Source organism: Gopherus evgoodei, unplaced genomic scaffold, assembly GCF_007399415.2.
Source record: "Gopherus evgoodei ecotype Sinaloan lineage unplaced genomic scaffold, rGopEvg1_v1.p scaffold_40_arrow_ctg1, whole genome shotgun sequence".
Lineage (NCBI taxonomy): Eukaryota > Metazoa > Chordata > Testudines > Testudinidae > Gopherus > Gopherus evgoodei.
This window is the reverse complement of record NW_022060061.1, coordinates 3,330,330-3,466,463: the sequence shown is the minus strand read 5'-3', so window position 1 is coordinate 3,466,463 and position 136,134 is coordinate 3,330,330. Positions and strand designations below refer to the sequence as shown.

The window sequence follows — 136,134 nt, the reverse complement described above, 5'->3', positions numbered from 1 at the left end:
CTTTCCGCCTGGACAAGCCAAGAGGCCAGGGTAATCCGTGCCCCTGGGGGATTGCTCTGGGCTAAGAGCTGCTGAGGAAGTGCAGCTAATAGGGAGCATTGGCTACAGGGTAAAACCATTTGCAAAGGAAGGTAAACACGGAGAGGCAGGTAATAGCCAGCACAGCCGCCAGCACTTGCCCTCTTCCCCCAGCTGGCTTTGTGTAAAACAGGAGGGTAGTGTGGTTAAAAGTCAGGACTCCTGGGTTCTCTTTCCAGCTGCGGGTGTGGAGTGGGGTCTCGGAGCGAGGGGGTGGGTGGGCATCAGGATTCCTGGGTTCTCTTTCCAGCTGCGGGTGTGGAGTGGGGTCTCGGAGCGAGGGGGTGGGCATCAGGACTCCTGGGTTCTTTTTCCAGCTGTGGGTGTGGAGTGGGGTCTCGGAACGAGGGGGTGGGCATCAGGACTCCTGGGTTCTTTTTCCAGCTGTGAGTGTGGAATGGAGTCTCGGAGCGAGGGGGTGGGCATCAGGACTCCTGGGTTCTCTTTCCAGCTGTGGGTGTGAAGTGGGGTCTTGGCATGAGGGGGTGGGCATCAGGATTCCTGGGTTCTCTTTCCAGCTGCAGGTGTGGAGTGGGGTCTCGGAGCGAGGGGGTGAGTGGGCATCAGGATTCCTGGGTTCTCTTTCCAGCTGCAGGTGTGGAGTGGGGTCTCGGAGCGAGGGGGTGGGTGGGCATCAGGATTCCTGAGTTCTCTTTCCAGCTGCGGGTGTGGAGTGGGGTCTAGGCGCAAGGGGGTGGGTGGGCATCAGGACTCCTGGATTCTCTTTCCAATTGTGGGTGTGGAGTGGGGTCTCGGCGCGAGGGGGTGGGCATCAGGACTCCTGGGTTCTCTTTCCAGCTGCGGGTGTGGAGTGAGGTCTCGGAGCGAGGGGGTGGGCATCAGGACTCCTGGGTTCTCTTTCCAGCTGTGGGTGTGGAGTGGGGTCTCGGAGTGAGGGGGTGGGCATCAAGATGCCTGGGTTCTATTCAGGGTCAGGGGAGTGGGATCTGGTGGCTAGAGTAGGGACGGGGGCTGGGAGTCAGAACCTCTTGGTTCCTTTCCCTGCTTAGAGATGGGAATAGGGTCTAGTGGTTAGAGCAGACTGCATGGATGGGCACCAGGACTCCTAGCTTCAACTCTGCCAACACCTCTATGCATGACCCTAGGCACGTCCCCCCTCCCCCATTCCTCAGTTTCCCCACCTGTAGACTGAGGACAGTCAAGCTGCTCCAGCAAGGTTTGCCATGCGCGTGGGATCGTGCTGCTAGGGGGCTGCAAGCCCCGCCCCCGGTTTCTGGAGGACAGGGGGAGACCTACATGAGTTCTCCTGCCGCTTTAAGACCCAGTCTGCGTCATCCTGGCCCTGGCTGTTATCTCCGCCCGGCGCCCGAAGGGTTAACAGCGGCTCGCCGGCCGCCTGGCTCTTTAGGGCTGCGAACAGCTGGGAGGGGGGCAGGAGCCGACTCCACCAATCAGGAGCGGGGAGGAAGCAGCCCCGGGGGGATGATATTTGGTTTCACGTCTGCCTTCTGCGTCCGAATTGAGGCGGGAGGGTGTACATGCATTATTCCAGTGGGACCTGTCTGCTTTCCCCTTCTCCTCCATGGGTCCTGCCAAACCGCCCCGCAAGGGGAACAAAACGCCCCATTCAGGGCATTGCCAGGGGACTTGCGACAGCAGGGATTAGACCCATTTATGAAATCGTGGCACCAGCAGCAGGCATGAAACATTGAAGCAAGCCCCCGTGACTGGCTAATGCACTACACAGGGATTAGCTTGGGCATCAGCAACTGGGGTGCAGGGAGGTGGGCTGGGCAGCCTTCACTGCCACCAAGAGCAGCATGCAGGCTGGCTCCCTTGCTGGTGTCAGGCAGGTGATGGGGGTCCTACCTGCCTTGCGACTTGCATGGGAGTTTGGGCCTTGGCAAGTGAGGCCTGGGTGTGTTCCCAAGGGTGGGGTGAGCTGAGGCTGCATGAAGGCAGGTGGAGCCGCGCAGCGATGAAGCCTTTAGCCTTGCATTTCAGCACAGTTGTTGTGCCAGACCCCAGAGGTGGCTGCATTTCAGTGCTGAGTGGAATGATCTTTGTGCAGTGTCACTGTGTGGGCTGTTAAATAGCTGCCGTGCTCCACCTCAGAGGTGGCTGCATTTCAGCATAGGGCAAGTGATCTGCATGTGTCCTCTTTGCTGTGCACCTGATAATTAGCTGTCATGGCCCACCCCAGAACAGGCTGCATTTCAGTGCTAAGCAAGCAATCTGTGTGCAGTTTGATGGTAAAGCAGCTGCCAGGTCCCACCCGTGAAGTGGCTGCATTTCAGCAGTGAGCAAGTGACCCTCCTCCACCACGCCTCATCCCACAAGAGGCTGTATTTCAGCTTTGGCAAGTTATCTCTATGTAGTTCTGCTAAGCAGCTCTTAAACCACAGCTGTAGCCCATCCTAAAGGTGGCTGCATTGCTGGGGCAAGAGTGATGCTCTCTGTGACTCATTTTGCTTGTGCAAAGTGTTTTGGGATGGGAAGTGTGACATTTCCAGTGCAAGGAACTTGGCACGAAGTTGCATTTCAAGAGAGACTGGAATCAGGATTGCAGCCCACCTTCCTAGATGTCAGGTTTCAGCGTAGCAGCCGTGTTAGTCTGTATCCCCAAAAAGAGCAGGAGTCCTTGTGGCACCTTAGAGACTAACATATTTATTAGAGCATAAGCTTTCATGGGCTACAGCTTGCTTCATCAGATGCATGTAGTGGAAAATACAGTAGAAAGATATATATATACACAGAGGACATGAAACAATGGGTGTTACCATACACACTTTAAGGACAGTGATCAGTTAAAGTGAGCTATTATCAGTGGGGGGGGGGGGAACTGTTTGTAATGAAAATGGCCCATTTCCAGCAACTGATGAGATATAAGGAACTGGGGGGGAGGGGTGTGAATAAGCATGAGAAAATAGTTTTACTTTGTGTAATGGCCCATCCACTCCCAGTCTTTATTCAAGTCTAGGTTGATGGTGTCCAGTTTGCAAATTAATCCCAATTCAGCAGTCTCTCCTTGGAGTCTGTTTTTGAAGGTTTTTTGTTGTAATATTGCGACTTTTAGGTCTATAATCGAGTGGCCAGGAAGATCAAAGTGTTCCAGGGCCATGCAGAGGATTTGGGGGTGGTTTAAGGAGCTCCCAGTTTTGGGAGATTCTTGCTCCATTTTCCTGGCGTGAAATGCAAAAGTAACTGGGGACATGGTCCAGGGTTAAGGCAGGCGGCGACATCCACCCAATGGGCCACATCCCCAGCTGGTGTCAATGGGCATCACAGCGTTGGCATCAATGGGAGCAGACCCCCACTGCTGTCAATGCGCGTCGCTCCATTGGAGTCAATAGGGCCAGATCCCCCATTGGTGTAAATGGGCATCACTCCATTGGCGTCAATAGGGCCAGATCCCCCACTGGTGTAAATGGGTGTGGCTCTGTTCTCAGTGAAGCTGGGCTGATTTGCACCCACTGTGGATCTGGCCCAGCATCTCAAGCTCTGTGCACCCTAGGGCGCGAAAGGAGTTAGCTGAGCAGGGACGACCCCACCAGTCAAACCCTACACACCCATCCCCGATGACCCTCAATGCTTCTGCCCATAGGGGACCCTTTCTCTGGGCAAGCTGGGCCTCTGGTGTCCCTGGCCCATCAGGGCCATGGCCTCTCTGCTGTGGCTGCCAGCGCAGGGCTCAGCTAGCACCGATCACAGGGGGGCAAGCTGGGCTGAGGACCCCCAGGTTTGTTTCACATGCAGGCTGCCATGCAGCTGTGGGCTGGGAACAATCCCGTATCCCTTACTAGCAGCCCAGCGTGAACTTCTCCACAACATGCTCTTTATCAAAAGGGCACATGCCCTGGTCACATAGAGAGACAGTGGCAGAGCCAGGAATGGAACCCAGGAGTCCTGGTTTCCAGTCCTACCCCGCTGTAACCACTATACCCCACTCTCCTCCTGGAGCTGGTGCCCCGCCCCCTGCTCTGACCACTAGCCCGCACCCCCCTTCCAGAGCTGAGGATAGGATCCAGGAGTCCTGTCTCTTGGCCCCCCTCGCTCTAACCACTACTGCCTGCCCCCCAAACTTGGGATAGGACCCAGGAATCCTGACTCCCAGACCCCTGCTCCAACCACTAGCACCCACTTCCCTCCCAGAGCTGGAGATAGGACTCAGGAGTCCTGGCTCCTAGCCCACCCCGCTCTAACCACTAGCCCCCACTCCCCTCCCAGAGCTGGAGATAGGACTCAGGAGTCTGGCTCCCAGCTCTAACCACTAGCCCCCACTCCCCTCCCAGAGCTGGGGATAGGACCCAGGAGTCCTGGTCTCCTGTTCCTTTGTTAGCTTTCCCTGGCAGCAGAGAGCTCCTAGCAGAATGGGGAAGGCTGCAGCCTGTCAGAGGGGCCCAGGGCTCCTGGGTGCCACATCCCCCCCCAGCCGTAGGCCAGCGGGGGGAAGCGGCGGGGGCGGAGGGAAGGGTTTGGGGGCGGAGGGAACAATCTCCGTGGGAGGCGACGCCAACCAGCGCATTGTGCCATGCCCTTGTGCTGGCGGCGCGGCTTTTCCCGGAGCCGCCTGGCAGGGATCGCACCGCCCCAGGTGGGAGCGGAGCCCCGGGGTGCCCGCACCGAGGCCATGCAGCGCCGGGCGGCGCCGCCCAGCCCCAGCGCCCGGGGAGGGGCCCGGAGGCGCTGAGACCCCAGCGCTGCAGCCTGGCATGCGGGGCCCCCCCAGCCCCGGGGCTTAGCGGGGGGCACCGCCATGCGGGGGGCGCGGGATGGGGGGCCGGCGCTGTGCCCGGACAGCCGGGACCCCGAGCGCCGGAAGCGCTGGGCCGAGCTCTTCGACCAGCTGGACACCAACAAGGACGGGCGGGTGGACATCAACGAGCTGCGGGAGGGGCTGGCGCGGATGGGCATGAATGCCAGCTCCCGAGCTGAACAGGTGAGCGCGGAGGGGCTCCTCGCTGGCCGGGAGTGGCACAGCTTCACTGGCCAGTGGGGAAACTGAGGCATGGCGTAAGGGGACGTGCCCAGGGTCATGCAGTGGATCAGTGGCAGAGCTGGGATTAGATCCCAGGCGTTCTGGCTCCCAGCCCCCATTGCTCTAACCGACCAGACCCCAACGCCTACTGAGGATAGAACCCAGGAGTTCTGGCTCCCAGCCCCCATTGTTCTAACCCACCAGGCCCCCCACACGCACACTGAACATAGAACCCAGGAGTTCTGGCTCCCAGCTCCCATTGCTCTAACCCACCAGGCCCCCCACACGCACACTGAACATAGAACCCAGGAGTTCTGGCTCCCAGCTCCAACCCACCAGACCTCCCACCCCCTTCTCCACACTGAGGATAGAACCCAGGAGTTCAGGGTCCCAGCCCCCATTGCTCTAACCCACCAGGCCCCCCACACGCACAATGAACATAGAACCCAGGAGTTCTGGCTCCCAGCTCCCATTGCTCTAACCCACCAGGCCCCCCACACGCACACTGAACATAGAACCCAGGAGTTCTGGCTCCCAGCTCCAACCCACCAGACCTCCCACCCCCTTCTCCACACTGAGGATAGAACCCAGGAGTTCAGGGTCCCAGCCCCCATTGCTCTAACCCACCAGGCCCCCCACACGCACAATGAACATAGAACCCAGGAGTTCTGGCTCCCAGCTCCCATTGCTCTAACCCACCAGGCCCCCCACACGCACACTGAACATAGAACCCAGGAGTTCTGGCTCCCAGCTCCAACCCACCAGACCTCCCACCCCCTTCTCCACACTGAGGATAGAACCCAGGAGTTCAGGGTCCCAGCCCCCATTGCTCTAACCCACCAGACCCCAACCCCCTTCTCCAAACTGAGGATAGAACCCAGGAGTTCTGGCTCCCAGCCCCCATTGCTCTAACACACCAGCCCCCCCCCCCCCCACACACACACTTGGAATAGAACCCAGGAGTTCAGGGTCCCAGGTCCCTCCTGCTCTAATCACTAGACCCCACTGCTTCCCATTTTGAGTACCTCCTGAACTCTGCCTGGGAAGTGATGGGTCTTTAATGTGGGGCTGGAAAGTCCTGCCCTCCCCACTCTCCCTCCCCTGGGCAGCAGGAGCAAGAGGCAGAGCTGGGGATGGACAGTGACACTGGGAGCTACTCCCCCCTCCTCTGCCTCCCAGCTCCCTTGCTGAGATGGGGCGAGGCGGGAACCCTGCCTGCTCTGTCCCACTGATATTCAGGGGGCCCCAGCATCTCTCAGCAGTGTGGACTGCTCAGCCCTGGGCCTGGGTTCTCCAGCTGGGAGATGTCGCTTTGGCCTCCACGTGCCAATGCATCCAGGTGTGGATGGGCATTGGGGTCATGGGGTGCAAGGGGGGGATCCCCTCTCCCCCAGCCCCTACGATTTTGACCCTGTTAGCTATCAGAGTCCCCTCCCCTGGTGGGACAGTGCCCGCCTCTGGGGAGGGACACCTGGGGCTCACTGAGTGGGAAGATGGACCCCCCCATCTTGCATGCAAGCAGGGATGTGGTTGACTGAGGGCACACGGGCGTACACACCCCCTAGCCTGCGTGGCAGACACACGTGCACGTGACCACATGCGTGATGGCATGCACCTACGCAGCTGTCCGCACACAAACACGTGTGGGGCGTCTGAGCATGCACACGAGCTGTACATGGACCTGGGCACGTGTGTGTGAGGGACACGCACAGGTGTTTTCATGGGGGTTGGGGGGGGACATGAGTCCACACTCACTTATATATGGACACGCATATCCAGGAGTCATGGCTTCCTGTCTCCCCTGCTCTTACCCACCAGTTGTCCCTCCCCTCCCAGAAGTGGGCATGGAACCCAGGAGTCCTGGAGTCTCTTTGTTAGACATTTGTCCAGAAAGTGCTCCCTTGTCTTCAGGGTATTTCGGTCTTTGCTTGGGGTCCCCCTAGCTTTACCCATGGAGGAGGGGGGCATTCTACTATCCCACAAAGCCCAGGAGGGTGTGCAAATGCATGTGTGTGCACATATGTTCCTGCGTGAGCTGCCCCATGCATGGCTGCAACCCATAGGTGTGTCTGCCTGTTTCTCCACATGCAAGCTCGTGTCTGTGCAGTCATGTGCCCTCATGCAAACGTGTGCCCTCGTGCATGTGCTGCTGTGTCCTCTTGCACATGTGCTTTATGGCCCTGCCTGGGGGCGCCCTCATGCCTGCATGTGCCCGCGTGTCCTCGGGCATGCATGGGCATGTGCAAGTGTGTGCGTGCCCCCGTGCACACACTTCTGTGCCGCTAGGCGGCCCAATCTGCCAGGCCCACCCTGCAGCGGCTGGGGGTGGGGAGGACTCAACAGGGCTTTTCCAGCTTGGATTGACCCTGGGGCGGGCTGGGTCCATTCTGCACCCCCAGTTCTGCGCCCCCAGCTCCAGCCAATGGGTTCGGCTCGGCGGGAGTGGCCGGGGGCCCCTCTGCTTAGAAAGCCCAGTGTCAGGGGAAACAGAGCTGAAGGGGGTCTGAATGAAACACAAACATGGGGAGGTATAAATAGGCCCCGACTCACATCTCCGGTCTTATGTTTAGTCCATTGCTCGTGGCCCTTTTACTATCACAGGACTGCAGAGGCTGGGGAGCCGCTGGATGCCCCTTACTCCGATCCCAGAGCTCACGGAGTGTTCTGCCAAGTCACACCGGGAGATGGTGGCAGTAATAGGACTAGAACCCAAGAGTCCTGACTCCCAGCCCCCTGCTCTGACCACTAGCTCCTACTCCCTTCCCAAAGCAGGGAATTGAACCCAGGAATCCCGACTCCCAGCCCCCTGCTCTGACCACTAGCTCCTACTCCCTTCACAAAGCAGAGAATCGAACCCAGGAATTCCGACTCCCAGCCCCCTGCTCTGACCACTAGCTCCTACTCCCTTCACAAAGCAGGGAATCGAACCCAGGAATCCCGACTCCCAGCCCCCTGCTCTGACCACTAGCTCCTACTCCCTTCACAAAGCAGAGAATCGAACCCAGGAATCCCGACTCCCAGCTCCCTGCTCTGACCACTAGCTCCTACTCCTTTCCCAAAGCTGGGAATAGAACCCAGGAGTTCTGACTCCTAATACTTCCCACCTCCTTCCCTGGGTTTGTGACAAAGCCCAGGAGTCCTCACCCCACCCCTGCTCTAACCACTAGCTCCTACTCCCCTCCCAAAGCAGAGAATCGAACCCAGGAATCCCAACTCCTAGCCCCCTGCTCTGACCACTAGCCCCTACTCCCCTCCCAAAGCAGGGAATCGAACCCAGGAGTCCTGACTTCCAGCTCCTCTGCTCTAACCACTAGACTCTACTCCCCCCCCAAAAGCAGGGAATCGAACCCAGGAGTCCTGACTCCCCATCCCCTTACTCCAGGCCCTGGATTACCTAATTTCCAGCCTGTTGTGATTGCACGTGCCTGGAATGCCTCACGGAACAAGTGCCCAAGCTGTGCCCTCACATCCGCCCCCGTCCCGCCGCCGTCTCCTCAGCCTCTCACATGAGCGGCTGGGACGTGCAAGCGAGCCGGACCGGCATGTGGAATGTAAACAGAACAAGCCGAAAATAGCTGGGCCCGATCCAGGCCTGAACCGTGTCCTAATAACGAGGGACACGTGGCAAAGCCAGAGAGGCCAGCGTGGGACTGTTGGTTCTGGTCACCTGGGCCAGGGACCCCTGCCCCGCCACAAGGTCCCGGTGGAGTGTGGGAAGAGCACAGAGGGCTCATATCCAACCCCGTTTTGGATACTGGTGCTTGGGATCCAGTGGAATCCAGATCCAAACCAAACCCAGTTCTGGAGTCCTGGGCAAGGGGCAGTATGGGTCAGCAGTTAGGGCACAGGACGGTCAGCTAGAGGAGGGACATCTGGGAGGCAGGACTCCTGGGTTCTATACCGAGCTCTGGGAGGAGACTGGTGATTAGAGTGCAGTTTGGGGGCGTCTGGGAGTCTGGACTCCTGGATTCTCTTCCTGGGCCAAGTCCCTGCCCCACTTTGTGCCTCAGTTTCCCTGGGTGGAAGTAGGGATCCTGGCACTTTGTAGAGCTGGGTTTTGTGTGGTGGTGGAGACCTCCCCTGTGACACTGGGAACATTTGGGTTGGCCAGAGGCCAGATGTGTGAGAGGCGGCATCAGCTCAAGCACAATAACCCCTCTGTCATTGCCAGGGGGAGACATTCCCGGGGCACATGGCCTCGGCTTTTCCAGCATGGGCCCCGGGCCACCCCCCTGCCCCGCCTGGTGCCCATCAACTGGATGGGGCTGCCTGGAGCTCCCTACGGGTGGGTAACGCCACCCCCCAGGGCAGGGGGGCAAGTTCCTGCAGCTGGCATCCCGGTGCATGGGAATCTGCCCTGCAAACTCTGCTTGCACGAGCATCCTTGCACACTCAGCTCACTCACAACCTTGCACGCTCACGTGTGCTTGCACACAGTAACACATGCAACCAATCGGATATTTCCTTAGGGGGCATACACACCCTCTCACCCTCCCCCGCCGGGTATGTGTTCTGCCACAAACACACCTTCTCCCACAATCCAAGTGTCACACACACAGAATGCCCCCTTCCCCCTCTATCCGCTAGACCTCACTGTCCTCCCCTACCCTCCCTGAGCTGGGGATAGAACCCAGGCGTCCTGCTCCCAGCCCCCAACTCCGCTTTAACCACTAGACCTCACTCCCCTCCCCGAGCCAGGGATAGAACCCAGACGTCCTGGCCCCCAGTCTCAGCAGTGGAGGTGCGATGTGGGGCAGCAGGTCCTCATGGCCGCTCTCCCCCCAGGAGATCCTGCGCGAGGGCGACACGGACCAGGACGGGGAGCTGGACTTCGAGGAGTTTGTGTCTTACCTGCAGGAGCGAGAGCGTAAACTGCGGCTCATGTTCCACAGCCTGGACCGCAACAACGATGGTACGGCCCCCCCTCGGCCCCCCGCCTCCATCCCCTCCTGCCCCCTGCCCCCTCCCTTCCCTCCGTCCCCTCCCGCTGTCCTCCCCACCTCCTCCCCCACCACCTCCCTTCCCTCCGTCCCCTCCTCCTGCCCCCTGCTGCCTCCTCCCCCACCACCTCCCTTCCCTCCGTCCCCTCCTCCTGCCCCCTGCTGCCTCCTCCCCCACCACCTCCCTTCCCTCCGTCCCCTCCTCCTGCCCCCTGCTGCCTCCTCCCCTCACCACCTCCCTTCCCTCCGTCCCCTCCTCCTGCCCCCTGCTGCCTCCTCCCCCACTGCCTCCCTTCCCTCCGTCCCCTCCTCCTGCCCCTCAGCCACCACCCTTCCCTGCGTCCCCTCCCGCTGCCCTCCCACCTCCCTTCCCTATGTCCCCCACCCCACTGCTCCCCCAACTTTCCCTCCTTCCTCTATTGCCTCCACTACCTCCCTTCTCCCTCCCTCCATCCCCCACCCCACTGCTCCCCCAGCCACCCTCCTTTCCCTACCCCCCCACCTCCCTTCCCGCCATCCCCCTCCCCACTGCTAGTCCAACGGCCCCTCCCTTCCCCATCCATCCCTCTCTCCACACCCACGCCCCTGCTGCCTCCCTTCCCTGTGTCACCTTCCCCTGCCATCTCCCTTCCCTCCGTCCCCCCCACTGCTCCCCCAACAGCCCCTCCCTTCCCCTACCATCCCTCCCTCCATACACCCCTGCCACCTCCCTTCCCTCCCCCATCCCCACTTCTCCCCCAACCTCCATTCTCCTCCCCATTGCCTCCGCTACCTTCCTTCTCCCTTTCCTCCCTCCCCCTCCCCACTGCTCCCCCAGCAGCCCCTCCCTTCCCCTTCCATCCCTCCCTCCATACACCCCTGCCACCTCCCTTCCCTCCCCCTCACTTCTCCCCCAACCTCCATTCTCCTCCCCATTGCCTCCGCTACCTTCCTTCTCCCTTTCCTCCCTCTCCCTCCCCACTGCTCCCCCAACAGCCCCTCCCTTCCCCTTCCATCCCTCCCTCCATCCCCCACCCCACTGCTCCCCCAACTTTCCCTCCTTCCTCTATTGCCTCCACTCCCTCCCTTCTCCCTCCCTCCATCCCCCACCCCACTGCTCCCCCAGCCACCCCCCCTTCCCCTACCCCCCCACCTCCCTTCCCGCCATGCCCCTCCCCACTGCTAGTCCAACGGCCCCTCCCTTCCCCATCCATCCCTCTCTCCACACCCACGCCCCTGCTGCCTCCCTTCCCTGTGTCACCTTCCCCTGCCATCTCCCTTCCCTCCGTCCCCCCCACTGCTCCCCCAACAGCCCCTCCCTTCCCCTTCCATCCCTCCCTCCATACACCCCTGCCACCTCCCTTCCCTCCCCCATCCCCACTTCTCCCCCAACCTCCATTCTCCTCCCCATTGCCTCCGCTACCTTCCTTCTCCCTTTCCTCCCTCCCCCTCCCCACTGCTCCCCCAGCAGCCCCTCCCTTCCCCTTCCATCCCTCCCTCCATCCCCCACCCCACTGCTCTCCCCAAACGGCCCCTCCCTTCCCCTTCCATCCCTCCCTCCATGCTCTATGCCACCGCTCCTATCCCTCCCTCCACCCCCACCCCACTGCTCCCCCAATGGCCTCTCCTTTCCCCCTTCCATCCCTGCCTCCATCCCCCACCCCACTGCTCTCTCCCAACGGCCCCTCCTTTCCCCTTCCATCCCTCCCTCCACACACCCCTGCCACCTCCCTTCCCTCCCCCTCACTTCTCCCCCAACCTCCATTCTCCTCCCCATTGCCTCCGCTACCTTCCTTCTCCCTTTCCTCCCTCCCCTTCCCCACTGCTCCCCCAGCAGCCCCTCCCTTCCCCTTCCATCCCTCCCTCCACACACCCCTGCCACCTCCCTTCCCTCCCCCTCACTTCTCCCCCAACCTCCATTCTCCTCCCCATTGCCTCCGCTACCTTCCTTCTCCCTTTCCTCCCTCCCCCTCCCCACTGCTCCCCCAGCAGCCCCTCCCTTCCCCTTCCATCCCTCCCTCCCTCCACCCCCACCCCACTGCTCTCCCCCACGACCCCTCCCTTCCCCTTCCATCCCTCCCTCCATCCCCCACCCCACTGCTCTCCCCCACGACCCCTCCCTTCCCCTTCCATCCCTCCCTCCATCCCCCATGCCATCACTCCCTCTCCCCCTTCAGTCCCTCCCTCCCATCAGCCCTCCTCTCCCTCTTCCCCCTTCCTTCTTTCCTCTGTTTCTACCCCCAAAACCTGCCCTCCTCTCGCCTTCCTCCATCTCCTCTCCCCCCGCTCCCCGCCCGGGTTGCTCCAAGCCCTATGCTCAGAGATGGGGGCCAAGATGGCTTGGAGCTTGGGGATCTGGGCTTGGGCTCCTTGCATCTGCTCCCCACGGCCCCTGCGGGGCAGAGAATAGCCAGGGCACAGAGGAATCTGGCCCCACCCCTCTCATGCTCCCCAGGGCCACCTAGTCATGCCCCCATCCAGTCCCTGATGTTCCCCCACCTGTCCCCTGGGCATGGGGCTCAGATCTGCCGCCTGTGCCAGGGGGCTGGGAGTAGGGCCCATGCGCCAGCTCCACACCGGCTGGGGGGACCCCCCTTGAACTGGCGGGACTCTTCGGTTGCACTGCTGGAGGGGCCTGAGTGACTGAGAATCAGACCTGTCTCGGTCAGTTCCAGCTGCCTTCCCTGGTTCCCTCAGGCCGTCACCAGCCGAATCTGGCTCCCACGAGCCCCCGATCCCACCCAGGCGCCTGGGTTGCTCCCTCATTGTGTTTGAAGGGACGATCCTGAATGGGACAGGGCCCAGTGCCAGGCTCAGCACCGCCCGAGGCTGCTCCTGTCCCTATTCGCCTGCTACCAGGTGATGAGCCCCTGACATCAGCGCCTCGATCTTTGCTCATTGTGTCTCTAAAAGGAGAGAGTCTAGTGGTTAGAGCAGGGGGAGCTGGGAGCCAGGATTCCTCGGTGCTGTCCCTGGTTCTGGGAGGGGAGTGGTGTCTAGTGGTTAGAGCAGGGGGAGCTGGGAGCCAGGATTCCTCGGGGCTGTCCCTGGTTCGAGGGAGTGGGGTCTAGTGGTTAGAACAGGGGGAGCTGGGAGCCAGGATTCCTGGGTTTTATCCCCAGCTCGGGAGAGGATCTGTCTGTCTAGGAGCTTCTTCACCTCTTGGTTCCAGACTGGTTTCCTGTTGTGTCTGGCTGCTCGAGGGATGGCAAGTGTCCAGTGCTCCCTGTCGCCTGGGGGATGGGTGTGGAGCGATGGGCATGGATGAGAACTGGCTCCCTGAGAGAGACGAGGTTGAGGGTCAAGTCCAGTCAGGTCTAAGGCCTGAGGCTGCATAATGAGTGAGATATAAATATGGGGGCTCAGTTACCTTGGGTGTAAACCCGACGGAGTGGAGCTACTCTGCGTTTACACTGGTGGTAGTGAGAAGGGAATATGTCCCAGTAAGTCTAGTGTTGGGGGGGGGGCGGGGCTGGGAGCCAGGACTCCTGGGGTTGTATCCCTGGCTCTTAGAGGGGAGTGGGGTCTAGTGGTTAGAGTGGAGGAGGGGACTGGAAGCCAGGACGCCTGGGTTCTATCCCTGGCTCTTAGAGGGGTGTGGGGTCTAGTGATTAGAGCATGGAGGGTCTCGACTCTAGGAGCCAGGGCTCCCGTTTCCAGCACCATGGGCCCCCAATCTCAGTTGAAGGCTTCTGGGTACTACCATAATAACACACACCATGCGCCCGGCTTCAACGGTCTCGTCATCCTCCTCATCCATGGCCTTCTTGCTGGGACTGCCAGCACATGGGGTCTGGGGTCAGGAGCTGGACTCAGCCCCAACCCACTCGGTCCACATGACGAAATGGTGGGCGAGGCGCAGGGCGTTCGATTGAAAGCCGCTTCCAGCCTGATACGGGGCTGGATCCGGGCTGGTGCCGGGGAATTAAAGGACTCCCAGCCATTTGATCGCTACCCCCACATTTTTAACCCCCTCCTCCAAGCCAGGAGCTTGTGGGGGGGGGGGGAGTGTCTCCCTCAGCCCCATATCAAGGATGAAGCTGGAGCCTCTGCTCCCCACTCTGGCCCTTGGGATCGGTCCCCTGGAGTGGGCGCTGGCCCGTGGTGGGGAAGGGGGCAGGGATGCCGTGCTGTGTGTGGGCAGCGCGGAGATGAGAAGCAGGCGCAGCTGGCGTCACTCCCTGGCAATTTTTAGCCTGGAGGGTGGGTGGCTTTTTAGTCCTCCCTCTGCTGGCGCTGTCAGCTCGGAGAGACACCTATGGGGGGATGGCCCAGCCTCTTAGCCAATGCCCGCAGGGCACATCTGCTGCCACCGAGCCTGTGCCAAGCAAGGCTGGACAGGGTCAAGTCTGCTGCCACCGGGCCTGTGCCAAGCAGGGCTGGACAGGGCCAGGTCTGCTGCCACCGGGCCTGTGCCAAGCAGGGCTGGACAGGGTCAGGTCTGCTGCCACCGGGTCTGTGCCAAGCAGGGATGGACAGGGCCAGGTCTGCTGCCACCGGGCCTGTGCCAAGCAGGGCTGGACAGGGCCAGGTCTGCTGCCACCGGGCCTGTTCCAAGCAGGGCTGGACAGGGCCAGGTCTGCTGCCACCGGGCCTGTGCCAAGCAGGGCTGGACAGGGCCAGGTCGGCTGCCACCGGGCCTGTGCCAAGCAGGGCTGGACAGGGCCAGGTCTGCTGCCACCGGGCCTGTGCCAAGCAGGGCTGGACAGGGCCAGGTCGGCTGCCACCGGGCCTGTGCCAAGCAGGGCTGGACAGGGCCAGGTCGGCTGCCACCGGGCCTGTGCCAAGCAGGGCTGGACAGGGCCAGGTCTGCTGCCACCGGGCCTGTGCCAAGCAGGGCTGGACAGGGCCAGGTCTGCTGCCACCGGGCCTGTGCCAAGCAGGGCTGGACAGGGTCAGGTCTGCTGCCACCGGGCCTGTGCCAAGCAGGGCTGGACAGGGTCAGGTCTGCTGCCACCAGGCCTGTGCTTGGATGGGAGCCCTCCGAGTAGCAGGCGGTGATGCTGGGGGGATCCCTGGGGGCTGCTTTTCCTCCTGAGTCAGGAACGAGCCAGTCCCTTGGGGCGCTCACTAGCGGGCGCTCTCCCTAGGCACTCCGTGCGAACCCCCGTGTGGCACAAAGAGGTGCTGTGCTTCAGGGTGGGGACTGGCTCTCCGCTCCCCATTGAGGTCTGGGCAGCGACTGCTGATTAGGTAGCCCTTTTGCAATGACAGGGATATTATTGGCCGCTTTCCCTGATTAAATTCCACCGACCTCAGCTCACCCCCTGCAGTTTCTTCTTGGCTCAGGATTATCCAGCGCAGCCCGCCCTATGCTGCAGTGCAGCGCTGGCGTGTGCTGGCAGACGCCTGCCGCGTCCCACCCCAGAGGTGGTCGTCTCTCCAGAGCAGGTTGGAAATGAGCCCTGCATATCCCATGCGCAGAAGGGTCTGAGTGCCTCACAAGCCCCATCTTCCTGATGGGGGAAACTGAGGCACACAGCACTACAGGAATCTATAGCAGAGCAGTGAATTGAACTCTACCAAGACTCAGGCTTGTGCTCTAACCCCTGGGCCATCCTTCCCGCCTATGTAGGGGGGTGGGGGATGGATGGGGATAGGTTAGCTCTCGTCTCTTTTGTTCAGGGGTTACTGGGATAGCAGTGGATGGATGAATGATCTTGGGATGGGAGTGGCACAGGATGGCCTGGCAGAGGGTGGGGGGTGGATGGAAGGATGAGGGGACACTGAGTCCCACCCCCTGTGCATGCAAACCACTGGGAAACACAGAAAAAACAAGAACCCCCCCCACACACACACACGACATCATAGGGGTGGATGGAAGGATGGGGCTGGCACAGGATGGGTGGGTGGATGGGGCTGGCACAGGATAAGGTGGATGGGGCTGGCAGAGGGTGTGTGGATGGAAAGAAGGATGGGGCTGGCTGAGGGTGGGGGATGGATGGGTGGATGGGGCTGGCACAGGATGGGTGGATGGGGCTAGCAGAGAGTGGGCTGGTGGATGGGACTGCGGAGAGGGTGTGGATGGGTGGAGGGGGCTGGCAGAGGGGTGGCGGAGGGGCTGCGGAGGGTATGTGGATGGAAGGATGGATCTGGCACAGGATGGGTGGATGGGGCTGGCAGAGGGTGGGCGGATGGGTAGATGGGGCTGGCACAGGATAAATTGGATGGGGCTGGCGGGGTGGTGGTGGATGGGGCTGCAGAGGGTGGGTGGATGGAAGGATGGGGCTGGCTGAGGGCAGTGTGTAGATGGAAGGATGGGGCTGGCACAGGATGGGTGGATGGGGCTGCAGAGGGTGGGTGGATGGAAGGATGGGGCTGGCTGAGGGCAGTGTGTGGATGGAAGGATGGGGCTGGCACAGGATGGGTGGATGGGGCTGGCAGGGGGTGTGTGGATGGGTAGATGGGGCTGGCACAGGATAAATTGGATAGGGCTGGCGATGGTGGGTGGATGGAAGGATGAGGCTGGCTGAGGGCAGTGTGTCGATGGAGGGATGGGGCTGGCTGAGGGCAGTGTGTGGATGGAAGGATGGGGCTGGCACAGGATGGGTGGATGGGGCTGGCAGGGGGTGTGTGGATGGGTAGATGGGGCTGGCACAGGATAAATTGGATAGGGCTGGCGATGGTGGGTGGATGGAAGGATGAGGCTGGCTGAGGGCAGTGTGTTGATGGAGGGATGGGGCTGGCTGAGGGCAGTGTGTAGATGGAGGGATGGGGCTGGCACAGGATGGGTGGATGGGGTTGGCAGAGGGTTGTGGATGGGTAGATGGGGCTGGCACAGGATGGGTGGATGGGGCTGGCACAGGATGGGCGTGTGGGTAGATGGGGCTGGCACAGGATGGGTGGATGGGGCTGCAGAGGGTGGGTGGATGGAAGGATGGGGCTGGCTGAGGGCAGTGTGTAGATGGAAGGATGGGGCTGGCACAGGATGGGTGGATGGGGCTGCAGAGGGTGGGTGGATGGAAGGATGGGGCTGGCTGAGGGCAGTGTGTGGATGGAAGGATGGGGCTGGCACAGGATGGGTGGATGGGGCTGGCAGGGGGTGTGTGGATGGGTAGATGGGGCTGGCACAGGATAAATTGGATAGGGCTGGCGATGGTGGGTGGATGGAAGGATGAGGCTGGCTGAGGGCAGTGTGTCGATGGAGGGATGGGGCTGGCTGAGGGCAGTGTGTGGATGGAAGGATGGGGCTGGCACAGGATGGGTGGATGGGGCTGGCAGGGGGTGTGTGGATGGGTAGATGGGGCTGGCACAGGATAAATTGGATAGGGCTGGCGATGGTGGGTGGATGGAAGGATGAGGCTGGCTGAGGGCAGTGTGTTGATGGAGGGATGGGGCTGGCTGAGGGCAGTGTGTAGATGGAGGGATGGGGCTGGCACAGGATGGGTGGATGGGGTTGGCAGAGGGTGTGTGGATGGGTAGATGGGGCTGGCACAGGATGGGTGGATGGGGCTGGCACAGGATGGGCGTGTGGGTAGATGGGGCTGGCACAGGATGGGTGGATGGGGCTGGCAGAGGGTGTTGTAGATGGGGCTGGCACAGGATGGGCGGATGGGGCTGGCACAGGATGGGCGATTGGATGATACCACAGCAAAGCAGACAGCGCTGAGCCCTCTCTCTGTGCTTCATGCAGTGCAGACCAAGAACTTCCTAGGGCCTTTTCCCCCTCCCTGCGCTCTGCCCCGGCTGCTCCATGCCCTGGAATCTCAGCCCGTCCCCCGCTGGGCCCCATGCCAGGCTAAGGGCCTGGCCAGGAAATCAGCTGGGGATTAATTCTAATGACCTTAGTTCACCGAACTGAACTGAGCAGCTTACGTAAGAGCCCCGCAGAGGCCCCTCGTGGCCAGCACATGGGGGTGGCTCACGGAGGCCAGTGGCTGTTTGATCTTGGGGATCCCTGCCCAGGTGGGGTGAGGGCCCCTGAACCGAAGCCTCTGTGGGCCCTGGGCCCCTCCAGGCATGTGCAGGGGGTGAGTGGCTCCCGTTAGCACTGGGCCGGGGAGATCCATCGGCTGCCCCTCTGCTCCGCCTCGCCTGGCAGAGCAGCACATTGGCAGAGCTGGCAGCTGCAAGGGCTGGTCCCCCTGTGGGCATGGGCTGTGCCCAGCTGGGACCCAGCAGCTGGCTGCACCTGTGGGCAGCTTGGGGCACCACCGGCTGGTCCATCAGGCTGGCGTTAATCTCTGTGCCAGGGTAGCCAGTGAATTGCTTCACCTAGATAAATACATTTCTCTCCACTTCCTCTCTGTTCCCTTTTTCCTTCCCTTCCTCCGTTCTCCTGTTCCCTTTTTCCTCCTCCACCTTTCCCTAGGGAAGGCGTTTTCTCAATTATTCTCCATCCCCCTCTCCCCTCCCACTCTTTCATTTCCTTTTTCTTTCCCTCTTTCTTGCAGACAGGATTTACTTTGATTTGCCCTCCCCTCTGTCCCACTCCCTCTCTCCTCTCTGTCCCACTCCCTCTCTCCTCTCTGTCCCATTCCCTCTCTCCACCCCTCCCTCTCTCCTCCCCTCCGTCCCACTCCCTCTCTCCTCCCCTCTGTCCCAGTCCTGCTTTGACCTCCTCTCCCCTCTCTGATCCGACCCTCCACCTTTGACACTCTTCCACCCCGCACAGAGTGGTGCCCGCCAGGCAGGAAGCAGCCCACAGATTCGCGGGCGGGCACATACACAAGGGTCTGCACAGACGTCTCACCATGCAGGGCCAGAGACGCGTGTGTTCACTCTCCTTGTGCACACACATGCCCATGCCCACACGCATGCACAGCCCCACGCGCCTGCCCGCAGATCCAGACCTCCCACTCGGAGCCCAGCTGCCCCTCCCTCCCTGCCTCCATTGGCGTTCCCACCCACTCAGGACCCCCTAAAGACGCCAGCTGTGGAGCTCAGGGCAGACTGGGGCTGGGGCTCTGGGGAGCTGAGCCAGAGTGGGTGAGTGCCCCCAGCCCCGCTTCTCTCCCTCTGGGCAGACCTGGGGCTTTAAGAAGCTCCTAGCCCCTGGCAAGCTCACTGGCTGCAGCCTGGATTGGCCCCTCTCTGGCTGCCCCCCCCCCATGCCCCAATCATCCCAGTCCCAGCTCTGCCTGCTGATCTCCCTGGGCATGCAGCGTGGGGGGGGGAGGCGTAGAACCCCACACACACACCTTGTCACCCCCTATCACAGTTCTGTTGATGCCCCCTGTGTGCATCTGTGTAGCCCAATAGGTCCCCCTCTCCCAGCTTCCCCCCGAATCCCCCCCCCCCCACGGTCCCTGCTGACCTGCATGGTCCCTGTGCTTCTGCTCAGGCCAGATCGATGTGTCCGAGATCCAGCAGACATTCCACAGCCTCGGAGTCTACATCTCTCTGCAGCAGGCAGAGAAAATCCTCCAAAGGTGAGACCGGGGTCCCCCGTTCCCCCCCAGCACGGCCTGTACACCCCCAAACCCTGCGCCGCTGTCTGCTCGCAACCCCCGTGAGATCAGCCTCAGCTATGCCATGCAAGCTGCATTCATTACTGCTGCAATCTAGTGGGGTAGAGCAGGGGGGCTGGGAGCCAGGAATCCTGAGTTCTTGCCCCAGCTCCAGGAGGGAGTGTGGTCTAGTGGGTAGAGCAGGGGGGCTGGGATCCAGGACTCCTGGGTTCTCTCCCCAGCTCCAGGAGGGAGTGTGGTCGGGGGGGCTGGGTTCACCGACTCCTGGCTTCTCTCCCCAGTTTCAGAAGGGGGGGAAGGATAGCTTAGTGGTTTGAGCATTGGCCTGCTTAAACCCAGGGTTGTGAGCTCAATCCTTGAGGGGGCCATCTGGGGCAAAAATCAGTACTTGGTCCTGCTAGTGAAGGTAGGGGGCTAGACTCAATGACCTTTCAAGATCCCTTCCAGTTTTAGGAGATAGGTATGACTCCTATTATTATTATTAAGGGAGTGTGGTCTAGTGGGTAGGGCAGGGGTCTTGGTGGCTAAGCATCTGCACAAACACTTGTGTCCCTGGGCTGGTGGGGGTTGGCGCAGGCCAGCAATCGGGGGCAGGGGGCGGGGCAGGTGAACTGACCCTCACCCTGGGTGCGGCTCTTGTCTGCTCGGCAGCATGGACAAGGACGGCACCATGACCGTCGACTGGCACGAATGGAGAGACCACTTCATCCTCAACCCGCTGGAGAACATGGAGGAGGTCGTCCACTATTGGAAGCACTCCACGGTGAGGAGGGGCGCGAGCCAGTCCCCAGCCGGGAGCCCAGACTCTGCTTCCCAGCTGGGAGCTCCCGGCCAGTCCCTGGAGACCCCCAGGTACTCCTCACTGCCCACCAGGGGCTCTTGCTGCCCAGCCAATGCGCTCCATCAATGGGCTGGAGCGTATCTCCACCGGGCGCTAGGCCGAGACCCAACGGCTCATGTCACCAACCTAAAGGCGCCTGGCTGGGCTGGAATAGGACCAGCAACCTAGATCCGAGGAGAGGGGCTAGGAATCCGGCCTGCTGGGATTTATTCCTGACTCTGAGGGGAGTGTACTGGGCTAGAGACAGGAGTTGGGATTCCCAGGTTTTAGTCCTGGATCTGGGAAGGGAGTCTAGTGGTTAGAGCAGGGGGGACTGGGAGTAGGACTCCTGGGTTCTCTCCCCAGCTCTGAGAGGGGAGTGGGGTCTAGTGGTAAGAGCAGGGGGGGCTTGGAGCAGGACTCCTGGATTCTCTCCCCAGCTTTGGGAGGGGAGTGAGAGCTAGTGGTTAGAGCAGGGGGGGCTGGGAGCAGGACTCCTGGGTTCTCTCCCCAGCTCTGGGAGAGGAGTGAGGTCTAGTGGTTAGAGCAGGGGGCTGGGAGCAGGACTCTGGGGTTCTCCGGCCAGCTCTGGGAGGTGTGTGATGTCTAGTGGCTAGAGCTGGGAATGGGGACTTACGGGTTCTATTTGTGGATCTGTGAGGGGCATGAGGTCTAGTAGGTTAGGGCAAGGTAGGGTGGAGGGGCCGGTGGCAGCCAGGACTCCTGGGTTCTATTCCTGCCACCAAGGTACTCAGCAGTCTCCTTGCTCTAGGTTCTGTCCGCGGCAGAGGGGACCAGCAGCCCTACCCCCACCTCCTCACCTGGGGAGCCGTGACCTAACCCATCCCTGAGCCCGATCCCAGCGAAAAGGGGGCAAGAGCCCCCTTCTTAGAAGGTGCCCGGAGGCCAGGGCTGCTGGGAGGAGGCCAGGGCCCTTTCTCTGCTGGGCTAATCTCAGCTGGTGATCAGCAAACAGCCTGAGATATATTTAACCCTGATTTATGAGCTGTGGAGGGGAGTGGATCGGCTCCAGCCTTGGAGAGGATTCCTCGGCTCTGTCTCCAGCTTCAGGAGAGGAGTGGAGTCCAGGGTTACAGTGGGGGGCTGGGAATCAGGACTCCTGCGCTTTCTTCTTGACCTCAGGCAAGTCCCTGCCCCCCCCGTGCCTCAGTTTCCCCCTCCCCGTGCCTCAGTTTCCCCCCCATAAAAGCAAACGGCAGGATGAGCTAGAGGGCAAAGCCCTGTCCAAGTCCCTCTCCCACCACAGAGTCCCCTAATCTAATTAGAGGGATTTCTAGGAGGCTTTATTGCCTCCCCTGTCCTCTACATCCACTCTCACCTTCCTCTGCTCACCCTGTCATGGAGGAACCTGCATCAGCGGCAGGGGATCCGGCTGGTGCGTGCCCCACCATGATCCACAGGGTGGCTCTCGGGGCTCCTGAGTCTCCGGGTGCTGGCCGGGCTGTGGGAGGCTGAGCAGAGGCACCCCCAGGGCTTGGAGTCTATCCTGGGGGATCCTCAACGGGTAGGACATGTGGCTATTCAGCCACAACTCGGGCCATCCCCCACTTCCTGCCAGCTGGACTCAGTAAACAGCACCTGCATACTGGGAGGCAGGACTCCTGGTTTCCCAGCTCTGGGAAGGGAGTGGAATCTAGTGGTTAGAGCAGGGGAAAGGAGGGGGCTGAGAGCCAGGACTCCTGGGTTCTATCCCTGGCTCTGGGAGAGGTGTCTAGTGGGTAGAGCAGAGGGCTGGAAGCCAGGACTCCTGGGTCCTATCCCTGGCTCTGAGGGAGGAGTTTTGTCTAGTGGGTAGAGCAGAGGGCTGGGAGCCAGGATTCCTGGGTTCTGTCCCTGGCTCTGGGAGAGGTGTTTAGTGGGTAGAGCAGAGGGCTGGAAGCCAGGACTCCTGGGTTCTATCCCTGGCTCTGGGAGAGGTGTTTAGTGGGTAGAGCAGAGGGCTGGAAGCCAGGACTCCTGGGTCCTATCCCTGGCTCTGAGGGAGGAGTTTTGTCTAGTGGGTAGAGCAGAGGGCTGGAAGCCAGGACTCCTGGGTTCTATCCCTGGCTCTGGGAGAGGTGTTTAGTGGGTAGAGCAGAGGGCTGGAAGCCAGGACTCCTGGGTTCTATCCCTGGCTCTGGGAGAGGTGTTTAGTGGGTAGAGCAGAGGGCTGGAAGCAGGACTCCTGGGTTCTATCCCTGGCTCTAGGGGAGGAGTGGTGTCTAGTGGGTAGAGCAGAGGGCTGGGAGCCAGGACTCCTGGGTTCCATCCCTGGTTCTGGGAGGGCACGGCGGTCTAGGGGTTTAGAGCAGGGAGAGGTTAGAATTCAGGATTCTATTCCCAGCTCCACCACTGTCTCCATGTGCGACGCTGGCCAGGTCCCTTCCCTGCTCTGTGCCTCAGTTTCCCCATCTGTATAACGACGACAATCCCCTGCCTTTGTGAGGCGCTTGGCAATCCCCCTAAGCACGGGACTTGATCAATAGGAAGCAGTGTTATTAGGGCTCCAGGCAGTCTCAGGGGCTTTGCTCACCTGAATTTTTAATCCTACTGGAGGAGGGCTCTGGACACGTTTCTTTATGGCTCTCGGTGTTCTTGGGCTCCCTCGGCATGTGGGCCCAACGGATGGTGCCCGGAGGAGACTGCTGGCACGCGGCAGTAGAGATGGCTTAAATCCTAAACCTGCCTCCCCCGAGGGAAGAGCAGCCTGGCTCCGAATGTAAGCTACTCTGATTCCCCGGCCCCCCTAGCTGCAGGTGGCTTCCCTTGGGCGGTGAGTTGGCTCCCAAAATGCCTGTGGGCGGCTGCAAGGGGGAGCTGACTCTGAGCCAGGGCAAGGGGGTGATTCCCCTTGGGAGGGGGCAGTAACCGCCCGCAGAAGGGGGAGAGCAGGGTGGGGATAGGCTCTGGGGGTCGGTCAATGCCGGCCTGGTAGCCCCTGTTATTAGATCCCCCTCCCCTCCCCTGTGGGGTCCTGCCCCGCTCGCTCGCCTCCCTGGGAGCGTGACACGTGACGACCGGCCGAGCTAAATTAAACCCAACCTTGGACAAGCCGCAAGGCTAGCATGAGGCCGGATTAGGTGATGGTGTCGGGGTTGGGGGGAGAATTTCCCTCTAGGGGGCGGGGTGCTGATCCAGGGCTGAGGGGTGGGGGACTGGCTGGCTCAGGGGGCCAAGGAATGGGCCATGGGGCCTTTCCCCTCTAGGGGCTACCAGCTCCAGGCTTTTGTACCCAAACACCATCATCTGCCGTCGGCCTGCCTGTAAGGAATTCCCCAGCTGAGGGAATGTGTCGCCCTCCCGTGGCATCAGCCCAGTGCTAGCTGCCGTGCCGGGGACCAGCCTGCTGCACCACTGCGGGCATCTCCGTGCTGAATTGTACATGGCCTGGCAGCTAGAGCCCTGGGCTGGGACTCGGGCCACCCAGATTCCGTTCCTGGCTCTACCTACTTGGGCAAATCACTTCCCCGCACACACCCTCTGTGCCTCAGTTTCCCCATCTGTAAAAGGAGAGTAATGGTACTGATTTCCCTTGTGAAGCGCTTTGAGGTTGGCTGCTAACAGCCAGGGGGTGCTGCTCTTCGGGTGTTTCCTTCCAGGGCTTTGCACTGTCCTTGGGGTTCTGGTTCTGATCTGCTTGTCTCTCCCGGCAGGTCCTGGACATCGGTGAGTGCCTTACGGTCCCTGACGAATTCTCCGAGAAGGAGAAGAGGACAGGCATGTGGTGGAAGCAGCTGCTCGCGGGCGCCATGGCTGGGGCTGTCTCCAGAACCGGAACCGCCCCGCTGGACCGGCTTAAAGTTTTCATGCAGGTAAGTTTAAAAGAAATAGGCTCCCAGCCGATTGCTCGGGCTATGGCTACAGGGAAATGGGCGTTATGTACCTGAATAGCCTGACCCTGCATTGACGCCCGTGGGCATGGGCAGGGGTGGAATGTAGCAGCCGCTGGGCATTGGTACAACAACGTACCCCATAATTCTGCATGCAGTTCTGGGGCACCCCATCGCCAAAAGGACGTTGCAGAAGGAGAGGGGGTTTGGAGATGGGCAGTGAGACCGATCGAGGGCCTCACCCCAGAGGTGGCTGCATTTCAGCGCTGAATGTGCAGGCTCGGTGTAACATTGCTGCACGGGTGTTAACCAGCTGCCGGGCACCACCCCAGAGGTGGCTGCATTCCGCGAGGCCGGGGTTCCTAACGAGGCTGGGCATCCAGCCCCTCCAAGACAGGACACCCTCCCCGGGCACTCATGCTGCGGCATCTCTGGCGCAGGTTCACGCCTCCAAGACCAACAACATGAACGTGTTTGGGGGGCTGAAGGGCATGATCCAGGAGGGGGGTGTCCGCTCACTTTGGCGCGGCAACGGGATCAATGTGCTGAAGATTGCGCCTGAGTCTGCCATCAAGTTCATGGCCTATGAGCAGGTGGGTGCCAGGGGCACAGAGTCCCGGGAGGGCAGGGGGAGGAGTACAGATACAGGGATGTCAGGGTGTCTACACTCCCCTCCTCGAGCTAGGGAGAGAACCCAGGAGTCCTGAGTCCCAGCCCCCCTAGTCTAAACCACTGGACTCCACTCCCCTCCTCGAGCTAGGGAGAGAACCCAGGAGTCCTGAGTCCCAGCCGCCCTAGTCTAACCCACTAGACCCCACTCCCCTCCCAGAGCTGGGGAGAGAACCCAGGAGTCCTGGCTCACAGTCCTATCCCCAAATGCAGATCGCTCTCCCCTGCCCCCCAAGAATATCTTTCCCGTGGGACTACAGCCTGGGACCCCATGATAGGACCCAGCCCCTGCCTTTGCCTGCTAGAAGGTGGGTCGGGGATCACAAACTGGAAAATGCCTTCTGGGCACAGGCGATTGATCTGCTGTTTCTCATCCCAGATCAAGCGGGCGATTCGTGGGCAGCACGAGACACTGCGGGTGCAAGAAAGATTTGTGGCCGGCTCACTGGCCGGTGCCACTGCTCAGACAATCATCTACCCCATGGAGGTAAGGCATGGCTCCCCTTCCCCCCCGTGGACACTGAGCCACCTCTAGGGGGCACCACTCCAGGGTTGCATCCAGCACGGTAGCTACAGCCCAGCCTCCTTGAAAGCTCCCCTGTCCTGTATGAAAGCAGGGACTTTGGGGTGTTATCAGAGGAGTGGTTAAGGCACTGGCCTGCCATTCAAGAGACCTGAATTCAGGTTCCAGCTCTGCTACTGACTGGCTGTGTGACCTTGGGCATGTCCCTCAGCCTCCTTGCCTCAGTTTCCCTAGCTGTACAATGGTGATAATAGCAGCGTGAGCTGTGAGGGCACTGAAGATTGGGAAAGGTCAGAGACTGCAGTAATGGGATAAGTACCCGTTCGCTATGAGGGACTCGGCAGGGGGCGCTCTATCCTCACAGTCAGTGCCACATTAGGGGGCGCTGTGCTGCAGGGTAGGGGGCTCAGGAGGGGGCACTCTTCCCTTTGCAATCAGGGCTGGCTCCAGTGCCCAGCATGATGCCCCGGGGAAAAGTGCCTTTCACATGAGCTGTACGACCTCACGATCATTAAAGAGCCCTTGAAACTCCTTATAGGAATGGCTGTTGGGACATTAGCTCCAGTGCCCAGGCCAAATCCCAACTCAAGAAATGCTGTTCTCTCTCCCTCAGTCCTTCCGGTGATTCCTTATTTAGCCCTAAGCTGCTCTGTCAAACAGTTTTTCTGCCCCACCCCAGAGGTAGCTGCATTTCAGTATTGTGTGTGCCCAGGCTATGTGGCTGCTAGTCAGTGGTCGTGCCCCACCCCAGAGGTGGCTGCTTTTCAGTACCGGCTGAGCCATTGCTACGCTGCTAGCCTGTGGCTCTGCCCCACCCCAGAGGCAGCTGCATTTGAGCAGCAGGCAAGGGCCCCTCGCCATTCTCACGATCCTGAATGAATCCATTCCTGCAGGTGCTGAAGACCCGGCTGACCCTGCGGAAGACGGGTCAGTACTCGGGGGTGGCCGACTGCGCTAAGAAGATGCTGCAGAAGGAGGGAATCCAGGCCTTTTACAAGGGCTACCTGCCCAACGTCCTGGGCATCATCCCCTACGCCGGCATCGACCTGGCTATCTACGAGGTCAGGGCCCGCGGGTGCACAGGCCTGCAAATGAGGTGGAGGGGGTGGAGCCTGTTTGCCGATAGGCTCCTCCCACACTATTGGGTGTAGGGGTTTGAGAGCTGAGAATGGGCGCATGCTGGAGTCCTGACTTCCAGCCCCCACCTCCCGCTCTAACCATTAGACCCCACACCCCTCCCAGAGCTAGGGGTAGAACCCAGGAGTCCTGGCGCCCAGCCACTCCCCCCCCGTGCGCTCTAACCACTAGACCTCACACCCCTCCCAGAGCTAGGGGTGGAACCCAGGAGTCCTGGCTCCCAGCCCCCCTGCTGTAATCACTAGACACCACTCCCCTCTCAGAGCTGGAGGTGGAACCCGGGAGTCCTGGCACCCAGCTCCCTCCCCAATCATTAGGTGCTACTCCCCTCCCAGAGCTGGGGTGGAACCCTGAAGTCCTCAGTTGCAATCCTTCTGCAACCCCCCATCCCTGGCAACTCCCATCCCTCTGCTGTAGCCCCTGCCCCAGCATCCATCCACCCCCTCGTCAGCTCTTCTCTCCTCCCCCCTGCAGACGCTGAAGAACATGTGGCTTCAGAAATACAGCAGGAACACAGCGGACCCCGGCATCCTGGTGCTCCTGGCCTGCGGGACGATATCCAGCACCTGTGGGCAGATAGCCAGCTACCCCCTGGCCTTGGTGAGGACTCGGATGCAAGCCCAAGGTGAGACCAAGGGACATGCAATGAGTGAGGGATGCCTTTGGGGGGCTGGGGCAGTGGCCCAGATACCCCGGCAATGGGCAAGGCCTAAGGACTAAGGAGGAGATTTCTGCATCCCAGGGCAGGACCCATAAGTTGCACAGCTGACCCGGGTGCATTATAGGCTAGGACAATCGGTGGTGCAATCCCCATGGACCAACAGACCAGGTAGCCAGGGTGGTTGGGGGACCAGCTGCAGCCCCTGTTCTGGGCTCCCTGTTTTCCGGCCTGGGGCCTTTGCTACTGGAGTGACGAGTTCTTCCTCCCAGTGCACGGCAAGTGCTCAGCACTCGTCCCTCTCCCCACAGCACTTTGCCTGGGCCAGCGCCTGGGGGCAGATCCGTGGGGCAAGTGGGAGTTTAGTGCAGGTCAGTGGCAGCTCTAGGACGAGCTGTCCCCGTGCAGCATGGCTGTGCCCAGGTGCCTCACCCCAGAGGCAGCTGCATTTCCATGCTGGGCAAGCCATCCCTTTGCTGGGTGGCTGCTTCCCAGCTGCTGCGCAATGCAGTCGCCATATTTGGGGCCCTCTGCCTGGCTCCCTGCGTCAACAAGAGCAGCCTAGGGGCTGCTCTAACTCATGCTTCGCCCCGTGGGCTCTGGGAAGCAAAGAATAGCTGTAGCAGGGCATACTCTGGCAATGCTCTCAAGCCCCTGCTGCATGGGGGGCTGGGAGCAGGACTGGGGCAAAGCTCCCTAAAAGCTTGGGGGAGGGGGGTCAGGTGGACGTGACAGTGAGTGGCAGGACCTGACCAGGACCCCTTCTCCCCCCAGCCTCCATTGAGGGCGCCCCGCAGCCAACCATGCTGGGCCTTTTCAAGCACATCCTGTCGCGGGAGGGGGTGCTGGGCCTGTACCGGGGCATTGCCCCCAACTTCATGAAAGTGATCCCGGCCGTCAGCATCAGCTACGTGGTCTACGAGAACATGAAGCAGGTGCTGGGCGTGACGTCCAGATGAACCCGCCGGCCCGGCGGGGCCCGGATGCCCCTGGCCCACTGCTTATCCCCCACCCCCTCGCTGCAGGATCGGGGCGGGGGGGCAGCTCCGGATCCAGGAGCGTTAAGAGGGACACTGAGAGATCTCAGCTGGAGCCCCCCACGCACACACCTGCCCCTATGGAGCAGGCCTGAGCCGGTCCAGAGGACCAAACCCTGGAGCAACCCTGAGGGGTTGGCTGTGAGAACCAAAAGGGGAACCCCTCACCCCAACTCTGCCACGCAGAGCATGTCTGCTAGGGGCACCCTTTGCCAGGGGGTGTGGGCTAGGAGCAGACCCGGGGCGTTTGTGGGGAGGAGCAATACAAAGTTCAGGGTTTGACTAATTTTAGTCTGAGGTTTGACAAGCTCGGCTTCCAACCGCCCCCACCCCCAGGTCTGCTGTGGGGGGCGTCGCTCCTGGAAGCGCATGACACATGTACACCCCATTCCCTGCATGCTACGGCCTGGGGCATGGCATGTTTCTGCACCGGGGGCTTTGCTGCCCCCCAAGCACTCGCTGACACAGCCCTGTCAGTGGATCCCAGTGGAGACGCCTCCAACCAGCACTGACACTGGATCCCACGGGATAATCCCTCCAATCAACAGCCCTTTACTCAGCACTGACACTGGATCCCAGGGGAGAATCCCTCCAATCAGCAGCCCTTTACTCAGCACTGACACTGGATCCCACGGGATAATCCCTCCAATCAACAGCCCTTTACTCAGCACTGACACTGGATCCCAGGGGAGAATCCCTCCAATCAGCAGCCCTTTACTCAGCACTGACACTGGATCCCACGGGATAATCCCTCCAATCAGCAGCCCCTGACTCAGCACGAACACTGGATCCCACAGGAGACCTCTTCAATCAGCACCAACACTGGATCCCAACCACTCCACTAGCCACTCTCCCCCCCCCCATCCACAATGATACAGGACTCTAGGGGGAATCCTTCTAGAAGGGCTCCCTGACACAGTGATGCCACTGGATCCCATGGGGGGTCCCCTCCTGTAGAGAGGGTCACCCCCCAAGGAGTGTTACCAGAGCCCAGTGAAGCGCTGCAGCTCCCCCCCAGCCCAGGCACTGCACCGGATCTCCCAAGGGGCTGCAGCCTAAAACCCATGTGTTTGTGCATGGAGCTTGCAAAATGGGGAGGCCACATGTGACTTTCCTGGGGGGCTACCTTGAAATCAGGGCTAGCGCAAGCTCTTCCTCCATTGCCACCCACTGTTCTTCTGCCCCTGCCTAGGCAGGGGAGACCTGGCACTGGTCTCCTCTTCCCCCACCCAGGGGAAGCCAGGCAGCCTCAGAGGTCTCCCCCTCCACACACCGAGTGGATCTCCCCCTGTGCAGCATGGGAGACCCACTGGCCTCCCGGCACCTGGGGCCGTGGTTGGGGCAGGGCGCGGCCCCGCTGGGGGGTGGGACGCAGGGTGAGCCACACCACGCCTGCTGGCCAGAGGGGGTGGGATGCGGCGAGGACTCGTGGCCCCAGTGTCGCCAAGGCCAGCCCATGGGATACCCCAGGGTAACGTTGCCTGGGCAGAGGGGGTGAAATTCCACCCAGCAGGGGGCAGTGCTGTGCCTGCACAGATCAGTCACTCTGACATGTCGCATCCAGCAGGGGGTAGCATGACATGTACACAGCAGCCTCCCCTACACCCACCTCTCTCCACACACACACACACACACACACACACACACAAGCTGCTCTGACATATCCCATCCAGCAGGGGGCAGCATTATGCAGCCCCACTGGGTCCCCTGCCCCTCCCAGCACCTAGGAGTGACTGTCCATCCAGCAGGGGGCAGCGTTTTACACACACACACACACAGTGCTTCCCCCTCCCCCAACCTTGGGCAGAGGTGCCATTCTAACCTGCAGGGGTCAGCCTCACCCAGCTGCATGCGCACTGCCCCCCCACATTACATACTTGAGCATGTGAAATTTCATCCACTGGGGGGCAGCACACACCCCATCCCTCTCTTCAGCTCCCCTAGTGGTGCCCTGGGCCATGCATCAGGGAACGCGTCGGCCTCTTTTGCGCGGGGACGGTTTTAACTTGGGCCCGTTACAGACTCTGCCTAGTTTTCTATGGCCCATGTGGGGGCCCGACCTCTCAGGTACCGAGGCAGGGCATTGCCCCCCCCCCCACACACACACACAGCGGGGAGGGTGGATCCCACAGGCAGGAGCCGCAAGGGCTAATATTCTTGCATTACGATTTTGTGTCAGGGTTTTGTTACGGCTCCTGCCTGCGGGCTCCCCAGCCGCTTCTTTGCACCGGCTCCATTGGGATCTGCCTGGATCCTTTCCGCAGGTTCCGGGCTGCAGTCTCTTCCCAGCACCACCCCGTCACTACGGCCACATCAGTCACCATCTCGACCCTCTAGCAGACACCCCCTCCCCCCGCCTGCCCAGACCTTGGACACTGACATTTTTCCACGGGGCCGCCCAGAGGATTCAGGGGGCCTGGGCAAAGCAGGGGAGTTGCGGTGCTTGTACTCACCCGGTGGCGGTCCGGGTCTCTGGCAGCATTTCGGCGGTGGGGGGCCCTTCAGTCGCTCTGCAGCTTCAGCAGCACTGAAGGGCCCCCTGCTGCCGAAATGCCAGCCGAAGACACACAGCGCCACCGGGCCAGGGCTCGCGGGCCCCCTGCGGGGGTTGGGACACTTACCCCCCCACTCTGGGCGGCCCTGTTTTTCTACATCAATCCTTGGCCGGCCTGCCCTGCTCTCGTGCTGCTGACGCCAGCTCCGAGCCAAGGCCGTGGGGGGGTACAGAACACTTCTGTCCTGCGAGGGTGTTCTGGACTCCCCGGGAGAAGGGGGACCCTAGAGAAGACCAGAAGAATGGCCCAGACTAGGTCAGCCCTATGGTCCGTCCAGCCCGGTGTCCTGTCTTCCGACAGTGGCCGGTGCCAGGAGCTTCAGAGGGAACGAACAGACCTGAGTGATTAGCGAGTGATCCAGCTTCTGGCCTCAGTGCTTAATTTGTGATGAAAGAGGAGTTGGCACTCAAGCAAATTTTTTTTTTTTTACTTTCATAACGGACGCAGCAAGCCCCAAGGTGCCGGGGCTCTGAACGGCCAGGCCCGGAGGCACCGGGGCTCTGAACGGCCAGGCCCAGAGGTGCCGGGGCTCTGAACTGCCGGGCCCGGAGGTGCCGGGGCTCTGAACGGCCAGGCCCGGAGGTGCTGGGCTCTGAACAGCCAGACCCAGAGGTGCCGGGGCTCTGAACGGCCAGGCCCGGAGGTGCCGGGGCTCTGAACGGCCAGACCCAGAGGTGCCGGGGCTCTGAACGGCCAGGCCTAGAGGTGCCGGGCCTCTGGACGGCCAGGCCCAGAGGTGCCGGGGCTCTGGACGGCCAGGCCCAGAGGTGCCGGGGCTCTGGACGGCCAGGCCCAGAGGTGCTGGGCTCTGAACTGCCAGGCCCAGAGGTGCCGGGGCTCTGGATGGCCAGGCCTAGAGGTTCTGGGCTCTGAACGGCCAGACCCAGAGGTGTTGGGCTCTGAACAGCCAGACCCAGAGGTGCCGGGGCTCTGAACGGCCAGGCCTAGAGGTGCCGGGGCTCTGAACGGCCAGGCCTAGAGGTGCCGGGGCTCTGGACGGCCAGGCCTAGAGGTGCTGGGCTCTGAACTGCCAGGCCCAGAGGTGCCGGGGCTCTGGACGGCCAGGCCTAGAGGTGCTGGGCTCTGAACAGCCAGACCCAGAGGTGCCGGGGCTCTGAACAGCCAGACCCAGAGGTGCCGGGGCTCTGAACTGCCAGGCCCAGAGGTGCTGGGCTCTGGACGGCCAGACCGAGAGTTGTCGGGGCTCTGGACGGCCAGACCCAGAGGTGTCGGGGCTCTGAACTGCCAGGCCCAGAGGTGCTGGGCTCTGAACGGCCAGACCCAGAGGTGTCGGGGCTCTGGACGGCAGAGCCCAGAGGTGTCGGGGCTATGAACCGCCAGGTCCAGAGATACCGGGGCTTTGGAAAGCAGAGCCCAGAGGTGTCAGGGCTATGAACTGCCAGGCCTAGAGGTGCTGGGCTCTGAACGGCCAGGCCCAGAGGTGTCGGGGCTCTGAACGGCCAGGCCCAGAGGTGCCGGGGCTCTGGACGGCCAGGCCTAGAGGTGCTGGGCTCTGAACAGCCAGACCCAGAGGTGCCGGGGCTCTGAACAGCCAGACCCAGAGGTGCCGGGGCTCTGAACTGCCAGGCCCAGAGGTGCTGGGCTCTGGACGGCCAGACCGAGAGTTGTCGGGGCTCTGGACGGCCAGACCCAGAGGTGTCGGGGCTCTGAACTGCCAGGCCCAGAGGTGCTGGGCTCTGAACGGCCAGACCCAGAGGTGTCGGGGCTCTGGACGGCAGAGCCCAGAGGTGTCGGGGCTATGAACCGCCAGGTCCAGAGATACCGGGGCTTTGGAAAGCAGAGCCCAGAGGTGTCAGGGCTATGAACTGCCAGGCCTAGAGGTGCTGGGCTCTGAACGGCCAGGCCCAGAGGTGCTGGGGCTCTGAACAGCCAGGCCCAGAGGTGCTGGGGCTCTGGACGGCAGAGCCCAGAGGTGTCAGGGCTCTGAACTGCCAGGACCAGAGGTGCCGGGCTCTGAACTGCCAGGCCCAGGCTCTGGACAGCTGAGACCAGAGGTGCCGGGGCTCTGGACGGCCAGGCCCTGACACAGCTGCCTGTTGTCCAGTCTACACTTCTGGCAGCCAGAGGCCCAGGGACTGAGTGGGGTGTGGGATTGATTTGTGTTGCGGGGGGCGGGGGGGGGGTCAGTGTGGTGAGCTCCCCCAGTAAAACCAGAGCGGAAGTCTGGGTGGAACCCCCCTCCGCTGGGTCATTGGCTGGGACCAAACCTGGGACCTATGGATTCAAAAAGCAGGCGCCTCTGCTAATTAACCCAAAAGACCAGACTCGCAGTAGCTGACTCCTGAGGCACCAAACAAAGTCTGACCACTAGAGGGCAGCAGAGAGACTTGGGGGCACCCCTCAGGCAATATTTGGTGAGTGCTGGGGGGGGGGAGGCAGAAAGGATTCCCCCTCTCTCCACTGAGATCATGGGGCTGTGTATGGGCAGGGGCCTGGTCCCAGAAGGTCAGAGCAGGTGCTGAGCAGCTGAGGACTGGGGAAGTTGTGACATGGGTGGGGAAGGAGCACATGGGGGCGGAGGGGTGGGGAGACAGGACACTGCAAACTCCTGGCATTGTTTGAAGTTTATTATTATTGTTTGAATCTTATTTAATTCCCCCCCCTTCTCCGCTCGAGGTTCATGTGATGAGAGGGACAAAGGGTTAAGGAGACAGTAGGGGGCAGAGGCAGGTTCTTGGGGGGGGGGGCAGAAACAGCCCCTCCCAGTATGGGGCAGAAGATTAATGGCCCTCCCCCAGTGTGGGGCAAACAGGCTTCCCAAGGGGCAAGTGGTCCCTCTCCAGCAGGGGGCGCTGTGAGCACCCTGGCCCTGTGGAAGGGCCGAGTTCGAGTTTCGCCATCCTAGCATTTCCCCTTGGAGCCGAGGATGCCTGACCCCGAGATGGAGCTCCGTGGTGCCTTGTATGGTGATCAGTACCCAGGGGGAAGAGCAGGGCCTGGCACTGCCCCCTGCCAATGGGCTGGCTGCAGGGCTGGCTGGCAGGCCTGACTCTGCGCCCAGGGGGGCTGCCACTTCAAAGGGAAAAAAGAGCTAATAAAGTTTTCTAAACTGTCCTCCTTGTTCTGTTGCCGGAGGGAGCTGGGGGGATTTTAATGGGGCTGGGGGCTGGAATAGCTTCATGCACCAGATCAGCCAGGCCCCCCAGGGGACCCGAGCAGCTGCGCCTCTCTCAGCTCCCAGGACAGAGCATTGCCACCCCACGGCCGTGAAACAACCGGCTCCATTATCCTCCGCAGCCTCCATTCAAGTCCCAGTTCTGCCCCCAGATTCCCTACCAGCCCTTGACCTGGTCAGGCCAGCTGGGCCTCAGTTTCCTCAGAGCAATCCCTCCTTTCACCCCCCACCCCCCTTGTTTAGCGGGGTAGCTCTTCCATGCAGGGGCTGCGTCTCTAGAGGTGTATCCTGCGCCGGGACCATGTCACGGGTAGCAGGGCTGGGATTTCTGCCAGTAGGGGGCAGTGTGACGCCCAGGGGTATTCCAGCCAGCTACACACAGTTTCAGCAGTGGGGAGCGAGCCGGAGCCCTGGCTCCTGTGTCAGTCCAGCTATTGGGGGTGGATCCTCAGGGTGCCTGGGTGCCATTGGGGTTCAGATAACCATGGCAACAAGAGATCCCCACCCCTGACTTGCACTGGCCCCCCAAGATTATGCTGAATCCTACAGGGCACAGATTTGACCAGGGTGACTCCCGCCTGGATCAGCCACACTCCCATCTAAGATCAAGAAGGAGGCAAGATGAGAGTTCAAGTCCTGCCTCTAACACAGACTTCTTGGGTTGCACTGCTGTAATCGCTCTATGCCTCAGTTTCCCCCCAGTCTGCAAAATAGTGGAAAGTGACCCTGACCTGCCTTGGGGTAGGTTCATTCTGAGGCACTATGAGGATGGGGTGCCACATAAGGGCCAGCCTGGAGCTCCGGGGCCTGCAGGAGCCAGCGCCTGTGGGCGAGTGGGCAACTCCCTCCTCTCCGAAACACAGGCTCCCTCCTCGCCGACACGCTGGCGCAAATCAGTAGAGCTCTGCATGTGCATCTTTATAGCAGGATGGCTGGAATCAGACCATCACTCTCATAAAGCAGGGGCCCCTATTGCTCGAGCTATCAGGGACTCTCCCTCAGCTGTTAGCTCTACAGGAACTATGACACACAGTGGTCCAGGTCATCACTTCACCACAACAACAAGGCTACGACTCCGTTCGGACAGCACAAACCCCTATGGCTTCAAGAGGGGGAGGGGGAATCTCTTTGAGTCGTACAGGGTCTATGACCCACAGTGGGCACTCAAAGCCTCACCCTTGGCACGCCAAGCTCCCTGAGCCCCAGTGACCAGCCCACCAAGGCATCTCCCCAAGGCACAACCTGGGCCACAGAGTGACCCCCCCCATCACCCTAGCGAAGGTGCCGCTGGTGTATAGATCAGTGCAAAGCAGACCCAGGGGAGGGTGTGCCCCCCCCCCCCAGGTCAGAGATGACATGGTGCCACAATCCACCAGCAGCTTCCCAGCAGTCCAGTGGGTGGCCAGCAGGGAGCACCCCAGTGGATCTATGCAATGGGGCGATCCTCCTCCATGGCATCTTGGGCCCTGTTGCGACGCCAAACGGCAACCAAAGCCCCCTTGGCTGGCTCACAGCAAACCCCGTACCCTGATGGCACAGACACCCCATGGGGAGACAACGCTGGCAGCAGAGGGACTCTGGCAGGTCTGAGCAGCCGCCAGATTTAGCAGAGAAACCTCGATGGGTTGGAGCAGAGCCAGGGCACGTGGGGCACTGGATTATGGGTCAAACAGGTGGCCCAGATTGGCACAAACCAGCCCACGTTGGCTGAGATCTTGCCACCTGCCCACTAGCTTGCAACTGCAAACTGCCTAATACCACCTAGTGGTCTGTCCCAGGATATCACAGAAGCCCAACGGCAGCTGGGCCAATAAAAGATGACAGACGGCAGGGCCGGAAACGCAGTTTACATTTTTCACTGGTAACAGATTGTGTGGGGTTTGGTTTGGTTTATTTTAAAACAGAACCTGGGATACGCTCCCGTCAAAACAGGAGGAGGGAAGGAGGGACAGGGCATGTGCGTGCGAATGTGTCTGTCCGTCCATCCACCACTGTCTTTCCATCCGTCCACCACAAACATTTGTATTTGTGATCATAAAATAAAGTCCCTCTTAATTGTTTGGTTTCTGGCTGTTGGAAACCGGAAAATTTTGCCCCCAAACTCGGTTTTCAGGGGAAATTTTGATTGGTGGAACCGTTAAAAGGAAGAAAAGGAGCAGGGGGAGGGGTGTTTTGATGGTGTTTTTGATAAAGACTTTCAAGGAAAAGATTCAGTGAACAGGAGAGAAGTTTACGTGAAGTGTTTCCACATGGACCAAAAAGAAAAAAAGTACTGGTGCTAGAATTCTCTCCTATAGGCCAGACTCCCTCATCAGACTACATCTCCCATGATGCACCCTGGTCACCCCTTATAGTGGGAGATGGTGAAGCCTGACTGCAGTGCCTCCTGGGAGTTGTAGTGCAGTTTCCTCGCAGCCCTCATTCCCCTGTAGGGGCTGGCATTCTCTTGCAGCCCCCAACTCCCCTGTTTTCAGGCTGTTGTTGCTGTGGATGTAGTAGTCCCACCTCTGCCATTGGCTGGCTGGATGACTTTGGGCAAGTGACCACCCCACTGTGTGCCTCAGTTTCCCTATTTTACAGATGGAATTAATAACATGAACTTATTTTGTTTTTGTTAAAGCAATTTGAGCACCACTGATGTAAAGCCATGAGACGCCCGAGAGAAGTGCAAGGGATTATTACGATTGATTCCAAACCGCCCAGGTTTGGTGGCCTTCCCAGCACCAGTAAAGGAGGGTTTTTGCTCCCAGAGCGATGGAGGGTTAGAAAGGTGTTTGGCCGAGTGACTAACTCCTGTAGCACTCACACCTCATAGCCTGGTCACGGACTAGGAACCTGCTGAGCTGGGGCCACACAACGCCCAGAACAACAGAACAGTCGCTATCCCTGGAAACTGGCACAGCTGTGGCTACAGCTACAGTGCAGGGTAATGGAGACGAAGCCAGTGGCTCCCCAGTATGGCAAATACCATGCCCCGCAATCCAGTCCTGATCTTGGTCAGGGTGTGGGCAGCATCCAGCACAATGGTGGGCCCTAATCTCAATTAGGGTCTGGGTAATGCCTGGCACAATGGGGGGCCCTGATCTTGGTTGGTGTCTGTGCAGTTCCCAGCACAATGGAGGGCCCCAATCTTGGTCAGGGTCTGGGCAGCACCTGGCATAATGGGGGCTCTGATCTCAATCAGGGTCTGGGCAGCGCCCGGCACAATGGGGAGGGCCCCCTGATCTCAGTCGGGGTCTGTGCAGCGCCTGGCACAATGGGGGGCCCTGATCTTGGTTGGGGTCTGTGCAGTGCCCAGCACAATGGGGGGCCCCAATCTCGGTCAGGGTCTGGGCAGCACCTGGCATAATGGGAGCTCTGATCTCAGTCAGGGTCTGGGCAGCGCCTGGCACAATGGGGAGGGCCCCCTGATCTCAGTCAGGGTCTGTGCAGCGCCTGGCATAATGGGGGCTCTGATCTCGGTCGGGGTCTGGGCAGCACATGGCACAATGGGGACCCTGATCTCGGTCGGGGTCTGGGCAGTGCCCGGCATGGTGGGGACCCTGCTTTTGGTCATGGCCTTTAGATGCTGTGGTAATATAAATAATACCCCTCATCCAGATTTACTTTCCTGCCCCAGGCTTTCAGTGGGTAACGTGCTTCTCTCACCAGCTGTGCAATTAGCGCGCCACATCTGGGCTGCTGCACCACAGCTGCAGGTGACAAGTTGATTGACAGCAGGAGCCAGGCCCCTCAAGGGCCTCTTGCTTCGGCTGTTGACAGGCCGCCCAGCCCCAGCCTGCCAGAAATAAAAGCTCCCTGCTGAGTGCAGCGGCCTCGTGGGCCAGATCCCCACGTGGTGTAAAGCAGCATTGCTCCACTCCAGCGAGCGGCGGATCTGGCCCACGCTTCGGCCGACTCCTATCTGCTTCGACCGGCACCCAGCTGGCACCAGTGGAGCTGCACCAGGGAGAGCCAGGAGCAGCCGTCGCGTTTGCAGAGCGGTGCTGGTGGGGTGATTTGTCTGGAGGTTTCGCGGCGGCACCATGGACAGGTGGCTGGCAGGCACAAAACAGTGCCAATTATGCACAGCGCTGGCGTGTCAATACTTCATGCCCCTCCCTCCCCCTTGGCGGATCATCGTTGCAAACCGGGGGGAGGGGAGCACAGCTCCTAAGCACTGTGGATTGGTATTGCCGCTGCGGCCAGGTTGATTCTGCAGGAAATTTTACCGATGGGCACTTGGGCCAACAGGTTTTTTTCCCCCCAACTAGGAAAGCAGCCAACTCGATTCACCGTAAATGATTAGCTGACCCCCCAGCTTTGCTGCATGACGGCTCTGTTTGCACAAAGCCGGGGATGTGAGGGGCAGGCTGGTACGTGGGGAAGTTGATTCTGTCGAGATGAAGGCCCTGTCTTGCAGGAGGCTGGATGATGCACAGACCCCGATCGAGATCAGGGTCCCCTTGTGCCAGGCCCTGCCCAGACCCCAACCGGGATCATGGCCCCATTGTGCCAGACCCTGCCCAGACCCCAACCGGGATCAGGGCCCCCTTGTGCCAGGCGCTGCCGAGACCCTGACCAGGATCAGGGCCCCCTTGTGCCAGGTGCTGCATAGCTCCCTAGGAGAGGACAGTTCCTGCCACAAAGCATTTATAATCGAGCTAATTGAAATGTTTGGGCTGAAATGTTTTTTCAAGAGAAAAATGCAGATCCAGTGACCCCCAAAACCTTTCTCTCGAACATGCTGCTTCTCGATGGCTGTTCGTGTAAGAAAAATGTCAGAAAATGTTGCAAGGTTCCAACATTTTGTTGCATTATTTCCTTCCATTTTATTTTCTTAAAATTTAAAAACAAAAACCCCACTTGTAATCTAAGCAAAACATTCTGTTCAAGCCAAAATAATCCACCCCCCAACTTTTCCCTTTGCTGAGACTTTCGAAAAAGTTCTGCAATTTTGAGGAGGTTGAGTTTTTTAGAATTGTCAGCGAACCAAAAAACCGCCACTATTGGCCCAGCTCTCGTTCCCAGCCGAAATAGCCAAGCCAAAAGGCAGGGTTATGAGCCTTGGTTTGCAGCGGGGGAAACTGAGGCACAGAGCGGTGGGCATTGAATGTGGGTCTCAGGCCAGGGCTTTTATCACAAGCCCACCCTTCCTGATGGGCTTCATTTTCCCAACACTTGCTAAAGGAAAGGTTCGGCTTTGCTTTTCTTCACCCACATCCTTTGCTTCCCCCAGCCATTTGCCATTAGCAAGAAGCACAAAACGCTGCCGGACGCTGGCAAGGTGCCCATCTTTAATTAGCCTTCCCCTAATGACAAATCACCTGGTTCGTTTAACCCCACCCTTAGCAATAAGTATAAAGAACTCATTAGCCAGGCACATGGCAGACGCAGCCATTTCCCCAAGGGCCATTAACATCACTGCAAAACTGCAGGCGCTTTGGTAGATTTTCCTCCGATCGCCCCCAGGCCCCATCCCACAAAAAGAAGATTTGGAAGCAGTTTGTTGGGTGAAACTGACAAGCAAGTGGAAAGAGGGAATTAAAAGGCATTAGGGTCTGTATTTCGCCTCCCTACATTCTCCTGCTTTTGGGGTGGGGTGGGGGGGCAGACAGCTGGGAAAAGGAACACGGGCGCTATTTGTGCGGTCGCCACCATCCTGAATTATTAAGGACAAACCTTCTCATTTCAAACACATTTTGTCCAGCTGCAGCGAACATCTTTCCACGTAATTCGCACAACATCGCACCAGGCCTGTGGCCACAAATTGGGCCAGACCCTCTGTACAAAGCTGCCAAAGACCCAGGCTGTTGTTTTATGTAATTCTAAGATGTTTTGGGGGGCGACTTTTGCCAGATTTTTAAGAACAAAAAAAGGCCATTTATAGAAAAGGCCGTGATTATGTGGAGCTAGGAGCAGATATGAACTCATGATCATTCCTTGCTAGCAGGCGAAAGCCGCCACCCATTGATTCAGCAATACATGCACGTTAGCTAGGCCAGGTTCGCTTTTCATCAGGAAGGGTCTGTGAAAGTAGAATGAATTATATTGTGAAAATAGAAAGGATTAAAGAAATGCTGTCTGTACCTTTAAGACAAACTGTTGGAATGCTGCAATCCAGGTGTCAGGAATACAGACATTAACATAGAACAATTGCACCGTTTGAGGGCAATTGGTGAAGTATTAGCCTTAAATCGATAACAGTTAGTAAGGAAATAGGATATGCATGCTGTGCCCCAGGTGAATTTTCCTGTTTTGCTTTCTTTGTCCCTTTGTCTAATTCCCGCTCTTTTATCTGTATAAATAAGACTGTTTGGGCCTTGCATGGCCGCTCACATATTCTGAATGTTATTGGCAGAGCGCTGTGCTAATAAAACAGAGTGGTCTGACAAATTGTGAGTCCTGATTCTAACTTTGACAATTTGGAGGTTCCACCGAGATGGCAACCGTCTTCACTGGGGCTGTGTGATTCCTGACTGTTTTTGTAGGATGACTGTGGCAGCCGGCACCTGGGCATTTGGCCCAAGCGGTCCTCCACTAGAGCGGAAAGGCGCACAGCCACAGTGAGGTCTACGCCATCGAACCTGTTGGTTCCCACTCTGTTCTGGTAGGGATCCCGGGATCTGACATCAGGAATCTGGTCAGGTAATTATTTCTGTGTTTTGTCCGGACTGAGGACTGTCCTGTCTCTGTGTCTATCTGTCCTCTTGTGGAGTGTTTGAGTCTGGGTGCCGTCTCTGTCTGGGGATCGGCCGACCAAGGGGTTCCTGTCCCCGCGGTCTGAGTGAGTGAAATCTGCACAATTGCAGCCGCACCACACCTTGGGTAAAACCCTTAGTGTGAAAGCAAGGGCAATTGAGGCAGTAGCCTGTGGGCTCCTTTTATGTGTTGCAGCAGGCATCGCTCTGACGAACCTGAATTTCCTTCTTGTGTGATTGGTGTGTGAAAGTCCTCCTGTACTGGTAACCAGACGTCTAAGTCGGGACAGTTCCCTAAATGAACGCCGGCTCATTTTATGTATTTAGGATGGGTCCAGACTCCTGTAAAAAGGGTCAAGACTCCTGTAAATTTCTGGGAAAATGGTCTAGGCTAACTCAGGAGGATCCCAAAACTCAGTGGCCACTGTTAAAATCTTGGAACAAAGACTGAGTGGACATCTTAAAGGACAAACTCGGCCAACCTAAAACTAAATTGGCTAAAGGAGAGGTTAATTGTTTCATGCAGTGGTGGGAAGAGGCAAATCATAGGTGGACAAAATCAAAACTGGCCTCTCTCACTTATTCAAATAATAAGTTAAAAGCTTTATTAAAAGCCTCCTCTCCCACCACTAGACCGAGCGCTCCCCTTTACCCCGTTCTCCAAACCCCGGATCGATCCAAACCCCTTCATACTCCCATCTCATTGTAAAAAGGACAAAAAGTCCCTTGTTCTGTTCCCCTTTGTTGTCTGCCTCAGAAACTGATTCTTTATAGTGTCCCACTACCAATTCAGCAAGGCTGGGGGCGGGGGGGCTCCTCAACTAGCCCCCATCCTTTCTGGTCCCTTTCCTTGAACATTTCTTTCAAAATTGTGAAATGACCACAATATCATTCACAAACGGTTCACTGAAAAAAGCAGGATCGGGCCCAGACAAGCAGGCAAGCAACAGAAAAGAAACAGGTTGAAAGCCCTAAGGGAATAATGTCAGGAGTAAAAAAAAAGTAGTAAGTGCAGGCATGAACCCCTGGAACAATACTTAAAAGGGTGAAATCTAAGGTGATAAAGGTGTCATTTTGGAACATAAACAAGTGCTTTAAGAAAAGAGAGTGAAAAGTTAACTATAGAGGCTGGAGAGAATTAAGCAGTTAAACTTTGTGGAAAATGTTAAAAAGGACCATGTTAAAGAGAGAGAATTCTTGGTTTCTTTGCAGACATTCTGAAGGGAAAATGGGCCCTTTTCCAAAAGAGTGCCTGTAAATAATCCTTATATATATACAGCTATGCAAAAACAAAGCAGTGTAAAAAAAAAAAAAGTTAAGGAAAAGAAAATGTGTATGTATCTATTTGTCTGTGTATGTAAAGTTCTAAGAATCTAAACCAACACATCTGGTTTGTAAAATTACTGTTTTGTAGGTGTAAGATAAATTGATTTTGTTTTTGTTTTTAATGCCACTAAAAATTCATTTGACTCTTTGATTCAAAGTTGCAAAACTGACAGACCTTTTTGCAAGACACAGGTAATTAGTGTTGTTTGGCTTTGGGATTTAGCATTTAACCCTTAAGGGGTAACTTGATTCTTTACAAAAATTAAAATGTTTTTAAATAAAGACCAAGTCATGGCTGCAATAGGGCAGTCAGAATCAGGAGAATAGGTAGAGATTCTGGAGTCTTTTTGTTTGTTTGGTTTGTTTTTTGTAACAATAGCAGATAAGAGCTGTAATGACAGAATAAGAAGTTAACAGTGACCCTCTGAAGCAACAGCAGAGGTGAGGTGCACAAAACAAAAAGAAGCAATGTTAAAAACACTGAGCTTTAAAATGACTATGTGTAATCAGACTGTCACTTTAATAAAAGTACATGAAAACTCTGAAAAAAATAAAGTTATACCTTATGTAAAAATTAATATGGCTAATGTTTTTGAAAAGTTATAGTATAAAAAGAATGTGCATTTTCCATAGGACATGTGCAGCGTATATTGTAGAAAGGGATGTAAAAAAAAAAATGCAAATAAAACATGCTGCTGAATTAAAATCCTATTAGGGCTCCAAAAAGAGCCGCAATAGGCTGTGTTTTCTTTTTCAAATCCCTGTGTGTTAAAACAGAGTCTCTGAGCTCTGCTGATGGCTTTGAATCCAAAAGCCTAGCCTATGTTGATGCAAATTACCTAACTGATAAAAAAAAAGGTGAAAACTGCCAGCACAAACGAAGCTGCAAATAAAGAACATACCTGGTCAGCAAACAAACTGCCTACATAAAAGGCATGGTATAACAAGATACCTTTAATAAATTTGATGCTAATGTTACTGTTAATATTAAACATTAAAATAACTTTAATGTTAGTGAGTACCCCTGTAACAACTTGTAGTGTGTATAATTTTTGGAAAAATCCTTTAAAGTAATATGGTAATGATGCTTCTCAGCTATTACCTGTGAATAAACTTAAAGCTTAACACAGCAGGGAAAACATTACAAACTTGGTCTGCTATATAAGAGGCAAAACTTGAGGTACACCACCTCATGAATTTAATAACTAAACAGTGAAATAATTTTTGCATAACCCTTAAAATGTAGAAGCCATTAAAACCTGGCCTGCCTATTAAAAAAAACAAAACACACACACACAGAAAAATATGGGGGTAATTCCTCTGTTTTGCCTGCAGTCAGGAAGGGTATTTGTAAAAGAATGGAATCTTTAAGCAATAATCAATGCCACCCCAAAAGGGGCAGAAAAATGTTCTTTTTGTCTTTCAGATAATCCAAAGTACTGTATAATGGGCTATGTGTATGTGTTAATTCTTGGGGAAAAGTGTTTAAAAAGTGTTAGCAACTTACCAGAAGACAAATGTAAATGTAATGTAAGTACTGTGTTTACCAATAATCACATTTACAATTTGCCACAACAACAACAACAAAAGAGTCTCCGCTTACTGTAAGCACTGATTTAGCTGAGTTCTCTATCAACCTTGGCATTAAATGGCAAACAGTTACCAATCATCTGTTAAAAGGTAAAAAGGTAAGATGGCTCCTAAAAAAATAAAAACAAAAATGTGGAAAACTGAACTATTCATATTATACACGCAAATGGGGACATGTTAAAAATTGCCACTGCATAAAACAATAACAGCTTACCATTGGTATAACATTTTCTGGATGGTCTCCCACAACTACTGGCATACTAATATTACTACCCTAATTGTTTTTGGTTTTACATTGTATATGTTTAATTGAAATGTTTAAAATGTGCTAGTGGATAAAACAAATGTATGTAAAGCTAAAGCCACAGGCCCAAATCACCTCCCAGTATTTTCTATTACGTGGACTAAATAAGAAGTGACACTGGCGATTAATAATCTTAGTGTCAAAAGGGGGATATGTAGGAGCAGCATTTTATAATGTCCCATAAGAATTACAGTATAATTTGATTTCATCCTGCTAGCCCTCTTATTTAAATACCAGAAAGAAATGACCCCCTGGGACAATAGGATTCTGTTTTCCCATATGCATTACAAATTGGGCCCTCTCTAACTCTTTGTTTTAAGATTTAGGTAGTAAGAGACAGGATTCTCTATTGTGTCTGTGTTAAGTAAATTAGAGAAACATTGAAGGCCTGGGTCTCAATGTAAATTGTCTTAGTTATCAATTGTAAAACTTAGCAAGGTTTAATTTGCAATGTTTTTTTTGTTCAATATAAAATACTACTGTTTGTATTCTCAAATCTATTTGTGTGAATGAGGAATCTATGCATCAGGAAAAGATAAGGTGTGAAGGCCATTGTTACAGCCAGAGTCAAGGGACGGCTGTTAAACTGTCTGGCATCTCAGAGTGGATACATGCTTCGCAGTGCAAGAATGCACAGACCCCAGTGAACCAACCACCACCTCAGGACCACGCAGAGTCAATTTTTTTGACTCCAGAAGAAGACGTAGAGGAACAGCCTGCAATACCTTACAATCTACGCTCTCGTAAGGGTTGCCAGAAGCAGATGACTACATAAAGCAAGGCCCAAGAAGAAGCAGTAGTGAGCCGAGCGCCTGCTGCCTGGTGGACATAAAACTGTGAGTGCAGTTCCCTCAGTTGAGGTTGTCAGAACCAGAAGGGCCTTGCCTCCAACATGCAGCTCTGGTAGCACCTGTTCTTCGGCTGCTGGTATCTTAAGGTCTGGGGTGCACACAATGACAATTCTTTTATCCAGCAGCAAGTGTGGATAGCTCAGACCCTTATTATTTCTAAATGCTGGGTCTGCAGCCACATCCCAGCCCACTCTCAAACTGGTGTTCCTGTCCTGGCTATCCCACTCAATTACCCAGACCTCACTGGAGGACCTTGTCTGTTTAACACAATATGGAACAGTAATGACACCTGGGAAGAGGCTATTGGCAGTTCCTTTACCCCACTTGGGGGAGCAATACACCAGGCAAAAAGGCTCCTAAGTAGTTAAATAATGGCAAATAAAACCAGAGAAAGTTTAAGAGCCCTGGCCAAGGAAACAGAGGCGATCGGACAGGTGGCCCTCCAGAACCGTCAGGCATTGGACATAGTGCTCGCGGCCAAAGGAGGGACCTGTGCTCTCACTGGAAAACAATGTTGTATGTTTATACAATACCAATAAGGTAATAGATCGCTATAGCCACTTAGAACAAATCGCATATCTTCCTCATGAAGAGCTGAGTTCTTTATGGAAGTGGCTAAGTAACCTGTTCAATTTCTCTGGCATAGGAAACTGGTTGTTTCAGGGAGCCCTAACTATCCTGTTTGAAATCTTAGTGATTTTTGTATGCTTTCAGTTAATCTGTTGTATCCAAAATTGTGTCACCCAGATGGCTGCCCCAAAACAGAGTGCTAATATAATGATTTTGAATATCGCTGATGAACTAAGAGATAAGGAATGGTTAATTTGTGGAACTCAGTAAGGGTTGGTCATGGCGTACGCCTGACCAAAAGGAGGGATTGTGAAAGTAGAATGAATTATATTGTGAAAATAGAAAGGATTAAAGAAATGCTGTCTGTACCTTTAAGACAAACTGTTGGAATGCTGCAATCCAGGTGTCAGGAATACAGACATTAACATAGAACAATTGCACCGTTTGAGGGCAATTGGTGAAGTATTAGCCTTAAATCGATAACAGTTAGTAAGGAAATAGGATATGCATGCTGTGCCCCAGGTGAATTTTCCTGTTTTGCTTTCTTTGTCCCTTTGTCTAATTCCCGCTCTTTTATCTGTATAAATAAGACTGTTTGGGCCTTGCATGGCCGCTCACATATTCTGAATGTTATTGGCAGAGCGCTGTGCTAATAAAACAGAGTGGTCTGACAAATTGTGAGTCCTGATTCTAACTTTGACAGGTCGATAAACGGCGATTTCACCAGACACCCACAAAGGAGGCAAAACTATTTCCACTGATCATTGACACTGACAGCCGGGCTAAGTAAGAAACCTGCTGCTTGAGAATTCATTAGAGTTTGAGTGAAGGGTAAAATTTTGACGCGTGATGTTGACAGCTTGTGTGTTGACGGCTTTCAAGCTTTCCATGTTGAATCCCAAAGTCGAGTGTCATTGTCCACTCCCCTCCCCGTGTCTGATCCCCCCATATTTTCCCACAACTGGGAAAATTTAAATACATAGAAAAAAATGCTTTAAAACCCAGCATTTTGTGCACTGATGAACATGTAAATTGGTTCTAAAAAATATTCTTAAAATAAACATCCCTCGTATCCCTCAAAATGATAGAAAAATCAAAGCTGAATTGTGCCAAAGCTAAACCTGGGATTCCTCCAGGTCTCACAGAGGAGTTGCCTGGCGTTTGAAAGCTTGTTTCCTTCACCAGCAGCGCTTGGGCCAATAAAAGCCATTACCTCCCCCCTCGTCTCTCATACCCTGAGACAGAGACACCTCCACCACCACCTAACTATATCATCTAGCCCTTGCAGGGGGCCCGTGACCCACCTGCGTAGAAATCAGTCAGTCATCAGACCTTTCCGTTGTGATTTTCAAAGGCATTATTAGTCTTTATTAGGCGTATTATGGTAGCGCTCAGAAGCCTGGTCATGGCCCAGTGTGCCAGGCCCTGTACAAACACAGAACAAAAAGCCCATTCCCGCCCCAGTCATACCTAAATCCCACTTTGCATCTCTCTCTCTTAAATAATTCTTGGAAGGGTGTGGGGAGAAGGCATAGGTCTGGCTAAGAAGAAAAGAGCATGCACGGGGCTACAGCTTAGCTGGGAGCGTGGCTAGCTACACATGACTGATCAATAGTTTGGCTTTTGCTAAAGGCACTTTTGTTTTTTTTGTAAAAGTAAGACACTGGCTTCTCCTCCGTTTTTAAAGATTGCACATCCCCTGGAAATCTGAATGATGCAACCCCCTGGCCCGTGGCCAAAACACTGCACAGCTGGGGCACGAAGCGTGTAAGCGTCACATTGTGAGCTGAGGGACGGTGCACCGTAGGGTGACGAGATGTCCCAATTCTATAGGGACAGTCCCCACAGTTGGGGTTTTGTCTTATATAGGTGTCTATTACCCCCCACCCCCATCCTGATTTTTCACCCTTGCTGTCTGGTTCCCCCCAGCCGCGCCCTGAGCACTTGCTTCACAGAACGCCGTGAGATCGGACTCCAGGAGAACCCAGTCGTCGCACAGAAGCTTGCTTGCTCCAGTGAGGAGAAGCTAATCGATAGCCGTGGAGGGGCTGAAATGATCTGTGCAGCACAGGACAGGAATGGACTGTGGTACCTTTTCCAGCCAAGACTTGCTGTGTCCCAGCATGGCTGGGACATCAAGGAGCATTTCACATCGCCCTGGAATGTGTCTGACTCCTTTTTAAAGGAGCTGAGTCCCGGTACAGTATGGGGCAGGTGACACACATGAGTCCAGATTCCAGAGGCTGATTTTCAGTTAAGGCCCCTTTAAGGCTGAATCAAGTGGGCAGAGACAGTCCCAGCTGAGAATCCTGCCTCCCCCCACTACATAAACCCACTGTGCAGGGGCAGGGTCTACCCCAGCCAATGGGAAGCTGGTAGAAGGGCACTGAACCTAGTGTGGGAGGGTGTATGAGAGGAACACATTGCACTATGGGTACTCCATGCTTCAGCAGGGGCTCTTGGGAAACAGAGCATGAATTAGAGCAGCCCAGTGGCTGCTCTAGCTGACACCAGGGACTAGGCACGACTCCAGAAGTAGAGGAGCAACTGAGTCTCATGCCCTGGTCCAGGTCCAAGCATAGCCATCCCCTGATGGGGAATCCAGTGATTTTCCTCCTTCGGGGCTTATCCAAGGCCCATCTGTCAGCTACAACTTTCTGGAAGGTGCCCCATTGGGTGCCTGCACAGCCCCTCCAAAAAACAACAGCACTGGAATCTTTGGGCTTGACGGGGATAGTTAATGCAGGCTGGGGGCAGAGGGCATCACAAAGGGAGTCAGATGTCCTCAAATCCCAGGGAACAGTAAAGGGATCTGGGCCCCAGGCCCTACAAAGCTCTGCCTCAACTTTCCCACAGCGCAGCAGCCCCTCACAGTGTAGGACACCAAAGCCTCAAGCCTGGGGCGAACTCATGCATTGCCTGCATTAGATTAGGGTCTCAGTCCCTGCCAAGCCTGGAACCAACACCCCAAGATGGGGGAAAAGTCTGTCTACCCGTTGACTCTTCCTGCCTCAGTGGTCCAACTCCCCAGTGTCCTGCACCACTACCCCTCCCCCATGCACCACTCGTGCAAATCAGATTAGAATCGATTTTAACCCCTCACATCCTCGTGTAAATAAATCACTGTACAAAGCACAGTGCAATGGGAAATCAGGCCCAGGATCTTTGGTTTTACAAGACTCCCAGCCCTGCAGGGATTGGTTCAAACTGATCCAATATATTGAAGGTATTCTGCATTTTCCCCAGTCCACGGTCTTGTCTCTCCCCTGGCCCTTTTCTACATTAAGACCCAGATCCCCAGCTGATGTAAACCAGTGTCACGCCATTGGCGACAGAGGGCCAGACACCCATTTACACCAGTTGAGGGTCAGTGTGTAAGCGGAGTCTCTCTGGATTTACTCCTCTCCCCCTACACAAACCACCAGTGATTTCTGGTGCCTCCAGGGTTGGGGTACTCAACTGGAGGCTGCTTAAAGGGACCCAACTCTCGGTTGCCTTGCATTGTTATTTTCATGGGAGCATTTGACACTAGTGCAAACAAATGCACCAGGGTAGGGGACGCCATTTACAGGGTGTGTGAGACTCTATAGGAAACAGGCAGTTGGGGTTGAGTTGCTTTGGAAATGCTGCTGTGGTGCAGCATGGGAGTTGTAGTTCAGTGGCCTCAAGCTTCCATTCTCCCCTATGAGCCGGGTTCCTTAGTTGGACTACGTCTCCCATGCTGCACCATGGCAAGGGACTCCCATGATGCAACCCCTCCCCTAGCAGAGAGAAAGTGGTGCATCATGGGAGATGTAGTCTGACCAAGACCTCCACTCTACAGAAGAGAACAGGAGCACAAGGCACCTGGACTACAACATCTAGGAGGCATTTCAGAATAAGTTGCTCCGATTTTGGTCAAAGATGTTCAGGACATGAATTTCACTGGGAAAAGCCTGAAATGTTCAGTGAAAAATTGAGATGAAAATGGATCTTCCCCCTCCCTCAACACCTGTTTTCCAGCATGAGGATCCTGCAGCAAGCCCTGCGCAGGAAAAATCCCTACATCTCCCCTGACACCCCTCCCCGTCCTCATACAAACAGAGCAGTTGTCACAGATCTAGGCGGGGGTTCAATGTCCCAGCCTTTTGCAAAGGTGCACCTAGGGCTTGGTTAATAGATGCACACCCAAGAGACTGCGCAGCTGCTGAGACATCAGACCCCCGTTGGATCCATAGCATCCACGTCAGCGCCATCGAAGTCAATGGAAGTCAGGCCAGTTTGCGTCAGTGGTGGGGGGCCTGGGCCTGTCCCACCACCTCTGAGGTCCGGTGGATGGGCTCATGTTCCTCATCCCTCAGCTGGCTGTGGTTGCCGGGATGGAAGAACCCTGGATTGGGGATAAGGAAAGGGAAAGCAGATCCGTTGCATTGATGTCATCGGCAAATAATGAAACAGTGGGACACCAGCCCAAGAGATCCGCCTCTCCCCATAACCTCCCATCCTATTTATCTATGACATCAATGTGACCGCTGGGGCGGGAGGGGGGGCACGGAAAGAGAGGAGCGGAGGTGGGTGGAGTCTGTTATCTAGCAGGAGCAGCTGCTGGACTGCGGGGGGGAAGTCTCGGTCAGGGCCCCGTTCTTGCTGTTGCCGACGAGGGTGGTGTTGGTGTCCAGGCTCTCGTTCATCTTCTCGCAGATAATGTCCACCAGGCGCTCAAAGACCTGCTTGACGTTGATGTTGTCCTTGGCGCTGGCTTCAAAGAATTCAAACCCTGTGGGGAGGGGAGGGAAGGAAGGAGGAGAAAGGAGGGAAAGAGAAAGAACAGAAGGAGGAGAAAAATCGTGTGTTGGTGACAAAGTACACACAACGCACAGTCAATCTGTGGAACTCCTTGCCAGAGGATGTTGTGAAGGCCAAGGCTATAACATGGTTCAAAAAAGAATAGATAAGTTCATGGAGGATAGGTCCATCAATGGCTATTAGCCAGGATGGGCAAGGATGGTGTCTCGAGCCTCTGTTTGCCAGAAGCTGGGAATTGGCAACAGGGGATGAATCACTTGATGATCACCTGTTCTGTTCATTCCCTCTGGGGCACCTGGCATCAGAAGACCAGGTGGGCTATATGGACCCTTGGTCTCACCCAATATGGCCATTCTTACAGTGGATCCAGGAGGAGGATTGGAACCCTTAGCCTTTGGCATGAAAGCCCCCAGTCCCTTAACACCTGAGCTAACGGAGCAATAACCTGATCCCCTTGTATAACTACCTACAGGTCTCTGGCCTGTGTGATGCAAGATGTCAGACTAGCTGATCACAGGGGTCCCTTCTGGCCTTGGACTCTAGGACTATAGAGGCCAGCAGCAGTCAGACTTTTATCTGTTGACGTTGGCCACTAGGAGGCGAGGTGACGCAAAAAACCAAGAGTTTTAGTGTGGCGAGATGATTGGGAGAGGCCCCTGCTGTTCATGGAGAAATTTGTGATTGCAAATAAAACCTTAGCCAAACGCCCAAGGCCTCAAGCCTCATTCGGGTGCCTACCAACTGCTGATTTTCATGGGAATTTGGTTGTGCCAAATGGTTGCAGTTGGAGGGGAAGAAAACCCAAACCAAAAAACAACCCCCCCACCCCCCAAAAAAGAATTTTTAAAAAAATAACACATTTAAGTTATTTTCCTCTCAAAATTTCCTTCAAGTGTGTTCTTTAAAATTAAACAAAAGAAGTTAAAAATGCTCCAGTTCAAAACTTCTGCCTCAAGTCGAAACGAAATAGTTTTCAACTTGCTGAATGTTTTGAAAAACGTTGACACTCCTCCCCCACCACCACGAAAGTTCATTTGTGGGGTTTTTGGAATTGTCGACAAACGGAAAAATCCGTTCTAGGTTCTCCAGCCGCTGCGGGGCTGGAGGGGAGGGCACCTACCTAGCTCATCTGCCAGCCGCTTGCCATCCTCTGTGGCCACCACTCGGTCGTCCTCCAGGTCACACTTGTTCCCCACCAGGATCACCTGGGCGTTATCCCACGAGTAGGTCTTGATCTGGGTCGCCCTATGGAGCAGGGGTGGGAATTGAACTCGGGCCTTGCTTACAAGCCGTGCCCACCCAGCTGTCAATCACCTTCACCCCACCTCACTCTGACTCCTCCCTCCCTTATAAAAGAGCACGGTTACAAACCCAATGTGTCTTTTATCGCTGGGGACCCCGCACCACCCTGTCTTAAAGCAAGATGAACCCCAAAACAGCCAGGAATTTGCACAACATATAGACTCGTCCACTGAACAAATCCTTCCCTCCGCCCACACCCTCACAACTCACATTGTTTACTATCCTTTTGAGGTCAGGACTCCTGGGTTCTATCCCCAGCTCTGGGAGGGCTTTGGGGTCTAGTGGTTTGAGCTGTGGGGCTGGGAGTGAGGACTCTGAGGTTCTATCTATGCCCAGGCTTAGGAGGGGAGAGGGGCCTAGTGGGTAGAGAGGAGGGGGTGGAAAAGATGACTACTTTGGGTGTCTCTGCTACCTTGTGCCTCAGTTTCCCCTTCTGTGAAAGAGGGATCAAAATAACAACAACAATAAATACCAAACCCTGTTTGTAAAGCACTCGGAGATCTTTGGAGGGAACGTGCATCCGTCAGTGTTCAGCGGCGTTAAACACAGTCCCAGGAAGAAATGGCACCCAGGGGGCTTTGCGTGAGTGAAAGCAGCCATCTGAGGGCTCATCTCTCAGAACTGAACCTCGGAGTCCTGTCTCCCAAGCCCCCTGCTCTAACCACTAGACCCCACCCTCCTTCCAGAGCCAAGGAGAGGACCCAGGAGTCCTAGCTTCCACTATATCCCTGGGCTAAACCCCTTCCCTGTTCAGCCTGACCCAAGGCAGCTCAGGGGCTCCGAGCTGCAGCATCAGCCTCGGACAGCCTGACTCCTCCTCCCTTTACCCAGTGACTCACTATCAATCTGACTCATGGGTGGCAGGAGGCTGCAGCTGGGCTAGGGGGTGATGACAAACAGACCCCAGAAAGGGGTGAAGCCAGGAATAAGGAGCAGTGAAAAGGTCGAGGGGGGGGGGAAGAGCCCCATCTCCGAGGTCTACCCCGCCTCGGTGTTCCCCACAGTTCAGTGCAGTGACCTGCCTCTTCCATCCCCAACACTGCCCCGCCCTCCATAAAAGATCTTAAAAATCCAATGAGTCTTTACGGATGGGTCCCCTCCCCACGACGCCATGTCTTTAAGGAATATGAGCACTGCAACTTTATCAGGAGTTTCCAATGGAGGCAGGGCCCTCCCCAGGGCAGGAGGGATTGAGGGGGCCATTTTCCCTCCCCCACTCACACACACAGTTTGCTTTCTGCAAATGCAGGCAGCTTGGCTGCATCAGTTACACGCAGCGCAGCTGCCCACTTTCAGGCGGACGGGCTCAGGCTCTCAGCAGACTCAGGCAGGGTCGCTGCAACAGACAGCTCCTCCACGCTCTTTTGAGCTATCAACTCGCTCTCGGCAGACTCAGGCAGACATCCGTTTTGCTCAGCTCAAGCTTTTCTTCACTACCAGCACCAGTCAGAGAGCTAATTTTCCCCCACGGAGATCTTGACCTCAATCCCTGTGACCTTCTGGGAGCCAGAGGCCCTAAACAGGGGCCCCCAGTGCCTGTATCTTCACTCAGCCCTGGACACGACTGGCTGTCATGGTACAACGCAAGGGAACACGGGGTCTCTTACCAGTCCTGCACGGCGTTGAAGGAATCCTGGTTGGCGATGTCGTACATCAACAGAAAGCCCATAGCTCCTCGGTAATATGCCGTCGTGATTGTCCGGTATCTCTCCTGCCCTGCGGTGTCCTTTAAACAATCCCGTCCCCCCAACACACACAAATAAGAGCTGCTTCTTTGCAAGATTCCCAGCTGCATAGGGGACGATTTCAACCCGGAGGTAGCACTGCGGGAGGCTTGGGGGTTAATGCTCCCCATCACTTCCTGCCAGAGACTCCTGCCCCCCCGTGCCTCAGTTTCCCTTCTGTAAAACAAGGGATAACGCTTTCTTTGAACTGAAAGCTCCCTGGGGCAGGGCCCATCTCTCCCCAGGTGTCCGCAGGGCTGCTTCAGTTAGGGGCCATGAAGTGGTGCATTGTGGGAGGGTGAGAAATATCAGCTGCTCGCTATCTGCTTGGCCTTGTACAGCGCTTATCTACTCTCGGGAGCAGGCGGCGGAGACCAGAGATGGGCCTGTTACTGTGGAGACCAGAGAGCGCACAGAGGGCCGTGACAGACAGATATTTTCATTAAAAGGCCTGGATGTGTCAGGCTGGTTCCAGGAACTGGGGCTAGTTTCCATGACAGCTCAGATGCACGTAAGACGCACTGTTTGCGTGTGATTAAAAACAATAAATCTATTAATAAGGGAGCGGAATGGAAATTTGAACGGGCTGCTGTTAAAAATAAAACACAGGCGAGCTGTACAATCTCCTTTCTGCCGTATGGAGAGAGCGCGAAGCATGGGGGGCTTGCCTGGACGGGGTGGTCAAGGGGAGGACTCATGGAGAGGTGCAGGATAGGGAAGAGACCGGGTGGGATCCTAGTCAGCCCGCTGCAAAATGCAGGACTGAATGGATGCTGGATGGGTATGAAAGGGAGGGGATTGAGGCCCGATCTCGCTGAAGAGTGCTTTGCCGGGTAGCTCCAGCCATACACAAAGGGCTCCTCGTGGGGACTCGGCTTACCCCAGTAAAGCTGCGCGCTCCACCAGAATCGCTCATTCCATCCCACCCGACCAAAATCAACGCGCCCAGCAAAAACAACGTTCGGCTGGTATAACCGCGTCTCCGGTAGGGTTTCTGCTGGGTCGGCCAGACCTCACCCGTCTACAGGGCACTGACTAGCAGAGCTCTGCCGGCCGGTGTCTGGAATGGAGGGCTGGCCTTACAGCTGATGGCAGGACGTCGCAGGTTTTAGCCTGTGGAACTCATTGCTAGGTGACGGGATCAGCGCTAGGCCTTAAACTAATCTCAGTTAAATGAGTCAAATTTAGAGGATCGGCACCCTGGGGCAGGGACTATCTGTTCGTTCTGTGTTTGTGCAGCACCCAGCACAATGGGGTTCTGGGCCATGGCTGGGGCTCCTAGCTGCTACCATAATACACCTAATAATGTACAGCACCCAGCGCAAAGGAGTTACAGGCCACACGACTGGGGTTCCTAGGTTCTACTGTAATACACCTAACAAATCTACAGCACCTACCCTAATTGCATCCCAGTCCATGGCTGGGGCTACTAGGGGCTACGGTAATACACTTAATAAATAATGTAACGTGCTTGGCCCTCTGGGGTCTTGGGCTATGGCTGGACTCTTAGAAACTACCATAATACACCTAATAATGTACAGCAGCCAGCACAATGGAGTCCTGGGCTATCACTGGGGCTGCTAGGTGCTATCATAATACACCTATTTATTGATCTATTTTTTGGAGGGTCAGGCAGAGTCAGCAGAGACATTTCCACGGATCCTTTTGGGAGGTGGCAGGAAGGCATCTGTCCATCCTCATTTTAATGAACCCCTCTCCATTCAGCTGTGTCCCCTTAAAGCAAAGCACAGGCTTAAATACTTATTTGAGACGGATTGTGGTAGTGTCTCAGCGTCGCAGGGGAACCCATGCGCCAGGTGCTGTACATCCACAGAACAAACAGATGGACCTTGCCCCAAAGAGCTTCAGATCTAATTAAGCAGGGAAGTGACTCCAGCGAAGCCAAGCCAAAGAGTTAACCACCTTCTACCGTAATGTCGCTCCTACATTTGCCCCTGATCTAAATCACCCATACCTCCTAGTGGTCACGTCAGTTGCCCAGAGAGGGCTTCCATTCATTAACTCTGCTCCTTTGGGTCTCTCCCACCTATTACAGTGGGGCAAGAGGTTGCAGTGGAAAAAAAAAAACACACTGGGCCAAATTCCCTGCTGGAGTCTGTGGAGTTACGGCCTGCAAAGATTCAAGCCACAGCACGTGCAGAGACCGCTCAGCCTTATAGAAATCCCCAGAGCAGGGCTCCATCTGGCCAGGCAGCCTTTCTCCAAAAGTGGCATCTTGTGGCAGTGAGTTCCACAGGCTAACTGCATTGACAGAGGGTAAATGAGGAGGCAGACATAGTTCAGAGGTGGCATTAGGAGGTTGGTGAAGTTCCCACCATGGAAAAAAATCAGTGGCAATGAGTTCCACAGGTTAAAACAGAATAATAAAAGGGGGACATATTGGGTCTCTCGGTCCCCAGGCTGGTGGGGGAGACCCCAGAGGATTTGAGGGCTGGGAGGAGGGAAATCCTTTTTGGGTGGAGAGTTTGCATGATGGTGCCCAGCGGCATTTACCGGAGTCAAGGTAACGCCAGCTGCTGCCTAAGCCAAAGCACACGCAGGCTGGTGCCATTACCATGGTGACTGCCAGAGGCCTTCAGGAGCAAAGAGACTCTGACCTCGCTCCCTCCCTGCAAAAGCCAGGGACAGCTGCAGCTGCCGCGTGGGGAGGGAAGGGATGTTTACCCTCAGCACCGGGGGAGTCGACTGCACTTAGGGACGTCGCTGCAGCTGCCGGCCATGGAGATAACAGGAAAAGAACGTGCTAATCCAGTCCCGCCAGCTGGGACCGTGGGACAGAGCGGCCACTGGGGCCTCAGCATGACGTGGGCCCGACCCCCACTCGGCCACAGAGCCAGTGGAGCCAATGGGACAGATCCCCGGCCGGTGTAAAGTGACCTAGTGCCAAGAGAGCAAGGCTGAATCACACCAGCTGGGGGCCGGGGCCGGTGTCACGTTGCAGTCAAGAAATAAAGAGAGTCTTAAAAAGTGTCACTCTCCACAGAATGGATCACAGGGCTTTTCCCTCTAGGGGGCGCTGGTTCTGGGCTGGGCCCAGGGCAGAGGACTGGCTGGTTCAAGGGGGCTGGGAATGGGGCACTAGGCCTTTCCCCATCCAGGGGGTGCTGGCTCTGATCTGGCACCAAGGGAATGGGGGGGAATGGTTGGTTCAGGGGGGCTGGGAATGAGGCAGAGGGCCCTTCCCCTCCAGCAGGCACTAGCTCCAATCTGGCCCCAGAGGAATGGGGGGACTGGCTGGCTCAGGGGGGTGGGAATGGGGCACAAGGCCTTTCCCCTCTAGGGGGCGCTGGCTCTGATCCAGTCCCGGGGGAACGGGGCACAAGGCCTTTCCCCTCTAGGGGGCGCTGGCTCTGATCCAGTCCCGGGGGAACGGGGCACAAGGCCTTTCCCCTCTAGGGGGCGCTGGCTCTGATCCAGTCCCGGGGGAACGGGGCACAAGGCCTTTCCCCTTCCAAGGGGTGCTGGCTCTGATCTAACCCTGGGCAGGGGACTGGCTGGCTCAGAGTCAGAAGTTGGGGTCTCTTCCCTGTAGAGCTGCAGCACTGCGCAGAACGCCTTCCTCCAACAGAAGAGGAAATGAAGTTTTAAAAAGGAAGCGTTGCAGCACTCCAGTGATTATGGTAACAGCCCCTTCCCTGGGGCGGGGGGATGTGTGCCTATTTCATGCCCATTTGCTGCACACAAGTTCTGGAAGCCACCAAGTTCTGATCCACTCCCCGTGTGGGGAGCTGTCCCAACACGCCACCAGAAGGGCAGAGCCTCTCCAACTGCCATGCCCCCAAACCGCCACCCCCTGGGCAGTGGGGGCTCAGGACTGGGGACTGGCTGCAGGGGGGCTGTACAGAACAGGGTGCTGGGGAAAGGTGTGCACCCCGCATGGGGCCAGATGTCCCAGGAATCTGGGACCGAAGGGTCGGCACCTGGCGAGGACTGAAAGGAAAAAGGGCCATCAACCCTCATGCTTCAGGGCACAGGCCAACCCCAGCTCAGGGTCAGGAGGAATTCACCTGCAGTATAGTATTGCTCTGCTAGGGGCAGCAGGGTGGATTGGACACCTCTCTCTCTCTCTCCAGTGTCTGGTGCCGACACCAGAGCATACAGGGTGCTGGATCTCTTCTGGCCTGAGGCCCCTGATCGATAAGCGCGGGGCCACCTGGGCAATGGCTTATCCTCATCAGCTACTATCAGTATTACAGTAACATTGGGCATCCCGGCCATGGCTCAGGTCTCCATTGCGCTAGATGCTGTACAAAAACACAGCACAGTCCTGCCCCCAAGAGATAAACTGTCCCGCTGGGATCCCCTGGGCCTCCCTCCCTCCCCGCCAGGGTCCCACTTCCCTCCCTCCCCGGCGCTCACCCAGATCTGCAGCTTGACCCTTTTCTCGTTCCTATAGACCGTCTTGACCTTGAAGTCGATGCCCACGGTGCTGACGAAGGCCGAGGTGAAGGAGTCGTCGGCGTAGCGGAACAGGAAGGACGTCTTCCCCACGCTGCTGTTCCCGATGATCAGCAGCTTAAACATGTAGTCGAAGTTCTGGTCGGCGGCATCTTTCTGGGCCTGCCGGGTGTCGTTGGCGGAGGCCATCTGGGGGGTGGAGAGGGGGCATCAGCAAGGCAGAGGGGCGGGGGTCTAGTGGTTGGGGCAGGCTGAGAGCCAGGACTCCTGGGTTCTCTCCTGGCTCTGGGAGGGGAGTGGTGTCTGGTGGCTAGAGTTGGAGGGAGCTGGGAGCCAGGACTGCTGGGTTCTATCTCCAGTTCTGGGAGGGGAGTGGGGTCTAGTGGTTAGAGTTGGTGGGGTCTGGGAGCCAAGACTCCTGGGTTCTCTCCTGGTTCTGGGAGGGGATTGGAGTCCAGTGGTTAGAGTTAAGGGGGGCTGGGAGCCAGGACTCCTGGGTCTCATTCCTAGCTCTGCCAAGGACTTTACTCTGTGACTTTGAACAAGCCATTCTGCCTTGCTTTCCAGCCAGCCACAAGGCTAAGAAAAGCCCCGCGATCATTCCTCTCCCAGGCCAGCTAGGACATGCAGCATTTGTGAGGTTTCCAAAAGAGAGGATGTGACCCCGATTATGGGTGTTTGAGGGGATCCCAGCTCCTCCTCCGCTGGAAAGCCCTTTCTGGGAGCAGCCAATCCCCAGCCATCGGCAGAGATCTCAGCCCAGAAGAGTTATTTGCCATCAGTAACACACAAATCATCACTGGATCTTTGGAGGAGTAGATTGTCAAGCCCTTGGGGCGGGGCCAGTCTCTTTGTTCTGGGGTTGTACAGCACCGAGCGCAACGGGGTCCTGGCCTGTGACCGGGGCTCCTAGGCGCTACCATAATACACCTAATAAATAACGACTGCCAGGTTCTAGTCCCAGCTCAGACCTGCTGAGTGACCTTGGGCAAGTCACTTCCCTGCTCTGTGCCTCAGTTTCCTCTCACACCCATTGTCTCATGTGTCAAGTGCTCTCATGATGCAAATAGGAGCCTCAGCCATGGCCCAAGACCCCCCACTGTGCCAGGTGCTGTACATTATTTATTAGGTGTATTGCAGTAGCACCCAAGAACCCCAGCCATGGTCCAGGACTCCATTGTGCCAGGCGCTGTACATTGTTTATTAGGTGTATTACAGTAGCACCCAAGGGCCCCAGTGTCTCAGGTCCTGCACAAAGACATAAGAGGCTAATTAGCTCGCTCAGGGATTGTATTCGTGTAGCAACCAGCACAACAGGACCCTGACCTTGCTTGGCAGCTTCTAAGCCCTACGGTAGCTGGATGCGAATGCAGCTCTCCCAAGCTAGCGCCCTAACCACTGAGCCATCCAGCCTCCCATTGCAGAGACCTTGTCCGAGCTCTGGCATAGCCCAGGCTGGAGAATTTCACCCCGCTGCTCGGGGACTTGCCCAGGTTCCTGTTTCCTGTTGCTCCCTGCATGCCCTTCTCCTCTGGCAGAGACAATCCTTCTGTACCGGGCGGGATTACCCTGCTCCCTGGGCTGGGATGTGTCACACCTGACCGGGGCAGGGCGTGCGTAGGAGGCTGTCTAAGATCAAACACGGCTGTTTGCTAACTGGGAAGTGGCAGGAACTGTGGCTTTTGCTTCTCACCCCTACTTCAAACCAAACCAAAACCAAAACCTGTTTACCTAGAGGGAGAAGGGAAGAAATCCACTCCCAGAGGCAGAGGGGGGTGGGCTTTGATTGAAGAATGGCAGGCGTGGGGTGAAGGTATTGGGCTGCAGGAGATCTGGGTTCGAATCCTACTTCTGCCACTGGGTGAGACCAGGGGTGAGTTGCTGGTATTTTTCAGAGCTGGCACAAGTGCCAAGGTGGGGGCTGAGTGGGGCCAGTTGAATATTATCTGTCACGGAGTCCCTGGGTGATGCTCTGGAACTGCTCCCCATCAAGCCAGTCAGGACTTTGGGGAGCCTCCTCTCCCTTGGAGCAGACTGTCCCCAGGGCAAGAAGCTCCCACGGCTTCACCTCCTGGGTCTCTCCTTGGAGCATTCAGCATCCTCTGCCCCTCCATGTGCTTCCCACAGCGAGTCCCCCCCAGCGGGGTCCTGGGGAAGCCACAGGGCCCTGCACCCCCACTTTGCAGTCAGACGTGATTCTCAGCCAGCCAGTAAAACAGAGGTTTATTCGATGACAGGAACAGGGTCTAAAACAGAGCTTGTGGGTACAGCGAACCGGACCCCTCGGCTGGGTCCATCCGGGGGGCAGTGAGCCAGACCCCCCCCATCTGCCCTCCACTCCTCGACCCCAGCCAGCTCCAGACTAACAACCCCTCCAGCCCCTCCTCTCTGCTCAGCCCCTTCCCGGGCCAGGAGGCCATCTGATCCCTTTGTCTCCTACACCTTCAGCTGGCACCTTTGCAGAGGAGGGGCCCAGGCCATCAGTTGCTAGGAGACAGAGTGCCAGGCATTTAGGGGCACTGGCCCCTTCTTCTGCAGCAATCACACACCCTTATTCCACCACCTAGATACTTAAGAACTGCACAGGGGACACTGAGGCACCAACACAGTATTCAGAGAAAACATTAAGAACATTCCCAGTTCGTCACATCATCCACGAAGCTGTTTTCTGAGGGGAAATTAAGTTTTTCGACCAAATGAAATTTGTCCGGAAAAGCCTCTGCTTCCTGCAGAAAAACTGGATTTTTCCACCGCAAACCAGAAGGCCCGAAGCCCAAGAGACGTCTGTTAGCAAATCAATTGCAGTGTCTCAGGGGAGCTGTAGTGCAGGTGCCTCCTGCCTGCCCCAGTTCTACCCCAGGGCCCAGGTCATCACTTGGACTATGTCGCCCATGATGCCCCAGGGCTGGCCACTCCCATGATGCCCCACCTCTGCTCACTAACAGGGGTACCAGGCTGCTTCATGGGAGTTGCAATCCTCTGACGACCCGGCAATGGAGTTAGGCTCCCACAGCAGACGTGCGTTCAGCCCCCAGCACGCATTGGGGGGCCCGATCCCGGAGGTGGCCTGCACAGCCCCTGGAGCATTCTGGGGGCCCGATCCTGGGAGGGGTGTGTTCTGCACAGCCCCCACGCTCAGTTAGGATCTCTAAGTGCTACCGTAACGCCTGTCGCTGCTAAGGATTCTCATTCGGACACAGCGCTCTGGTGGTGGCCTCACCCGACGCGCAGAGGGAAGCGAGATGCCTCGTGCCTGCCACAGCTTGCAGACAGGGTTAGACGCTGCCAGGCGGGAGCCAGTAGGACTGGCTTTGTAACGGCTCTTGCCAGGGTTCAGTGAGTTACGCTCCCTGCCCCCGCGCCGGCTGCTTCTTCGCCAGGGCTTCCAACCCAACCAGCCCGACCAGTTCGGATCCCTGCGACTCCAGGCGAGTCAAGCGAAGTAACTGCTGCGGTCCCCCGGCTTGTGCTGACACCCACTGGGCTTTGCCCTCCTAGAGCCGCCACGTGGTGCCATGGAGAGGACACCAGGCTGAGGCCCAGGGCAGCTGGGCTCTATTCCCAGCTCTGCCAAGGACGTGGGGCAAGGCACTTCCCCTTTTCGTGCCTCAGTTTCTCCTCTTGTCCTTCCCTTGTTTAGACAGCGAACTCTTTGGAACAAGGACTGTCTGGCTAAGCGTCTGTGCAGCGCCCGGCACCAGGGGTGCTGATTTTGGTCAGGGTCTATATCGTGCCCAGGACAATAATTGGCCCTTGAAGCTGGGATCTGACTCTCTTCATTTCATATGAAAAAAACCCAGTGAATCCTCCCGAAACGTACAGTCCTCACTCTCGCAGGACAAAGCGAACTGGCTGAGAATTCGCAAGCCAATTGGTTAACTAATTTAGGAGCTAGAAATAATCCAAAACTGGGTCCTCAGTGATCTTAACTCCTGGATAACACAGACCCCTCAAAGTTCCCATCCTGGGAGCTTGCAGGCAGGCTGTACCTGAAACAATTAGGTTGCAATTAAGCAAAGTTGTTAATCGTTGCATGTAATAACGCTCATCATAACAGGCTCAGCAGGGCTGTTATGACGTCAGAGGTAGCGTAACCAATCCCCGCCCTTCTTCCACCGCTAATTTGCATGCCACCGCATCATGGGTTGGAGGGAGATTGGCGGCAAGAGTTCTCATTGGTAGATTACTTGCCCAATCACTGCTGTTTAAATACCCTGGCTTCATGCTAGTGGGGCATCATGGGACGGTTGTCTCCATCCTGCTGTGCATGGAGGCAATGCTGCCGGGGGAAACTGAGGCAGGGAGAGCCCTGAGATCATAGAGCCACTAGGACTCATCACCGAGCTCTTTCCATCTGGAATGGTGAAATATCCCACAGTAGCGCTCTCCTCGGGGTTGTGTCGGGGGTGGCAGCTGGCGTGGAAGGGTGGAGGGATGCAGGAGGGAGTGGAGGGGTATTGGGTGGATCGACAGGGCAGATGGGCACTGGCATGGAGCAGCCCACAGAGGGGCACATGCTGGATGGGCGCTGGCACGCAGCAGTGCAAGAGAGGGATGGCATTGCTTAGGGGCTGGCAGGCAGCAGTGACTGGTCGGGGTGGCACTGCCAGGAGCTGGCAGACAGCCATCCCGCGCCAAGGCATGGGCACAGCCAGGGCAGATGCAAGCCAGGAATCTTGTGCTAATGGCCAGAGCAAGCCAGCCTCGGTGCAGGGCCCTGACTCACAGCCTGGGCTCTCTGCCCTGCTGGGTGGAGACTCTGGGGCAAGAACTAACAGGGAGGGGAGCGGGGGAAACTCAGCCCTAGGAGAGCTTCACAGTCCCTCCCTCCACCCCGGCCTGTATCCCACCCACACACACACCTGGTCTCACATCAGGCTATGAAGCCTCTAAGCCAGACCCCCAGCTGGTATAGACCAGCGTTGTGCCACTGAAGCCAGTGCAGCTGGGCCCATTTACACCAGCTAGGATCTGGCCCTTTATAAATGTTGATTTTGCAAAGCAAAGGGCTTGTTTATTTTTGGCTCGAACAGGGGCCGCTCCCTGCAATTTACAACCAGAGGGAGCCCAGGCAGAGTGAAGACAAACTGCTGGGGCCAGCTGCCCCACTGGAGTAACCTGGCATCAGCCGGTGAACTCCAGGGAAAGGGGCCGATTCCCCTTTAAGGCCCTGCCTGACCAATCCTTGCCCGAAGTACCACCTCTTACGCGTGATCGAGTCACCCGCTGCGTCCCGGCAGCGCTGGCTGGCCTCAGTCCAACGCACTGCTGTGCCGCCCCTTATGCATGGCGCAGATTCTCTGCAACGATCTGCAAGGCCGCCCCACGATCCTGCTTCCCGCTCACCTCGCACTATTAGGTGTATTACGGTAACAGCAAGACACCCCCTGGCCCCCAGACAGAGATCGAGGGCCCTATTGGCATGGACTCAGAGTGAGAAGCGGTCCCTGGGAGGGGGCAGAATCCCTGCACGAACAGCCCCAATGCACCACCCCAGAGGCGGCTGCATCTCCCTACCAGTGAGGGACCCCTCTGCCACCGCAGAAGGGGTGGAGGGGAATGGCAGATGTTTATACAGGGATCCTTTACCTGGCAACAAGATGCAGCCACTTCTGGGGGGAGGCACAGGGGCTGCTTCACCCAGATCCCCTGCCCAAAGGGGTGATTCTAGCCGGGGCTTTTCCCCTCCCCCTCTGCACAGCCTAGAGGGGCCAGAACATGACTGAGACTAGGAGAGGGCAGTTTGAAGGAGTGAAAGTGGCAGGGCCCGGGATGCTGGAGGCAACAGAACAGGGCAGGGCAGCTCTGGGGTGGGCACAGCGGCTGGGAAACGAAACCCAGGCCAGACAAGCTGAAAACCCCAAAAAAACCAACCAACCCAAACCTGGCCCCCAAAGCTGGAGAGCTCGGCTATTCTTGGCTAAGAAACAGCAGGCTACTACTCCCCTGCAAATGCTGCTGTGTCATCTCTTCCACACAGAGACCCAGGGGGCAGCGAGTGCAGTGACAACCCAGACAGGAAGGGGCTGGGGGTGATCACAGCTCGAATTAGCCACCAGCCGGCAGGGGCAGGGTTGTCATGACAGCAGGTAGTAAGAGGTTGTCGCAAGAGCTTAGCCATGCCTAGCTGATGATAGAGAAGGATCTCACCTGGTGCTGAAATGCAGCTGCCTCTGGGGTGGGGTGTGGCAGCTGTTTATATAGGGATCCCTCACCTAGAGCCACAATGCAGCCGCCTTGGGGTAGGGCACAGTGGCTGTTTATACAGGGATGGCTCACCCTGCACTGAGACGCAGCTGCCTCTGGGGTGGGGCGCGGCAGCTGTTTAGACAGGGATCCTACACCCAGGACTGAGTGACTGCGTCTGGGGTGTGGTGTGGGGCACAGGAGTCTTCAGGGCAGGACACATTTTAACTCTGGGGGGGCCTATCCAGCCCCCAATGGATTCTCATCCCCCATCCCTTCAACTTCCTCCCCTATGGATTTTCAGGGGGCTCCAGGGGCCCCCCACTCTGGGAAGCAGGCACTTGCAAGGCACCTGACATTTGCGGCTCAGTCCAGACCAATGACAGTTGCATCCAGGGGGTGATTATCCCCCTCCATCAGCTCAGCTCCCCGCTGTGGAGACACGCCAGAGACTAGAACCAGCCCTGGGCCACAAAACCTACACGAACCTCCCAGCTCAGGGGAGTCCTGGGGGATTTAGGCTCCAGCACAGACCCTCTTTAGCATCCGTTATGCTGTTGCCACTGAGGAAATACTTGGCCCGTTTTCTAGCCAGACACACAGCACCAGCGAGAGAAGGTCTCAGATGTACACTCCCTGCAGCATCTCAGTGACCAGAGACCAGACAGCAAGTGTGAAAAATTGGGACAGGGGTGGGGGTAATAGGAACCTATATAAGAAAAAGGCCCAAAAATCAGGACATCTGGTCACCCTGTCTCAGGATCTTAGCTCCCTGCGTAGCGACCCACGATGCTACCCCGAGCGTAGGCATGACTTTCACCCAGGAAGCAGCAGCTACCTGCCCCTTTGACCCCTCCACTGCCTCGGTGCCTCTCTGGGGTTACTGGCTCGTTCCCCGGGATTTCGGCTTTCGCTGATAGGAACAAGCCCCTCGCCAGCTGTGCTGGGGCGGGGGTGGGGGGACCTCAGAAAGGGGAATCCCTCGCAGCGGTGAGTCTGAAAGGAGCACACACAGGGGTGCGAAGGGCGCCGCTGGCTCCCATGCCCCCGCGATGGCTGGCTGAAGGCCGCCATCGGTAACGCCCCTCCTGTGAGAACGGGGGCTGGGAGGTGCACAGGAGCAGGATGGCCCAGTAGTTAGTGCATTAGCCTGCCTTGGGAAAGCCGAGGTCACTTCCCTGCTCTGTCACAGACAGCCGGGATGACCTTGGGCAAGTCACCGCTCTGTGCCTCAGTTTCCCCATCTGGACCATGAGGACAATAGCGCTGCCCTGCCTCACAGAGTGGGCTGGGAGGATACATACAGTATAGATTGGGAGGCGCCCAGATACTGCAGTGATAGGGGCCAGCTAATCACCTTGACTAGCTAGACTTGTGCAAGCCACGGTTCACGTTAGTGCCACACAGGGGTGGAGTTTGGGAGGGGGCACCCCTTAATTTCCCCCCCATCAAAGAACTGAGCCCATGGGCCACACTGCTCCCCCACCCCACCTTGAACAGATCATGGCCCCAGAGACCCAGCAGGGAACAGGATGGAACCTGGAACCACAGCACCATCCATGGTAGGTGGCAGCTCACGTGGGTGGAACTTCGTTTGTGGGCGGGGCATGGAAGGGCCCCTCCCTCTACTCTGACACCGGTGGAAGTGGGTGCAGGTGCAGATGCCACCCAGTGGTGAGGGCAGCATGATCTGTGCCCCGGCACCAGGAGGGGCAGGCAGCTACCGCGCCTGGAGAAATCCCCAGCAAGGGAAGGCCTCAATTCTGTGAGAGACTGGAGCCGCCCTGCCAGGCCGATGCCCTGTCCATTATCAACATCCTTCCCCTTCTCCAAATGGCTCCTGTTTCGTGACATGGAATCCCTGCCCCCACCATACGCGTGAATGGTGCATGTGGACCGTGCGTTCCCTGGGGCTCTACGCTCCCTTTGCCAGTATTCTGGGCCCTGCCTCTGGTGGCAGCAAGAGCAGCCTCAGGGCTGCTCTACTGCTGCTCCGCCCCTGGGAGGCAGAGAACAGTATAGGGCCTGCTGGCCGTGCCCCCATCAGCAGGGCTGGTGCATGGCCCTGGGGGTGGGGGTCAGAGAGACCCTTCCTGCAATGGGGGAATTTTCAGGGAACCCTTAAAGGAATCTGAGTGTAGAACCAGACCCCGTTGCTTTACACTTGCCACAGAGGCCGTGGGTGAATGAGAACCCAGCCAGACCCACAAATCCAGGCAGGCTGGTCACCCAGAGAGCCTCAGACCCAATGTGAAATGCCCTGGAGCCACACAACCACCCCTGAGGTGTACCCAGGAACCGAGAGGGCCCCTGGCTCGGGGAACCTCCTGAATCAAGCCCCTCCGGTTCCCCTGCTGCTAATCCCTGCCTGGAAAGCAGGCGACTGCCTCCGACCTGTCACCCAGGCTGCTTCCTGCTGTCTCATCAATCGAAACCGACTTCCCTGCCACTCAGCCAGGCATCTTCCGAATCAGAACTCGGGGCAGTGCCCCCCGCTCCCCGCAGCACCCACTAAGGGCCACCAGTTTCCGCAAGCGTTCCGCTGTGGGGGGGAATGGCCCCCAGAAACAGAGGAGTGACCCCAATCTACACCCACTGAGGATCTAGCCCGTTATCATTTCTCTGATAGGAGCACCTGGAAGTCTGAAAGGAGATTGGCGCTGCCCGGACCCCGACCGGGACCAGGGGGGCCCCGTCGTGCCCCAGGCGCTGCCCGGACCTTACCCAGGGCCCCACTGTTCCAAGCAGGGGGTTGCTGGCCTCTGACCGGGGTTCCCGGCCACTCCCACCATAAGGAAACGCTTCTCTAGCCCGTTCAATGAGCCTGGCGGATCCAGACATTCACCAGCCCCCCCCCGGCCAATCACCCCCCGCCAACGCCCAGAGCCCCCGGGAAATCCGCCCCCCCCGGCTCCTGCCAAGTTACCTTCCAAGGAGCGCGCGGATCTCCCGCTCGCGGGCCGCTGGGGGACTGGTTCCCCCTCTGCCCCCCCGGCTGCTGCACCCGGATCTGCGGCGCTGGGGCCGGAGGAAGGTGTGTCTCTCCCCAGCCCTCAGCAATCGACTTCCCGCATCCGATGGGCCGCCTCCTCGGGCTGATGTGGCCGCACCGGGGAAAGCCTGGCGCAGCCCCCCCGCGATCCGGCGTGACGAGCCGAGCGGGGGCGGGTTTGCAAACAGTTCACCGGCCCCACCTGCGGGGGGGTCGGGGCGCCGCGCACGGCGCTGCAGGAGGACGGAGCCGGTGCACGGGGCTGGATCTCGGGGGGCCCGATCCCCCGGTGTAAATCAGCATTGCTCCTTTGGAGTCAATGGGGCCAGATCCCCACCGGGTATAAATCCGCATCCCTCCTTTGGAGTCAATGAGTCCAGATCCCCACCTGGTGTAAATCAGCATCGCTCCATTGGAGTCAATGGGGCCAGATTCCCACCTGGTGTAAATCAGCATCGCTCCATTGGAGTGAGGCCTGTTTACTCCACCTGAGGATCTAGCCCATTGTTACAGTAGCTGCTAAACACCTGTCTGAGCTGGAGGCTCCCTTCGTGCCCAACCACAGCGAGGGACAGTTTTTGCTCAGTTAGGTTTGTTTGTTTTAATCTTATTCCCACTTGGGACAGCTGGAAATTTCAAAACACCTGGATTTCCAGCCGAAGCTCCTGAGTTCTGATCCTTTTTGGGAAAAAAAGCCATTTTCCCTCTAAAGAAATTTTTTAAAAAGTTTTGAACCAACTTTTCTCCACCAGCTCTGATGGTTAGTGTTATGTTCCTGGCGTACAAATAAAGAAGTTACACAAAAACATAAAAGCCTCTCACAGGGCTGTTGCAACATAACATGGCTTTATTTCTCAGCATTCAGAATGACAACACACAAGAACCAAAAAACCAGAGAGAGACAAAACAGGCTGCTCCCTGCAGCCCAGATGACCCCTTACCAGCTCTCTGCAGACTGACAGCTGTGACCCAGATTCCACGCTTCCCTACAGAGCCCCAGTCTGCCAGCAGGACCAGGAAGCCCCTTCCCAATTTAAAGTGCTAGCTTACCATTTGAAACCTGTTTCAATACATTGTGGTTATTAACCTCAGTGAAAGGAGCTCTTGTGTCAACAGCGTGCAATGAAGGGGGAAGAGAGGCTTGCTCTCAGAACAAGCAATGAGGAATTACAAATCCTTGCATCAGAACTGACCTTGCACAATGCAAAGGAGAGCGTGAGTGCAAAGCTAGAATGCAGGGGCTTCATTGGCCATGTAGTTTGCAAGCTGCCCTCTCTCTCCTGGATCTCCCCAGCTCCCAGTCCCTGCAAAACCCAGCCAATGACTCACCCTACTCCTAACCTCCTTCCAGCTATTCTAAAGGGCTGGCCAGCTTCCTGCCTATTCCTCAGCTCATCTGGATCCTGGTAGGAGAAATTCTCGCCCCAGAGGCAGAACATGCTAATGGATCCAGTCTGGGGGTCCCCGGATGTTCCATGCATTGCATGGCCTGTCTAAGTCCTGGAGGGCTGCTCAGCAGAGGTGAGCAGGAGTTTTTTCACAAAAGTTTGTCCCCAATTCAAGTTCACCCCAACTTCTTGCAGGAACCTGATGCATTTTCAGGATTGACAAAGTTTGGAGGAAAACAATGCTTTGAAATGGGCAAAGCATCCTGCTGGGGCATTTTCCCACCAAGAATTCTGGATTCCTGGTTCAGAACGACAGCTGGATTTGAAAACTGAAGCACAGCAGAGTACAAAGGAATGAAAATGGTCAATGTCAAAGTGCTGTGACAAGATCCACGTGAAACTGGTGGATGGGCCCGACGCAATTTTCCTTCCCAGCTTCCATGAAACTTTTGGAGACTTAAACTTTTGGTCCTGATTTGGGATGGGAAAATTATTCGCTGTTGTGAAAGTGTTTGCAAGACAGGAAACCTCTTTCCAGCCCAGCTCCTCTGCTCTGACTGACTGGTAGGGACGTCTCTGGAACCAACACCAAATGATGCACAGGCCCCTTTCTAAACCCCCCCCCCCCCACACACACACACTTCGGTGGCTGTCAGGGGCCCTCCCCAGCTGGTGTGGAACTGGCATGTGGTGTGGCCAAAGCACACTGAGCTACAGCTGTTGTCAGGTCCTCGGGGTTATGGGAGTGGAGAGCAAGAGTTAGAGCAGCCCCAAGGCTGCTCTTGCTAAGAATGGGGATCAGATAGGACCCAGCATATGGAGAACAGCAAGGTGGGTCAAAGCAACGGCTGCCTCCAACCACTTCTGGACATGTCCCAAACATGGGGAGCACTTAGGGGAGAATTAAGTCTCCCAGTCCAATCCCCCCTTCTCTAGCCACTGGCTCCCACTTCCCAGGAGTCCTAGCACCCATGAGCTCTGCACTAACCACCAGACCCCTCCTCTCCTTCCAAAGCCAGGGGTAGAACCCAGGAGATCTGACTGCTGTGTCACTGCCCCGTGCTGCCTCTCGGCAGCAGGGCTGTTTGCCTGGCATGTTTCACCAACACTTGGCTCACACGCTTGTGTATGTGTACCAGCTGATGGGCCCTCCCCCCTCACCATTGCAGGGAAGGAGGGGAAGGGGGTATGTGTGAGTGAGTTCCTCCTTCGTAACCGCCTTCCCCGGGGTCAGCTGCTGCATCCTGTTTCTGCAGATGTCCCTAGTGAATTAGAAAGGAGCCATGGGTTCATGCCCCGATGGCTTGGGTGAGTCACGTAATTGTGCTGGGCCTCAGTTTCCCCATTAGTGAATCAGGGATGATACTTGCTTTCTCTATTTGTTCTCTAGGGCAGCGACTGTCCCTCATTCTCTCTGTGTGATGGCCCAGTGGGGCCCCAATCTCAGCTGGCACCTATGCAGCACCCAGCCCAGCGGGGGCCCCAATCTCAATCGGTGTCTGTGCCATGCCCTGTTCTCCAGTGTTGCCATCATAAGTAGTAATAAGTGACTGGCCCAAGGCGACTCAGAGAGGCTTCTTCAGAGAGGAAGGATGACCCAGTGGTTAGAGAACTCATCTGGGACTTGGGAGAACTGGGTCCAAGTCCCTGCTCCTCCCCTCATGCCTTGTGTGACCTTGGGCAAGTCACTTAGCCGCTCTGTGCCTCAGTTTCCCCATGCGCACAATGGGGATAAACACCCTCAGCCATGTGGAGTTACACCAGCTGGGGGTCCATCCCAGAGACCCCTAATGAAGCTGTGCCCATTTACACCAGGCTCTGGCCTCAGTGACCCCCCCCCCCCCACAGCACAACCCCCTTTGCACCAGCTGTGGATCGGGCCCCTGCTTTCCGAGCACGCAGCCCCTCCACTGAGGCTGCCAGCGCTGCTTACAGCGGGTTCAACCTCTGCAGTGTCTCTTCTCTGGCATGAGCAGCCAGCCTGCCGACAGCTCTGCCAGGGAGGATGAGGGATTGCTCAGCCGTCTCTCCGTGCCAGCCCTGCAGTGCAACCACTCCCACGCCCTGGCTGCCCAGACATGGCTCTCCTCGTGCTGCCTGAACACGGTGTGCTGGAGAACCCAAGGCCCTGGGCTGCCCATGGGCAGGGGCAGAATGAAAGGCCCATCCTCGGAGCCAGGCCCCCGGCGGGTGGAAACGGGCATTGCTCCATTGGAGTGCAGGCAGCTATGCCACTTGACCTCACTGGGCGGAGAGTTGCCAGGTGTCCGAACACCCAGTCGAAAAGGGGCCCTCCCCAGCCCGCTGAATATGAGTGAGGGTGGGGGGAAGCGAGCGACAGAGCGAGTCTCTCCCCCATTATCAGACCCACCCCTGTGTTTTTAAACAACAAAAGCGAAGAACTCAAACCCTCTGAGAAACACCTCTGAGAAAAATCCTTCCTCTGGGGAATGCGGCCTCCCACCTTTGGCACCCGGCCATTCCTCATGCCCCTTTTCCAAGCATCCCTAGGGACTGCAGATTCACATTAAAGACCAGCGTTTATATTTTAGGGGCCGGGTGCTTCTTTGTAAATGACATGCCTGAGCTCAGCCAGAAACTAGGGTAGATCTTCCCCCCCCCCCCTTAAACTTTTAAGCAGCGACCGACCCTCGATGATCACATATAAGGCCTGAAGGAACCACTGATCCGCGCCTGGCCTTTTGGATAACTGGATTCCTGATCGTCCCTTCCGGCCATAAAATCCAGCAGTCTATCCTGGACGGACAAAACCCGAACGGTTTGGCGGCCGTAAACCATCCAATCGGAGCCAGTGCTCCAGGCTGCTGCAACCAAAGCCAGCCTCAGCGACACCAGGGGGCACTGCACCTTGAGGGGCAGGGGCAGGGCAGAACAAGCAGTGGGACCCTGCCACTAATCCAGCAATGTGGAATGCAGGTGCCCCAGGCCACCGCCACGTGCTCAGTTCTTGAAGATTTCCAGCAGGCTGGGTAATGCTCAGACAACCCCGCGCCACCCCGTGGCCAAATGAGCACAGCCCTTGCCCTCAGCAGGTGCCAAGCTGGCCTGCAAGAGTGGCAGGGAATAGGAGACATTCTTCTCCCCAGAATGTTTGCCCCACCAATTGGGGGGGATACACCAACCGGGGGCTATCATTAAAGACCCCAGAACATTTTAAATATGATGTCCCCTACCCCAAATCCCAGTTCAAGTTACACCTTACCCCCCTCAATCCCCACGCACCAAGGTTCGGTGGCGTTGCTGTGTGCCGCCGTGACACGCTGGCCCCCAGAGGCAGCTGCAGTTCGGGGAAGGCACATCGTACAGCTTGCAAGGCTGCTCACGGGAAGCCGGAGGTCCAAAGAACTCCGGTTCAGGATCCACCATCCAGGCCTGGGTTTTTATCATTTGTATTATGGCAATGCCTCAGCACTGCACTCTTGGCCCAGGGCACCCACTGTGCCAGGCGCTGTGCATACACCGTGAAAAGAGACAGTTCCTCCCCCAGAGAATTAGTCATCTAAGTAGGACTGGCTGAGGTTTTTTGTTCTTACCTTTCTCTGCACCCCCATCCCCAGGACAAGAAATGGCAAGTTTTGTCAACACACAAATGTACGTTTCCAACAACATTTCGCAGGCATTTTGCTGAAACCAACTCCAAAACTGCCAGTGGTTTGGGGTAAAAAAAAACCAAACCCAACATTTTAAAAAACAATTTGTTTTCCACCAATGGAAAAAAATATATAGAAAAATCCAATGAAACATAAATTATTTCCCCCGGTCTAATTCCTCCCCCTCCTAAGGGGGAAAAGCCAAATTCCCAGAGCAGCATTGGAAAAGTTTTAGCCCAGGTCACAAAATAGAAATTGTGCCACTATTTCTGTTGGTGAGTTTGTAAATACGTCCTTTATTAATGGAAAACTTTAGAACAGAAAAGCGGCTCAGAGAATATGATCCTTTATTTCTATTGCAATAGCATCAGGGAGCCCTGGTCATAGCCTATTACCCTTTTGTGCATGGTGCTGTACAGGCACAAAAGAGTGATTTATTTCCCCCCAAAGAACCCCACTGGAAGGTGACTTTCATTTGGAGTTTTTCCCCTCTGATTGGTACAAACTGGAATAAAAAGCAGGGCAAAGAGCCCACGGAACGTGCTTCTCAATCTCGGCCTGCCAAGGCTCAGCAAAAAAACGGAGCGCAGAGAGAACAGAACAGGAAGCGTGAAATAGACAAGGGGACGCCAGAGCGGAGCGCTCTGGAGAGCCAGCCTAAGCACTGCCAGTAAATCCCGCAGAGGTTCTGATAAGGGGCAGCGTTGCCTAGTCGACTGTGACTCAGGAGACCTGGGTTCTATTCCTCGGCTCTGCCACCACCAGCTGGGTGACCCTGGGCATGTCACATGCCCTCTCTGTGCCTCAGTTTCCCCTCCCATATTTTGCCTGTTTCAGCTAAGCTCTTCTCTAGGTGCCGCGCCATGGGGACCCAACACAGCTGCTGCTGCTGCCGCCCTGGAGCTAACAACAATGAACTCTATGAGGGAGAGGGGCCGTTTCCAAAGGGAAATGGGCATCCATCTCCCACGGTGCCCTTTGAAAGAGCCCGGTGTGAAAGAGGCCTGGGGACCTCAGCACAGGGCAAATTTCAGTCCCCAGCTGGTTCGCTGGCACATGTTAGCAGAAGCAGCTTTTTAGCTGGCTCTGAGATTTTATTTTAATTTACAAAAAATAAAGAGATCTAGTTTATCCCCCTGCTCTGGGGCACTAGACCCCACTCCCCTCCTCCAGCTGGGGACCGAACCCAGGAGTCCTGGCTCCCAGCCCCCACACTGCTCTAACCCATTAGATCCCACTCCCCTCCCAGGAGTCCTGCTCCCTAGCATGCCCCCCCTCCCCTACCCCCACTCCCACCCACTAGACCCTGCTTACCTCCCAGAGCAGGGGAGAGAACCCAGGGAAAAGCACTGCTGAGTCACCATGTTAGTTGTATCCCCCGCCCTGCCCAACACATGAACCTCCAGCTGGTGCCAGACGTGGGATACAGGCTTAGAAAGCAACACCAATCAGACCCCGGTGGGGCATGGACTTTCAAGCCCCTCGCTCAATCAAGTCCCACCTACTGGGTGCCCCCCCCCAAGAACAATGCCACCGCTCCCTCCCCGCAGGCAGGGCTCCTGCCTACAGGCTGCTGAGGTGCAGCGCCATGCACAGCAGGTTGACTCCGTTGCAGACGAGGCAGGCGAGGTTGCAGAGCGACGACAGCCCATGGCGTTTGAAGAACGTCTGCCGCGCGGCCTGGTACTTGGGGTCCCTCTCCCGCAGCTGCTGGTACGCCTCGCGCCGGGCCGCCAGCCCCACCTCCCCGCCGAGGCCATGCTCCCGCTCGATGGCCTGCAACTGGAACATGGCCCCTGTGGTGGCCGGGGACAAGCCCAGGGCATTAACGCTGGCCAGGAGGAGGCAGACGAAGTAGAGCGAGCCCTGGGGGAGGAAAGAGAGAGATGGTTGGGATGGTAGCATGGGACACTGGGTGTCAGGACACTTGGGTTCCATCCCCAGCTCTGGGAGGCAAATGGGGTCTGGCAGACTGAACGGACGAAGCTGGAGGTAGAACTCAGGCATCCTGACACCCAGCCCCCACTGCTCTAACCACTAGACCCCACTCCCCTCCCACAGCCAGTGTTATCTAGCAGCTCTGTGTTCTTGGGGAACCAGGGTGCAGTATCCAGCCTGTCTGACTCATGAAAGACCCACCCCCCACCCCCAGCCTCTACTTAAACTAAAACCCATCAGAAGAAAGACATACAAAGAGCATTGACAAGGCCATGGGAGACACCCCTAAACCCCTGGGATAAGGAGGACAGGATTAAGGAAACTCCCCTGGCCTTATCTGCATCGAAGATGGGACAAGGAGGCACCTCCATGAGCATACAGAATGGAGAAGAGAGATTCCAGGACAAGAACCACAGGGAACTCTGGGACCAGAAAAGCGGGGACGCATTGCATCATGGGGGATCTCTGCTCCATGCCTGCACACCCCCAGCTCAGCAGTGATCAGACCAATTCCAGTAATAAATCCTTTATTGGTATCCAAAATAGTGAAACTCCTTAATTGCATTGTGAGCTCCCTCCAAGGATCACCGCCCAAAGCCAGGAGTGAGCAGCTCCCATGTCTAGCCTGAACAAAGCAATGTTGCTATTCTCCCTTGTTCACACACAAACAAATCTAGTGTTCTCCCTTGAACCACGGTTGTTTCTCTATAAGAACCCCTCCCCATGCTCTGGATGTTCTGATGCCTGGATCCAAACTCTGCATCAGTCCCATTGGGACTTCATCTTCTCCTGACTGATCATGCTGAGGGCTCTGCCTGTCTCCAGCACGCCGGACTGTCAGGTACCACCTGGGTCCCCCGATCGATTCAAGCATCATGGAGTGGTGAGACCCCAGCTCTGGGTATAACTTTCTGACCCTGACTTGTGCGATCAGTTATAGCAGGGGTGGCCCCGTCCTCTGAGCCTGCAGTGCCCTCGCTCCTCCCCCTCTCCCCTACAGCCTCTTGCACGCCAGGAAACAGCTGAGCGGGAGGTGTGGGGAGGCGGTGATCGGCAGAGCTGCCCGTGGGTGGGAGGGGATGGACGGCGGGGGGAGAGCTGATGGGGGGCTGCTGATCTATTACTGTGGCTCTTTGGCAATGTACATCGGTAAATTCTGGCTCTGTCTCAGGCTCTGGTCGTCCACCCCGAATCATAGTTTTCTCAAGCTGACTTTTATAGTCAAGTGTAAGTTCGATTTAATATTATCACCGTTTTCTTTGCTTGGCTCCCATCTGGCAATAAATAACTTTCATGATTAAGCTGATTGCTTCTCTCTCTCTCCCCCCCTCGTGGGCATTTCTTTGGTTCCTCCATTCGCTCTGCAGCAACATTCCTCGTACCCAAGCTAAAAGGTCCCTTCAGCGCCCCAAAATCCTGTGGGGTTTGCTCATCCAGCGAGTTGCTACCAGAACAATGGTAACGTGAAAGTGGGGACAGAGACGTGCTGAACCTGGGACGTACAAGGGTGGCAGAGGCCGAGGACATATAAGGGGCCAGCTGGGAGTGCTGATTAACCCGGTCCACTCAGACGGGCTCTGTTCATGTGTGTGTGTTCGTCTGATCCTGGGGCTGGAGGAACCCAGCCCGGGGGAACCGAGGTCCTGCAGGGTAGCTCCATTGGGAGGGGACTTGCAGCAGGGAGAAGCAGAGCTCCGTGTGAGAACACACGTGACACAAGCAGCACGTTGATAGAATTACAGAACCCTCCCACCCCAGAAGAGTGACCCTAATAAATGAGCGTACCCCAAAGTAACAGGCAACACTGGTAACACCAGGAATAGAACCCAGGCGTCCTGGTACTAAGGCCCTGCTGCTCGAAGCACTAGACATCACTCCCCTCCCAGAGCCAGGAATAGAACCCAGGCATCCTGACACCAAGCCCCACACTGCTGTAACCACTAGACCCCAGTCCCCTCCAAAAGGGAGAGATGCAAAGAGTCCTGGCTCCCAATAGTCTCCCCCACCAATGCACTAGACCTCATTTCACTCCCCTCCCACAGTCAGGGACAGAACCCAGGCCTCCTGACATCAAGCCCCCCACTGCTCTAACCACTAGACTCCACGACCTCCCAGAACCCAGGCATAGTGCACTTTAACCGCTCTCCCATTCCCAGCTAACCCTAGAAGTCACCGATGGCAGGGAGCTGACACGAAGGGGCGCGACCCACCAGCCCGGGTGGGGGGCCGGCTCACAAGGGGCTGGGGCTGTGCCTGTGCCTGGCCCCTCGATGGTACCTGCAGGGTTTCCCCAGCGCTCAGCAGCTCTCGGGGGTGGTAGTAGGCGAAGATGGAGAGGTTGAGGAAGGCACAGGCCACCAGGGTGTAGAAGTAGAAGGGGAAAAGCTTGCTCTGGACGAGGCCAAAGGTGTGTCGGCTCACGCTCCGGATCAGCACAAACCCTAAGCCAAGGAGAGAGGAGGAAATCAAGGCACGCAGAGAGCGTTGCCATGGGCCTGGGAGCCAGGACACCTGGGTTCTACCCCGGCTCTGGGAGAGGAGTGGGGTCTAGTGGTTAGAGCCATGGGGCTGGAAGCCAGGATGCCTGGGTTCTACCCCGGCTCTGGGAGGGGAGTGGTGTCTAGTGGTTAGAGCAGGGACCCAGGACTCCTGGTTCCAAGAAGGGCGTACAGTTTAATGGTTACGGTAGGGGAGGGGCTGGGTGTCAGACTCCTGGGTTCTATTCCCAGCTCTGAGAGCCACAGGGTCCCTTCCCAGAGACCCAGGCAGCATGTCCCACCTGAGATAAAGGTGACCCATATCTGCATCCCCCAGGCCAGAGACAGGATGAAGAGCTGAGCGACTTTAGCCAGGCTGCTGGGCTCCCCTTCCAGCGGCATCTCTGCTGCGTTTACAGACCTGGAGGCAGAGAGGTGGGGAGAGCTCACAATGAGTTCTGGGGGGCAGGGACAGCCGCTCCCAGCGCTCTCTGGGTCACTGCGGAGTAACGAGACCATGCAGAGGTGAGGTATCCTGGGCAGGCCCCGGGCCGAGATCAAGGCCCCTGGGGCTGATCCTGGCTGAGATCAGGGCCACGTTGTGCCAAATGTGGCACGGACACAGCAAGAGAGGATCCCTCCTCTAAGAGCTGAGTCTAAACAGACCAATAATAAAACAATCCTGAGCTCTTCCCAGCCAGAGATCTCAAAGCACATCGCGATTATCCCCATATCCCACATGGGGAAACTGAGGCACAGAGCAGGGAAGTTCCCGGCTCTGCCACTGGTCTGCTAGGAGAATGGAACCCAGCTGGTCCCAGTCCCGGGCACAAGCTGCTAGACCACACTCCCCTCCCAGCAAAGTCATCACACCCAATGTAAAGGTGGAGAAACTGAGGCACAGAGCAATTAAACGACTTACAAAACCGACCCGAGAGGGGGGTGAAGATGGCGGAGCAGCCGGGGCTAGAACAGCAGGGAGGCCGGGCTCCGTCAGCGCCGCTGCGGGAGAGCACCAGGGCTGGCGAGCGGAGATAAGGGTGGGGAGGGGGGCGGGAATGGACAGAAGCCTGGTGTAGGATCATGGTTCCCACAGCCAATGGCCAGATAGGGAAAAGCTGCCCCGCCCTGCCCCCTAGAATCGTCGGGGGGAGAGGGGGCGTAGCACGACAGACAGATCTAGGGACACCCCTCGTGGGGGCCTCAGGACGCCTGGGTTCCCTTTGTGCCCCTGGGCTAAGGTCACTTGGCGAGCCAGCCACACAGCTGAGCAGGGAACCCAGGAGTCTTACCCCCTCCCCCCCAGGCCAGGGCTGGGAGCAGCGCCCGGGAGCGTGGGGTCGGGAACCGGAAGGCTCCCAGCCTTGCACACGATCGCCGGGGAGAGGCGGGAGCAAAGTCCCTGCCCAGCCTCGGGGCCCCACAAGAGCCCACCGGGCAAGCCAGGGACCCACGGGAGCCCCCACCCACCCCGCGTGGCTGCTCCCCCGGCCCCACACGTGCTCGTGGCTCTTCTCTTTGCCCCACTCCTGCCTTTCCCGCCCCCCCACACCCCGCCCCGCGCACAGACCGGGCCCGAGGGGCGGGGGGGTCCGCTCCCTACCTGCCTAGCCCGCGGGCTGCTCCGGCCCGGCTCAGCTGTCCCGTCGCTCTGGTCACGCCCCCTGCCCTCTAGGCTCCACCCCCTTCCTGGCTCCTGCCCAATCACCTCGCAAGGCGAGCTCCAGGCCAATAGGGACTGGGGGGGGTGAGATCACTCAGGGGGTGGGGCTAGGAAGCCACGCCCCTTAGCCTTTGTGATTGTTTTTGTTACATGGGGGTGTGGCGGCCTGGATGGGTCAAACCCCGCCCCCCGCGCTTTGGGGTCCACGTGGGCCCCTGGCAGCGGGGCAGAGACCCGGAGGCGATGGATGCGCTCAAGGGGCAGGTCCTGAGCACCAAGGTACCAGGGCAGCCGGGCTGAGCCCCGGCCCCAGGCGGGCAGCGCCGGCCCTTGCACAGACCCACCGCGGCCCACCCCGCCCAGATCCGGGGGGAACAGGGATCGCTGCGCTGGAGCAGAGCAGGGGCCCATCGACCCTGGTATCCCGCCCACTGGGGGAGCCTCAACCCCAATGTCCCACCCCCTGGGGGCCCATCAACCCTGGTATCCCACCCCCTGGGGGCCCATCAACCCTGGTATCCTGCCTCCTAGCCCCAGGTCAGACCAGGGGCCCATCAACCCTGGTATCCCACGCACCAGGGGCCCATTGACCCTGGTATCCTGCCCACTGGGGGAGTATCAACCCCAATATCCCATCCCCTGGGGGCCCATCAACCCTGGTATCCTGCCTCCTAGCCCCGGGTCAAGCCAGGACCCATTGACCCTGGTATCCCACCCACCAGGGGCCCATCAGCCCTGGTATCCCACCCACCAGGGGCCCATCGACCCTGGTATCCTGCCCACTGGGGGAGCATCAACCCCAATATCCCATCCCCTGGGGGCCCATCAACCCTGGTATCCTGCCTCCTAGCCCCAGGTCAGACCAGAACCCATTGACCCTGGTGTCCTGCCCACCAGGGGCCCATCGACCCTGGTATCCTGCCTCCTAGCCCCAGGTCAGACCAGGACCCATCGACCCTGGTATCCCGCTTCCCTGCATATGATGGTGTGCTGATGTTGCAGGGCAGACATCACTGCAGGGAGGCAGTTTGCAATGCAGCATCCCCTTTCCATTGCCAAGCTGAGCAGATACCCCCGTCTACTCCTCCCCTGGGAAAGGCGGGGTATGTGGGTAGCTGAATTCTCCCCCTTTGTTTCCAGGAGACCACTTTGATCACAGTCTCCAAGGAGGACAAAAATAGGGGCAATGTACCCAGCTGCTACTTATCCAGGGCCAGCAGCAATGCAGGGCTGGTAAGCGACTCCGCGCTGCTGGGAATGGAAAGAGAATCCTGGTCCTTGCCGCTGGAAGGCCCGGAGACCCCATCATGCCAGGGGCCTGAGTCTACCTGGCTCCCCATCACCCCACTCCCTAGTTTGGGGCTCAGACAGAGGGTGATGGCTCTAAACCCTCTTTGCGCTGCCCTTTTTCTGTCTCTAGTGACACCGAGAGCAGCCTCAAGGCTGCTCTAATTCGTGCCCTGCCCAGGGAATGGCCAAGCTCTGGGCATGCCCTCAATCCCGCCTCCCCTTACTCTGCTTTCACACCAGCCGGGAGGCCCCTTGCCCAGAGAGATAGTCTGGGGAACCTCTTCCCACCCCCTTTGTGTTCCCAGAGCAGCTATAAAGGGGCTTGAGCATCAATGAGAATGGGGTTCCTGCCCCCCCCAAAGGACACAGGATTCACCCCACACACACCTGAGCCACTTCCAGCCTCATCCCCATGGGCTGAGTCCATCACTCAGACCCCTAGACAATCATTCCTAACTCCCCCGCCCCCTGAGCTCACAGGGGAAAGCAGTGCTGTGGGTACAGGCTGACGGCCCCCTCTGATCCCCTCCCTGCAGAGCCAGCTGGAGACGGAGGCCTTCGAGACAAATGGTGAGAGATGATCCCACCTCCGTGATGGAAGCAGGGGGCAGACCTGGCTGATCCTTTGTGGGGACGGGGGTCACTAGACCTGGAGGGCAGCGAATGGGCATGGCCAGCCAAGACACACTCCCTCCTCAGCAGGCAGTGGGGTGGGATGCCCTCTGGGGAGGGAGCCTGGCTCCCTGGCCCTGATTGGGGGGTGGTAGGAGGAGCCAGGGTGGACCACATTAGGGGGCAGATGAGCTGGCTTTGGGTTGGCCCCCCCTGGGGTCAAGCTGAGGGGCAGTGTCCCAAGCCGGGGGGGAGGGCACGCTGTGGGATTATGGGGGGACCTGGTCAAGACACTGGTGTTAGGGAGAGCAGCCTTGGGGCTGCTCTAACTCGTGCTCGACCCTGTCCATGGGCCGCTGGGGAGCAGAGAACAACCACAGCGCAGTGTACCCCAATCTGCCCCCTATGCCAGTGCTGAGCCAGAATGGCACAGAGAAGCAGGCTTCACATGTTTTTAAGTCCTTCCTCGGGCTCCAACCCCATGTCAACTCCGGCTCCCCACTTACTCCAGCCGCCTTTGCTCTGTGGCAGGGATGATCCAGGCGATGCTCCCAGATTCCCAGAAGATCCTGAAAAACGAGCTGGAGATCATCAAAAGCCAACTCCATGCCCAGGCAAAGGTAACCACAGCAGGGAGAGGGGATTTGTTATGTGCATTACAGTAGCGACTAGGGTTCCCCATTGGGCTGGGCGCTGCACAGAGCTTGACCAGGATCAGGGCCCCATTGGGCCGGGTGCTGCCCAGACACGTAATGAGGGCCAGTCCTTGCTCCAGCTTACAATGTAAACACACAAAAGGTGGGAAGGGAAACTGAGGCACATAGCAGCAAAGCGATTTGCCCAAGGCCACCCAGCAAGTTCAGTCCAGTCACCCAGCCTGGTGCCCCATGCGCTAAACCCCACTGTCTCTCCAGCCTAGCTCCCTTTCTGTCTACACTCAGGGGCCCTGGGAAACAACCAGAAGCAGCGGGGCTGGGTGTCAGGGCTCGGCCCATGAATCCTCTCTGTTGCGTGTCTCTCTGACAGGCCTTCGAAGCCCTGAGCCACTCGGTCTCCCTGCTGGAGCAGGAGAGCAGCCTGCAGCAGCGAAAGATCCAGCAGCTGGAAGGTGAGACACAGTTCAGTCCCTGTCGGAGCTGGCTCTCCCAGCAGAGGGCTCTGCACACTAGGGGATTATCTCCAGTCATTGGATTGTGGCGGCTCCATTGTGCTGGGAGCTGCATAGACATCCCCTCGGACCAAGATCGGGGCCTCCATTGTGCCAGCTGCTGCAAAGTTCCCTGCCCTCGACCCCTCCGACCAAGAACAGGGCCCTGCCCAGTGGTAGGGCAAGCGACAGGTCTTGCACTGAATATTTCGCCATAGAGAGAGAGAAAGGAAAGAGCGTTATCCCCGTTGTAGAAATGGGGAAACTGAGGCACAGGGCGGGACAGTGACTCACCCAAGGTCACACAGGGAGTCGGTGGCAGAGCTGGGAGTTGAACCTGGATCTTCTGACTCCCAGCCTGGGGCCTGAACCACCGTCCCAGCCTCCATCATTTCCTAGAAGGGCTGGGATTGTCAAAGGCACCAAGGGCCCCTGGGCCCCTAATTCCCCTTTAAAACCTCCGCCTAGAATGTTTTCAGTAGCTCCTCCCCCAAATAGCCCCTCTAGCTCCTCCCTTCTTTGTAGCTCCTCCCCAAATAGCCTCTCCCTCATCAAGAGCCCCTCCTTCCTCTATAGCTCCTCCCCCACCAGTAGGTCCACCCCTCAAATCCACATGGTAATATTTGAGTGGGTGTAAAGCACCCCCTCTTCTCCCCACAGAGGAGCTGAGCCGAGCCTGCGGCCCAGCCCAGGGGGAGATGTTCGAGCGGCTGGTGGACGGGAAGATCCTGGAGGTCTGGGCTGCCATGGCCAAGGAGGTGGAAGGGTTGCAGGAGTCTCTGCTGGAGCGCTCCGACCACCGCATGATCCAGCGGGGGGACTCGCTGGAGAACCTGTCCTTGGAGATCCTGGAGAGGTTAGACCGGGCATAGGGGGCTGATACCACAGCAAGGGGGGGGCTCCCAAATCTGCTGCTCCCGGCATCTCAATACCCCTCCCCTGACTGGATCAGGGCCCTGCACAGTCATAGAGCAAGAGATAGGCCCCACACTGAAGACTGTACCCTCTAGACAGACAAAGGAAAGATCATTATCCCCACTGGAGAGATGGGGAAACTGAGGCACAGGGCGGGGCAGCGACTTGCTCAAGGTCACACAGAGAGTCGGTGGCAGAGCTGGGAGTTGAACCTGGATCCTCTGAGTCCTAGTCCTAGTCCAGGGCCCGAACCTCCAGCACCTGCCCCTCTCGCAGCAGCCCCATGCACCCATCACTCTCCCGAGCAGGAGTGCTGCTCACACGGTAATAACCCCTGTGGGGCCAGACATGGCTCAGACACCTGGTGAGAGACAGTCCTTGCCCCAAAACTAAATAGACAAAAGCTGGGAGGGGAAACTGAGGCATGGAGAGGTCCCAGCTGCAGGGCTGGGAATAGAACCCAAGCATCCAGAGTCTCAGGCTGGGTGCCAAGTCACAGGAGCCCACCTGCCCCCCTGTGACGTTACCACATTGAGCATCAGGGAGCTTCCAGCCACAACCTGTGGTGGTGGTTTCAGAGCAGAAAAGGGTGAAATCTTGGCCCCACGAGGCGCCTAATTCCTGTGTGGCCTTTAAAAATCTCCCCCAAGAACATTTTCAATGGGAGCCCCTCCCTCTTCAATAGCTCCTCCTCCAAGTAGCCCCTCCCTCCTCAGTAGCTCCTCCCCCCGGATTGACTGCCCTGGGCCCAGGATATCACCTGAGCGGGGTACCCAGACCACGCAGCTTCTCCAAGCCCCCATGCTGGTGGGAGCCCCCTGCTCTGCGGATTTCCCCAGCCTGACCTGGGGCAATGGTGCCAGGAGCCTGTGGCTTTCAGATGACTTTCCTTTTCCTGTAGCAAGAAATTCCTCTGGGAGGAGCTGGAGTCAGTGCAAGGTGAGATGAGGAGGATCCATCAGAAATTGAGTAGGTACCCTGCCGAATATCCCTTTCTTTGCCCCTAGCCATCTGGTGGCTATGGGTAAAAATCCCCCCCATGGGTGCATGGCACAGTACGCCCTCCAGAGCACCCTTCAGCTCTGGATCTCCCAGCTGGGTCAGCGTTGGCTTGCTTGTCCGGAGGGGAAACCGAGGCACAGAAGGGACTGGCACAAAGTTCAGGCCATGAGCCTGTGATAGAGCTGGGGATAGAACCCAGGAGTCCTGGCTCCTCGCCCACCCCCCTTAATCTAACTATTACACCACATTCTCTCAAGGAACCAAACCCAGATCTCTGCCTCCCAGGCCCAGTGCCTTAACCATGGGGTCACCAGTCCTCTCTGCCTTGTAGCCCTGCTGGGAGGCAGGTCTGCATCATCAGCCCCATTTTCCAGGTGGTAAAACTGAGGCCCGGAGGCACCGCGCACTCTGCTGAGGGCCCCACTGCAAGTCGAGGGGCAGGAGCAAGGCTGGGCTCCAGCGATTCCAGGTGTCAGGGCCAGATGTGCCACTAGGAGCATTTGGTTACCTGTGGAGCCGTGGAGGGTCTGGGTGGGGTGCTGGGAACTCTGAACTGGGGGCTCTGATTTTTCTCTTCCGCAGAGGATCAGGAGGACGATATAACCAAGAACCTCGTCAGCATAAAGAAAATGCAGGAGAATCAAGTGAAATGCAGGAAGGTGAGACATGGGGGAGGGGAGGAAGAGGCAAGGGGGTGGGGCTACATGGTGCTCCTCCCCCTTTGCAGTCCATTCACAAACCAGGCACACACTGCTGCCCGGGGAGAGCGCCCACTGTGGAGCCCCTGCCGCACTCCCGGCAGGACAGCGCCCCCTAGTGCCACACTGGGGCATTGAGGTCAGCCCTGACTGTGAGGGGACAGCGCCCCCTGCTGAGCCCCCCAGGCTGCAGAGCAGATCCCTGTGCCCCAATGGTCTGCTTGGGTGGAACCCCAGTTTGCTAGAACAGCCCCCCTCTGTCCCCAGATCCTGTCGCAGCTGAAGGGCAAAGGGCCGGGCGCAGAGCGGGCCCCGGAGTCCGTGGGCGGAGGCAGAGATGGCAGGCCGGTGAAAGAGGAGCTGAATGATATATGGTAAGGGCGGCCTGGCCGGAGCTTGCTGCTGGGGAAGGGGCTGCACAGCTCCCGTCCCCCAGCCCCTCTCATGCTGAGCTGTCCTGGAGCCCCCCATCTGTCCTGTGCACCCCCTTCTCTGGGCTCTCATTGCAGCCACTAGGGGTCAGCACTGACTGCCAAGGGAGAGCGCCCCCTACTGAGCCCCTGCTCACAGCACAGCACCCCCTAGTGCCACCCTGGGGCTCTGGGGTCAGCACTGACTGCAAGGGGAGAGCACCCCCTGCTGATCCCCCGCCCCACAGCACAACTCCCCGTAGCGCCACACTGGGACTCTGGGGTCAGCACTGACTGCAAGGGGAGAGCGCCCCCTACTGAGCCCCTGCCCCACAGCACAGCACCTCCTAGTGCCACCCTGGGGCTCTGGGGTCAGCACTGACTGCAAGGGGAGAGCGCCCCCTACTGAGCCCCTGCCCCACAGCACAGCTCCCCCTAGTGGCACCCTGGGGCTCTGGGGTCAGCACTGACTGCAAGGGGAGAGCGCCCCCTGCTGATCCCCCGCCCCACAGCACAGCACCCCCTAGTGCCACCCTGGGGCTCTGGGGTCAGCACTGACTGCAAGGGGAGAGCGCCCCCTACTGAGCCCCCGCCCCACAGCCCAGCGCCCCCTCGTGCCACACTGGGGCTCTGGGGTCAGCACTGACTGCAAGGGAGAGTGCCCCCTACTGAGCCCCCGCTCACAGCACAGCACCCCCTAGTGCCACCCTGGGGCTCTGGGGTCAGCACTGACTGCAAGGGGAGAGCGCCCCCTGCTGAGCCCCCGCCCCACAGCACAGCGCCCCCTAGTGCCACCCTGGGGCTCTGGGATCAGCACTGACTGCAAGGGGAGAGCGCCCCCCACTGAGCCCCTGCCCCACAGCACAGCTCCCCCTAGTGCCACCCTGGGGCTCTGGGGTCAGCACTGACTGCAAGGGGAGAGCGCCCCCTGCTGAGCCCCCGCCCCACAGCACAGCGCCCCCTAGTGCCACCCTGGGGCTCTGGGATCAGCACTAACTGTGGGGGGAGAGCACCCCCTGCTGAACCCCCTCCCCACAGCCCAGCGCCCCCTAGTGCCACCCTGGGGCTCTGGGGTCAGCACTGACTGCAAGGGGAGAGTGCCCCCTACTGAGCCCCCACCCCACAGCACAGCTCCCCCTAGTGCCACCTTGGGGCTCTGGGATCAGCACTAACTGTGGGGGGAGAGTGCCCCCTGCTGAGCCCCCTCCCCACAGCACAGCGCCCCCTAGTGCCACCCTGGGGCTCTGAGGTCAGCACTGACTGCAAGGGGAGAGCACCCCCTGCTGATCCCCCGCCCCACAGCACAGCTCCCCCTAATGCCACACTGGGGCTCTGGGGTCAGCACTGACTGCAAGGGGAGAGCGCCCCCTGCTGATCCCCCGCCCCACAGCACAGCTCCCCCTAGTGCCACCCTGGGGCACTGGGGTCAGCACTGACTGCAAGGGGACAGCGCCCCCTACTGAGCCCCTGCTCACAGCACCCCCTAGTGCCACCCTGGGGCTCTGGGGTCAGCACTGACTGCAAGGGGAGAGCGCCCCCTGCTGAGCCCCCGCCCCACAGCACAGCTCCCCCTAATGCCACCCTGGGGCTCTGGGGTCAGCACTGACTGCACGGAGAGAGCGCCCCCTGCTGAGCCCCTGCCCCACAGCACAGCACCCCCTAGTGCCACCCTGGGGCTCTGGGATCAGCACTAACTGTGGGGGGAGAGCGCCCCCTGCTGAGCCCCCTCCCCACAGCACAGCACCCCCTAATGCCACACTGGGGCTCTGGGATCAGCACTAACTGTGGGGGGAGAGTGCCCCCTGCTGAACCCCCACCCCACAGCCCAGCGCCCCCTAGTGCCACCCTGGGGCTCTGGGGTCAGCACTGACTGCAAGGGGAGAGCACCCCCTACTGAGCCCCCGCCTCACAGCACAGCTCCCCCTAGTGCCACCCTGGGGCTCTGGGGTCAGCACTGACTGCAAGGGGAGAGCGCCCCCTGCTGAGCCCCCACCCCACAGCACAGCTCCCCCTAGTGCCACCCTGGGGCTCTGGGATCAGCACTAACTGTGGGGGGAGAGTGCCCCCTGCTGAGCCCCTGCCCCACAGCACAGCTCCCCCTAGTGCCACACTGGGGCTCTGGGGTCAGCACTGACTGCCTGGGAGAGCGCCCCCTACTGAGCCCCTGCCCCACAGCACAGCGCCCCCTAGTGCCACCCTGGGGCTCTGGGGTCAGCACTGACTGCAAGGGGAGAGCGTTCGCCCTGCCCTCGTCCTGCTCCCTGCAGCACAGTGCCCCCTAGCGCTCTCTGCATGGCCTCCCTTTGCCCACCGCTGAGGTGAATGCGCCACCACCCTGCCTGAGCCCAGGTTTGAACCCTGGGCCCTGCGAGGCTATAGGCCAGAGCTAAAGGAGCAGCTCTGTGAGCAGGCAGCAGTAGTAAGTTGTTATGTTCTTTCACACATCAGTCACTAGAAGGTGCTGAAGAGAAGCCCAGGCTGGACCTGGCTCAGGGGTCCCTGCGTAAATGGGTATCCCCAGCCCTTGCAGTCTGTCTGCACCATCACCTCAGCACCCCCAGCCTAGTGGGGGGATCTGTTAACGGGGTCTCCCCATACAGGTCAGCCGTCAACACCCTGCGGAACTCCATGGCCCACCGCAGCCTCCGGGGTGACGGGCAGGCGGCGGTGAGGGTCACAGGTGAGCGGGGGGTGGGCTGGGTGTGAGGTGGGGGTTAGGGGGGCTGGGTGTGGGATTGGGGGCAGAGAGGTGGAGGGGGCTGGGTGTGAGGGGACTGGGGTGAAATGGGGGAGGGGCAGGGAGCTGGGTGTGAGATGTGGGGGGCTGGGGATATCAGTAGGGAGCTTCAGGGGGTGTATGTGTGGGGCTGGGGTAAATCCACATGGCTCCCTTGGAGTCTAGGGGGATCAGTTCTCAGCAGCTGCGGGTCTGGCCCCTCTGTGTCGAAGCTCCCTTGCGCAGAGCCCCCCACCCCGAGTGCCCTCCCCCGTGACTGAGCACCCCCAACCTCTCTTGCCCCGCCAGGCCGTCGGAGCCGTCGGCACCGCATGTCCATCTCGGCCAGCCCGCCGGCCCCGGCCACGGAGCCAGCCCTGCGCCTGTGCCAGGAGGAGAGCAGCTCTGACCACAGCTCCTGCGAGGGCCCCTGCCCCTAGGGGGCGCTGTGCTGGTAAGACCCCTTCCCCAGCCCTACCTGCTCCTGGTCCTGGGCTCTGCTGGGCCAACCGGGGCAAACCCCTCACGGAAACACACCTGCACAAGGACTTGTGCCTGCAGCCCCCCGTGGGATGAGGTCCTGGGCAGCAGACCATGGCTGAGAACCCAGGCGTCCGGCCACCCAATCCCAGTCTCTGCAACCCCTCTCCAACTGTGGGGGAAGGCTGAGAACCCAGGCGTCCGGCCATCCCATTCCAATCTCTGCAGACCCCGGGCAGCAGGCCATGGCTGAGAACCCAGGCGTCTGGCCAACCCGTTCCAATCTCTGCAGACCCCGGGCAGCAGTCCATGGCTGAGAACCCAGGCGTCCGGCCATCCCATTCCAATCTCTGCAGACCCCGGGCAGCAGACCATGGCTGAGAACCCAGGCGTCCGGCCATCCCATTCCAATCTCTGCAGACCCTGGGCAGCAGTCCATGGCTGAGAACCCAGGCATCCGGCCACCCAATCCCAATCTCTGCAACCCCTCTCCCACTGTGGGGGAAGACTGAGAACCCAGGCATCCGGCCACCCAATCCCGATCTCTGCAGACTCTGGGCAGCAGGCCATGGCTGAGAACCCAGGCGTCCGACCACCCAATCCCATCTCTGCAGACCCTCCCCTGCTGTGGGGGAAGGCTGAGAACCCAGGCATCCGGCCACCCCCTTCCAGGGCTGCTGCCCCCTCCCCTGGGTCTCTGCAGCTGAGGGACAGGTGTGCCCTGACAATTAAAGGGCCAGCGTGCTAATTTGCCCTCCTCTCTTTCCCCCAGGCTGAGAGCAGAGTGGCTGGGACCTGCTGGGACCTGGCCTATGGACGGGACAGAATTAAACAGCTGCTTGGGAGTGACTGGGTCTGGGGTCCTTCAGTGGTGCCCGAATCCCTAAAGCCAGATCGGAGGAACTCAGGGGCCCAACCCAGCGGGGAAGGTGGATCTCCTGTCCCTGGCAAGCACCATTCACGGCCTCCCTGTGTGATGCCCTGTGGAGGTGGAATTCCCTCCTCTTCTCTCACAGCCCTGGGGGTGGAACCCAGGGTCCTGGTTCCCAGCCCCCCTGCTCTAACCACTAGACCCTATTCCTCTCAGGGAGCTGGGAACCCAGGAGTCCTTGTTCCCAGGCCTTCCTGCTCTAACCACCAGACCCCACTTCCCTGCCAGAGCCAGGGAGAGAACCTAGGCGTCCTGGCCGGGCAGATTGCTCTGTGTGAAGGAACCCCTCCCCTCAACCCACCTCCCAGCTCCATGAACTAGGTGTGGAGAGTTTGTGGCTCTCAGCAGCTGCCGTTCCCTGGCCAAAGGATTCAGATGTGAGGGTTGCAGCCGCGCTGGGAGAAAGGAGGGTGTGAAAGCCCCTGTATCCGATGCCTCTCGCAGCCCTGCGGGCTCTCCTGGCAGCCACTAGGGGCCGGCACTGACTGTGAGGGGACAGCGCTCCCTACTGGGCCTCCACCCTGCTCCCTGAAGCACAGCGCCCCCTAGCCCTGCACTGGGTCAGGACTGACAGCCAGGGGAGAGTGCCCCCTACTGGGCATCTGCCCTGCTCCCTGCAGCACAGCGCCCCCTAGTGCCACCCTGGAGCAATGGGACCAGCACTGACTGCCAGGTTTCTCGCACCTTCTCCTACAGCAGCTGGTACCATCCACCTTCGCGGACGGGGATGCCCTTCTGCAGTGAATGAACAGAGCTGAAGGCGAGACGGGTCCGTCAGATCTAGTCTGACCTCCTGAGTAGAGGGGAACGGACACCCTGCACGTACAGGGCTGGGAGGATAGGAGCGGGAGTGAGGGAAGGTGGTGGGAGTGGGGGGAAGCTGGCTCTAGGCTGGGAAGGAGGGTCCTGGGGGTTCCTACTGTGCCCGTCCCAGCCCCTCTCACCTCCATCCCTGCCCCGCCGTGTGGATCCCAGGCTGGAGAATTGCGTCCACCGGTTCCTAGAGCCAGCTCCGAGCTGGAGCCTCTTTTAGAAAGTTCCCCTGATCTCCAAGTTGTGAGACTCCACCACCGCCCTGGGTCAGTTTTCGGATGGTTCATTCCCCGCCCTCTTAAAAACGGGCACCTTATTTGTAGTCTGAACGTGTCTCGCTTGGGCTCCCAGCCACTGGATCTCGCTGAACCCTTTTCTGCTGGATCCCAGAGCCCATGAGGATCCAAAATCTCCTCTCCAGGCAACAGCCTGGAGCCAGGATCGAGTCACTGCTTAACCTTCGCTTGGCTCAGCCAGGGCTGCCCAGAGGCCCCAGGTCCTGCAGGGGCCCCCACGAGAATATCGTATTCTATAGTATTGCAACTTTTTTTTATGGAAGGGGCCCCTGAAATTGCTTTGCCCCAGGCCCCCTGAATCCTCTGGGTGGCCCTGGGCTCAGCTTCTGGAGTCTCACGAAGGGGGCGACTCGTTCTCGTAGCTCCTGGGTGAAGCTGGCTCAGTGGCCTTTTTGGAAGCCCGCACCCCAGTAACTGGCTCGCCTTAGGGCCCAAGCCCTTCAACGACTCCGTCACTGTTCAAAACCTGCCCGGCCGCCGGGACGAGAGGTCTCTGTGTTTTCCAGAGGGGCTGGGCCGCTTCCCCCGAGTGCGTGACCCATTCCCGGCCCCAGCCACAGACAGATTTCACCATGCTGCCTTGCAGGCCTCTTGGCTAGTCCCTGGTTATTCGATAGCGATCGCTCGTCTCCCCAGTCCTCCGTTTCCATCCCGCGTCCTGCGATGACTCTCCTCCCATCATCCCCCAGGAGTTACTGACTGGAAGCTCCTCCCGAAATGATCCCACAATCTTGGGTATATTCTTGACATTTGAGATGTTACAGCTGCTTCACTGGGACATTTTCTGCTCTACTGCCTCCGGGCTGGGGCTTCTATCTCTCAGGGTGGGGTTTATTGGTTCTCACGCTTCCCTTTTGCCATGTGTTTCTAGATCCAAACTAGCCTCTTGCTAATTAGAATTTTTATGTTAGAAGCCCCAGCTGAGATCAGGGCCCCGTTGTGTCAGGTGCTGCACAGACACACAGCGAGAGACAGTCCCTGGCCCAGCTGAGATCAGGGCCCCGTTGTGTCAGGTGCTGCACGGACACAAGGAGAGACAGTCCTGCCCCAGCTAAGATCAGGACCCTGTTGTGTCAGGTGCTGCACGGACACAGGGAGAGACAGTCCCTGCCCCAGCTGAGACCAGGGCCCTGTTGTGCTGGGCGCTGCACAGACACAGGGAGAGACAGTCCCTACCTCAGCTGAGATCAGGGTCCCCTGGGCCAGGTGCTGCACACAGCTTCAAAGAGCTCACAGTCAAAGGAGACACAGCAGGGATCATTAGCCCCATTGTACAGATGGGTAAACTGAGGCCCGGCAAGTCTGTGGCAAAGTTGGGACCCAGGTATCCTGGCCCAGAGCCTTGAGCCCAAGGCCATCCTGCTGCACTTACAAGCCTGCTAAGGCCAAGAAGCCATGGATAAGGAGCTTCCATTTCCCTCCGAGTTGGGGGTCCCACCAGGGCCAGGCCAGTCTGTTGCTAGAAGCGTCTCCTGCCAGCCTGGACCTGCTGTAGGGAGGGAGAGGAGTTGCTCAGCCGGTATGGGATTGTAGATCCCTCTGAGCAGTGCTGGGGGTTGGCGAAGTTTCCCAGGTATTCGCTCCTCCATGGGGCAGCTGTAGGGTGCGTGAGGGTGGATTTAGCGCTGAACCGGGGGGCACGGGATCCACACAGCACAGACCTGGGCCTTCCAGCTTCTTGGATGCATCCAAGAAGCAGCAGATATTCCACAGGAAGCTGTGCTGGGCCTGTGCTGCGTTTCACACGAGCACTTGTGAACGGAACCTGCCGTGTTTCTCACCAGCGTGCGGAAGTGGAACCCGCAAGCATCTTGCACAGGTGCATGGGAATGGATGCTCTTGTCTTTTACATGTGAGAATGGAGCAGACTGTTTTGCACAAGCACTTGGGAATGGTGTCTATGGTGATTTGCACAAGCACATGTGAATGGAGTTGACTGTTTCCCATGAGCGTTCACGTCTCCTTTGCTTTTTCCAACCGGTTCTTCCCTCCCTGGATCCCCGTTATCTCACACCTGCCTGAGAGAAAGCTGCCCTTACTCACACTTCGTGCACTCCCCGGGACACTTTTGGGGCTACCTAAGGGGTGCAGGGTGAGTCACAGCAGCAGCTTGGCTTGTCTGTACCCAGTGGGGGAAACACCCCAAACGATGAGCTGCTGGCTCTGCAAACCTGACTTTTCCCTCTGCCCGCACCATGGGTGAGTGCTTGGATCAGAGCAGAGATAATTGTGGCCAGCTCCATGGAGCTAGCTGGCCCCCCCTGGGTTTACTTAGGCCTACCGCACAGGTCCCTCCAGCCTGTCCGTGCAGCCTCCTGAGTTACGCTCGAGCGCCTGGTCCCTCACCCGAAATGCACGCGGATGTGCTACCTCTCTGGAAACAGCCCCCCATCCCTCCCCACCATTCAACACACATGTAGCCGTGTGCATAGTTGTCACATCATGATGTGAGAACTTCAGTAACTCCGCTAAAGGTTACGGGGCTATTCCAGGGAGTGCGGGGGAAGGGGAGGTCCCGGGATGTGCAGGAGGTCACACTAGATCATCGAGATAGCCCCCTCTGGCTTTAAAGTCTCCGAGTCTAAACCAAGGGTGAGCAAACTTTGGCGTGAGGGCCATGTCAGGGTATGGAAATTGTCTGGCGGGCCATGGATGTTCCCAAAATTGGGGATCAGGGTGCAGGAGGGGGCTCTGAGTTGGGGTGCAGGGTGGGCTCTGTGGGGGGGCTGAGGATGAGGGGTTTGGGGTTTGGAGGGTGGAGGATCAGGGCTGTGGCACGGGATTGGGGCACAGGGTGGACTCGGGTGCAGGCCAAGAAGCATGTCACCCCTGTGGCTCCCGTCCAGGCGGCTCTGCGCGCTGTCCCATCTACAGGCGCCACCCCTGCAGCTCCCATTGGCCGGGAACTGCAGCCAATGGGAGCCCTGGGGGCTGCGCCTGCGGATGGGGCAGCACTCAGAGCCTCCTGGCCACGCCTCCACATACTACATAGGAGCCGGAGTTGGGTCGTGTCTGCTACTTCCTGGGAGCCGCACGGCACGGGGCAAGCCCCCGACCCTGCTCCCCGACTGGAGCGGGGCAAATCCCCAACCTCACTCCCCGGCGAGAGCTGAGGGCCAGATGAAATGCTCTGATGGGCCGGATGTGGACTGTGGACTGTCGTTTGCCCACCCCTGGTCTAAACCCACCAGACGGTTATTTGATCCAGCTTAAGGAAAAGATTCAGACAGAAGCCGTGTCATGGACACACAGGCCCCGGGCTCACTCGGCCCCTGGGAGGGACCTTCCATATGACAGCCCCCAGTGAGGGTTGCACTCTCTCCCGGGGGTTTGGTCCTCTGGCCCTGCCGCCCCTGGGACCTTTCCTCTGAGCTGTCTGCATGCCCATGTCTCCCGCTCAGGGAGTCCCTCGCTCCCCACCCCTGGAGGGACCAACACCCCCCTGATCTCTAGCCCACAGTGACTGGCAGCCGGCATAACAGAGGGTTTATTTAACATCTGGATCCAGCACAGGGATTCTCAGGACCCCGGGCCAAGCAACCCTCAGCCCAGTTCATCTAGGTCTGTCCCACATCCAGGTGGACTCAGGCTGCCCTCTGCTCCCAGTCCCCACGCCCCCTCCTTCCAGCTGCTCATCCTACAGCCCTTCCTCCCTCCAGACAGGTCACCCGGGCTCTCCCTCGTCTGTCCTTTGTTCCCACACCAGCTGGGACTGGCAGGTCAGGTCACCTGGGTCCTCCTCAGCCCATTGGCCACAGCCGACTGGCTCCCAACACAGGGCAGGCCTCCTGGTCACCAGTTGCTAGGGTCCCCAACCTCCAATCCATTGTCTGGGGTCCCGGCTGCTAGGTGAGGTCACACCTGGTCCTCTGCAACAGCAAACACCTTCTGCACCACCAGGTTAAACATGCAGCATCCCAGGGAAACTGAGATACACACAGTGTTTGTGCAAAACTCAGCGAACCCCCATCTTTGTCACAAGCACGGCGGTACAAGGCTTGGAAACAAGGTTAAGGATAAAAGACAAATGTGAACCGCAGTCTGACACCTCTTGGAATTGACAAGGGCCTTCTCCGTCCGATAAGGGTGCACTGAGGGCCCATTCTGAAGCTTTCTCCACAACCACGAGGGTTAGAAACTTCCTTTTTCTTATCAGAGGGGTAGCCGTGTTAGTCTGGATCTGTAAAAGCAGCAAAGAATCCTGTGGCACCTTATAGACTAACAGACGTTTTGGAGCATGAGCTTTCGTGGGTGAATACCCGCTTTGTGTTAGTCTATAAGGTGCCACAGGACTCTTTGCTGCTTCCTTTTTCTTTCAGACCGAAGTTCTGAAATCATCCCATATCCACTGACTCCAGGACCTGGGGCTTTAAGGAAGCCAACAGTGATCATGAAACTCACTGGGACATCTCACCCAACGGTGAGTCTCCCCCAGCTGTGGTCCACACACGAGAGCCGGGATCCTCTTTTCATGAGACCCCCCGTCCCGGACAAGTGTCATCTCCATAATGGACCCCCATCTCGTCCCTTTCTTGCTCCTGTTCTATGGTTCCAGAGCTTTTGTACCTTTTCATAACCAAGGTGTTTTATTCACATCAATCGGCTGCACCGGGCTCCTAGCTAAGGGTTTGACCTGGAGTCTGTAAAGGCCCAACCCTCTAGAGAGTCAGTGCTAGGCTGGGGTGAAAGATCTCAATTGTTCTCACGCTCTGCGACCTGCCCGGCCCAGGTGCCCCGTCTCACCCCCGGCAGCTTGGGAACGTGTTATTCGACACGTCCCAGACCGTTTCCGAAGGCCCCGTCCCACATAACCATGACTACCAGCTCTCAGCTGAGACCACGCTCGTGGAAACAGCGTCAAGGTCATGCTCAGTGGGCAAATATGGATCCTGGGCATAGGCTTGTAATTGGCCAATATGGGGCACTTGCGGGGGGGCATGCTCCCCTGGCACACCTGTGACACACTCACACAAAAGTGCTCTTGATGGGGCACGAGCATTGTGCAAGACACTGGGTGTGCCCCATTAGAATGAGAGGGTACAGCAGGAGGGCTGGGAGGCAGGACTCCTGGGTTCTCTCCTGGCTGAGTGAGGGAGTTGGAAGTCAGGACTCCTGGGTTCTATCCCCAGCTCTAGGAGGGGAGTGGGGTCTAGTGGATAGAATGGGGGGGGGGGCTGGGAGCCAGGGTGCCTGGGTTCTATCCCCAGTTCTGGGATGGGTGTGAGTCTAGTGGTTAGAGTGGAGGGGGGGCTGGGAGCCAGGACTCCTGGGTTCTCTCCTTAGCTTTGGGAGGGGAGTGAGGTCCAGTAGTTGGGGGGGGCTGGGAGTCAGGATGCCTGGGTTCTATCCCCAGCTCTGGGAGGGGAGTGGGGTCTAGTGGTTGGGCTGAGAGCCAGGACACCTGGGTTCTATCCCCAGTTCTGACGGCAGAGTGGGGTCTAGTGGTAATGGGAGCTGAGAATCAGGTGCCCAGTCTGTAACTGGAAATGCTCATGGAGTGACAGAGGAGGAGGTGACGGTGGGACTAGAACCCAGGAAAGACGGCTGGGATGGCACATATGCAGCCTCAGACCTGGAGAGAATGGGGGTGGGTTTGGCAGGGAGGTTAGCAAAGTGATCCCCAGCCGTGCACCCTCTCAGCGCAGGCAGGGGTGATTTTGCCTGGGGCAGCTGCCCAATACCTGGACTGTGGGGTGCACAACCAGCCCTCCCCCCAGCCAGAGGGAAGGTCACCCTGGGACCAGTGTCAGCCAGGCTGACTGTGGGCCACAGAAACCCAGGGTCTCTCCTGGCCAGTGGATCCACCACCCACAGCAGCAGTATCAGCCTTCAGTGAATGGGGAGGGGGGGGTAGCCGTGTTAGTCTGTATCCACAAACACAACAAGGCATCCGCTGGCACCTTAAAGACTAGCAGATTTAACAGGGCATGAACTTCTATGGGTAAAAAAGCCACTTCTTCAGATGCAATGAATGAGGGGGGCTGTTAGTTACTCGGTAGGGAGAGCTAGGGATAGAACCCAGGAGTCCTGACTTCCAGCCCCCCCACTCTAACCACTAGACCCCATTTCCCTCCCAGAGCCAGGAGAGAACCCAGGAGTCTTGGCTCCCAGCACCCCCACTCTAACCACTAGACTCCACTTCCCTCCCAGAGCCAGGAGAGAACCCAGGAGTCCTGGCTCCCTGCCCCCCACCATTAGTCTGTTCTCTTCCCAGCTCTAGGAGGGGAGTGGTGTCTAGTGGTTGGAGCAGGGCTCGGGGTCAGGACTCTCTCAGTCACTAGGGCAAAGACCCCCGGAGGAGGCTCTGCCCCCATCGTGTGTGTGTAGTTGTGGGGGCACTTTAAGCCCTGTCCCACCCAAACTGCTCCCCCCAGATTATGAACGACCCCCACACACATTTTTTTCAGACCCCCTTAAGCACGGGGGGGGGCAAAGCAACCCCCAGCGAGCAGAATAAAGAGCAGAGAGACGGGGGGGGGCACGGCCCCTTCTTCCCGCCTGGACCCCCGCCCCCTCGTGCAGGGGGCACCTGCCTCATGTTAATGACGCCAGCTGATCAGCCCCCCCCCCCCCCGCACACGCTCCCACCCCCGCCCCTGCGCCGCCCCCTCGCTCTGGAGAAGCCGCCGCTGCGGAGTGACTCCGGAACCGGGCGATCGCCGCGATCCAGCGCGATGCAGCCGGGCCGGCGGCCGGCGGAGCAGTGACCGGCCGGCGAGGAGCCGCGGGAGCCTGGCTGGGGGGGCAGCGATGGCTGCTGCCTAGAGAGGGGCGGTGAGAGAGGCCGGGGGGCTCGGCAGGCCCCAGCGCCAGGCAGCGGGGGGGGAGATGGACAAATGCGTGGGTCGGGGCTGGATGGATAGAGGGGGAGGGGCTGGATAAAAGGGGGTGTCGGGGCGGGCTGGCTGGAGGGGCTGGATAAAAGGGGGTGTCGGGGCTGGCTGGCTGGAGGTGGATAGAGGAGGGTGTATGTGGATAGACAGTGGTGTTTGTGGGGCTGGATGGATAGAGGGGGAGGGGATGGATAAAAGGGGGTGTCGGGGGCTGACTGGAGGGGTTGGATAAAAGGGGATGTCGGAGCTGGCTGGCTAGAGGGGGAGGGGCTGGATAGAAGGGGGTGTCGGGGCGGGCTGGCTGGAGGGGCTGGATAGAAGGGGGTGTCGGGGCTGGCTGGCTGGAGGTGGATAGAGGAGGATGTATATGGATAGACGGGTGCTTGTGGGGCTGGCTGGCTAGAGGGGGAGGGGCTGGATAAAAGGGGGTGTCGGGGCTGGCTGGATGGGGGTGGGTAGAGGGGGGTGTATATGGATAGACAGGCAGGGATGTTTGTGGGCCTGGGTGGATAGAGGGGGAGGGGCAGGATAAAAGGGGGTGTCGGAGCTGGCTGGCTAGAGGGGGAGGGCTGGATAAAAGGAGGTGTCGGGGCTGGCTGGATGGGGGTGGGTAGAGGAGGGTGTATATGGATAGACAGACAGGGATGTTTGTGGGCCTGGATGGATAGAGGGGGAGGGGCTGGATAAAAGGGGGTGTCGGAGCTGGCTGGCTAGAGGGGGAGGGGCAGGATAAAAGGGGGTGTCGGAGCTGGCTGGCTAGAGGGGGAGGGCTGGATAAAAGGGAGTGTAGGGGGCTGGCTGGATGGGAGTGGATAGAGGAGGGTGTATATGGATGGATGGATGGAGTGACACACGGGTGTTTGTGGGGCTGGATGGATAGAGGGAGGAGGGGGTGGGGCTGTATAAAGGAGGTGTAGGGGGCTCAATGGATAGAGGGGGTGTATCTGGATGGATAGGGAGAGGGAGGAGGGCCTGGGGCTGTATAAAGGGGTGTATGGGGGTGGATGTATGGGGGATGTATGGGGATGGATAGAGGAGGTGTATCTGGATGGATAGAGAGGGAGGAGGGGGTGGGGCTGTATAAAGGGGTGGATGGATGGGAGGTGTATGGGGATGGATAGAGGGGGTGGAGATGTATAAAGGGGGTGTATGGGGATGATTGGATGGATAGAGGTGGGTGTATGGAGATGGATGGGTAGATGAACAGGGGTGTGTGGGGCTGGATGGGGGTGTGGGGGGCTGGATGGATGGGGGTGTATATGGATGGACGGGTGGGGATGTATAAAGGGGGTGTATGGGGATGGATGGATAGAGTGGGTGTATATGCATGGATAGAGGGAGGTGTATGGGGCTGGATGGATAGGAGGGTGTATCGGGATGGGGTGTATCTGGATGGATAGAGAGAGGGGGAGGGTGGGGCTGTATAAAAGGGGGTGTATGGTATACAGAGATTTACAGCCCCCAGCCTGGCACAGTCTTGGCAGCAATCTGTAGCTGGTAACGAGTGCGATCCCTGGGCCCGGGAGTCAGGCTCCTGGGGGACTCGTCAGAGCGATGGGTGTGAACCAGGGCTGGTGGCGGCTGGATCCACCCGTTGGCCCAGCTTAGGCTGGGGTGATGATGCCATGGCCCCGGCAGAGCTGTACAGGTGGGGGGTGGATCAGAGCCCGACTCTGTGCAGAAAAGGGGGGGGGGGGGCGTGGCAGGTGTGATGCCAGCTGAGGACCTGGACAGCGGGGCTGGGGTTGGGGGCTGCATCGATAGCGGGGACCAGTCTGGGGTTATCCATGGGGGCTGGGAAATGCACGTGTGTTTGGGGAGGAGGGCAGAATAATCTCTATGTATCTCCACCTGTGGCCAGGGCAGCCGAACTGGGGCGTGAAATGGACAGGACTAGTGGGGGACAGGATTAGTTTTTGCCCCGGTATCAGCTAGCACACCCCTCCCGGGAAGTGGGGGGTCCTGACCATCTGGAAAAGAACTGGGTGAAGTGGGCTGTCAGTTCAATGTAACTGCAGGGGTGTGTGTGGGGGGGTCTGGAATGAAGCAACACCCCTCCCCCAAACACATGGCGTAGAAAGCAAGAAGATTGAGCTGAATTCGGATTGTTGGCTGTATTTATGGTAGGGTCTAGCATCTGATCGAGATCAGGGCCCCAAAGCGCCAGGCGCTGCACACTGAGAGATGGTCCCTGCCCCAAGGGGCTTACAAGCTACACAGAGTAGGAGGGGAAACTGAGGCACACAAGGGGCAGTGAGGTCACACAGCAGATCAGAGGCAGAAGAGGGAACAGAACTCGGGAGTCCTGAGTCCCACTCAGCCCCCCGGAGCGGGTCCCTGCTAATGCTTTGTGCTCACTGGGTGCAGGCGGCTGGGGCCCAGCACTGCCAGGCTGGCTCTGGGGAGAGAGAATGGGTCACTGTGGGCTGGGGGTAGGATTGTACAGGTCATGATGCTGCCTCATCCATGCTCTGTCCTCCTCCGCCAGGACTACTTCCAACCTCCCAGCCAATCAGCACCTGCTAGTGCAGGCCCTTCACCCAGGCTATGCCCACCTGTCCACCTCCGCCGGGACTACTTCTAGCCACCCCACCAATCAGCACCTCCCAATGCAGCCCCTTCACCCATGTACTGTGCACCTCTGCCGGGACTACTTCCAGGCTCTAACTTTTAGTACCTTTACCCAGCAGGTGGAGGGATACATAAAATAGACCCGTTCCTATTTACAAACGTTTCTAAGCCAGAGTTTCTAGAAATCGCGGGGGCAGCAGAGATCTCCCCGTGGGGTGGGAGAAAGGCTCCTACCTCGGCCGATCCACACCTGGATCTCATCACACCCTCGTGGTGGCTCGCGCTTCCCGCAGGGGAACTCTGCTGGCACAACCCCCCGAAAGTGTGGCAGGAAGTGTGTCTGGGACCCGCCCCCTCTCGCACTAGTGTGTCTGGGACACGACCCTCTTGCACAAGCACATCTGGGACCTGCCCCCTCTTGCACAATGCACGTGGCTGGAATTCATTGCCTCTCGCACTGAGAGACAGGATCAGATGGTCCAACTGGCGGCCTGTTTAACAGTTCTGTCCAGCCCCCAAACGAATCTGCCCCCCCCAGTTCTACAACACGGCGTCCTCCAGACGGCATGCCCTGGTACCTACGGGGCAGTGAGGGGGTGCCGCCTGGAGGATGCCGCTTGGTAGCGCCCGTGTTTTGGTATGACGCCCACAGAGGCACCGCCCAGCCGGCACCCGGCCTGCGGCCCTGAATGGGGCCCAGAACCCGCCCAGTCCAGGGGCCAGAAGCAATTCTGGCAGAGGTGTTTTCTGTCAGGAAAAGGCCATTTTGTCAAAACTGAAAGGTGGATTTCCACCTCCTTTTTGACAGAAAAATTTGGAAACTGATCAAAATGGAGCCAGTCCTCCTGCTGCTGTGTATGATTTCTTATTCTCTTAAACTTTCACACTATATTACACTCTATTTGATACATTTACATTATATATTCCATTATCCTCTGATATTATATGATTTATTATTCTATAACCCTCGATCTTATTATTCTACTATAAACTTTAGATTGTTACATTTGATAGTTATAATCTAAATAGAGAAAATAGAATCGAATATCGAAGTGTAATCGAACCGAAATATAGAAAAAATAATCAATTGTATGTTTATATATTTTCTCTCTTTAGATTGTAGTTCTGTGCAAGTGTGAGAGGGTCTAACCAGAGAAAAAGACTCGATTACACTTTAATATTCAATTCTATTTTCTCTGATTAGATTCTATTCTACACGTTCTCATTCGCCGCAGCAGATCTTGTGTTTTGCTGTTTTACATTCCCGGCGGATGCTGAGATCTCTCCTAGCTCGTGTTTTCTGTCCTGTTTGAACGCATCAAACGGATCGAAACAGAGCATCCGGCTGCTCCCGACTGTCCGGCGTTTTCCCGGATCTTCCATTCCACCAACGTTCCAAAATCTCGATTTGTCGTCCTGCGTCGGGACGATTTGTCGGACTGTCCCAACGCCCCAAAGGAGCAGGGACAGGAGGCCGAGTGGCAGGATGGCGGCTGGATCAGGAGCCCCTGGGGGGCTTCAGCTGAGGGGCAGGCTGCGGGGCAGAGGGGCAGCAAGATCTCAGCTTGGAAGATGAATCGGGGAGTGGGGGGCAGTTTGCACCATGCGAGATGCTGCTTGGGGGAGGGACCTGGGGTCTCTGTTGGCACCATGTGTGGGCAGAGGGCTGCGTTGGGATGTACTGACCCTGTGGGGATGCACTGACCCCCTCTGCCTTTGGGTTTCCTTTGCCAGGTGCCCCCTCCCCACGGAGGGACCTCCTCTCTCCCATGCCCGGAGTGGGCATCATGGCTGGCAGGAAGCAGGAACTGAAGAGAAGTGTTTCCATCATCCCCTGCTTTGTGTGTGTGGAGGTAAGGCATTGGGCCTCAGGCCGTGGGGCTGGGTGCCAGGATGCCTGGGTTCCCTCCCTGGCTATGGGAGGGGAGTGGGGTGTAGTGGTGAGAGAAGAGGGGGCTGGAAGCCAGGACTCCCGGGTTCTGTTCCCCCCTCAGCTCAGCGAGAGAATCCAAAATTAACCAATGTACCTTAAACAGGGACCTGGCGCTGCGAGCTTCCCTGTGGCAGTGTCACGGATCCATAGGCCCGGTGTGCTCGCAAGGCCCTGGGAGGACCCCCTCAGTGCATCAGCCCCCTCAGGGTCTCACTGGGGTCAGCCCTTCGGCTTCCCTGCCTCCTGGGACCAAACCTCCAAACCCTCAGCACCCCTGGGTCACGCCGTGAGCTCCCTGGAGTGGAGCCCTGGGGGAGCCTTGCACCCCCAAAGGGAGCCCTGCCCCCCGACTTCCTGACTCCGGAGTGACGCCCTTCCCAGCAGGAGACTTTATTAGTTTCTGGAACTCAGCGGCGCAAGCCCTGAGTTACCACAGAGAACAGAAAGTTCCAGCCTGGTCCATCTGGGTCATCCATGCGCCGTAGTCGCTGGGTACCAAATGTCCGGGCATTTGGCGTGTTCCTTGTTTTCTGGGAGTCTCCAGAGGCCTGGGGTCCAGGTGTCAGTCACGCCTGGACTTCTGCAAAGAGTAAACAACCTCCCCCCACTCCACCCCCATGCAGTACATGGGGAAACTGAGGCACACACTGTACTCATACAAAACATTATGAAAAATGCCCACTTTCTCCCAGGCAGTGCCCAGGCCAGGGGGACTCCAGTGCTGTGAGCTTCTCTGCAGCAGTGCCCAGCCTGGGGAGAGGAGGGGACTCCAGCACTGCAAGTTCCCCACATTAGTGCTCCAGGCCAGGGGTGGGGGGGAGAGGAAGGCAGTGCTGCAAGCTTCCCTGCAGCAGTGCCCTACCAACCCCCCTTCCTCATGCCCTAGCACCAGCCCCTCCTGCCGTGACTCCTCCAGAGGTTAGACACAGGGGTTTTGCCCGTGTTAAACGGCAAGTGTGGGGGGAGGTCGTGCTGGGGAGGCGGGGGCTAAATGACGCCCCTCCAGCGTCCAGCTCAGGAGCACAAAGCTGGGCCAGAGAGCCAGGGTCACAAGTTAGAGAATGAAATTTACCATCTGTCGCTTCACTTCATAAAACCCTGGCCCTGACCCCTTGAGACCACTGCTAGGGGCTGGGGGGTCCGAGGCAAATCCCCAGCCCCCACTCCCTTGCTTACCAGATCCTTCATCACTTCCTTCCTGTCCCAAACAGCCACCAGGCCCCACCCCAGAGGTGGCTGCATCTCAGCACCGAGCAAAGGATCCCTGTATAAGCAGCCCCTGCACCCCACCCCAGAGATGGCTGCATCTCACCGCTGGGCGAGGAGGCCTTGGAAAGGCACAGAGTGGTGTGGGGGGGTAGGATTTATTTGAGTACTCCAGCTGGAGGAGGGGCAGGTGGAGGGGGAGCCCTGGGGGGAGGCGAGGGGGGGAGCAGGCATCTGCCCCAGTTTGGGAAAGGCAGGCGCCTGTGCCCTCAGCCGTGATGTGACGTGGAGCTACAGCAGGCACCGAAGCGTGAACGGGAGTGCACGAGGGAGCTTGCACAGAGCCGGGGCGGGGGGAGGGTGGGACGGATGGTTCCTGGGCTGCCCCGTTCCCACCCCGCGACTCTGCCCCCTCGCTGCGCTCGGGCTGGGCCGGGCCGGGGCCGGGCGCTGAGCTGCCATGTTCTATTTCCAGCTGGTGATCATGGCGGGCACGGTGCTGCTGGCGTATCACTTTGAATACACCGACACCTTCCCCGTCCACATCCAGGGCTTCTTCTGCCATGACAGCGCCTACGCCAAGCCCTACCCGGGGCCCGAGGATGCCAGCCGTGCCCCGCCCGTCCTGGTCTACTCCCTGGTCACCGCCGTGCCCACAGCCATGGTGAGGGCACCCGGGCAGGGGCTGCCGTGGGGGGTATGGGAGGGCAGGGTGGTGCCCGGGGGTTCTGGTAGGGCTGGGATCTCAGAGCCACCCCCCCGACACCTACCCCTATGGGATTGGGCCCATGAGGGTCTCACCTGGGTTCTGACCCTCCAGACCCCTTGGGCTTTGGGGCAATGTCCCCCCCCAAGCAGAGGCTGCTGTCAGGGCACCCACCCACCAGCCACCACGTGCCCCTTTGGGGGCCACTGACCAAGTGCCCCCCACACACACAGGGACCTGCTGGCACCTGCAGATCCCACTCTGGATACTGCATAGACTGTGGGGGTGGGGGGGAGTGTTGCTTGGGGATCTCAGAGCCTCCTCTGGGGGACCCTCAGACTCGCCTCGGGCGTCAGAGTCCTGGATCTGGGCCTGGGTTAGCAGGGATTGGGGTCTGGAGGGCAGGGCTGCAGGTTCGGGGGGGCTGGTGGAGTGGGGGGGCCGAAGGACAGAGCTGGAGGTTCAGGGGCTGGTGGAGAGGAGGGGCTGGAGGGCAGGGCTGGGAGTTCGGGGGGATGGTGAAGTGGGGGGGGCTGGAGGGCAGGGCTGGGAGTTCGGGGGGCTGGTGGGCAGGGCTGCAGGTTCAGGGTGGCTGGCGGAGTGGGGGGCTGAAGGGCAGGGCTGGGGTTTGGGGAGCTGGTGGAGTGAAGTGGGGGCTGGAAGGCAGGGCTGGGGGTTTGGGGGCTGGGGGTTCGGGGGGGCTGGCGGAGTGGAAGGGGCTGGGGTTTGGAGTTGGGAGGACTGGTGGAGTGGGGTGGGGGCTGAATGGCAGGGCTGGGAGTTCGTGGGGGCTGGTGGAGTAGAGGGCAAAGTCGGGGGGTTGGGGGAGCTGGTGGAGTGGAAGGAGGCTGGGGGTTTGGGGAGGCTGTCAGAGTGGAAGGGGGGCTGGAGGACAGGGTCGGGGGTTTGGGGTTGGGGGTTTGGGGGGGCTGGCGAGTGGAGGGGGGCTGGAGGGCAGGGCTGGGATTTGGGGGGCTGGCGGACTGGAGGGGGGCTGGGGTTTGGGGCTGGGGGTTTGGGGGGCTGGCAGAGTGGAGGGGGCTGGAGGGCAGGGCTTGGGGTTTGGGGGGCTGGTGGAGCAGGGGGGGCTTGAGGGTGCTGGCAGAGTGGAGGGGGTTGGGGTTCGGGGGGCTGGCGGAGTGGAGGGGGGCTGAGGTTTGGGGCTGTGGGTTTGCGGGGGCTGGTGGAGTGGAGGGGGGCTGGGGGTTTGGGGGGCTGGCAGAGTGGAGGGGGCTGGAGGGCAGGGCTGGGATTTGGGGGGCTGGCGGACTGGAGGGGGGCTGGGGTTTGGGGCTGGGGATTTGGGGGGCTGGCAGAGTGGAGGGGGGCTGGAGGGCAGGGCTGGGGGTTTGGGGGGCTGGCGGAGCAGGGGGGCTTGAGGGCAGGGTTGGGGGCTCGGGGGGGCTGGCATAGTGGAGGGGGTTGGGGTTTGGGGGGCTGGCGGAGTGGAGCGGGGCTGGGGTTTGGGGCTGTGGGTTTGTGGGGGCTGGTGGAGTGGAGGGGGGCTGGAGGGCAGGGTTGGGGGTTTGGGGGGCTGGTGGAGTGGAGGGGGGCTGGAGGGCAGGGCTGGGGGTTTGAGGGGGCTGGCAGAGTGGAGGGGGGCTGAGGTTTGGGGTTTGGGGGGCTGGTGGAGTGGAGGGGGGCTGGGGTTTGTGGTCAGGGGTTTGGGGGGGCCAGCAGGGGAGTCATGTAGCTCATCGGTGCAAAGGGAACAGGAAGCAGCCGGGGCCTGGTGCCCCCCCCGTTCCCCCCGCCATGTCAAGCCGGCAGCCTGAATGCGACTGGTTCCATGTATGGCCAAACCCCCACCCCCCCAGCAGCCAGACACTGACAGCAGCCCCCCCCCACTCCGGACATGGATGGGCCCTTGGGGCAGGAGTCAGCTGGGAGGGGGCTCAGACCTCCCCCCCGGTGCTCTGCCGGTGCCCCTCAGTCCCCTCCCCCGCAGCCCCTTTGCCCTCTGCCCAACCCCACCAGCCCTGCCCCCCTCGATCCCCCCTTAATGGGAACTGAGGCAGGTTTGGGGGAAAAGCCACAGTCCCAGCCCCAGCCCCCCCTTTAGGAGCTGGGAGCTCCCAGCCAACCCCCTCCACCCTTTCCCCCCCACTCCCCCGCATCAGGCTCCATCCGCTCCAGTTGGCTAATCCCCCACCCCTAGTGGCTGCCCCGTCTGCTCGGCCGGGGCGGGGAGGAAGGGGCTAGAAGGGGGGAGCAGGGAACTCCGACTCCCCCCTGCACAGAGGAGGCTGCCTCACTCCTCCCCCCTCTGCCCCAAGGATCCCCCAGCACCTGGAGCAGAGGGGCCAGGTTGGGATCCAGTCTGGGGTCCCAAGGGTAACTGGGCGCCCCCTGGGGGTGGGACAGGGTACTGGGGGAGGGGAAGACCAATGGGGGGTTCTTGGGGGGCGGATCCTGCATCCTGGGCACAATTCTCAGTTATGGTGTCGCCCCTTTGTGCTTCTCAGGTGGGAGCTCTGCTGCCTGGTCCCAGGGCCCCCGGGCTGGCCTAGGGCCCTGGCTTGGGGGGCTTAGCTGGAGCACACGGGGCTGTGCCTCACCCCTCCCCCCCCCAAAAGGCCTGTGCTGGGGCAGAGCATGAGTTAGAGCAGCCCCGAGGCTGCCCTGACTGGCTCCTGAACCTTGTCCTGCTCCCAAGGGGTGGGAGGGGGGCAGCCCCTGCAGATGGGGCCCAGGTGGGGACTGGGCCTGAGGTGGGGGGTGCTGATGGAGCCTCTGACTGGGATTCCCCCCCTCCTCCCCAGATCCTGATCGGGGAACTGGCTACGTTTTTCTGCCGGCCGCGGCGGCGTGAGGAGAAAACCATCATCTCTGGGGAGTGCTGCTACTTCATCCCGCTGCTGAGACGCATCGTCCGCTTCCTGGGTGAGTGGGAGGGGGGCCGGGCTCCCCCCTCCCCGTTTTCCTGGTGCCCCTCACTCCCGACCTGCAGCCCCCTGCTAGCCCAGCCCTGCCCCCGCAGCTCTGCCAGTGTCCCTCACTCCCGACCCACAGCCCCCTGCTCGCCTGACCCTGGCTTCCTCAGTTCCCCTGGTGCCCCTCACTCCTGACCCGCAACCCCCTGCTAGCCCAGCCCTGCCTCCCCACTTCTGCCGGTGTCCCTCACTCCCGACCCACAGCCCCCTGCTCACCTGCCCTGGGCTCCCCCTGTTCTCCCGGTGCCCCTCACTCCTGACCCGCAGCCCCCTGCTCGCCTGCCCCGGGCTCCCCCCTGTTCTCTCAGTGTCCCTCACTCCCGACCTATGGCCCCTGCTCACCTGCCCCTGGCTTTCCCTGGTGCCCCTCACTCCCGACCCGCAGCCCCTGCTAGCCCAGCCCTGCCGGTGCCCCTTACTCCTGACCCGCAGCCCCTGCTAGCCCAGCCCTGCCGGTGCCCCTCACTCCCGACCCGCAGCCTCCTCGCCTGTGCACTAATCACCCCCCCACACCCCCCGCAGGCGTCTATTCCTTCGGCCTGTTCACCACCACCATCTTCGCGAACGCCGGACAGGTCGTCACAGGCAACCAGACTCCCCACTTCCTCTCCGTGTGCCGCCCCAACTACACGGCGCTGGGGTGCCAGCTGCCCGGCCCCCAGTACATCACGGACCGGGGGGCCTGCGCCGGGAACCCCGCCCTGGTCACCGCCGCCCGCAAAGCCTTCCCCTCCAAGGACGCCGCGCTCAGCGCCTACGCCGTGGTGTACACCGCCGTACGTGCCGGGGGGCAGGGCCGGGCGGGGGGATGGGAGGCCGTGGGGCTGGTGGGGACAGTGGGGTGGGGGTAGGGAGATGGGGCAGGATGGCAGTGGGGCTGAGGGGGCAGAGGGAAGGGAGGCCGCAGGGCTGGGGGGGGTCGGGAGGTGGGGCAGGATGGCAGTGGGGCTGAGGGAGGGGAGGCTGTGGGGCCGGTGGGGGCAGTGGGGTGGGGGTAGGCAGAGGGGCAGGATGGCAGTGGGTCTGGGGGAGGCAGAGGGAGGGGAGGCTGTGGGGCCCGTGAGGGCAGTGGGGTGGGGGTAGGGAGGAGGACAGGATGGCAGTGGGGCTGGGGGGAGCAGGGAGAAGGGAGGCAGTGCGGAGGGGGGGCTATGGGGCAGGGCAGCCCCAAGGAAGGGGAGGGAAGCAGGGAGTCTGTGGGCGGGGGGGGCGGAGGGCAGGGCTTGGGGGGCTTCAGATGACTCCTTGCCCCCCCCGGCATCTCCCTCCCTAGATGTACGTGACGCTGGTGCTGGAGGTGCGGGGGTCCCGGCTGGCCAAGCCCACCCTCTGCCTGGCGCTGGCCGGCCCGGCGGCCCTGCTGGGGGTGCTGCGCGTGGCCGAGCACCGGAACCACTGGGCCGACGTGCTGGCCGGGTTCCTGACCGGGGCCGCCATCGCCGCCTTCCTGGTGAGTGCCCCGACCCCGCGGCTCTCCAGAGCCCCCCAAACTCCCCACAGCCCCCCACCACCACGCCCCGAGCGCCCCGACCCCGCGGCTCTCCAGAGCCCCCCAAACTCCCCACAGCCCCCCACCACCACGCCCTGAGCGCCCCTGGCCCCGTGGCTCTCCAGAGCCCCCCCGAGCTCCCCACAGCCCCCCTGCTGCGCCCTGAGTGCCCCCAACCCTGCGGCTCTCCAGAGCCCCCCCGAGCTCCCCACAGCCCCCCTGCCATGCCCTGAGTGCCCCTGGCCCCACGGCTCTCCCAGAGCCCCCCCCGCCCCCCGCTGTGCCCTGAGCGCCCCCAGCCCTGCGGCTCCCCACAGCTCCCCCCGAGCTCCCCACAGCCCCCCCCCCACTGTGCCCTGAGCGCCCCCAGCCCTGCGGCTCTCCAGAGCCCCCCCGAGCTCCCCACAGCCCCCGTCGCGCCCTGAGTGCCCCTGACCCTGCAGCTCCCCACAGCCCGCCCCGAGCTCCCCACAGCCCCCCTGCTGTGCCCTGAGCGCCCCCAACCCTGCGGCTCTCCAGATCCCCCCCCGAACTCCCCACAACCCACCCAAGCTCCCCACAGCTCCCCCACCATGCCCTGAGCAGCCCCGGCCCTGTGGCTCCCCACAGCCCCCCCCACCATGCCACAAGGGCACCCAGCCCGCAGCTCTCCAGAGCCCTCCCCGAGCTCCTCAGAGCCCCCTGCCGCGCCCTGAGTGCCCCTGATCCCACGGCTCTCCAGAGCCCCCGCCCAAGCTACCCATAGTTCCCCTGCTGCGCCCTGAGCGCCCCCGGCCCTGCAGCTCCCCACAGCCCCCCCGCTGTACCCCGAGCGCCCCTGGCCCTGCAGCTCTCCAGACCCCCCCAAACTCCCCACAGCCCCCCACCATCACGTCCTGAGCGCCCCTGGCCCCGTGGCTCTCCAGAGCCCCCCCGAGCTCCCCACAGCCCCCCTGCTGCGCCCTGAATGCCCCCAACCCTGCGGCTCTCCAGAGCCCCCCCGAGCTCCCCACAGCCCCCCACCACCACGCCCTGAGCACCCCTGGCCCCGTGGCTCTCCAGAGCTCCCCTGAGCTCCCCACAGCCCCCCCCCACTGCGCCCTGAGCACCCCTGGCCCTGCGGCTCTCTACACAGCACCCACCTGCCCCCCATCCCTAGCCCCCAGGACACCCCACCTCACCCCCAACTCCCCACAATCCCCAGCGCACAACCCCCCACTCGGGAGGCCTCTCAGCCATACCCCAACTCCCCCCATCACACTCACGTCAGCTGGAGGGCACCACGCTGAGGGAGGGGCTCCTTGGGGGGCCGGACCCTCCCTCACTTCGGTCCCCATCCCCAGGTCACCTGCGTGGTCAATAACTTCCAGAGCAAGGTGCCCACGGCCCAGAAGCCGGCGCCAGCCGAGAGCCTGGCCAGCGTCCCCGGCGTGGGGCTGCCCTGCGTCGAGAGCCCCCTGGAGAAGTTCAGCATAGCCCAGGTGAGGGGCAGGGATGCGCCCAGCTCTGGGGAGCCGCCAGCCAGCCCATCCCCCTCCCACTGCAGGGCAGTGGCTGCATCCTCTGGGGCCGGGGGCTCTCTGCTCAGCCCCCCACCCAAACCCCAGGAAAATTCAGGGTGGAGGGGGGGGTGGGGGCTGCGGGTGGGGTTGAAGGGCTGCCAGGTGTGGGGGTCACGTGGCCCTACTGCGATCCGCTCCCCCACCTGGGACTCTGAGTTGGCGGCGAGCCGGGGGGGCAGGTTCTAGGGACAGATGTGGGGGGGGTTTGGGGAACATGGACAGGTTCTGACAACAGATGTTGGGGGGGTGCAGGGGCCATTCCCCTCAGGGTGGGATCAGGATGGGGAGGGGTAGTGGGGCTAGGATAGTGTGGCCTTAACCCCTGGCCCCCAGCATGTGGGGCTGGGAACTTCATAACCCCCCCGATCCCCTCCCCCTTGACACCTCCACCCATAGCCCCTCCCCTGTGACACCTCAGCACCCCCAGCTGCCCCCCAGGTCATGCTGGAAGCAAGGGGGGTGTCATCGGGGGGGGAATGTTTCACCAGGTGTCTGGCCCTGGCACCCAGGCAGCTGGCTCTAGGGTGGGGGTGGCTCTCACATGACCCCAGTCTGGCGGGGGGGGCAAACTGGGGGGGTCTACCTTGGACGTGCAGGGGGAGTGTGGCCCAGTGGGGGCTGCGGGGGGGGAGCATAGACCCCGATCCTGCATCCTGGGTTCCTTCTCTCCCGACACCTTCCTCCCTCCCGCCATTCTCCATCTCAGACTGCCCCCCAGAGATGAGCCCCAAACCCCTTTCTCACCCCATAGCAGCCTCAGTCCCCCTGTGCGGGCTCCCCCTGTGAGACCCCTAATGCCCCCAGTTTGAACCCCAATGACCCCCTGATCCGCCCTGAGTGTGAATCCCCATTCCCCAGTGTGAACACCAGTGGCCCCCGATCCCCCCGGTGTGAACCCCAAAGACCCCCCCCCCCCATGGTGAGCAAGGAGCAAAGGTCTAACATTGTATCCATCTCTCTGTCGTTTCTCTTCCCCCCATTTTCCCCCTCCCCCCGCCTGGCACTGCTCTCCCTGGGGGGCGGCCCTAGCGGGTCAGGGACCCCCCAGAAGAGCAGGATTTCTCCACGCTGCTCACTCGAGGCCTGGAGAGGCAGCTAGCTCACTCCCTCCGCACGGGGGGCCACGCTGGGGCGGCTCGGCCCTACGAGTAAGTGCCATCCCCCCACGCCCTGCTGGAGACCTGCCGAGGGAGTCCTCCCTCCCCCCACCCTCAGGCAGGTGCAGCCCAGTGCCAGGGAGGGGGGATTGGGGCAGGAGAGGGGGCGAATGGGGAGGGGGCATTATGGGCATGTGTTTTGCGAGGGGAAATGAATTTTGGGACAATATGCAGATTTGGGGGGGAGTGAAACAGGAGTTTGGGGGGGGAGGGGAGAAAATGGGGGGGATTGGGAGGTGGAACAACCTGCCAGACTGCAGAGGGGATAACAACCTACCAGTGCTGACCACTTGCAGCACTGCTCCCTCAGCTGTATCACTATGGGGCTCGGCTCTGCTCTGGTACCAAAGGTTGTGGGATCAAGGTGTGTGTGGGGGGGGGGGTGCTGTAACTTTTTCAGGAGCTTTGGGGCCACGTTTAAAGCTCTGCCCCCCCTGTTTCTCTCCCCTCCAGGATCCCAGAGCTCGGCTCCCAGCGATCACCTGACCCCCAGCTGTGTCTCTTCCCCACCACCCCTGACGTGCTCATCCCCTCCCGCTCCGTCACCAGCGAGGTCTGAGGGAGGCACTGCCCCAGGGGAGGGGAGGGCGGAGGTTGGCCTCCCCCTCACTCAGGACACGTCTCTGCCTATTGCCCCCCCACCCAACCAGCACCATCCCTTTAACCAATTCATCCCTGGTTTGTTTGGGGTTCCTAACGACACACTCATGAATGTGACACCAGGGGTGGGGGTAAAATCTCACCCTCCTTTTCTGTAGGGTCCAGCTTTCTCCCTCCCCTCCCCCCCATGGGCCCCATCCTGCTGCCAGGGGTGTAAGTGGGAGGTTCAGTCCCTGCCCATCCTGCAGCTGCTGAAGTGGGGGCGATGGGAACAGAATTAGGGGCCCCCACTGAGAGCCCCAAAGGGCCCCCCAGCAGGGGCTGCCTCCCCTCTATTCCGGCTGGGCAGGTGGGAGGGGGGATGGGGGTTGTATGTCAGTCTGATCTGGGGCGGGTGGGGGGCAGGAGCTGAGCTGTTCCCTTGAACCAGCGACCCAGCTGGCACTGGGGGCGGGGGGGAGGCTGGGGATAGAAACTGACAAGGGGGCAGTGCTGGGTGGGGGCCGGGGGGAGCAGAGGGGGCCAGAGGGGGGGTCGGGGGCTGGTTTGAAAGGCCTCGATGGAGCTAAAGCCAAAAGGCAGAAACCAGCGACATGGGAGCAAAGTGGCGGGGGGGGGGTTGCAGCAGACTCTGGGCACTGCTGAGCCTGGGTTGAGCAGAAGAGCGGGGGAAGGGTATAGGGGAGTGGGGCCGGGGGGGTGGGCGAGGGCATTGGGGGGGCAGGCGTGGGGGGGTGCTTCTGGCTCTGGAGCCCCTTCATCCTGGCTACCCAGGGCCTGTGCCACCCCTGCAGCCAGGACCCTTCTCCCTCGGGATCCCCCAAAGCTGTCGGTGCCCAGAGAAGTGGGGGAGGGGGCACCCTGAGCCCTTCAAGGGCTGCTTAGCCCCACCCACCTATCAATCACAGATTATCACTGGCCAACCATGGGGCTCAGATGGGGGAAGGGGAGGGGCTCATCCAAGCTCCACCCACAAAATAAGCCCCACCCCCAGGAGTTGCCCAGACCAGATGGGGGTTGAGGGGCCCTGGGGCCCCATCCTTGCCTAGGGGGGGAAAGGACTAAGTGCCCCCGCCCCACTCGTGGCACCAACCGAGCCATGGCCGATGGCTGATCCATCCCCCAGGGCTGGATGCGTTAGTGACGGGCGCTGAGCTGGGGCAGTTCACACCCCTGCGAGGGGCTGGGCTGGACTTGCCCCCGCCAGGGTTTCCCCACCACCATCGCACCTAGAGCCGGATTCGTTACTATCGCCACAAGCCGGGAGCGGGTGGACCCGCCAGCGAGGATCAAACACACCCCGGACCCATTTCTTCCCTGTTGGGTCATCCAGCCAGGGCTGGGGAGTCTGCTGTGGAGAACTCCCCAGCTGGGATATGGGGGGCAGGTGCATGGGGCGGGTATGGCTGAGGGGGGGAGTGAGTGTCAGGCCAAATCCGATTTAATAAAAACCACGTTTGTAACAGACCCTGGGAGCCTGGAGATTCGTCAGTCTGCAGCCTCCCCCCTGCCCCCTGAGAGAATGCCTGAGACTGCAAGTGGGGAGGGGGGGCAGAGCAAACACCGCAACTGGTGCCCCTCAGTCTGGACCCACAGCCCCCTGCTAGCCCAGCCTAGGCTTCCCCCCAGCTCTGCTGGTGCCCCTCACTGCTGACCTGCAGCCCCTTGCTAGCCCAGCCCTAGGCTCCCCCCAACTCCCCCCGGTGCCCCTCACTCCCGACCCGCAGCCCCTGCTATCCCAGCCCTGGGCTCCCCCATGACCCTCCCTCCTTTCCCAGTCTGCCTGGCCAAGCTCCAGTGTCACCCCCACCTGATGTGACAAATCAGTCACGTCAGCCACATGAAACAGGGTGTGTTGCTCATGGGGGTGGGGCTCATTGCATCCCCCTCCCCCTGCACCCCTAGAGTGGGACACTCTCCCCCAGGGACTGTCTCAGGCCCAGTTCATTGTCAGGGTGACCCCCCCCCATACCCTGGAGTGTAAAGGCCCAGTGTCCCATTCCCCACCCTGGAACCAGCCAGCCCCCTACCCGGGGGCAGGATTGGGGCCAGTGCCCCTTAGAGGGGAAAGGCCCCGGGGCCTTGGTTTCCCAGTGGCCTGTGCCTAGGGCAGTCCCTGCCCCCACCCCGATGTCCTGGGGGCAAATCCTTCTTCCTCTGATGCAGCAGTTTATTCTCCATTGGCATGGAAACACAATCGGGGGGGGGGCATATCCCAGGAGCATCTGGAGGCCTCACAGTAGCACAAGAACAGCCCCCACCAACCCTGGGGGGAGGATGCCAGGAGCTGGGATGTGCAGCAGGGGTAGGTGGGTGGAGCCAGTTATTCCCTCCCTCCCCACTTGGGGGGCAGGGACCTCGCAGCTACCTTTGAAGGGTCCAGCTGGGAGGCTGGGATAGATGGGCCTGCAGAAGGGGACCCAGCACTTCCCCAGCATCCCCTGGTGGCTAAGCGCTGCCTGCCTCAGTTTCCCTCCCATAACGAGGGCCCTCAAACGGCCCAGCGGAGGCAAAGCCAAGCCCTCCCGTGGCCAGGCTTTAAGGGCTCTTCCCGCAGAGCCCAGAGAAAACTTGACCTGTCCCAACGTTGCTAGGTGCCAGCGGCTGCCCCGTTTGCCTCCCTCTGCCCCCCACAACAGAGCTTGTCTAAGCCTTTGGTCAGCCCAGGGCCGCCTCCCTTAATTAATGGACATTCCAGCTAACGAGGCCAGGGGAAGCTGCGCTCCTGCCCTGCCATGAGCCAGGCACTGGTGGGCTGGGCAGCCACCCCCAGGTAGGGCCAAGCGTGTGCATGGAGCTGCACATCCTAGTGCAGGCAGGGAGGAGATGGGAGCTGCAGCGGGGGTGGGGGGCTATGGCTGAGTGTGGGGGTGGGTGCACAGGGGTTATGGGGGGATGCAGAGGCCTTGGCTTTCACTAAATGCTCCGTCCAACCCCATGGGGCCTCGATCCAGCCCTGGGATGGGGGTCCCTGCTGGGCATCCCCTCGCCTCACATCCCAGACCGGGACAAACCTTGGAGCCATTTCAAACTTTCCCTCCAGCTCATCGGCCTGTGGCGCTCGCGGGATGGTTTCGGTGGAAAAATCCCACGCCTGGCATCAAACCTCTTGGGGTTGGTTTGCGTTTGCCCTGCGAAGGGGCCCCTTGGCCGGGGTGGGGTGATGCAGAGACACCTCCTGACTCCAAAGTGGGGGCTTGGCACGGAGTCAAAGGTTGAGCCCACTCGTGGCCCCGTGCGGTCCATGGGGAGGGGTGCCCCTTTCAGTGAGACAGCCCTTGGCCCCGTGCGGTCCGTGGGGGGTGCCCCTTTTAGTGTGACAGCCCTTTTCCTTGGGGTCCACTCTCTCCCGAGGTCAGGCCCCTCCACCTCCTGGAGCCGCACCTCTCTGAGCCTTAGCAGGCCTGTCTCTCGCCGTGGGCCCCCTCAGGGAGTCCACGCGCTCTGGACCCCCGGGGCCTCCACCCCTGAAGGGGCCAATTCAACCTTGATCTCTAGACCGGAGTGACTCTCCGCCAGCACAAAACAGGAGGGGTTATTGAGCATTGAACACAGCACAGGAAACTCTCAGGGCCTCAGGCCTGGCCTCCCTCAGCACAGCACCTCCCAGTCCCCCTGCAGCCGGGGGGCTCTGCCTGCTCCCCCTCTCCAGCCCCGAGCCCCCTTGCTTCCCAGCTGGGCATCTGATATCCCCAGCCCCAAGCCCCACCTCTGTCCATTGTCTTCTACCCAGGGAAACAGGGGCTCCTGGGCCTCCTCTCCCCTCTTCTGTCCTCTGGCCCCTTTGGCTGGAACCAGGTCACTGGGTCCTCTCTTCGGGGTCCTCTCTTCTCAGCCCATTGTCCTCCCACTGGCCAGAACTGCTGGGCTACCAGGTCACCATTTGCTGAGTCTCCATCCTCCAGGCCATCGGCCAGGGTCCCAAGTTCCCTCTCTGGTCCCATGTAACAACAAACTCCCTCTCCCCTCCCCTCGTTAAACCAGTAACACCCGGGAACACTGAGTCCCACCCCCTCTGCATACAACCCACTGGAAAACCAAAGAAAAAACAGAAAATCCCCCACTTTGTCACAGGGCTGGGCTCCCAAAGAATGGAAACTGGGGGCCGGGTACCCCTGCCAGCTGGAGAAGGCCCCCTGAACATCGGCACTGAGGAAATGTAATTGCACCTAGCGTAAGACCGGTTGTAAAGACTGGGGTTAGGGGATTATGGGCCAGTGGTTAGAGCTGGGAGGGGCTGGGAGCCAGGACATGACAGTTCTATTCCCAGCTCTGGGAGGGGGGTGGGGGGATGGTGTGACAAAGTGGGAATTGTTCTTAATATTTTCTATGACTACGGTGTGTGCCTCAGTTTCCCCTTTGTGCTGCCTGGTTAACTAGGTGGTGGCCCAAGGAGGGGTTATTCTTTGTAACAAGCCAGGTGTGATCAATGCCTGGCTGCCAGGGACCCCATGCCCGTGACGAACCCAGAAGCCAATGGACCGGATATCTGGTGCCTCACATCTAACGCCCCAGGCCGGCCGCCCCTGCTCTGTGGGAAGCCAGCGGGAGAACAAAGTGCTAAGGCAGGTGACCAGGTGACCTGGTTTGCCTGGCAATGAGAACAAACTTGTTGTAACTTTTCTGGTCTCTAGGCTGGTTCCGGACTCCAATAAACCCTCCCGTTTACACCACCGGCTGGGAGTCACTCCAGTCTCAGGAAGTCGGGGGGCCTAGCTCCCTTTGAGGGTGAAACCTTCTCTAGGGTCCAACCCAGGTGGGGAGCTCATGGCTCGGCCCAGGGGTGCTCAGGGCGCTGCGATTCGATGCCAGGAAGTGGGGAAGCTCAGGGTCTGACCCCAGCAAGAGCGTGTGACCTTCAAGGGGGCAAACAGTCAAAAGGGGTCCGCCCAGGGCCTGTTCCAGAGCCGTGTGGGGGCACCAGGCCTGTGGCTCCGTGCCAGCCAGGAGTCACGATTTCCAGCTCTCAGAAGGGAGTGGTGTCTAGTGGTTAGAGCAGGGGAAACTAGGAGCCGGGACTCCTGGGTTCTATCCTGAGCTCTGATGCTGACTATCTCTGTGATCACTGGCACATCACCCCGGTTTAGGGCAGGCAATGTTGCATCCTGATGAAGGCTTGGGGCAGGCGTGGGGGCAGTTCCCATCCTGGGTACTTCATTGCTCTGCTGTTCAGTCCTCTCGCTCCCTGCCTGCCCTGTTCCTGGTTCTCCCAGCTTCTTGGATCTGGAATGGGAGTGCTGGGCCCCAAATCTCACTGTAATCCAGGGTGCCCTTGGGGGATCCCTGTCCTGATGCTAAGGGCCCCAATTCATCTCTCAGGGGTGCCAGTGGCCCAGGGCACCAGGACATGGCACAGGCACCAGGACATGGTCACGGCTGTGGGCCATAGCAGGCAGGACCCTCACTTCCCAGCCAGCATGGGAGCCCCTGACCTGGGCGTGCTGGCAGAGAGATGGGTGGCAGCAGGGCCCCCCCCCCCCGTTTGCCTCTCAGCATCTGAGGTGTCTCAGGCCACTGCGCCCTCCCCTCCTACCCCATGCAGAGCAGAGGGGAGTTAACACCTCATTGGGAAGCATCCAGGCAGCTACCCCCCGGCTGGGAGCAACAGACTCAGGCTCTCTGCAGACTCAGGCAAAGTCACTGTGTTGATTACACCCAGGCAGCACCCCCCTCCTCATTGATGGGCTCAGGCTTGCTGCAGACGCCGTTGTCGGCCAGCCCACCTGGGAACGCCTGTTACTATAGAAACGTCACTCTGCTCTACCTGTCCGTCAGCATGCGCTTTGCCTGTCTAGGTTTAGCATCAGCCGTGCCTTGGGCTTCAGCTGAATGGCGCAGAAGGGGGCCGCACACCTGTTTAGCTGGGTGCTGCTACGGGCAGGTGCCCCGTGGGTTATTTTTCACTGCTCACTTTTAGGTAAATTATGGACCAGCTGAGCTCAGGGCCCCAGTTGTGCTAGGCGCTACCCAGACCCCAACCAGGATCAAGGCCCCCATCATGTCAGGCCCCTCAGCAATGGACAGTCCCAAGAGCTCATAGTCTATATGGCCAAAGGGTGAGAGGGGAAACTGAGGCAAAGAGTGGGACACCCAGCAGGCCGGCAGTGGAGCCAGGAATAGAACCCAGCTCTCCCCAATCCCAGGCTCATGCTTTTCCCATGGGGAAACATCCCATCCCCCCATTTACTGCATTGCCCCTTTAAGTGCTGCACCAGAGTCTTGAAGCCGCCAGCACTGGGCACGATGGGCCCGTGGCTCTGTAGCTGCCCCACACAGCGAGGCCAGGTGCTGAGAGCCAGGAGTCCTGGCTCTGACCCTCCCTACAGCCACATTCCCTCCCCCCATGCCTCAGTTTACCTTTCTGCAGGGATCCAGGAAAGGTAACTGGGGCATGGCTTAATAACTATTCATGAGGTGCTCTGAGCTCACTGGGCAGAAGGCAGAGAGGCGGGGCATGGTGTTGTCACTGGCTGGGTGTATTTATGCCAAGCTCGTCCCTGGGGAGTGGGGGTCTGAGCCCCTGAGCCAGAACCACTGGGGCCCAGCTCTGCCCCCATGGCAGGTCTGTGCCTGGGGAGCCCCAGCTCCTGGAGGCAGGTGGATCACAGCTCTTGCTGGAAACGAGAGATGCTTTGCACACAGCAATGCTGCCTGAGTCTGCAGAGAGCCTGAGCCCCTTGCTGCGGGACGGGGCGTTGCTCCCGCCCATCAACTATGTCCCCCATTAGCTGGGGCTGGTGGCTGGGGCAGGCCAGGATCCAATCCCAGTGTTGAGGGGGTGTGCTCTCCCGATGAGACTGGCACCAGTGTTTCATGCTGGAGAGCTGGGGGATTGGGGAGGCTGAAGGGGGCAGTGAGGTGGAGGGAGCAGCTGGATGAGGGGCCTAATAGGGCACAGGGTGAACCCAACAAGCAGAGCAGGGATCAGGACTGCAAGGGAGAGGGAGAGAGAGAGAGACTCGTGTGTGTGTGTGTGTGTGTGTGTGTGTGTGTGTGTGTGTGTGTGTGTGTGTGTGTGTGTGTGTGTGTGTGTGTGTGTGTGTGTGTGTCACACAGGCCTGTCAGTTATTCTTTGCCTTGTATATTTCAGCTGTCCCCTCCCCCATGCCCCCCAGTCCCAGATCTGAAGGTGTGGGTATGGGGGGTGGGCTTTGAGTGATTGAGGGGCCAGGGCAGGGCTGGCAGCTGAGCTATCTCAGCTCCCTGGAGGGCTCTGGAAGCCCTAAGCGATTTGCCCCAGACCCTGACCCCGGGGCACTGAGACAGGCCGTGTCGGGGAGGGAGGCGCTGAGGCTGTCAGACCCTGACAGGGTGCATGGGCTGGTTTGCCCTCAGCTGGGCCTCTGGCAGAGATAGTGCCAGGCACCGGGGCCGTGCCATGGAGGGGGGCACTGAGCCAGCACTGGGCACTGGGGCTGTGCCATGTGGAGTGAACTGAGCCAGCGCTGGGCACCAGGGCCGTGCCATTGGGGGACTGAAGCAGCCCTGGGCACCAAGACTATGGGGGGGGGGCTGATTCAACACTGGGCACAGGGGTGGGTGGGTGTGTGAGCCAGTGCCAGGCACCAGGGCCACGCAGGGGGGCCTGAGCCATTGGTGGGCACAGGGTTTGGGGGGAGTGAGCCAGTGGTGGGCACAGGGCTGTGGGGGGGAGCTAGTGTTGGCCACAGGACTGGGGGGGGGGGAGCCAGTGGTGGGTACAGGGCTGTGGGGGGGAGCTAGTGTTGGGCACAGGACTGGGGGGGAGCCAGTGGTGGGTACAGGGCTGGAGGGGGAGCCGCTAGTGTTGGGCACAAGGCTGTGGGGGGGACAACCAGTGGTGGGCAAAGGACTGTGGTGGGGAGCCATTGGTGGACACAGGGCTGTGGGGGAGCCAGTGGTGGGCACAGGGCTGTGGGTGGAGCCAGTGGTGAGGTCTGGGCTGTATGGAGGGAGCCAGTGGTGGGCACAGGGCTGGGTTGGGGCAGTGGTGGGCACAGGGCTGTGGGGGGAGGGGAGCCAGTGGTGGGCACAGGGCTGTGGGGGGGCAGCCAGTGGTGGGCACAGGGCTGGGTTGGGGGCAGTGGTGGGCACAGGGCTGTGGGGGGGAGCCGGTGGTAGGCACAGGGCTTTTGGGGGGGATCATTGGTGGGCACAGGGCTGCGGGGGTGAGGAGGAGCCAATGGTGGGCACAGGGCTGGGTTGGGGGCAGTGGTGGGCACAGGGCTCTGGGGGGGAGCTATTGGTGGGCACAGAGCTCTGGGGGGGAGCCAGTGGTGGGCACAGAGCTGTGGGGGGGGGAGCCAGTGGTGGGCACAGGGCTGTGTGGGGGAGCTATTGGTGGGCACTGGGCTGTGGGTGGGGACCAGTGGTGGGCACAGGGCAAACCCAGCTGGGGCTGGGCAGTCTCCCTGCTCGGCCCAGGGCTGCCCGCAGTGGGGGCTGGAAATGCAGCTGGTTCCCCCCGCCCACACACACACACACACACGTGTCCGCAGAGCCCCAGGACCCGCCCTACAGCCGGAGGCCCCAGCGAGGCGCGAATCGGGGCATCGGTTCCTGGGGGGTGTCTGTCTGTCCGGCACCAGCGTGTCGCTCCCCCACCCCACCCCCTTTGTACTCTTCCCCCCAACTGCTCCCAGCCCCTCCCAACCGCCCCTCCCATCCCCCTGGTCCAGCCGCGCGGAGGTCCCGCACTCACACGAGGGTGTCAGTTTCCCAAGTGGGGTAGGGGGCCCCCCAGCTCCTCACCTTCCCCGCTCCCCCTCCCGGCCCCTCTCTCCAGACCCCCCTCCCCGCTTCATCAGCCCCCCTCCGCATACCGGGGCGTCGCCTCCTTTACAACCGCGATCCCCCGCCCCGTTCAGTCCCACCTCACTCGCGTGACTGTCACCCGCGGGCAGGCCCCACCCCACGCCGGGCAGGCAGCAGGCACCCCGCCCCCCCGGCGGGCAGCGCTTCTCCCAGCCCAGGGCACAGGGCGTGGCAGCCACCGGGCTGCGGCGGGTCCTGCGCTCGCCACACGGCTCCTTCCCCGCAGCTGGGGGTTCACCCCTCTCGCGTGACCCCTGTGGGGGGCAGAGGGGGCGGCTGGCTGCAGTGACGGCGGGGGGGGGGCAAATCCAGCCCCTGATTCGCCTCTTTTATTTTCCCAGGCGTGTTTACAGCGGGGGGGGGCTGCTTTTCCCGGAGCCATGGAGGTTTCTGGACCGGGGGGGGGGCGATCCGGGGATGGGGGCAGAGAGGGAAAGGGGGGGCGTGATTTTAAAGACACATCCGGCTGGAATTCCACAAGAAATCCGGGGATTTCCTCCGCCGAGAGAAAAGATCGAGAAGAAGCCTGGGCTGAGGACGGGCAGACAGACCCGCGGCGAGCCGCTGAGCCCCCCCCGCCGCCGCCCCCGCAGGAGCTGCCGGACAAAAGCGGGGTGAGTCACGGACTCTCGGGGCGCGTCTCTGCCCCCCGGGAGCCTCTGCAGCCTTCTGCTGTTTCTTTGCATGCCCAGGACGGGATCCGCTTGCTGGGGTGTGTGAGAGTGAGCGTGTTAGTGTCAATGAGTGTGTGTGCTAGTGAGTGTGTGTGTCTGTGTGTTAGTGTCAATGTGTGGGTGTGCTAGTGTGTGTGAGAGAGTGAGTGTGTGTCTCAGCGAGCGTGTTAGCGTCAATGAGTGTGTCTGTGTGTTAGTGTCAATGTGTGGGTGTGTTAGTGTCAATGTGTGGGTGTGCTAGTGTGTGTGAGAGAGTGAGTGTGTGTCTCAGTGAGCGTGTTAATGTCAATGAGTGTGTCTCTGTGTTAGTGTCAATGTGTGGGTGTGTCAGTGTGCGTTAGTGTCAATGAGTGTGTGTGCTAGTGAGTATGTGTGTCAGTGAGTGTGTCAATGGCAACGAGTGTGTCTGTGTGTTAGTGTCAAAGTGTGGATGTGTCAGTGTGTATGTGCGTTAGTGTCAATGAGTCTGTGTGCTAGTGAGTGTGTGTGTATGGGTATGAGTGTGAAATTGTGAGTGTGTGACTCAGTGAGCGTGTTAGTGTCAATAAGTGTGTCTGTGTGCTAGTGTCAATGTGTGGGTGTGTCATTGTGTGTGTTAGTTTCAATGAGTGTGTGTGCTAGTGAGTGTATGAGTGTGAGTATGAGATTGTGTGTCTCAGTGATCCTGTTAGTGTCAATGAGTGTGTCTGTGTGCTAGTGTCAATGTGTGTGTGTCAGTGTGTGTGTTAGTGTGAGTTGTGTCAGTGTGTTAGTGTCAATGAGTGTGTCTGTGTTTTAGTGTCAATCTGTGTGTGTGTTAGTGAGAGTGAGTGTGTCAGTGAGCGTTAGTGTCCATTTGTGTGTAAATGTGTGTCAATTAGTGTGTTAGTGTCAATGAGTGTGTGGGTGTGAGCGTATTAGTGTCAATGAGTGTGTGTATGTGTCAGTGTGTGTTTGTGTGTGTGGTAGTGAGTGAGTGTGTTAGTGTGTGTGTGAGATGAGCCAAGGTGGGGCAACATGCTAAGAAACCCCCCCCCGCCCTTCCATTCTGCCCCATCCTTTCCCAGGGCCAGAGCCCCAGCCCCCCCTCGCCCCAGCCCGTCCTCTGTTCTCACTTCCCCACCCCCCTGGGGCAGCTCCTCTCCCACCCCAGCGTCTCCAGCCCACCCTGCTACTCCCGCGGGTGGGGACCAGCCTGACAAGTGTCATTTTCCTAACCCGCCAGCACCGGTTCGGGGGCTCTTCCCCAGCCAGGCACACGGAATGAAGATGAAGCCCCGGGCTTATTTTCTGGTTGGGGAGCCCGCTCTGGTCTGTTTTTTTTTCAGGGTGTTTTCTTTTCCAAAGCATCTCCAGGAATGTTCCCCCCTCTCTGGCAAAATCCCCCCCGCGCCCCTTGTGTTTTCAGTCAGTTGCCGCCTCCCGCTGCTGCGCCCTTCTCGGCTTTGTGGCTTTTCTCGCGGATTCCTTTTTTTTTTCTTTTTTAGTGAGCAAAAATTTGTAAACCCCCCCCCAAAAAACCGCCCCGTTTTTATCCTTCTCGCTGGTTTGTCAGCCGCTCCCCGCCCCAGCCCAGGGCAGAGGGGCCTGGGGTTCAGACTGACACCGCCCAGGAGTCCCCTCAACCCTGTGCCGAGACCTGCGTCTGTTGATTGGGAGGGGAACAGATGAGCCACCGAGGTGCGTTTGAAGGGCCCCGGGCCCCGGGCATCCCGGCTGCTGCCTGGGCAAAGCGGGTGGGTCGCCCCAAAAGTTGCAGGCTTGTTTATCCACCCCGTGAAAGACCCCCTCCCCCCGCCTGGCCTCGGCTCTCCAAATACCAGGCCAGCGGGGAGAACAGGGGCCCTGCCCAAATCTATCCCCGACCCCCCATTTTCTGTCTCCTCCGCCTCTGATCGGCTTAGGGCTGGGCCTGTGCGTGTGGGAAAATGACTAGCGCGGATCATGGCTTCCTGGCGCTCCTGGGACAATGCAAACCCGGGGAGCTGGCCGTGGTGCTGAAAGCGGACGCGGGGGGAGCGGGGGAGGGAAGGAGAGAGAGCAGAGAAAGGCCTGATTGCTGCATAAACAAGATCTGTCTTGTCACTAGAACCCAGAACCCTTGGACACGGTGGGCTCGGTCAGGGGCTGGGCAGCGCCCGGCGCGACGGGGCCCTGATCTCGGCTGGGGTCTGTTCAGTGCCTGGTACCTTGTGGGCCTGATCTCAGTCAGGGGCTGGGCAGCACCCAGTATGACAGGGCCCTGATCTCAACTGGGGTCTGTTCAGAGCCTGGTACCTTGTAGGGATGCTCTCAGTCAGGGACTGGGTAGTGCCCGGTACGACAGGGCCCTGATCTCGGCTGGGCAGCTCCTGGCGCGACGGGGCCCTGATCTCGGCTGGGCAGCTCCTGGCGCGACGGGGCCCTGATCTCGGCTGGGCAGCGCCCGGCGCGACGGGGCCCTGATCTCGGCTGGGTAGCGCCCGGCGCGACGGGGCCCTGATCTCGCCTGGGTAGCGCCCGGTACGACAGGGCCCTGATCTCGGCTGGGCAGCTCCTGGTGCGACGGGGCCCTGATCTCGGCTGGGCAGCGCCCGGCGCGACGGGGCCCTGATCTCGGCTGGGTAGCGCCCGGTACGACAGGGCCCTGATCTTGGCTGGGCAGCTCCTGGTGCGACGGGGCCCTGATCTCGGCTGGGCAGCGCCCGGCGCGACGGGGCCCTGATCTCGGCTGGGTAGCGCCCGGTACGACAGGGCCCTGATCTCGGCTGGGCAGCTCCTGGTGCGACGGGGCCCTGATCTCGGCTGGGCAGCTCCTGGCGCGACGGGGCCCTGATCTCGGCTGGGTAGTGCCCGGTACGACAGGGCCCTGATCTCGGCTGGGCAGCTCCCGGTGCGACGGGGCCCTGATCTCGGCTGGCAGCTCCTGGCGCGACGGGGCCCTGATCTCGGCTGGGCAGCGCCCGGTGCGACCGGGCCCTGATCTCAGCTGGGGTCTGTTCAGTACCTGGTACCTTGTGGGCCTGACCTCAGTCAGGGGCTGGGCAGCGCCTGGCACAGTGTGGGGCCGATCTTGGTTGGTGTCTGTGCAGTGCCCAGTGTGACAGGGCCCTGAGCTCAGCTGGGGTCTCTAACCACGACTCTAAGACATCTAATAACAATTCCAGAGCACCGGTATTTGCAGAGCGGGTGTCCCCATCTTTCCCTGCTAGCAGAAGGGTCCCTTGGGAGCAATAGGGGGTCCTAAGAGTGGAAATTGGGGGTGGGGGCACCTGGGGAAATAGTCTCACATCACACTTCCAGCTGTGTAACCAGTCATGCGGCAGACGGTGCTGGTGTGACAAACTGCTTTTGGTCCATTAACTCCCCCCTTCCCCCGAAAAAATACCACCCCCACAACACCATGCCCAGAGCTCCGGAGTGTCAGAATGAAACATTTATCCAGGTGCCTGTGTGTGCTCCCTGCCTGGAAGAGGAGAGACTGGCTCTGCCTGACAGGTCTGGAGGGCGGGGTTCTAGAATTGGCACTAGGAAGGAAGTGGAGTTTAGTGATTAGAGCAGGGGGGCTGGGAGTCAGGACTCCTGGGTTCTGTTTTTGCTCTGGGAGGGAAGCGGAGGCTAGTGGGTTACAGCAGGGAGAGGGCAGGGACTCAGGATTGAGGGTGAATGTATTTGCCCTCAGTTTTAGATCAGCAGTACAAGTAGGGTCAGGACATTATTACCTAGTAGTTAGAGCAGGGGCTGGGAGCTAGGGCTTCTGGGTTCTAGCCCCAGGCTACTCACAATTAGGGCCAAGGCCAGGCTAGACACTCAGAGCAGCGGTTGCCAAAGTGACTTAAGGAGTTTGAAATGTACAAGAATTAGCCAAGGTGCTGGCCAAGCCCAAATGGACCCAGCCTTAATGAGGCCTTTTTTAAAATGACTAATAGAATCATCGTTATCGCAAGAGACTGTGAGCAAATCCCAGCTGGGCCCAAACTAAAAGCCTTTTAGCCAGCCCCTCCCTGCCCCCGGAGCATTTCCCTGAGAGCATGTTCCTGTACCCAGCATTCCACTAGGGAGGCCAAATTGATTCCCCTGACACCCCTAAGTTAATGGGGTGTTTTGCAAGCTACCCACATGGGGCAGCCTATGTTTAGATCAGGGGTCGGCAACCTCTCAGAAGTGCTATGCCGAGTCTTCATTTAGTCACTCTAATTTAAGGTTTCGCGTGCCAGCAAAAATGTTAACATTTTTAGAAGGTCTCTTTCTATTCGTCTATAATATAGAACTAAACTATTGTTGTATGTAAAGTAAATAAGGGTTTTTAAATGTTTAAGAAGTTTCATTTAAAATTAAATTAAAATGCAGAGCCCCTGGACCGGAGGCCAGGACCCGGGCAGTGTGAGTGCCACTGAAAATCAGCTCGAGTGCCGCCTTCGGCACCCGTGCCATAGGTTGCCTACCCCTGGTTTAGATACTAGCAAGTGGGGCACCTGTGAGTCAGGACTCCTGGGTTCTAGTCCAGTGTCACTCAACTGGAGTCAATGGACCCAAATCCCCAGCTGGTGTCAATGGGCATTGTTCCACTGGAGTCAATGGGCCCAGATCCCCAGCTGGTGTCAATGGGTGTCATTCCATTGGAGTCAATGGGCCCAGATTCCCAGTCGGTGTCAATGGGCATCACTCCATTGGAATAAATGGGCCAGATCTCCAGTTGCTGTCAATGGGCGTCTCTCCATTGGAATCAGTGGGCCCAGATCCCTGACGGTTGTCAATGGGCGTCTCTCCATTGGAATCAATGGGCCCAGATCCCTGACTGGTGTCAATGGGTGTCTCTCCATTGGAATCAACGGGCCCAGATCCCTAACTGGTGTCAATGAGCATCTCTCCATTGGCATCAATGGGCCCAGATCCCCAGCTGGTGTCAATGAGCGTCTCTCCATTGGAATCAATGGGCCCAGATCCCCAGCTGATGTCAATGGGCGTCTCTCCATTGGAATCTGTGGGCCCAGATCCCCAGCTGGTGTCAATGGATGCCGTTCCATTGCAGTCAATGGGCCCAGATCCCCAGCTGGTGTCAATGGGCTTTGTTCCATTGGCGTCAATGGGCCCAGATCCCCACCTGGTGTCAATGGATGTCATTCCATTGGAGTCAATGAGCCCAGATCCCCAGCTGGTGTCAATGGGCTTTGTTCCATTGGAGTCAATGGGCCCAGATCCCCACCTGGTGTCAATGGATGTCATTCCATTGGAGTCAATGGGCCCAGATCCCCAGCTGGTGTCAATGGGCGTTGTTCTATTGGAGTCAATGGGCCCAGAACCCCAGCTGGTGTCAATGGGCGTCTCTCCATTGGAGTCAATGGGCCCAGATCCCCAGCTGGTGTCAATGGGCGTCTCTCCAATGGAATCAATGGGCCCAGATCCCCAGCTGGTGTCAATGGGCATCTCTCCATTGGAGTCAATGGGCCCAGATCCCCAGCTGGCGTCAATGGATGTCGTTCCATTGGAGTCAATGGGCCCAGATCTCCGGTCGGTGTCAATGGATGTCTCTCCATTGGAATCAATGGGCCAGATCCCCGGCTGGTGTCAATGGGTGTCTCTCCATTGGAATCAATGGGCCAGATCCCCAGCTGGTGTCAATGGGCATCTCTCCATTGGAATCAGTGGGCCCAGATCCCCAGCTGGTGTGACCTGGCAGCCCTGCATGGAATCCAGCAGAGTGGCACAGACATGCTCCAGTCCAGAGCAGGGCCTAGTGGGACCACATGGGATAAGAGCCCAGAGAGCCTGGCACAGAATCAGGATAGTGCTGCCAGCCTGGCCTCCTAACCCACTCCAGCCCCGTCTCCTTGTGACTAACTCTCTTTTGCTCTTTCAGGCCCTGCTTTCTCTCCTGTTTTCTCTGCAGACTGGAGCTCCCCTCTGGGTCACCTGGGCGGGAGCTGTGCCCAAGAGGAACCCCCAGCCAACTAGCTCCCTTCAACGACGGGTATTCTTGGGTAGATAATACGGATTGCGTTGTTATTGCTTGAGAATACGCGTAGCTGAGGGGAGAGTCGCTCATCTGTGCCTCTCTCCCTCCTTCCTGCACCGGCTGATGCTCACCCTCTGCCCACCCCAGCCAGGGCTCAGCACCACCCCGGAAGGAATACGGAATGGTGCCCACCCACACCAGATGGCACTAGCGAGCCAAGACCCATGCTGGCCCCTGTGTCATGCTACCCTAGTGATTGTGTTGGCCTGTGGAACTCCTCACCACAAGATGAGGAGGATTCCTGCATGGGATCAGACTTTTCCATGGGGAGCAAGAGCACCCAGGGTCAGGGTGGAGGGCGTTAGAACCCCCCCCTTGGGCAATGGGCCATGAGCTGACCCCCAGATATTGGGGGATAAGAGGAGATTGCCCCCCTTGAGGGGGAAGTTAACCCACCAATGGGTTTCTTGCCTCTTCCTCTGCAGCAGCTGGTGCTGGGCCAAGCTGGAGACAGGAGACAGGGCTACATGGGTATTCCTGGGTCTTTTTCTGTCCATCCAAGCTGCTTCCCTAGAAAGCTACCTGGGTGTCTGGACCCATCGAGTTCAGGGGAGCAACAGCGAGCTGAGGACATGGCATGAGTGGGGCAAATTGGTGTTGCTTCATTGGAGCCAATCAGTGTTTGGATCTGAGCCTCCAAAGTGCCCAGTGGCTTTGCGTGCCGTGACCTCCTCGGAGACCCCCAGGCTCTGACCTGAAGAGGTGAGTCCAACCACCCAGGCCCTCACCACTCACACTCATCAGCCCCCCTGCTGGTATATGACAAGACGAGGGGGCTGTTAGCCCTGATATCTCAGCTAGCTCCAGTTAACATTCTTCCACTCTGCACTGCTGGATGGATGCAGCATTTGCCTTTGCTCCCTGCTCTAAGCCACCGCTTGTTAAAACACCCATTGCCATCCACCCCAGAAGCAGCCGCAGCTCAAGCTCTGGGGGAGACAGCACAAGTCAGGGTGGGATTCCCCTCCCCCAGCCATGAGCAGCATGAGATTTGCAAGGTGACTGTCCCCCCCCCGAACACCCTGCCTCAGCCCCAGACGAGCCTGCGAAGGGTCAGGCTGCTCCCTATGGCCAGAGGTTCCCGGGCTGTTGTAGGAATTATAACCCCGGTACTTCAGCATCACCCCTGCTGGGGATCTGAGGCTAACGCTTTCTCCTCTAGCTACGGCCACCCTCGACAGGAGCAAAACCCACTGTGCTTCCCGCGCCCACATAGACAGATCCATGCTAGCAGGGCTGGCGCTAGTGCCCTAAAACTCGCACAGGGGATGTTGCAGCTCGGGGTCTCCAAGCCCATCAGGCTCGAGGGCCCAGGCTCCAGCCCAGAAGTCCTGACTCCTCCTAGCCAAATGCCCTGTCCGCTGGGCCATGCTCCATCTCTTTTAAGCGAGATTCAAGTGACGCCAAGGGCTCGTGCTGGCCCCAGCGCATGAGGGTGGATATCAGCCCCGGCTGCTGATTTAGGAGACCCTGCAAGGACTGGCCCAGGTGTTCGTGGGTGAGCAGGCGAGGAATCCTGCTGCCACGTGAGCTGCCTCACCGGATCTGTGCCGCGGCCCACCCAGCCCAGGGTCACTGGCCGCTTCAGAGCTTTCACTCGGTGGGACGTGCGTGGAGATAAGCAGATGCAAGCAGGGGCGGCAGGTTTGTATCATTTTTGGTGGTGCCCAGAACGGGTCCAAGTGCCCCCCACACACACCTGCCTAAGGCTCTGGGAGGGAGTTTGGGTACAGGAGGGGTGCAGGCTCTGGGAGGGAGTTTGGATGCTGGGTGCAGGCTCTGGGCTGGGGCAGGGGATTGGGGTGCAGGAGGGGTGCGGGCTCTGGGAGGGAGTTTGGGTACAGGAGGGGTGCAGGCTCTGGGAGGGAGTTTGATTGCAGGAGGGAGGAGGAGTTGTGCTCTGGGAGGGAGTTTGGATGCTCCATGCAGGCTCTGGGCTGGAGCAGGGGATTGGGGTGCAGGAGGGGTGCGGGCTCTGGGAGGGAGTTTGATTGCAGGAGGGGGGAGGAGTTGTGCTCTGGGAGGGAGTTTGGATGCTGGGTGCAGGCTCTGGGCTGGGGCAGGGGGTTGGGGTGCAGGAGGGGTGCGGGCTCTGGGAGGGAGTTTGAGTGCAGGAGGGGTGAGGGGTTGTGTGCTGAGAGGGAGTTTGGATGCTGGGTGCAGGTCTGGGGTGGGGCAGGGGGTTGGGGTGTGCAGGAGGGGGCGTGGGCTCTGGGCTGAGGCAGGGGGTTGGGGTGCAGGAAGGGGGTGGGCTCTGGGAGAGAGTTTGGGTGCAGGAGGGGTGAGGGATTGTGCTCTGGGAGGGAGTTTGGATGCTGGGTGCAGGCCCAGGGGTTGGGGTGCAGGAGGGGGTGTGAGGTGCAGTGCTTACTTCGGCGTGGCTCCTGAAAGCGACCTGCACACCCCTCTGGCAAGGGCTCCTAGGCAGGGGGGCCAGAGGTCTCCATGCGCTGCTGCCCGCAGCTCCCATTGTCTGCAGTTCCAGTGGCAGAGTTGGAGCTTGAGGGGGGGACAGCATGCGGAGACCCCCCCCAGGGGCTGCAGAGACGTGCCAGCTGCTTCCAGGAGTGATGCGCTTTGTGGAGTGAGGGTGGGCAGGAAGCCACTTTAGCCCCACTGCGCTGCTGGGAGATTTTAAATCGCCTGGGGGCAGCATGCGGGGCTGGGAGATGCTCCAGGGAAGGTGGGGCCGGGTCTCTCGAACACTGGTGAAGCCGGGCCCCCCGTGCTTTGAATATTCCTGGAGCACGGGCACCATACAACTCGCCACCCCTGGGCGCAAGGGGGCTGGGAGCCAACCACTGCAACATGGCCCTTTCCTTAGCATCAGGGTGAAAAACTAGTCCCAGAGCCACCCAGGGGAAATGCTGGATCCACAGAAATCAGTAGGAGCTTCGGCCACACTCATCTGTGGGGCCTGCAACTCCCCCTGGGGCCGGGCATTCTGCAGAGTCGCTTCTTTCTTTCTTTCTTTCTTTCTTTCTTTCTTTCTTTCTTTCTGTTGAAAAGCCCAGCCAATCTGCGGCTATCTGCTTTATATCCACGACCCAAGTTTGCTAATTGCGGAGCAGATGCGGATATAAATTTTGTATCCACACAGGACTCTACAAACAGGCACGGAGGGAACTCAGCACTGGAAAATGGAGGAGGTTTTTGTGTGGAAACTTTCAACAAAAACTGGAAGGAAAAAAAGCCCAACCCCAACCTCTAATTGTCTCTCTTGAAATTTTCTGTAGAAATATTTGACTCTTTTGCGTGCGTCCCCTAAACCACCATTATGTTTTTGCTTTTGGTCAGTCATGGTTTGGGGAATTTCCCATTTTGGGGTCAGTTTTCAGATTTTTGGTTGTTCGAGGCCCAGTAGAACATCTGGGAGGAAATCAAACACTTTCCACACACAAAAAAAAAAGTCATTTTTCTCGAAAACCTCAACTGGCCATCAAAAAGCCAGTTCAAGGAGGAAATTTCCACTGGCCCTAGTGCAGCATCTTTGAAAATGTTGGCTAATATTCTTCAGCTGCCTAAACAAGAATTGCAAGGCCTCAGTTTAAAAGCCTGAAATCAAACATTTCCAACACCTTTAAGGAGATTTCAGGTAGGCGCAGCAATTGTATTTCTTCTGGATTTGGCACTGGTGCTACCTCTGCTGGAATTCTGCTCTCAGCTAAGGAGCAGGTTGATAAATTGGAGAGGGTTCAAAGAAGAGCCAGGAAAATGATCCAAGGATTAGAAAACAGACCTTAGAGTGAGAGACTCCAGGAGCCCAATCTATTTAGCTTAACAAAGAGAAGGTTAAAAGGCGACTCGATCCCAGTCTCTGAGTGCTTACAAGGAACAAATACTTATCCCGGGCTCTTCAGTCTAGCTGCGAAAGGTCGAACACGATCCAAAGGCTGGAAGTTTAAGCTAGCCAAATTCAGACTGGAACTAAGGTGCATGTTTTTAACAGAGAGGGGGATTCACTAATGGAACAACTTCCCAAGGCTTGTGGTGGGTTTTCCATACTGGCAATTTTTAAATCAAGCTTGGGTGTGTTTCTAAAAGTGCCCCAGTTCAATCAGGAATTGCTGGAAGGCAGCTCAGTGGTGTCCAGGAGCTCAGGGGTCCCGTCTGGCCCTGGCATCTATCAATCTAGGCAAACCCTGGGCTCAGCCAGCGTCACAAATCCAGCATGGCTAAGGTATTCGTATTCCCACCTCTGCTTGGTTCTGACATCGACAAGGCCCAGGTCAGAGCTCTCCAGTTCTCCCAGCAGCCAGAGGTTCTGGTCTGGGGGTGGCTCTCAAGGGCTGGATCTTCACGACTGCTTGACTCCTGACCTGCTGCGGGAAAGCCCCAGCGAGCAGCGCCCGTCTGCCTTAGGTAAATATAGGGGGGAGCCATTCTCAGGGCACTTCTCTCGCTGTCAGGTGGGTGGTCCGTGAGCCAGGGGGGTGGTTAGATATGACTCTTCCTAAGTACATTTCCCACCCTCTATCTCTGCTTCTAGTGCATCTGCCGACTCCACCAGCATATGGGGACTTGGATCCTGGTGGGAGAGGCCACTGGGCTCCAGCATCTCTCCAGATCTTGGACGGAGGCAGGAGAGCGGCTGGCTCCTCCTGGCCCTGGAAGACGGTAAAAGCCCCAGATCTGGGAGCCAGCCAGTTCCGGGGGGAGGGCCTGTATGTGAGGGGGAGGGCCTGTATGTCTCTTGGCTTCTGTAGCAAGGTGGAGGCAACTGGTGCTTCTACTTCAATATTCTTGCCCAGGGCAGCGCTGGCACCGGGCTCCATGCGCTACTGGGGGCTTCGCTCCAGCAGGGTCCTGCCCCGTCCCCCCAGCTGAACCGTTCAGTCTACAGAGCAGACTTGGAAAAGGCTCTGGAGCACCCCGCAGTCCACCCCCTGCTCTAGAACCTCCCCACTCCAGAAGCACCCATTCCAGAACCTCCTTCTCCAGAATACCCTCATCGTTCTAGATCTCACAGCTCTGTAATCATCTCTGTCCAACTCCTCCAAACTCTACAGTCACTCTGCTCTGGGACCCCCCATTCTAGAAGCCAACTGGAGAACCACCTAACTCTAAAACCGCCATGTTCTGGAGCCCTCCAGGCCAGAACTCCCAATTCTAGAACACTCCTCTTCCCCAGCCCCGAATGTAACCCCCATCTCTGGAATCACTGACCCAAGAACTCGCTGTTCTAGAACTCCTGACTCTAGAATCATCCAATTCAAGAGCCACTCCCAGCCCCAGGACCACCCGCCCAGCTGTAGAATCACCCTTTCTAGATCCCATAGAGGTGACAGGGATCGCTGAGGGAAATTCGCTAGCCTGGGCCATGCAGGAGGTCAGTCTAGGTGACCACAATGGTCCCATCCCATCCCCCTTCTCCACCCCCCCACACCCGCCTACCCTGCTGGTGTGTAGAGTATGTCTGTGTACATGTGAGGGAGGGGGTTGTGGGAGGGCCCAGCACATCCTGGGAGCAAACTCAATGCCCAGAAACACCAGGGATGGGCACCTTGGCAGTCCGGAGACACAGAACAGCGTGGAGGATGGGCAGTGAACCCCTGCTTCCCTCTAATCCGCCCCTTCCCCAATAGTTATCGAAGGTGCTGCTGGTCCACAGCCGCCCCCCTTCCCCCATGCTCACTAGAGGCTGCAGGTGGGATTGAGTGTGGGGAGGGGGTTCTGGCCTCCTCCTCCAAAATTCTCCAACCACTGGAACCCTGAAAGTTCTCAGTGTTGCCTGGCAACCAGAGCAGCGGGCACTAGGCAACGCAGTTGCTAAGGACCATGTGTGTGTGTGTGTAGGGAGTGATTGGCAGCTCTGACAGAGGCCTGGAAAATGGCACTTGACCAGATGAGCAGCCTCCCCGCCCCCAAGTGCCAGGGCACGAGGGTTGCCAGTTTCGGGCACACGTATTTCTGGAGATTTCATCACCTGGCATAACCTTTGATTAAAGATTAATCTTTAATTCCTGGAGACGCCAGGCCAACCCCGGAGCTGGGAACACACCCAGCAGTCCTGCTTCCCAGCCCCCTGCTCTCACCCCTGCCCCTGTATCTTCACTCCCCACCAGTCCCTAGTCAGTGTGGGGAGCTGCGCCCCCCTCCCGTGCCCTGCTTACCCAGCCCTGCGACCGGCCCCAGTCCCCCCCTCCACTGCCACCCTGCCAGCTCTGCATGCCAGCAGCACAGGCCACCTGCAGCCAGTGGCCCTGCCCAGAGCCGGGCATCAACCAGAAACATGCCAAAGGGGGGATCCTGGTACAGCCACCCCCCAGCACCTGTCCAATGCCCTGTACCACCCTCCCCGCGCCCTCCTGCCCCTAAAACAGCCCCTCCCCCAGCCCATCCCCAATACACTGTACCCCCCCGTTCACCTCCCACCGCTAAAACAGCACCCACACCCCTCCACTTCCATCACCCCCCACCCCATTTCGGGCACTGCCACAGTAGGCCCCAGCTATCCATTAGCAATGGATTCCCAGACACATTCAGAGCAGAGACGGAGGGGAGAGAGCACAGAGGTAACACCCCCCCCCCACAAGCTCCCCTCAGTGTGACAGATCTCCAACCAAGCTGGCCATGGAAACCAGCCCCAAAGAAAGGGGGCCAACCCCCTGAGCCAGACAGTCCCTGGGGCTGGAGGGGACCTGGTTCCCCCTAGAAGGGAAAGGCCCATGCTCCCCGCCCCAGAGGAGTCCCAGGGCTGGGACATGGTGGTGGGGAGCTGTGGCACTAAAACCCCCTTGGGTAGGCCCCTCCAATCCACAGTGGGGCACCTGCCCCACAGCAGGCCTTTTGGGCATCCCATATAGTGGTCTCTGTGTGTCTGTGTCCATGCAGGGGGGGTTACTAAATCCATTACCCAGTGGGGAGGGTCTGTAGTATATATCCAGCATCCCTAGGCTGACAGGTGAGTTGGGGGCAACTGAGCATGTGTGGAGAGGGGAGATCAGGGACCCCAGTCTAAGGTCAGAGCCAATTCACCCACCTGGCACATGGACACACACACTGCACCTTAGCTGGTAATTAACAACCGAGGTGCCTTGAGCTGTGATCCCCACGTAATCTCGTTAATTGGATCCTCCTTAAAATCTGCCGGGGGAGGAGACTGGCTGGAGTGGGTTCCTTCTGACCCTTTGCAGCCCAGAGATCCCCCTCTGCCTCCCCCCTCCCAGCTGGTGACCCCCTCAGACATGGGACAAGCTTCCTTTGTGTCATTTCACCCCAGGCTGGGCTGCCCCTGGGATAATGCAGCCCCAGGTGGTAACGGTAGGACCCCAGGGTGCTTATCAGGTGGGGTGTCCCTGGATTTTCTCCCCTCCCCAATTCTACTGCAAATTAACACCTCCCAGCCAAGCTCCCCTCCCCCGTCCAGCCTTGGCCCTTCTCCCTGCCTCTCCAGCAGGCGACAGATGGCGAGAGGTTTGCAGATGCCCCACAGAGCAGGGGACAGATGGAGACACCAGCTGGCTGAAAATGCCACCGTTTACTGCTAAATGTTTGCATTAATCCCCCTCCGAGTCCCCCATGGCCCCTGGTTGCCTTTCGGGCCCAAAGCCAGTGATCACCCATGGGCCCCCATTCACGTTATGGTGAAATAAGTTTCTCTGCAGCCTTTCTAAGGAGGCGATGGGTCAGGATTGAGGGGCATTCACAGGAGGGCAGGATTGAGACACATCACCAGAGCTGGGGGGGAAGCAGAGCTGGGATGGCAGGGAGCACAGGCTGCGATTAAGGGCCCTAGCAGAGGTGGAAGGGGTAGAAAGGCCAGGGTAGAAGAAGGGCTGCAGGTCAGGGGTGAGGAGCATTGGCACAGCTGGGTTGGGGGAGCAGCTAAGATAGGTCAGGATCAAGGGGGCTTGACTGATCTGGGGCAGGGACTGAGGGCTGGGATAGCAGGGGCTGTGGGTCAGGATCCAGGTGTATCAGCAGAGCTGCGAGGGTAGATTTGGCAGCCAGCCTTTTGGTGGGTGCCCCGAATAAAGGGAACTTTCCTCAAACCCCTCTTCGGCGGGGGGGGGTCCTTCCCTCAGAGAGGGACTCAGGGACCCATCGCCGAAGAAGCGGTGGTGGTAGAGCTGCGCCTCTCCGCTTTGCACGCCCAAGGAGGGTGCCTCACTCGCCTCCCTCATTATGGCACTGGTCTCCCCATGCCCCCATCGGTGCCTGGGGCACCAGCCAAAGGGCGCATCGGTCTTATATACCCCAGTCAGTGCAGGTGAACTGGGGTCCAGTGCCCAGGGCAGGGGGCAGGGCCCGGACTCCTGGGTTATATCCCAGCTGGGGGTGGGTTCAGTGCCCAGGGCAGGGGTTGGGGCCCGGACTCCTGGGTTCTAGCCCGGCTGGGGGTGGGTTCAGTGCCCAGGGCCGGGGGCGGGGCCCGGACTCCTGGGTTATATCCCAGCTGGGGGTGGGTTCAGTGCCCAGGGCAGGGGGTGGGGCCCGGACTCCTGGGTTCTATCCCAGCTGGGGGTGGGTTCAGTGCCCAGGGCAGGGGTTGGGGCCCGGACTCCTGGGTTCTATCCCAGCTGGGGGTGGGTTCAGTGCCCAGGGCAGGGGTTGGGGCCCGGACTCCTGGGTTCTATCCCACCTGGGGATGGGTTCAGTGCCCAGGGCAGGGGGTGGGGCCCAGACTCCTGGGTTCTATCCCAGCTTGGGGGTGGGTTCAGTGCCCAGGGCAGGGGGTGGGGCCCGGACTCCTGGGTTCTATCCCACCTGGGGATGGGTTCAGTGCCCAGGGCAGGGGGTGGGGCCCGGACTCCTGGGTTCTATCGCGGCTGGGGGTGGGTTCAGTGCCCAGGGCAGGGGGTGGGGCCCGGACTCCTGGGTTCTATCCCGGCTGGGGGTGGGTTCAGTGCCCAGAGCAGGGGGTGGGGCCCGGACTCTGGGTTCTATCGCGGCTGGGGGTGGGTTCAGTGCCCAGGGCAGGGGGTGTCGCCCGGACTCCTGGGTTCTATCCCGGCTAGGGGTGGGTTCAGTGCCCAGGGCAGGGGTTGGGGCCCGGACTCCTGGGTTCTATCCCAGCTTGGGAGTGGGTTCAGTGCCCAGGGCAGGGGGCGGGGCCCGGACTCCTGGGTTCTATCCCAGCTTGGGAGTGGGTTCAGTGCCCAGGGCAGGGGGCGGGGCCCGGACTCCTGGGTTCTATCCCGGCTGGGGGTGAGTTCAGTGCCCAGGGCAGGGGGCGGGGCCCAGACTCCTGGGTTCTATCCCGGCTGGGGGTGGGTTCAGTGCCCAGGGCAGGGGGCGGGGCCCGGACTCCTGGGTTCTATCCCGGCTGGGGGTGGGTTCAGTGCCCAGGGCAGGGGGTGGGGCCCGGACTCCTGGCTTCTATCCCGGCTGGGGGTGGGTTCAGCGCCAAGGGCAGGGGGCGGGGCCCGGACTCCTGGGTTCTATCCCAGCTGGGGGTGGGTTCAGTGCCCAGGGCAGGGGGTGGGGCCCGGACTCCTGGGTTCTATCCCAGCTTGGGAGTGGGTTCAGCACCAAGGGCAGGGGGCGGGGCCCGGACTCCTGGCTTCTATCCCGGCTGGGGGTGGGTTCAGCGCCCAGGGCAGGGGGCGGGGCCCGGACTCCTGGGTTCTATCCCGGCTTGGGAGTGGGTTCAGCACCAAGGGCAGGGGGCGGGGCCCGGACTCCTGGGTTCTATCCCGGCTGGGGGTGGGTTCAGCGCCCAGGGCAGGGGGCGGGGCCCGGACTCCTGGGTTCTATCCCAGCTTGGGAGTGGGTTCAGTGCCCAGGGCAGGGGGCGGGGCCCGGACTCCTGGGTTCTATCCCAGCTTGGGAGTGGGTTCAGTGCCCAGGGCAGGGGGCGGGGCCCGGACTCCTGGGTTCTATCCCAGCTGGGGGTGGGTTCAGTTCCCAGGGCAGGGGGCGGGGCCCGGACACCTGGGTTCTATCCCGGCTGGGGGTGGGTTCAGTGCCCAGAGCAGGGGGTTGGGCCCGGACTCCTGGGTTCTCTCCCAGCTGGGGATGGGTTCAGTGCCCAGGGCAGGGGGCGGGGCCCGGACTCCTGGCTTCTATCCCGGCTGGGGGTGGGTTCAGTTCCCAGGGCAGGGGGCGGGGCCCGGACTCCTGGGTTCTATCCCGGCTGGGGGTGGGTTCAGTGCCCAGGGAAGGGGGCGTGGCCCGGACTCCTGGGTTCTATCCCGGCTGGGGGTGGGTTCAGTGCCCAGGGCAGGGGGCGGGGCCCGGACTCCTGGGTTCTATCCCGGCTGGGGGTGGGTTCAGTGCCCAGGGCAGGGGGCGTGGCCCGGACTCCTGGGTTCTATCCCGGCTGGGGGTGGGTTCAGTGCCCAGGGCAGGGGGTGGGGCCCGGACTCCTGGGTTCTATCCCAGCTTGGGATGGGTTCAGTGCCCAGGGCAGGGGGCGGGGAAGAGAAGGCACGGTCAGAAGAGGTTGCAGCCACTGATTGGCTAGGATTCAGAGTGGGCGGGCCTTCCCCTCGGATTGGCTGGAAAAAGAATGGGCGGTCCTCATTCCGGATTGGCTGACAGTTAAGGGGGCGTGACCGGAACTGTGTACGATTTCTGATTAGCTACCACCCGGGGACGGGGCGGGACATCCCTGCGGATTGGCCCGGGCGAGAAGTGGGCGGGGCGATGTCGGAGGCGCTGCAGCGCGCGCTGGGCGCAGCTGGGCCCGGCCCGACCCCCACTCCGGCCCTGGTGCTGGGCCCGGCCGGCTCGGGCCGCTCGGCGCTGCTGTTCCGGGCGGCGCTGGCCGGGCCCCGCGCGCTGTTCCTGGCGCCCCGCGCCCTGCAGCGGCTGCCGGGGGCCCGGCGCGGGGAGAGCGGCCCGCGCGGCCTGCAGGTGAGGGGCGGGGCCAAGGGCCTGGGCGGGGCCTGTGGGAAAGGGGCGGGGCCAAGGGCATGGGCGGGGCCTACGGGGAAAGGGGGCGGGGCCAAGC

At 59.1% G+C, this 136,134-nt stretch overlaps 7 protein-coding genes across 15 annotated transcripts in view; 4 read left to right on the top strand and 3 right to left on the bottom strand.

Moving 5' to 3' along the window:
• The window catches only part of CRB3 (crumbs cell polarity complex component 3), an 18,385-nt gene extending 17,001 nt beyond the window's left edge, over nt 1–1,384 (bottom strand). Inside the window, exon 1 of one of the 2 annotated variants that reach the window (XM_030546088.1) lies at nt 1,221–1,384. The gene's annotated coding sequence lies outside the window, so the exon portion shown is untranslated. Of the gene's footprint in view, nt 97–1,220 lie in introns of those variants that run through there. The other variant, XM_030546092.1, reaches the window with a different exon arrangement.
• Nucleotides 1,385–4,795: 3,411 nt separating this feature from the next.
• SLC25A23 (solute carrier family 25 member 23) lies at nt 4,796–29,666 on the top strand. Its single transcript, XM_030546022.1, has 10 exons — nt 4,796–4,978; nt 9,803–9,929; nt 19,220–19,307; nt 19,998–20,109; nt 23,820–23,978; nt 24,437–24,589; nt 25,045–25,152; nt 26,082–26,249; nt 26,800–26,950; nt 27,758–29,666. Exons 1-10 carry the CDS (start codon nt 4,796–4,798, stop codon nt 27,940–27,942), a joined length of 1,434 nt encoding a protein of 477 aa, XP_030401882.1. The 3' UTR covers nt 27,943–29,666.
• A 16,705-nt stretch (nt 29,667–46,371) lies between these two features.
• On the bottom strand, nt 46,372–66,573 carry RAB3D (RAB3D, member RAS oncogene family). Of its 2 annotated transcripts, none has more exons than XM_030545955.1 (5): nt 66,375–66,573; nt 57,224–57,451; nt 52,727–52,845; nt 50,938–51,062; nt 46,372–49,788 (listed from the first exon to the last, which is right to left on the bottom strand). In XM_030545955.1, exons 2-5 carry the CDS (start codon nt 57,449–57,451, stop codon nt 49,601–49,603), a joined length of 660 nt encoding a protein of 219 aa, XP_030401815.1. In that variant the 5' UTR covers nt 66,375–66,573; the 3' UTR covers nt 46,372–49,600. The 2 variants fall into 2 exon arrangements, with proteins under 2 accessions (XP_030401815.1, XP_030401816.1); XM_030545956.1 differs by lacking the exon at nt 66,375–66,573 and adding an exon at nt 58,994–59,181.
• A 6,133-nt stretch (nt 66,574–72,706) lies between these two features.
• Nucleotides 72,707–77,543, bottom strand: TMEM205 (transmembrane protein 205). Of its 4 annotated transcripts, none has more exons than XM_030546012.1 (4): nt 77,458–77,543; nt 76,157–76,275; nt 75,655–75,818; nt 72,711–73,305 (listed from the first exon to the last, which is right to left on the bottom strand). In XM_030546012.1, the coding sequence occupies exons 2-4, from the start codon at nt 76,254–76,256 to the stop codon at nt 73,003–73,005; spliced, it is 567 nt and encodes a 188-aa protein (XP_030401872.1). In that variant the 5' UTR covers nt 76,257–76,275; nt 77,458–77,543; the 3' UTR covers nt 72,711–73,002. The 4 variants fall into 4 exon arrangements, with proteins under 4 accessions (XP_030401869.1, XP_030401872.1, XP_030401871.1 ...); XM_030546011.1 differs by lacking the exon at nt 77,458–77,543 and adding an exon at nt 76,786–76,875 and having other exon boundaries at nt 72,712–73,305; XM_030546010.1 differs by lacking the exon at nt 77,458–77,543 and adding an exon at nt 76,777–76,868 and having other exon boundaries at nt 72,712–73,305.
• A 45-nt stretch (nt 77,544–77,588) lies between these two features.
• CCDC159 (coiled-coil domain containing 159) lies at nt 77,589–87,652 on the top strand. Of its 3 annotated transcripts, none has more exons than XM_030546006.1 (12): nt 77,589–77,796; nt 78,658–78,750; nt 79,344–79,377; nt 79,951–80,039; nt 80,446–80,527; nt 81,227–81,422; nt 82,383–82,450; nt 83,066–83,142; nt 83,449–83,555; nt 86,192–86,271; nt 86,617–86,761; nt 87,560–87,652. In XM_030546006.1, exons 1-11 carry the CDS (start codon nt 77,668–77,670, stop codon nt 86,745–86,747), a joined length of 1,086 nt encoding a protein of 361 aa, XP_030401866.1. In that variant the 5' UTR covers nt 77,589–77,667; the 3' UTR covers nt 86,748–86,761; nt 87,560–87,652. The 3 variants fall into 3 exon arrangements, with proteins under 3 accessions (XP_030401866.1, XP_030401868.1, XP_030401865.1); XM_030546008.1 differs by having other exon boundaries at nt 81,206–81,422; nt 82,383–82,420; XM_030546005.1 differs by having other exon boundaries at nt 81,206–81,422.
• Nucleotides 87,653–95,514: 7,862 nt separating this feature from the next.
• PLPPR2 (phospholipid phosphatase related 2) lies at nt 95,515–110,171 on the top strand. Of its 2 annotated transcripts, none has more exons than XR_003998197.1 (9): nt 95,515–95,601; nt 99,966–100,084; nt 101,846–102,034; nt 104,839–104,959; nt 105,532–105,785; nt 106,283–106,459; nt 107,821–107,958; nt 109,069–109,254; nt 109,650–109,721. XR_003998197.1 is itself a non-coding variant. In XM_030545995.1 (9 exons), exons 2-9 carry the CDS (start codon nt 100,001–100,003, stop codon nt 109,753–109,755), a joined length of 1,188 nt encoding a protein of 395 aa, XP_030401855.1. In that variant the 5' UTR covers nt 95,515–95,601; nt 99,966–100,000; the 3' UTR covers nt 109,756–110,171. The 2 variants fall into 2 exon arrangements, 1 of the variants encoding a protein (XP_030401855.1); XM_030545995.1 differs by having other exon boundaries at nt 109,069–109,187; nt 109,650–110,171.
• A 25,656-nt stretch (nt 110,172–135,827) lies between these two features.
• The window catches only part of SWSAP1 (SWIM-type zinc finger 7 associated protein 1), a 1,585-nt gene continuing 1,278 nt past the window's right edge, over nt 135,828–136,134 (top strand). Inside the window, exon 1 of the mRNA XM_030545844.1 lies at nt 135,828–136,037. Within this exon, the coding sequence (XP_030401704.1) occupies nt 135,828–136,037 (210 nt within the window). The remainder of the gene's footprint in view (nt 136,038–136,134) is intronic.

What these genes read in the sequence shown, in the direction of transcription:
- SLC25A23 (XM_030546022.1), top strand. Translation starts at nt 4,796, where the DNA reads ATGCGGGGGGCGCGGGATGGGGGGCCGGCGCTGTGCCCGGACAGCCGG. An exon ending in CCAGCTCCCGAGCTGAACAG is followed by an intron (nt 4,979 to 9,802) that starts GTGAGCGCGGAG and finishes CTCTCCCCCCAG; the next exon opens with GAGATCCTGCGCGAGGGCGA. An exon ending in GCAGAGAAAATCCTCCAAAG is followed by an intron (nt 19,308 to 19,997) that starts GTGAGACCGGGG and finishes TCTGCTCGGCAG; the next exon opens with CATGGACAAGGACGGCACCA.
- RAB3D (XM_030545955.1), bottom strand. Translation starts at nt 57,451, where the DNA reads ATGGCCTCCGCCAACGACACCCGGCAGGCCCAGAAAGATGCCGCCGAC. An exon ending in TTCAACGCCGTGCAGGACTG is followed by an intron (nt 51,063 to 52,726) that starts GTAAGAGACCCC and finishes CCTGCTCCATAG; the next exon opens with GGCGACCCAGATCAAGACCT. An exon ending in GCGGCTGGCAGATGAGCTAG is followed by an intron (nt 49,789 to 50,937) that starts GTAGGTGCCCTC and finishes CCCTCCCCACAG; the next exon opens with GGTTTGAATTCTTTGAAGCC.
- TMEM205 (XM_030546009.1), bottom strand. Translation starts at nt 76,939, where the DNA reads ATGATCCTACACCAGGCTTCTGTCCATTCCCGCCCCCCTCCCCACCCT. An exon ending in CCCCCTCTCGGGTCGGTTTT is followed by an intron (nt 75,819 to 76,776) that starts GTAAGTCGTTTA and finishes TCCTTGGCTTAG; the next exon opens with GGTTTGTGCTGATCCGGAGC. An exon ending in GCGCTGGGGAAACCCTGCAG is followed by an intron (nt 73,306 to 75,654) that starts GTACCATCGAGG and finishes TTCCTCCCCCAG; the next exon opens with GGCTCGCTCTACTTCGTCTG.
- CCDC159 (XM_030546005.1), top strand. Translation starts at nt 77,668, where the DNA reads ATGGGGGTGTGGCGGCCTGGATGGGTCAAACCCCGCCCCCCGCGCTTT. An exon ending in TCCTTGGAGATCCTGGAGAG is followed by an intron (nt 81,423 to 82,382) that starts GTTAGACCGGGC and finishes CTTTTCCTGTAG; the next exon opens with CAAGAAATTCCTCTGGGAGG. An exon ending in GAGGAGCTGAATGATATATG is followed by an intron (nt 83,556 to 86,191) that starts GTAAGGGCGGCC and finishes CTCCCCATACAG; the next exon opens with GTCAGCCGTCAACACCCTGC.
- PLPPR2 (XM_030545995.1), top strand. Translation starts at nt 100,001, where the DNA reads ATGCCCGGAGTGGGCATCATGGCTGGCAGGAAGCAGGAACTGAAGAGA. An exon ending in CCGCCGTGCCCACAGCCATG is followed by an intron (nt 102,035 to 104,838) that starts GTGAGGGCACCC and finishes CCTCCTCCCCAG; the next exon opens with ATCCTGATCGGGGAACTGGC. An exon ending in AGAAGTTCAGCATAGCCCAG is followed by an intron (nt 107,959 to 109,068) that starts GTGAGGGGCAGG and finishes GGGCGGCCCTAG; the next exon opens with CGGGTCAGGGACCCCCCAGA.